General features: G+C 39.7%; 3 protein-coding genes and 1 non-coding gene across 16 annotated transcripts in view; all 4 read left to right on the top strand.

Moving 5' to 3' along the window:
- The first annotated feature begins 10305 nt into the window (after window positions 1-10305).
- Prpf3 (pre-mRNA processing factor 3) lies at window positions 10306-32751 on the top strand. 5 transcript variants are annotated; one of them, XM_020155775.2, is made up of 16 exons: window positions 10306-10444; window positions 13005-13197; window positions 13731-13861; window positions 15924-16070; window positions 17440-17523; window positions 17900-18120; window positions 18900-19206; window positions 19849-20015; window positions 21502-21581; window positions 22793-22936; window positions 24418-24517; window positions 24690-24803; window positions 26042-26160; window positions 26431-26514; window positions 28621-28682; window positions 32395-32751. In XM_020155775.2, the coding sequence occupies exons 2-16, from the start codon at window positions 13053-13055 to the stop codon at window positions 32539-32541; spliced, it is 2052 nt and encodes a 683-aa protein (XP_020011364.1). In that variant the 5' UTR covers window positions 10306-10444; window positions 13005-13052; the 3' UTR covers window positions 32542-32751. The 5 variants fall into 5 exon arrangements, with proteins under 5 accessions (XP_020011364.1, XP_073904299.1, XP_073904298.1 ...); XM_074048197.1 differs by lacking the exon at window positions 10306-10444 and adding an exon at window positions 10449-10569; XM_020155776.2 differs by lacking the exon at window positions 10306-10444 and adding an exon at window positions 10451-10599.
- Window positions 32752-44705: 11954 nt separating this feature from the next.
- Window positions 44706-120283, top strand: Rprd2 (regulation of nuclear pre-mRNA domain containing 2). Of its 6 annotated transcripts, none has more exons than XM_020155782.2 (12): window positions 44710-45504; window positions 80601-80730; window positions 90302-90402; window positions 91338-91415; window positions 92658-92710; window positions 93366-93492; window positions 95227-95402; window positions 103881-104163; window positions 106521-106781; window positions 109456-109656; window positions 114173-115354; window positions 115495-115729. In XM_020155782.2, the coding sequence occupies exons 1-12, from the start codon at window positions 45300-45302 to the stop codon at window positions 115581-115583; spliced, it is 2886 nt and encodes a 961-aa protein (XP_020011371.1). In that variant the 5' UTR covers window positions 44710-45299; the 3' UTR covers window positions 115584-115729. The 6 variants fall into 6 exon arrangements, with proteins under 6 accessions (XP_073904289.1, XP_020011369.1, XP_073904290.1 ...); XM_074048190.1 differs by having other exon boundaries at window positions 44714-45504; window positions 114173-114592; XM_020155780.2 differs by having other exon boundaries at window positions 44707-45504; window positions 114173-120283.
- Window positions 120284-124143: 3860 nt separating this feature from the next.
- Tars2 (threonyl-tRNA synthetase 2, mitochondrial) overlaps window positions 124144-141421 on the top strand; it is a 17414-nt gene continuing 136 nt past the window's right edge. Inside the window, exons 1-18 of one of the 4 annotated variants that reach the window (XM_020155784.2) lie at window positions 125474-126063; window positions 126370-126566; window positions 126888-127011; window positions 128076-128200; window positions 129139-129256; window positions 129364-129428; window positions 130637-130715; window positions 131847-131993; window positions 132145-132243; window positions 132769-132986; window positions 133430-133592; window positions 133813-133950; window positions 134101-134178; window positions 138094-138194; window positions 138367-138468; window positions 138607-138679; window positions 139673-139787; window positions 141206-141421. The exon at window positions 141206-141421 is cut by the window's right edge and continues 136 nt beyond it. In XM_020155784.2, coding sequence (XP_020011373.2) covers window positions 125977-126063; window positions 126370-126566; window positions 126888-127011; window positions 128076-128200; window positions 129139-129256; window positions 129364-129428; window positions 130637-130715; window positions 131847-131993; window positions 132145-132243; window positions 132769-132986; window positions 133430-133592; window positions 133813-133950; window positions 134101-134178; window positions 138094-138194; window positions 138367-138468; window positions 138607-138679; window positions 139673-139787; window positions 141206-141354 — 2178 coding nt within the window. In that variant the 5' untranslated portion in view covers window positions 125474-125976 and the 3' untranslated portion in view covers window positions 141355-141421. Of the gene's footprint in view, window positions 126064-126369; window positions 126567-126887; window positions 127012-128075; window positions 128201-129138; window positions 129257-129363; window positions 129429-130636; window positions 130716-131846; window positions 131994-132144; window positions 132244-132768; window positions 132987-133429; window positions 133593-133812; window positions 133951-134100; window positions 134179-138093; window positions 138195-138366; window positions 138469-138606; window positions 138680-139672; window positions 139789-141205 lie in introns of those variants that run through there. The other 3 variants (XM_020155785.2, XM_020155789.2, XM_020155788.2) reach the window with 3 other exon arrangements.
- Window positions 130276-130407, top strand: LOC141414484 (small nucleolar RNA SNORA51). The gene has a single exon (XR_012439511.1). It is a non-coding gene; the product is annotated as a small nucleolar RNA SNORA51 (small nucleolar RNA).

Genomic DNA, 141421 nt, shown 5'->3' with positions numbered 1-141421 from the left:
GAGTTCAAACCCAAGTACTGCAAAAAAAATTTAAAAAAAGAAAGAATATAGAGTTTCAGTTTATGAAGATGAAAAATCTGAAGATGGATGATGATTATCCAAAAATGTGAATGTACTTAATGCCACTGAACTGTATGTACCCTTAAGTAGTAAGAGTAAATTGGTAAATTTTATTAGTATTTGCAAATTTTTAAAAAATCTTTTTTTAAACAAATCTCGTTCTATTTCCTTACTCACGTACAAAGTTTATCTACATATTTGCCCTCCTTCACCTTCTGTGTTTACCCTTTTTTTCTCCTACTGGTACTTACTTTTTTTAAGAGGTGAACAAAACTTTTAAAATGTAGTGGAATGTATCTACCAATTTTATCCTATCCAATTTTTATGAACCCCAAAACAAAATCTTCCTGGAAAAGAAGCCTCTTTAACGAACTACCCTCACCCTCCCACAAGTGTTGAGAAAGGAAGAGAGGAAACATATATATATATATATATATATATATATGTATTTGGAATAAATTCTAAAATATCTAGCCACCAGACTAGAGTGCTAGAATCCTTTCTTGTCAAAAGGAATCAAGACAAAAGCAACAATGTTCATTCTTGTTTTCTCTTTCCTTTGGTTTTCCTGAAGGAGACTAAGGCAGGGATGATGGAAAAGAAGTAACAGGTTGATGGAAAGCAGTAGGTGGATGGTAGAAAAGATGAAATAGGGGATTGTTGAGAGCCAGAAATACCCAATAACAATAGTTCTCAAAGTATCCTCAGATCAGTAGCATCAGCATCCCATGAGAACTTGTTTGAAATGCAAATTATGGGATCCTACTTGTGATCTGAATTGGAAATTGGGCCTGAAGTTGAGCAAGGTATTTTAACAAGACTGCAGGTGATTCTTAGGCCTGCTAGAGTTTGAGATCCACTAGACTATATGTATCCATCTTCTACGTGGAGATTCCCACTACCCCTACGTCCTCCCAGCAGATACTCCTGAGTATGTCATTCTGACCGCAGTGGGAAGACAGCTGTTCTGCTTTCCTTCTGTCTGCTTCTCTTGGTCCCTGACAGCAGTGCTGCCAGTATTAGAAGAGTTGGCACCCCTTCTGCAGGAGATGGAGATAGCTAGTCTGCCTGTCACCCAGGCTGCAGCCATTTCATTGTGTTTTAGAAGGAAAATAGCTGGGTGCACTAGCTCACAACCATAATCCTAGCTACTCCAGAGACAGAGATTCAGAGGATTGCTGTTTGAGGTCAGTACAGACAAAAAGCTTGCAAGACCCTATCTCAACCAATAATAAAAGCTGGGTTTGCTTGCATGGGGCTGTCATCCTAGCTACTGGGAAGCCTAAATAGGACTGTGGTCCAGGCCTACCGGGACATGAACACCAAGACCCTATTTGAAAATAATGAAACCAAAAAGGGGAGGAGGTCCAGTGCAGGTATAGAGCACCTGCCTAGCAGGAGCACAGCCCTAAGTTTAAACCCTAGAACAAAAAACAAACCTAGTAGAATGCCAAGCAACACTTCAAATTGTTGATGTTCAAACATTGCCCCCTTGTGGTGTAATACAGTGGTGTGTTTTGGTTTTTGTTTTTGATACTGGATCTTGCCCTGTAGCCCATGCTGGACTCAAATTTGAGATCCTGCCTCACCCTTCTGAATGCTAGGATTATAGTTGTATACCACCATGCCCATGCCCAGCTTAATCGTTTTAAATATATTGTATTATTTTCACAATTACCGTACTTATGAAGTAAGCAGGGCCTCCAAGAAGATATCCTGAAGCCACTACCACATTTGCTTCTTAGAACTTCATTATCTTTCTTCCACTCAGCAGCAGTCAGGCCCAGTAAATAAAGCATATTGTTCAACCTCATAGAAATTTCTTAGAGGCTGGTTGCCAGTGGCTCACACCTGTAATCCTAGCTACTCAGGAAGCAGAGATCAGGATGATTATGGTTCAAAGCCAACCTGGGCAAACAGTTAATGAGACCCTATGCCCTAGTACCACAAAAAAAAAAAAAAGAAATTGCTTAGAAGCAGAAAAATGTGCTCCTTTGGGAAATTTATATTATGGTTGGGAAAGAAAAAGCTATAGAAGGACTGGCTTCAACTTTGTTACGTTTACTCAAACTAATTTTAACAAGTTTATGTTGATACTTCTGAATCACCTTTTGTGGCTGGGATCACAGTACAGTGGAAGACTTCTTGATAAGGCTGTGTGAGGCCCTGAGTTCAATCTCCAATCTCTGAGACCTTTCAGTCTCAGAATTTGCTCTTGTCCGGATGCCAGTGGCTCATGCCTTTAATCCTAGTTCCTCTGGAGGCGGGGATGAGAAAGATCACAGTTCAAAGCCAACCTGGGTAAGTAGTTCAAGAGACCCTATCTTAAAAAAAAAAAATCACAAAAAAAGGGCTGGTGGAGTGGCTCAAGGTACAAGCCCTGAGTTCAAACCCCAGCACCACAAAAAAAAAAAAAAAAAAAAAAGGAATTTGCTCTTTAGTACATTACTTTTGAATGGTTTCTGACATTGCATCTCTTGCCACAGTAGCTTGTTTGTGAGAGCAGAACCAAGCTTCTTAGTTGCCAATTAATATTCCCCTAGGGCTACTGTTGCTTGTGAGGTCCCTCTCAAAAATACTAAGGGGTAGCTGAGATTTGAAATTGACTTGGTCTCTGAAAATATCTTTTTTTCTAATCTTTTTCTAATCTCTAGTCCTAACCATTTTTCGTATTCCCCTAGAAGAGCGAACAAAGATGGGTCATGGCAAATAGGTAAAATGCCTTTCAGGGTATTGAGTGGCTGACTGGCTGAAGTCCCAATCTGATTGTGCTGTGATGGCAGGAAGATGAACCTTCCACTACTCTTGGGAGCTAGAAGACACCTGCATGATGATTTAATGAGCAGGGGCTGATCCAATCCTTTTATCTCTGCCCTGGGTTCAGAAAAAGGGATGGTTTGGTATTTATTCAGTTACAGGATGGTAGGTAAGTACCCTTATCCTGGACACCTGTAAAAAAGTTCACTGAAGTACCTCTGGCAGGTCTGCTCCAATCATAATTTAAGGATCTTTAATGTAGTGCTGTGAAAATAGATACTCCTTTAAAGTCAAGGCTGTATTGAATAGGGTGGGGAGGGGACTCAGGGAGAGAGAAAAATGGGGGCAATGTAAATAATGTACAATATAAGTCTAATCAGAATTGTCACTATGAATCCCCCTGTATAATGAATATATTCTAATAAAAAATTTATAATAATAAAATAAAAGACTTGAAAAAAAATTTTAAAAAATAATATTAAAAAGTTAAAAAAAACTGTTGAATACGTTTTTGGGGTTTTTTTTGGCAGTACTGGCGTCTGAACTTAGAGTCTCATGCTTCCTAGGCAGACACTCTACTACTTGAGCCACTCTGACAGCCACGTTTTGTGTTTAGTATTTTCAAGATAAGATCTCAAGAACTATTTGTCCAGAACTGGCTTTGAACTGCCATCCTCCTGCTCTTTGCCTCCCGAGTAGCCAGAATTATGGTCGTGAGCCACCATTGCTTGGCTTGTGTTGAATAACTTTTCCACTGTACTTTTAAGTTTTCAGAAGCACACTAAGTGTGAAATAAGAGTTTCTTTATATGTTAACTGAAACTAAGGAATAAACTCTATAATAACAAGGTAAAGGAGGAAGGGATGATGTGTTAGCTGTAGGTAATTGAAGGAAAGTTTAGGAAAGGAAAACACTGGCGTTTCCCCTATGTGCCAGTTTATATATTTAATTTTTTTTTTTTTTTTTTGTGGTACTTGGGCTTGAACTCTGGGTATTCGCCTTGAGCCACCCCACCAGTCCCTTTTTGTGAAGGGTTTTTTCAAGGTAGGGTGGCTTCAACTGTTTGTCTGGCTGGCTTCGAACCTTGATCCTTCTGATCTCTGCTACCTGAGTAGCTAGGATTACAGGAGTCAGCCACCGGCACTCAGCTTATATATTTAATTTTTTACTTTGTCAGAAATGTCTGGATTCAGCCATAATCTTGGAAAGTAATTTAATCCTTGTTTCCCTCTGTAAAATGAGGATAATGGTATCTACGGGTTTGTGGTAAGGATTAAATGAGATAAATGTGTGTCAAGTATTTAGCGTAGTTTTTGGCACATAGAACTCAATGTCAGCACTTAATAATAATCCCCCAGTTGTGCCAGCCAGAAATCTGATCCTGATTCCTTCTCACTCATCCATGGTCAACATCCATGTAATCCCTTTTGGCTGTGCGTATGATTAAATACCACATCCCTAACCCCAACTACCATCATAACTTTTCTGACAGCCATTTGGCTATCTCCCTGCCTGACTCCAATCCAGAATGATCATTTTAAAGTGCAACCTAGGGCTGGAGGCATGGTTCAAGTGGAAGAGTACTTTCCTAGCAGGTACAAGGCCCTGAGTTTAAACCCCAATACCGCCAAAAATTAAATCAAATGCAATCCTGATCTTTTTTTTTTTCATTTTTCTTTTATTATTCATATGTGCATACAAGGCTTGGGTCATTTCTCCCCCTGCCCCCACCCCCTCCCTTACCACCCACTCCGCCCCCTCCTTCTCCCCCCCCCACCCCCTCAATACCCTGCAGAAACTATTTTGCCCTTATCTCTAATTTTGTTGAAGAGAGAGTATAAGCAATAATAGGAAGGAACAAGGGTTTTTGCTGGTTGAGATAAGGATAGCTATACAGGGCATTGACTCACATTGATTTCCTGTGCGTGGGTGTTACCGTCTAGGTTAATTCTTTTTGATCTAACCTTTTCTCTAGTACCTGTTCCCCTTTTCCTATTGGCCTCAGTTGCTTTAAGGTATCTGCTTTAGTTTCTCTGCGTTAAGGGCAACAAATGCTAGCTAATTTTTTAGGTGTCTTACCTATCCTCACCCCTCCCTTGTGTGCTCTCGCTTTTAGCATGTGCTCATAGTCCAGTCCCCTTGTTGTGTTTGCCCTTGATCTAATGTCCACATATGAGGGAGAACATACGATTTTTGGTTTTTTGAGCCAGGCTAACCTCACTCAGAATGGTGTTCTCCAATTCCATCCATTTACCAGCGAATGATAACATTTCGTTCTTCTTCATGGCTGCATAAAATTCCATTGTGTATAGATACCACATTTTCTTAATCCATTCGTCAGTGCTGGGGCATCTTGGCTGTTTCCATAACTTGGCTATTGTGAATAGTGCCGCAATAAACATGGATGTGTAGGTGCCTCTGGAGTAACAGTCTTTTGGGTATATCCCCAAGAGTGGTATTGCTGGATCAAATGGTAGATCGATGTCCAGCTTTTTAAGTAGCCTCCAAATTTTTTTCCAGAGTGGTTATACTAGTCTACATTCCCACCAACAGTGTAAGAGGGTTCCTTTTTCCCCGCATCCTCGCCAACACCTGCAATCCTGATCTTTTAACTTCCCTACTTAAATAGTTGGTTCCCATTGCCCTTGGGACAAAATCCAAGCCACTTTAGCATAGCATGTAAGGCTCTTTATGATTGAACCCTGCTTTCTCTCTACCCATTTGTCACCTCAAATGCATGTTGATCACAGCACATGCTTTTTTATCCTCCTCTCCTTCCCTGTACATCAGCTCTCCCTAATCTCTTTCCTAACCATTCTTATATGTCTCGAGTCTATCTTTTTTTTTTTTTTTTTTTTTTGCAGTACTGGGGCTTGAACTCAGGGCCTGCACCTTAAGCCACTCCACCAGCCCTTTTTTATGTTAGGTATTTTCAAGATAGGGTCTTACCCGAATTAATTGCCCGGGGCTAGCTTTGAACAGCGAGCCTCCTGATCTCTGCCTCCTGAGAAGCTAGGATTACAGTCATGAGCCACCGGTGCCCAGCTAGAGTTTACATTTTTGGAGAAATGGTCTTACCATGTAGCCTAGGCTGGCCTCCCTAGTGTTCAAATTACATGAGTGTGCCACCATGTCTGTCTTGAATTTATCTTTTAAAATTATATCTATAATAGCACAGCTTATTTCTATAATATATTGTGATTTATTGCTTATTTGTCTCTCCCCTTCATTAAATTTTCAGTTACTTGGAGGTTGGGTCTTTGGCTTTTTTTTGTTTTTAGCACTGTATCCCAGTGCCTAGTATAATGCCTAACATTCAAATGTTCAGTAAATATGTATTGAAAGAATATATGACAATAGCAATGGCTTACTGAGTCTTACTATGCCAGGCATGTCCTCATGTTCTAATGTGTTTTGTGATATTGTAAAAAATATATATATATAAAAAATATATATATAACATAAATTTTACCTTCACCTTTTTTTTTTTTTGAGACAGTGTCATGCTGTATAGCCCAGGCCAACCTCAAACTCAAGATTTTTAATTTTTTGTGAAATTACTATGATTTTCCCATAGCAGGTACACCATTTTATATTTCCAACAATAGTGCAAATGGGTTCATTTCTCCACATTCACGTCAACACTTGCTACTCTGTTTTGTTTCTCATTTTGTTTTGTTTTTTGGAGCCATCCTAATGGATGTAAGATAGTGTCTTCTTGTGATTTCGTTTTGTTTCCTTAATAATGACTAATAAGTTGATCATCCTTTCATGTGTGTATTTACCAATTCTTCTTTAAAGAAAAGTGTATTCAAGTCCTGTGCCTTTTTTTTTTTTTTTTTTTTTCAGCACTGGGGATTGAACTCAGAGCCTATACCTTGAGCCATTCTACCAGCCCTTTTTTTGTAATGGGTTTTTTCGAGATAGGGCCTTGCAGAACTATTTGCCCAAGCTGGCTTTGAACCTTGTGATCTCTGCCTCCTGAGTAACTAGGATTACAGGCATGAGCCACCAGTGCCTGACTACTCTGGGCTTTCTATTCTGTTTTATTTGTCTATATGTCTGTCCTTATGCCAGCACCACACTAAATATGTTTTAATATATTACATTTAATCCTTGTAATCCCCCCTTCTTTTTTTTGAAACAGAGTCTCACTGTGTATGTAACCCAGACTGGCCTTGAATTTGAGATCCTCCTGCCTTAGCCTCCTGAATACTGGGATTACAGATGTACACTACTAGGCTCAGCTTTCATGATACTGTTTTGAAGTAGGATTCTTATTTTCAGGTTTTTTCTTTTCTTTTCTTTCCTTTCATTTGTTTGTTTTTGCAGAAGGGGTCTTATTGTATTTGAGGCCAGCCTCAAACTTGGGCTCAAGGGTCCTCCTGCCTCAGCCTCTTCAGTAGCGGGGACTACAAATGAGTAGCCACCTTGCCTAGTTATTCTCATTGTATAATTTCAGAAACAATTTTAGAAAAATTAGTTTTCTGAAGGAATCACAGCTAGTAACTGGGAGACTAAAGATTGAAACACCTCTGATTCCAAAAATTGAAAATATAACATCCTAGAAAAACATTTTGGCATGGGAAATTGAGCCCAGACTGTTAAAAGCGCTAAAACAAAAGAGATTTATAACATCCCTACAAAATTGTAACTCACTGACCTCTTCAATAAGCTTTTTTTTGAGTGGCTATTTCATGAGAAGTTGGTGTTAGGTGCTATAGATGGGAAACTGAGGCATGAATAAATTGAGCAACATGTTCAAGTTCCCCTGACTTATGACTCAAAGCCAGGTTTTATTCCATTATGCCATGTTGTCCTAACAGGGAAAGTGCGTTTAGGTATGTATTTTTCAAACTTTTAAACTTAGCCTTTTAACCTGGTATAGTGGTTCACACCTGTAGTCACAGATACTCAGGAGGAGGTTGAAGCTGGAGGATTGCTTGAACCCAGGAGTGGAAGCCAGCTTGGGTAACATAGCAAGACTATATCTCTAAATAAACAAATACAAAAATCGTTTAGATGCAAAAATGTCTGGATAATTCTAATTATAAACTCCTCAGAGAATAACTGCATTTTCTGGTAAGCTTACCACTGAGAAGACATCCTGGAATTTTAGTTTCTATAGCTTGTAATCTGAAAATAAGTATATATTTTTCATTTCTCATATGTGAAATCACATCACAATAATTTCACATTCTTTTTTCCAAATTATACTCTGCCTACATTCATGTTTTTTTTTTTTTTGAATCATTGGCTTAAAGGGTCAGACCCTTATTTTCAAAAGAAGCAAAAATACAGGCTTTTTTTTTTGTTTTTTTTTTGGCAGTACTGGGGTTTGAATTCAGGGCCTCAAAACTTGCTAGATAGGTATTCTACCACTTGAGCCATTCCACCAACCCCAGGCTTATTGATAGAATGAAGAAAGCACTATTTGCAGGTCTTACTGATTTGTCATTTGTGAAGAGTCCTTATTGGATCTGGCGCTATCCTAGGTCCTGGGGAAATAAATACAATACGACACAATTTCTGCCCTTGTGGAAATACATTAAAAAATTTCCATTCTTTTTAAAATTATTATTGACACATAATATTTGTACATATTTATGTGGTACAATATGATAATCTGATACATGCAGATAATGTGTAATGATCAAATTGAGGTACTGAGCACTTCCATCTCCTATAGCAATCATTTCTATGTGTTGGAACCTTCAGACTCCTCTGGTTATTTTGAAATGTATAAAGATTTTTGTAGACTATAGTTACCATACTTGGCTATAGAACACTAGTAGTCATTCTTCTTACCTATTTTGATGCTGTTATCTAACCTCATTTAATTACCTTTTCCCCTTACCTTTCCCAGAGGAATTTTCATTCTTCAGGCAAAAACCAGACTAAAGCAGATTCTGAAGAATACAAGATCCATTATTAATAAAAATTAATTCTAAAATTCAACAAGTATTTATTAAGTACTTAATTGTGCCAAGTGCTATTTTAAGTGTTTAAAATATATCAGTGAACAAAGATCTCTGCCAGGGGGGTAGGCACAAGGAAAAGGGGAATGAGGGTGTATGTGGTGGATGTGTTTTGTATCCATATATGGAAATACAAGAATAAAACCTGTTGACGTTGTCTAAGAAGGAGGGGAGAGGAGAAAAGGGAATGATGGAGGAGGTAAATCCAACTAACTATTTTAAGTACATATGTAAATATTGTAATACATCCCCCTGTACAACTATTATATGCTAATAAAATAATAATAAAAAAGGGATCTCTGCTCTTATGGAGTTAACATTCTAGCGGGAGTCAGAAGATAAACAAAAAGCATGGCCTATCACTGGCTCACATCTGTCATCCTAGCTACTCAGAAGGCAGAGATCAAGAGGGTTGTAGTTTGAAGCCAGCCCTGGCAAATAGTTTGCAAGACCCTATCTCGAAAAAAACCAACACAAAACAGAGCCAGCAGTGGCTCAAGTGGGTACAGTGCTTGCTTAGCAAGCCTGAGGTCCTGAGTTCAAACTCCAGTACCGTTAAAAAAAAAAAGCATAGAAAGCTAATTATCTAGCACTAGTATGATAGACCATACTGTATGTACTACAAGAAAAACAGGAATCAAGAGTAAGCCAGCCAGGAGTGGCTCATGCCTATAATCCTAGCTACTCAGGAGACAGAGATCAGGAGGATGGAGCTTTGAAACCAGCTGAGGGAAATAGTTCCAGAAACTCTATCTGGAAAAAAAACCAACACAAAAAGGGTTGGTGGAGTGACTCAAACAGTAAGAATGCTAAGGCTCTGAGTTCAAACCAAAAAAGAAAACAGAGTGCCAAGTAGGCTTCAGAATAAAAATGTGAAGGAGATGGAAGGTGCAAATCTTGTAGTTATCTGGGTAAAAGAGCAATACAGCAGAGAGCAAGGCTTGTGGTGATGTGTTTGGCACGTTCAGTAGAGTTCAGGAGGGGTTGGTGGAATGGCTGAAGAGGAAGAATGCCTGCCTAGTAAGTGTGAGCCCGCCTACCAAGTATGAGACCAAGTTCGAACCCAGTACAGAGGGAAAAAAAAGGGGTTGGGGTGGGGGAAGTGGATTCAGGATTACGAGGCTGAATAAGGGAAGGGAAGAGTAATTGTTGTGATCGCCGGAGGTAAAGAAGTGGGGTGTTTGAGCACAAGTGCGGAAGACCCGCTTCAAATTCTAGCATAACTTTAGCGTACTATTTTTCTTTTGTTTACAATTATTGGTTTTACAAGGGGGTTAATGGTGACATTTCCATAGATGCTTATAATGCATTTTGGTTAGGAGCGCACTTATTCTTGACACGAGGAAAACTTGCAGGCTGTCCAATTTCTGTTTCAGGCGGCAATGACTTTGAACTAATCTAGTTCCTGGACTTAGCCGGGAATACCGAAAACCGGCAACCAATAGCGGAAGCTTTAGGATTCCGCCACGCATGCCCTTCGCCGCCAGAGAAAGTGGTAAGTGCGGCTGCGCTTATTTCCCTGGTCACGTGTCGGGGGACCGCAGCGTGGCGCGGCCGTGGCGGTAGCGACGGCAGGCCGTAGGGCGGTCAGAAGGTTTCCGGTTCCGGTGTAACGTTCGGGCTCCGTCTCAGGGGCTGAAGTTTGTGGGGTGAGTAGTGTTTCCCGGCCCAGAGAGGATATCCTTCGGTCGGAGCGACTGGAGCTAGGGCTCAGTCTTGGGGGAGGCCCCAGGCAGGAGAGTTCAGCGGGAAGGAGGCTGAGAGCAGTACACGGGTCTGTGGGAGAAGGCGCTGGAATGAGATGGTTAGAGGAAAAGGGCGGGGGCGGGAAGGGGACCGGGTGGGGAGACCAGTTCTGAGGTGAGGAGTTTGGGGAGAACAGGGTGGGGCATCGGGCCAGGTGGAAAGACAGAGAGAGTAAAAAATAGAAGGATGAGAGTCTCGGGGAAACGGGTGGTAGCTAAGAAGAGTAAGGAATTTCTTCAGAAGAGTCGGTTCTGCTACCTGCTCATTCAGAGGAGAGTATTGTGCCTTCCTCTCATTCCTCACCCCAACTCCCCACCACTGCTACCACCTCCGGGCAGTTACCGTTGAACATTTGTTCGTGGCAAAACTAGTTAATGTTTCAAACTTTTTTTCGTCCATTGATCGGTTTGCACATCATTGTGCAGAGGATTGAGTCGAACTTGAATATATTTGTTAGCGCTGTGCTTGGGCTACTTCATTTATTGCTTTGAGTTTTCAAATTGCTTACACTTTCTAGCCTATGATTCAGTTCTACTGGAGTGTAAGTCCCATTAAGATGAGGATTCTTGCTGAAGGAATGGCTCAAGTGGTAGAGCCCTGCCTAGCAAGAGTGAGGCCCTGAGTTCAAGCCCCAATACCGCCAAAAAAAAAAAAGATGTAAGATGAGGATTCTTTTCGGTGCTACTGTATGAATCCTCAGCACCCAGTAAGTAGCTTGCTTGACACTTAGTGGTTATTAAATATTTATTGAATGAAGTACAGTGTAAATATGGCAGATGTCCTCGTTCTTCTATGATGAGTAAACTGAGGCTCTGAGGAATTAACTTGCCTAAGGGCTTGTAAATGTGGGTCTCCTTGTCCTGTTCATTGAGCTCTTCACTCTTTGGTGCCTGGATGTGCCTCTGTACCCTTTGTGTGCTGTTTTTTAACAGTGCAAATGGAATGTATAGAAATTGATAGGCTGTACTACTATCTCATGGGATAATAGAATCATTCATATAACTTGTCACTGAGGCACAAAATCTTTCAATCATAGTTTCATGACTTTAATCTGCCAGCTTCATTTAGATGCACCAAAATTAAACCCACTGTTTGGCAGCACATCTTACAGAAGGTAAACCTGGCAAGAATGTAGAAGTTAAATCAGGCTGTGTCTTTTTAAAAGATATCTTGAATGATTGAATCTCAGATCATACTATGGTGAGTGGCAGTGCTAAGAAAAGATTAGCTGAGAAATTGAGGTCAGTATAATTTACTGTCATATAACCATTTTGGAGAAATAATATTTTCTTTGTGCCCATGAGGATGTTTGAGATTTAGGGAGGAGTTCAAATGTAAACATGAGTAGTGTTGAAATTTTATACCAACTTGCATTCAGTAATAAAGATTTGTCTATCATCCTTTTTGATACTGAGCTAAAAATTAGAAGAAGAGAGGTGAAATGGGAGAAAGAATTCAAAATGTGGGTATTATTCTCTGAGCTTTGGATTCCTCTCATCAAGTCAGCTGACAGAACCTATGAATTACCTGTGCACTGCCATGAATGTAACTATACAGATATGTGATAGAACTTTTTTTTTTTTTTTGGTGGTACTGGAGCTTTAACTCAGGGTCTACACCTTGAGCCACTCTACCAGTCCTTTTTTTGTGAAAGGTTTGTTCGAGATAGGGTCTCATGGAACTGTTTGCCTGGGCTGGCTTCAAACTGTGATGCTCTGATCTCTGCCTCCTGAGTAGTTAGGATTACAGGCATGAGCCACTGGCACCTGCAGTGATAGAACATTTTTAAGGGTTGTAAGAGTTAATACACGATGACTAGCCTGGATAAACCCTCCCTTATTTGCATCCCTCAGAAGACAGGAAATTCACAGATCAGGGCTGAATTAGGGAATGCCTGCCTGGAAGTAGAAGTAGTAGAAAAGCTGATCTCTGGATAGACCTTGTTAGAGAGTGTGGGTTCTGTGTGTGTTGAGTACTGAGGATGTAACCCAAGGCCTTGCACATGCTAGGCAAATGCTCTGCCATTGAGCTACATCTCCAGTCCTTTAGCTTTGTTTACCAGTCTTATATGACAGGATCAGAAAAGAAGATAGAACTCATTTTTCAGACTGTGTTATTCCCAGAGTTTGTTTATTCCTCAGATGTCATTGATCCACTGGTACTTACTGAGTTTTTATTAAAAATAAAATGGGCTGGGCGCTGGTGGCTCATGCCTGTAATACTAGGTAAACAGGAGGCAGAGATCAGGAGGATCATGATTTGAATCCTGTCCAGGCAAATAGTTCAAGAGACCCTATCTTATGTTCCTTAGGGAAAGTATTTGCATTCAAATGAAGTGGAGGAACTTACCTGGGAGTTGAGAATAGGGATGGGAAAGGTATGCCTGATATAATCACCATTGTCCTGCATCCGTTTAGTTTCTTCCTATTTTCTAACCTAACTCTTTTCCTGGTTTCTTTTTAGGTGTAATATTGAGTCCCACTTGAGCTATTGTTTGCCTTTTCCTGAAAAATGGCACTGTCTAAGAGGGAGCTGGATGAACTTAAACCATGGATAGAGAAGACAGTGAAAAGAGTGCTGGGTTTCTCAGAGCCCACGGTAGTTACTGCAGCATTGAACTGTGTGGGCAAGGGCATGGACAAAAAGAAGGCAGCTGGTATGTACCTTTCTGACTTAACGTATAGGATAACCCCAAACATTGCTTTGAACTTGCCTATATTCTCCCTACTAGGAGCATCTAAAGAAAGGTCAGGCCAGCCAGGTGCTGGTGGCTCATGCTTGTAATCCTAGCTACTAGGGAGGCAGAGATCAGGAGGATCATGGTTTGAAGCCAGCCCAAGCAAATCATTGGATATAATAATAATACAAAACAGGGCTGGTAGAGTGCCTGCCTAGCAAGTGTGAGGCCCTTAGTTCAAACCCCAGTACCACCAAAAATCAGGCCAAACTTTATTTTCTCTCAGATCAACAGATTAATTTTTCTCCTATTGCTTATTTTTTGTATAACTGTATTTTTACCTCATGCAGCAAGGTCAGTCAGTGTAACATTTTGTGGGAATTCTATAAAGAACTAAAAAAAAATTTTTCCCCTTTTCCTGTTCATAAAATTGTAGTGCTGATGTTTGTCATATCCTGGTATTGTACTATTTACTCTTACCTTTTCAATCCTATCACCTCTTTTCCTGTCAGACCATCTGAAACCTTTTCTTGATGATTCTACACTCCGATTTGTGGACAAACTGTTTGAGGCTGTGGAGGAAGGCCGAAGCTCTAGGCATTCCAAGTCTAGCAGCGACAGGAGCAGAAAACGAGAACTAAAGGTATGTTACAATTCACTAATGAGCTCAGGAGTGTTTTTAATGATAACAAAGTTGCTGACCTTACCTGGCTTGCACTTTGATATTTATTAGTAGAATACCTAATGTTTAAAAGAGGTCCTTAGATATTAAAGTAGAGGAGGTAAATTTGTATTATCAACATCTTACAATGATAAACTACCTAAGTTTATTGAAAATATTCCAAAAACAATACTTGAAAGCTTTGTCTTTTTTCACACACAGGAGTTTTTATTTCATGTTTCCCCAAGTCTCTTTTTATCCCCCTTTACTACTATCTATAAATCGATTGATCTAGGATTTTTATACCTTTGATTTGCTTGAAGTCTAGTGAGTTGCTTCAGAATGTGACTCCACTGCTGCCTGACTGTAGACCTCATTGTTGCTCTTTACAGATGTTTCTCTGCATTGTACTTATAGATAGAGTATTATCTAAAGATACCTAAAAATACCTTATATTCTTAAGAGCCTACCATTTGCTACATAGCATATTGCAGGTCATCCAACCCCATGAGTGGGGTACCCAAAGGGAACAGCATTAGTCCTTTCCTCCTACTTTTCATTCTGTAATTGCTGATTGGTCTGGCTTTTTAAAATATTAGCAGGGTTAAGTAGCTGATCTCTCTTAATTCCCTGAAGTAGCCAATTTCTCTATCTCATTTCCCTCTTGTTTCTTTTTAAAAAATGTTTCTGTGACTCCTATCAAACTTCCCAAAGTGCTTTTGGTAACTTGACTAACTCTTAGCTTTTCCTGAGACAGAGAGAGTAGATAAGCAATGTCAACTTGGTCCCCTGGCCTGGCTATGTAACCAAGAAAAATAGAAATTCATGTGCCTTTTGTTTTTAAAGAGTATTGTAGGTGATCAAAGAAATGAGAGACAGTACTTACCTTAAAAGAGTTTGCAATTTACAAAAGAGGGAGTGCAATAAAATGCAGTCATGAATTACAAAGTCTGAGTAGCAGTGTCATGTAAATTTTAGGATAGATTATAGAATTTCAGACATACTGAATTTTGTTATATTTAAGGGAGAATGACTAGTCACAGTATATAAGAATCTGCACAGTGAAGATTATTTTATAATAAGGCATGCCACTGTGTAAGTGCTGAGGCCAAACTACGAATGAAATTATTCCATTGGGCGGGATTAATAAAAATGGTTTCTTGAAGGAGTCTAGATAATCTAGTTATGGGATATGGGTCCCGTTTTTGGTCCATTCAAGTCCCCACTCCACACAATATATTATGGGAGAGTCCTTTTTCTTGAACTGTAGGAGTTCCAGGAAGCGCTCACCCCTGGCTGAGGATATGTCCTTGCAAAACACGAGCCCTCCTAGTGAAGAGGGGATGTCACCCAAAGCCTACCACCGGTGTGTACATTTGCTTTTTCCCATTGCCCCTTCCAGTTGGCCACTCTTGGTCCTATTAAATTCATCTTGCAAATTAGTCAACATATTTGAGTTCCCATTGTTTGATGAGGACAAAATGTTATTGGGGAATACTGAAAAAGAAAGAGAAAGCCCTTGTCCTGAAAGAGCTTAGATACTAGTTGGGAGACAGTGTTACCACTGAAAGACCTAACACTTGCAAACAGAGTATCAACAATGTAATTTAACCTAATATAAACCAAGCTCTTAAGTGCTAAGAGGATGTGAAACGAAACTTTGATCAGAGTTCAGAGTGGGATGAGATTATAATGAGGAAAGTGTCCTGGAGGAGGTGAGTTTTAGGCAGGATCTGGAACAGGGGTTGTGGAAAAGTTGAGGGAGAGCATTTCAAATGTGGGCAGTAGCATTTGCAAAGACCTTGAATGGGAACATTTATAAGAACATAGGGATGAAATTTGTGTGGCTGGAATAGAATGATATTGAGTGAAATGGTCCACTTGGTGGAAAGTCTAGAAAACTCTGCTTCTTGCAAGTAGTTATTTGCAAGATTGCATCATATTCCCCTGGGAAAAGCTATAAAATGCTGGTAGGGGTTAGGATGATTATTCCCTTTCCCCATGGGGAGGGATACATCTCTTCTTTCATCTTGGGTTCCTATAGGAGGTGTTTGGTGATGACTCTGAGATCTCCAAGGAATCATCAGGAGTAAAGAAGCGACGAATACCTCGTTTTGAAGAGGTAGAAGAGGAGCCAGAGGTGATCCCTGGGCCTCCATCAGAAAGCCCTGGCATGCTGACTAAGCTCCAGGTTAGTTAAAAGTTAAAAAGGAAGCAAAGTGATTTTGTGAGTCAATGCAAAGGGTGCATGAAAACATATTACTGTTGTTTGATTTGAATTAGTGTTTAGCATTTGGGGAGGTTTTATTTCCTCCTTTATGTTTTAGCATTCACTGGTTTAACCAGGAGTATTCCAGTTAAGGATTATTGAAATTGGCATTTATTGAGCAACTACTGTGTGTGTCAAGCAAAGTGCATTTTATATATATTGTTTGCCCAGTTTTTTACCTTATTAGGTCTTTGGGAAAATTTAATGAAATGATCAGAACTCAGCTTGATTTCAGAGGATAAGAATTTCAAGGATGCAGAAAAAATGAGATATAGTTCAATGGTCAAACACTTGCCTTAGCATGCCCTGGGTTGGAACCCCAGTACTACCAAAAAAAAAAAAAAAAAAATTTCAAGTTGACTTTGCATCTTGTTTAACAAGTATCTGTATTTTTAATGGGCCCTATTAAGCAATTTTGATACCACATAAGCAATAAATAATTTTTATAACACTTAAAAGAATAGAATATATGTATATGTGTATAACAGTACATATTATAGAATACATATACTTGTGGGAGAATCAAAAATACATACACATTCTGGAAGAAAAGAAACTGATAATGGCTTTTTTTATGAAGAATGGGGATAGAAGAATTTAATGCCCTTTTGTAATTTTTTGAATGTTGAACTGTGTAAATATATCACCTACTCAAAAAACATTAAACAACAAATTTTTAAAAAATAGTGTGAAACTCCTGGAGAATACATCTTTTGTGGAAAATGTAAGAGGAATTATTTGAGGATACCCTCAAATCTGATCATTCAGAACTTTGTTAGGACAGAACAAGAGGTTTATGAACACTGAAGGAGCAGGTCTTTGCACCATTGTCTATGGCTCCCCAAATAAGGAATTTAGGGACTAATAGCATGATTTTTTAAAATTTATATATAATTTGTATGGGTTTTGTTAAGAGGTTTGTATGCATTTTTACAATTTTCCCATTAGCCTTATAAGTACTGTTTTCCCCCCATTATATATATGGAAGTTTTAAATATTAAGTACCTTGTCCAGAGTAATACAGGCAATAAGTGGCACAATTAAGATTCATACTCACGTTTGTTTGAGTCTTAATCACTGAGATATGTAACTATCTACAAGATATGTAACATTCCAATCCTGCTTTGGGAAGAAGAGTTGCAGATTCTAGTGCTCAACAGTGAAGGCTTATCTTTTCTAAATTTTCTAGTCTGTGGTCTGCAGCAAATGATGAGGACATTCAGAAACTTTCTAGGTCTCTAGACCTGAATAGGAGAAATTAACACTTTCAATTTTTCTTCCTGGAGAGCAGATCAAACAGATGATGGAGGCAGCAACACGACAAATTGAGGAGAGAAAAAAACAGCTGAGCTTCATTAGCCCTCCTGCACCTCAGGTATCATAACACTAAAGAATAACACTAAAGAATGATCCTTATAGCTGGCGCTGGTGGATCACATCTATAATTCTAACTACTTGGGAGGCTGAGATTGGGAGGCTCTCAGTTCAAGGCCAGCCCAAGCAAATAGTTCACGAGACCCCATCTCCAAAACAACCAGACCAAAATAGACTGGAGGTGTGGCTCAAGGGGTAGAACACCTGCTTTGTAAGTGTAAAGCCCTAAGTTTAAACTCCAGTTCCACCAAAAGAAAAAACAAAGAATGATCTTTAGCACAGAATTTCTTGCCATCCAATCATCTGCCGTTATCTGTTATGTGTCTGTCTGTCTGTCTGTGTCAATCTCTTTGATTTCTTTTTTATCTGTCTCATAGCCAAAGACTACTTCTTCCTCCCAGCCAGAGAGACTTCCAATTGGCAACACTATTCAACCTTCCCAGGCTGCCACTTTCATGAATGATGCCATTGAGAAAGCAAGGAAAGCAGCTGAACTACAAGCCCGAATTCAAGCGCAGCTAGCACTGAAGCCAGGGCTCATCGGCAATGCCAACATGGTGGGCCTGGCTAATCTCCATGCCATGGGCATTGCTCCACCGTGAGTATCTCATGGGATCCCTTGTTATTTTTGAAGCTTGAGAAGTTGTAAATACCTTGAACGTTACTGATTCTCTTTTTCCAATGAGCCTAAAACAATATCTTATAGTTTCATATTTTTTTTACATATGTTCTATAAATACCAATTGAATTTTTTTTTGGCTCCTTTGTCATAGGACTTACTACCATCTTTTTGTAATTGGTAGAACTGAGATAAAGATTATTCATCTAATACTGGATTTTGGAATTGAACCAGTTCTCTGGGTTTCTAACTCAGAGCTTTAGCCGTTAAACTACATTGAAACCAGATCGAAGAGTTTTTCTATAACTCGGCAAAGTTGTTAGACTTTAGAGCGCCTGCCTTGGGTTCAATGCCCAGGGCATGTATACACGGAATTCAGAAGTAAAGACAGTTAACAAAGTCTTCTCAATTTTTTTTTTTTTCCTTCTTTTGAGGTACTGGAGTTTGAACACAGGGCCCTGCAATTGTTAGGCAAGTGCTATACCCCTTGTGAGTTTTGTTTGGTGGTGCTGGGGTCAAATCCAGGGTCTTAGACATGCTAGCAAGTGTTCTACCACTGAGGTTATCTCCAACCCCAGTTTGATGTTTGAACACTTAATCTTATCTAAAAGGCCAAGAAAGGAGGAGTTTGATGTTTTTATTCAAGATAATATTCACAGATGTGGTTATGTTCCCTAGAATTACTATCTTTGTCAATTTATTTTCTGTTTCCATTAATGTTGCACATGAGATTTATTTCTTTGTGGGCTATTTTTCAGGAAGGTAGAGTTAAAAGATCAAACTAAACCTACACCACTGATCCTAGATGAGCAAGGTCGGACTGTAGATGCAACAGGCAAAGAGATTGAGCTGACACACCGCATGCCTACTCTGAAGGCCAATATTCGTGCTGTGAAGAGGGAACAGTTCAAGCAACAGCTAAAAGAAAAGCCATCAGAAGACATGGAGTCCAATACCTTTTTTGACCCACGAGTATCAATTGCCCCTTCCCAGCGCCAGAGACGCACTTTTAAGTTTCATGACAAGGGCAAATTTGAGAAAATTGCTCAACGATTACGAACAAAGGTATCTAGCTTAGAGTGTAAGTCAGAATTTGGAAGTTAGGAAGCTGATAGAAAAATACTGTCAACTCAGAATTCTGTTTTGGGCAATTAGATTAACAGGTAATTTAAAGCAATGAGTAATTTTTTAAGTGCTTATTTATTCCTGGAATACTTGATTTTTAGCTGACATCTCTTTCTAATTACTTTCTACTTAGATGGTAATAAATCAAGTTTGAGATATTTCACATATAAACTGACAGTACAGGAAAACAAAAAATCCTTTCTGTGACTGAACAAAGCTAACCTGGTATGAAAATTTACTGCAACAATCCACACGCCTGGAGAGTTGAATTGACTATATTCATTTAGTGTTCCAATTGAATTTTTGTCCTTTCAGAGTGAAGTTTTCATAGAATTACATGTCTGCATACCTGCTGCAGGCACATACTATGGTGTAAAAGGGGGGTTGGAGTATGATATGTGTAGATGAACCCACAAAAGGGATAAAATCAAAGCTGAATGGCTCTAAGCTTTCTAAACTTTGAGAAATTATGAACTCATTGCATTAGGTGTAAAGATTTCAACAAGAAGTGTTTTAAAATTTGGCGTTCTTCTACTCTTTGGCTCCAGTTTATCTTCTTATCTTCATTTATCTAATCTTTAGGCTCAACTGGAGAAGTTGCAGGCAGAGATTTCACAGGCTGCTCGAAAAACAGGCATCCATACTTCAACTCGGCTCGCCCTCATTGCTCCTAAGAAGGAACTAAAGGAAGGAGATATCCCTGAAATTGAGTGGTGGGACTCTTACATAATCCCCAATGGCTTCGACCTGTGAGTTTGTTAATACCTTTTAATAAGGCTGTATTTTTATGGGAGAGAGTGTGTTTTTGAGGCACTGGGGTTTGTACTCAGCCTCAAGCTTGCTAGGCAGGTACTCTTACTGCCTGAGCCACTCTACCAGCCCTTTTTTGTAATGGGTTTTTTCAAGGTAGAGTCTTGTGAACTATTTGCCTGGGCTGGCTTCGCAATCCTCCTGATCTTTGCCTCCTGAGTAGCTAAGATTACCAGCATGAGCCACTGACTCCTGGCCAGGACTGTGGTATGAACCCAGGGCTTTGCACTTGCCAAGTAGGGACTCTGTCACTTGAGCCACACCTCCAGTTCCTTTTGCTGTGGTTATGTTGAAGATGGAGTCTCACAAACTATTTGATTTGCCTGGACTGTCCTTGAACTGAAATCCTCTTGATATCACCCTACCAAGTAGCTAGGATTACAGGAGTAAGCCACCAGTGCCTGGCTAGAGATTTTTAGTGTTTTTTTTTTTTTTTTTTTGGTGGTACTAGGATTTGAACTCATGTTAGGCATGCACTTTATCACTTGAGCCCCTGCACCAGCCCAGTATTTTAATTACATTTTTTTTCTTTTGCTACCTATTTTAGGCAGTTACATTTCTTAAAAATCCAGTTGTACACTGAGGAGGTAGCTGAGCAGTAGAGTTCAGTCCCCAGCACCACAAAAAAGAAAAGAAAAGATCCAGTTGTAGAATAGAGCAAGGATTCTTAGTGATATGTGAGATAATAGTAAAGAAAGCTTTATTAATACAGTTGGAGAACCTTATATATGCTCTGTCATTCTGATACATGACTTTAGGAAGCGGCTTCTTAACCATGTTTCTTTGTCAACCACTTTCCCAGGGACTTTTTAGTAACAAGAGAATGTGGAACTTGGACTGGGCTGTAGCTTAGTGGCAGAGCACTTGCCTTACATGCACAAGGTCCTGGGTTCAATCCCCAGCACCACAAGAAAAAAACAAAAAGAAAGGAAGTCACTTGCCAAAGGTCAAGTGATTTGTGAGAATGTGGAACCTATCAGGGGTCCTAGAGTAGAAAAAAAGATTGAGGATGATTGGTGTACAGAGTGCATCCAACCTTAGTAGGAACCAGTTTTCTCATCCTGAAAATTATGTGCAGTATAATTACATACTATGGTTAAAAGCACCATGACAAGCCAGGCGCTGGTGTCTCACACCTGTGGTCCTTGCTACTTGGGAGGCTGAGATTGGGAGGATTGTGGTTCAAGGCCAGCCCAAGCAAATACTTCATGAGACCCCCCGCCCATCTCCAAAATAACCAGAGCAAAATGGACTAGAAGTGTGGCTTAAATGGTAGAGCCTCTGCTTTGCAAGCGTGAAGCCCTGAGTTCAAACCCCAGTGCCACAAAAAAAAAAGAGAATGGATTTTCATTTTGTCTCTGAGACTCCTGTCTTAGCATCATCTCTACACACATACGTTGTTTTCTCTTCTTCCTCCGATTTTAGTACAGAGGAAAATCCCAAGAGAGAAGATTATTTTGGAATCACAAATCTTGTTGAACATCCAGCCCAGCTCAATCCTCCAGGTACTGTATAGATTACTCAACCAAGGCTGTAGAGCAGCATTAGCCAATAGAACTTTATGCAGTGATGGACATGCTCTCTGTCTGTGCTTTTTAATGCTGTAGCAACTATCCACATGTGATTGAGCACTTGGAAATTAAATTGCACTAGTGTGGCTGAGGCCCTGAGGTTTTCATTTTATTCAGTTTTAACGAATTTAAATGGTACCAGTGACTAGTAGCTATTATTGCACATGCAGCATTGAGGACTCAATTAGAACATTGAGGTTTCATTTGTAGATGGCCTCACTAATATTACAAGTTGGGCTTTGCCATAGTGGTGACTCTGACTCGGTCTTATACACTACCACTGAACTCTTGCCCATCTGCAAGCTTTGTCTCCAGTCTTATTTTTTTTCTTTTTGTAACAAAAGTCTATTGGCTCAGAAGAGCTAGGTTTAAGCTGGGCATGGTGGTACACTCCTGTAATCCCAGAATGTAGGAAGTTTTAAGGCAAGAGGATGGCAAGTTGGAGGCCAGGCTGGGCTATATAGCGAAACTCTGTCTCTAAAACAAACAAAAAAGTGCTCATTTCAGCAGCATACAGACTTTTAAAAAAAGGAGGGGAAAGAAGTAGGTTTTAGTTGTGGCTATGTTTTTAACTAGCTGAATGCCTTGGGTTAGTCTCTCAGAGTACTGGAAATTTCCTCCTATGTATACCAACTGATACGCCTTTCTTAAGAGTATGTAGAGCATGAAGGATTTTTAACACTTTGTCCAGATTTGGAATGAGCCAAGGAGATAATATACTAATTGGCAAATTCACTTGGCAGTAGCCACAGTAAGTTCAGAAGAAATACATTGAGACTCTGAAATGCAGGTTCAACATCTTTTATCTGAAATGCTTGGAACCAGAGTGTTTCAGATTTTGAAGTATTTGCATAGACCTTATCACTTGAGCATTTCTAACCTAAAAATTTGAAATGAACCAATGACACCCAGAACGTTTTCTATATTTATTCATTGCATTTGATGAAAGAGTTCACCTAATTAAGGAAAAAGCTTAGAACACTACTTAGGAAAGTTAAGAATACTTTCTAAAAACAATGATAGTACCCCTGTCACTACTTTAAAAATAGCAGTAATAAAGTTAATCGTCCTTTCAGTGGACTGATACTTGCCTATAAGTATTCTTATTCTTATTGCTTTGGTACACACATTTCTCTGCCTGACAGTTGACAATGACACACCAGTCACTCTGGGGGTATATCTTACCAAGAAGGAACAGAAGAAACTTCGGAGGCAAACAAGGAGGGAAGCACAAAAGGAACTACAGGAGAAAGTCAGGCTAGGCCTGATGCCTCCTCCAGAACCCAAAGGTATGTGTCTTAGTTGGCCCTGCTATTATGAAGGGTGGCACGTTTATATTTTTAATTCTAAAGGAATTTTATCATCTGTCTTAGTGTTTTCTGTTTTTTAGAATTACTAGCAGGTTCTTTTTTCCCTGTATTGTCTTTTCTTATTAATATAGGTCAAAGCATTCATTGTAGAAGTCACTAAAGGCTTATTGTTAACCATTAGTTAATCATAGTGCTGTGGTTTTCCTGGAAGGATAATAATAGTCTTGAAATTCATGAAAATAATTGGAGTATTTACAAAATTATTATTAAGTCTTACTATTTTAAATTTAGAAATGAAAATACAGAGCCAGCTTGGGATGTTGGGGCTGGAGGATCACAAGTTCAAGGCCAGCCTGGACTACATTGCAAGACCCTGTCTCAAAACACAAAAAATATAGCCGTGTGCTATATTTTGAAGTTCAAGGCCAGCCCAAGCAAATAGTTCACAAGACTGTAACTCCAAAATAACCAGAGCAAAATGGACCGGAAGTGTGGCTCAAGCAGTGAAGCACCTACTTTACAAGAGTGAATCCCTGAGTTCAAACCCCAGTTCCACACCCCTCCCAAAAAAAAAAATACACAGAGAGCTGGAGAGTAGCACACACTTGTAATCCCAACATTTAGGATGCTGTGGCAGGGAAATTGAAAATTTGAAATGTATTTGAGATATATAATGAAACCCTATCTCAAAAGAAAAAACAGTATTTTAAAAGCTCACATCTGTAGTTATCACTGTCATTCAATAATATTTTAAATGAGCACTATTACATATAGGATCTTCTTCTAGATACTGTGATACAAGTAAAAATACCAAAGAAATTAGGTTCCTTGTATTTCATAGTGTAAATGCATACCAAGTAGAGCTGTGAACTTCTATAAAAACTTGAGTTACCGAGGTTGGATGCAAGGTAGGAGTTATTGGAGGAAGTGAGTTTTTACCAAAGATTTAAAATAGACAATATAGCCAGGTGCTGGTGGCTCACACCTGTAATCCTGGCTACTCAGAAGCAGAGATCAGGAGGATCAAAGTTTGAAGTTAGCCTGGTCAAATAGTTCTTGAGAAGGTATCTCGAAAAAGCCCTTCACAAAAAAAAGGCTGGTGGAGTGGCTGAAGGTGTAAGCTCTGAGTTCAATCCCCAGTACTGGGGGAAAAAAAAAATAGGCAGTATCAAATGATGGAGAAAGCAAGTTATCCCAACTAGAAGATTTTTTTGGAGGAAGGGTTGTGGGGCATGGTACAGTATTGGGCTTTGGACTTTGCCAGGAAGGCACTCTAACACTTGGCTGCTCTGCCAACCCATAAAGGCTATTAATGTGTGTGTGAGGGGAGGCGGAGGTGGGAACAGTGTTATTGGGATTTGGACTCAGGGCCTTGTGTTTGCTAGGCAGTTGCTCTACCATCAGCTCTCCAGCTAGAAAAGTAACTTAGGAGATTGATAGCTGTCCTTTTTCCACTGCAGTGAGAATTTCTAATTTGATGAGAGTATTAGGAACAGAAGCTGTACAAGACCCCACGAAGGTAGAAGCCCATGTCAGAGCTCAGATGGCAAAGAGACAGAAGTAAGTGCCATGGGATTGGGTGGAAATCCAGGGCAAGTGTGTTTTCCAAACTCTTCTGGGGGATCCATATTTGGAGGGAGGGGAGAGTCCTCTGTTGCTCTCTCTTTCCCTTAGCCCTGCTTCTGATCTTCAATGCCTTTCTCACTTGTGGATGTCCTTCCTGTCACGACAGAGCACACGAAGAGGCCAACGCTGCCCGAAAACTTACAGCAGAACAGAGAAAGGTCAAGAAAATTAAAAAACTTAAAGAAGACATTTCACAGGGGGTACACATATCTGTATATAGGTAGGTGTCCAAAATAGGCAATCTTTCCCCAAGAAATACTGAAATATTTTCCAAGTGCTTGAGACAGAATCATTGTGACCTAAAAGCATACCCAACATGAGTTCCTGCTCTCATGTAATGACCATAGTGTAAATCAAGAGGTAGTAAGTCTTTTATAATGGTGAGGGTTAAAAGGCTTATTTTTATGATTATCCTGTTCTTCCATCTCAAGTCTGTCTTGTTAACCAATGTTCTGAAGAGTAAACTAACAAATATACTTGCTCTAGCCAAGTTGTCTACTAAGGATTGTCCTTTGTGAAGTGTGAAATATTGTCCTATTTATTCAGAAAGGATTATAGTTTTTTCTTTCAGTACTCATATACCTATCCTACAGTAATCCTTTTTTCTTCACTCTAAAATGCATTTGTATCTGGAAGTATTTTTCTACCTTTGTGCTAATGTAATGTTTTTATTTTATTCTTTTTGCGGTACTGGGGCCTTCACTTTGTGCCACTCCACCAGCCCTATTTTTGTGAAGGGTTTTTTGAGATACGGTCTTGCTGAACTATTTCCTAGGCTGGCTTTGAACTTCGATCACCCTGATCTCTACCTCCTGAGTAGCTAGGATTATAGGTATGAGCCACCGATGCCTGGCTCTACTGACTAGTTCTTGATTTTGTTTTGTTTGGTGGGGCTGGGTTTGAACTCAGGGCTTCACACTTGCAAAGCAGGCACTCCAAGCAGTAGCTTGGAGCACACCTCCCATCCTACTGACTAGTTCTTTATTGTAAACTAGTGAGTGCTTATTAAGATTTTTAAAAGTCTAAAAATAGAGAAGGCTACTTACTGAAAAAGTTCCCTCCTATTCTCTGATCTCTTAGGACCACCCTCTGTACATAATTGCAATTAACAGGTTTTCATGTCTCTATCTAGAAAAATTTTATGCTTACATGGCATGTATATTGTAAGCATCTAGAGGGCACAGAATTTATAGATCCTTTCTAATTTGAGGATAATGAGCTCATAAATATTTTGGGGTGATAGTAAATATTTCATCTTCCTTCTTAGAGTAAATTTTGACTACCTGCTATTTGTTGTGTGTGCAGTGACACATTTTGAAGAAAGTGGAAATACATTTGCTCCAGGGGGCTTTGTTCTTAGAGAGGAAGCCATTTTGGATTCATTTGCTTATTTGCCGTTCCATTCAGGCAGCTACTAATGCTAAAATTGAAGACATAACTAAACTTTCCCTTCTCCAGAGTTCGAAATTTGAGCAACCCAGCCAAGAAGTTCAAGATTGAGGCCAATGCTGGGCAACTGTACCTGACAGGGGTGGTGGTACTGCACAAGGATGTCAACGTGGTAGTAGTGGAAGGGGGTGAGTCTGAAAAACTTTAGAGAGATTGTCCCCAGACTGCCCTAAGCCTAGAGTGATTAGTATTGAGGGGAAAAGAGAGAGAAACATATTTTAGAGCCATACCTGGATATAATACGTTAGGCCTCTGTTTCTGTGTCTGTTTGAGTAGAAGGCTACACAGTGGTTCCTGGGATTGCTACAGCTACATTAGTGTCTGAGCATTAGATGAGCTCAGAGGTTTTTTTTCTATTTCATCATCTTAACAGCTCTGGCAAAATTCTCTGTTTTCAGGCCCCAAGGCCCAGAAGAAATTTAAGCGTCTCATGCTGCATCGGATAAAGTGGGATGAACAGACATCTAACACGAAGGGAGATGGTGAATGGGGGTTAGAGGGTATTTGTGGTAGAGCCGTGGGAGGTGGGGATGGTTCATCTGTCCATTCATCTTACTCCCGTCCTGCAACATTCCTGATAATAGTAGAACTTTATAAAGTTGAGGAACTTTATTAACACCCATTCATATATGCACCTGCTAGACATTTACACAATATGCATTAAGTCATACGCATATTGGTTGTATGTATACATGCTTGTTAAAATTATTCTTCTGCCTGTCCTTAACAGCTTTTCTTCCAGTAGGTTTCCCTGTCTTCAATGTAGATGCTAGTTACATGAGTGTATTTAATTGTGAAAATTTAGCAAGCTATGTGCTCATATTTGCAGTGTCTTTATTGTACTATTCTCTGATAAGAAAAGGTTTATTTATTTATTTATTTTTTTGTCTTTTCTCTTTTGGTGCTGGGATCGCATGCTAGGCAAGCACTGTACCACCAAGCTACATCCCAGCCCGAAAAGGTTTATTTTTAAAGGATAGAAGTCATAAAACCAGATTTTTCAAATCAAAATAAGCTTTCTTCTTTGATTAGGAAAATACATTTTTTGTGCCGGGGTTATAGCTCATTGGTAGAGGACTTGCCTTCTATGCACAGGCCCGGGAGTTCAATCCCTAGCAGTGAAAAAAAAAAAAGATGAAAAGATATTTCTTTTCATTGTTTTGCCCAACTTTATTTTTTCGTTACTGTTTTTGTTTGTTTGTTTTGCAGTCTAGGGATTGAACCCAGGACCTTGCCCATGGTAGGCAGGTGCTCTTTTTGCTATACCCCCCCCCAGTCTCCACAACTTTATTACACATACACACACACACCCCCCTTCCATCAATATTCATCTTCCCATCTGTTCCACACATACTCCCCCCTCCCCACCTGCTGTACAGGGGATTGAACTCAGGGACTCATATTTGTAAACTCCCAGTTCTTTTGTTTTTCTTTTGTTTTTCAAATAGGGTCTCAGGCTGGCCTCAGATTCAAATCATCCTACATCCACCTCCCAAGTAGCTGGGATTACAGGCATGAACCACCACTCCAGGCCTACAGTATTCCCATCTTTGAATACCTGTATTAGCATTAACATCTACTGAGGACCTTTTTTGTTTGCTTGTTAAGATGGGGTCTTGCTATGTTGCCTATGCTGGTCTTGAAATCCTATGTTTTAAGCAATCACCTCTCCAGGAGCAAGGACTATAAACACAACACTGCATGCAGCTGAGAGCCTTACTTTTCTTAACGTAACTGTGGGTCCCCCCACCATACTTTCTGTCCTTGAAGTACTTCAAGTAGACTTTTTTTTTTTTTTTTTTTTTTTTTTTTTGCTATAATTGACATATATTTTCTTTTGCAAGTGTTTTTAAGACATTTTCATTTGGTATATTTGCCCTTCATTAAGCTAAAAGGTTCTTGAGAATTTTTTTAAGCACTATTGGGATTTGAATTTAGGGTTTATTAGGCAGACACTGTACCCACTTGAGCCATGCCCCCTGAGAATATTCTTGTGTTTTTTTTTTTTTTTTTCCCTCTTGGTGAGAATATTCTTACCATCTGGAGCCTGGCTTCACTTGTCTTAGAGAAGATTTTATTTTTGACTCTCTTTTATTCCCATATTCTCAGTATATGACACAGGGCTTTTTTTTTTTTTTTTTTTTTTGGGTGGGACCCAGGTTCGCACCTGCAAGGCAGGCACTCTCCCACTTGAGCCATGCCTCTAAGCCCTCGATCTGATTGTTTTGGCAATGGGGTCTTACATACTGTTTGCCTGGGCTTGCCTCAAACCTTAATCCTCTGGATCTCAGCCTCCCACATGGCTAGGATTATAGTCCTGAGTGACCCTTGCCTGACTGCAGCACAGCTCTTGACCCATAGTATATGCTTGACCTATAGTAAATGTTGGTTGAATTAATTAATGTCCCTTCCTACCTGGAGCTTCTAGTCTAATAGGGGAAAAATAAAGATTAACAGAAAAGAAAGTGTGTAGTTCCAACATTATTTAAGAGAATTTGGATAGATTTTAATACTTTTTGTTTAGAACCTACATCTGTAGTCCCTTGTTTTAAATCTAGAATAAGATTTAGCTATATTGTCTTTTTCAGATGATGAGGAATCTGATGAAGAAGCTGTGAAGAAAACCAACAAATGTGTGCTAGTCTGGGAGGTAGGTAATTCTTTGTAAAACAATGAAATAGAAATTTAGTAGCCAAGTGGAGCAAAATGGGAAAAAGACTAGACAGTGAATAATCTCTAGACTAATTCATGGTTTTTTTTTGGAATTCATTTATAAATGTTTGGCAGCAAATTCTTCCTAATTATATTTTAGTTAAGTTAATCAGTATATAGTATATGCCATCTTAGAAGGTGTATGGAAAATGCTGGTGACAGGAATACATATTCTCAACTGAAAATTATTTCAGTCACGGATATGAGAGAGGGGAGTAAAGCTGGGATTTTTTTTGAATGTAATGAAGCAACTATTAAAGACTAGAAAGTTATAAATGGACTGGGACATAGCTCAGTGGTAGACCCCTTAACATGGCTTAGGCCCTGGTTTGATCCTTAACACAGCAAAGAAAAAAAAATGAGAGGCTGGGCAGTGCCGCTTATTAGCTGTGCAATCTGAGCAAGACAATGTCAAATACTACTCACTCTAAAATGTGAGTAGTATTTGTTTTCTTTGTTGTCATTTTTTTTTTTTTTTTTGCAGTGCTGGGGTTTGAACTCTGGGCTTACACCTCGAGCCACTCCACCAGCCTTTTTTTTGTGATGGGTTTTTTTGAGATAGGGCCTGGAAAACTATTTGCCTGTGCTGGATTGGAACTGCATCTTCCTCATCTCTGCCCCCTAAGTAGCTAGGATTACAGGTGTGAGCCACCAGCACCTGGCTAGGTTTTTGTTTTGTTGAGAACCATATTAGATTATTATATAATAGTGCTAAATCTATAAATTGTGATTAAATCTGTTGTTGGTAAAATCTTTTTTGCATTTATCCAATTCTTTCATACTTGACATCTTAGTGAACCATCATTATGTTTTCATTTTGGTTAAGTACATATATATCTTCTGTTCTTTAAATGTGCTCATTTCTGTTAATTAGTTTTTTATTTTAAAAGTGGTACACTTTTTTGGTGGTGGGACATAGGTACAGGGGGTTGAACTCAGGACCTCACACTTGCAAGGCAGGCACTCTTATCACTTGAGCCACTCCACCAGTCCTTTTTTTATGTTGGGCATTTTCAAGATAGGGTCTCAAGAACCACTTGCCAGGGCTGTCCTTGATCCATGAGCCGCCTGATATCTGCCTCCCGAGTAGCTAGGATTACAGGTATGAACCACCTTCACCTGCCTGCTTTAGTCATTTTTGAGGATCAACCTGGACCATGATCCTCCTCTTTGTGCTTCCCTGATAGCTTGGGATGACAGGTACATGCCATTGTGCAGCCATTGGTTGAGATGAGGTGATATCTCTAGATCTTTTTGCTCAGGCTGGCCTCCCAACTGCAAGCTTCTTTTCTTTTCTTTTCTTTTTTTTTTTTTTTTTTTGTGGTACTGGGGCTTGAACTCCGGGCCTTCACCTCTAGCCACTCCACCAACCCTGTTTTTGTGAAGTGTTTTTTTTTTGTTTTGTTTTGTTTTTTTTTGAGATAGGGTCTTGTGAACTGTTTGCCTGAACTGGCTTTGAACCGCAGTCCTTCTGATCTCTGCCTCCTGAGGAGCTAGGATTATCGGTGTGAGCCACTGGTGCCTGGCAACTGCAATATTTTTGATTCCTGCATCCTGAGGAGCAAGGATTATAGGCTTGAACTACTTGCCACCTCTAAAAGTGCAGTTTTTTGTTTGTTTGTTTGTTTTATTGGTACTGGGGTTTTAACTCAGGGCTTCAGGCTTGCTAGCCAGTCTCTACCACTTGACCCATGTCATCAGCCCATAAGTGCAGTTTTATACAACTTTTTACTTTTTCTTTGTTTTTGGTGGGACTGGAATTTGAACATAGGACTTTTTACTTGCAAAGTGCTTAAGCCATACCTCTAGTCCATTTTGCTCAGGTTATTTCGGAGATGGGGTCTGGCAAACTGTTTGTCTGAACTAGCCTTGGACCTCCCACTCTCAGCCTCCAAAAAGCTAGGATTACAGGCATGAGCCACTGACACCCATCCTTTTTTTTTTCTTTTTTTGGCGATGCTGAGGCTTGAACTCAGTGCCTTCACCTTGTGCCTCTTGACCAGCCCTTTTTTGTGATGGGTATTTTTGAGGTAGGATCTCACAGACTATTTGCCTGGGCTGGCTTCGAACCATGATCCTCCTGATATCTGCCTCGTGAGTAGCTAAGATTACAGGCATGAGACACTGCCACCCAGCACATTCACTACTTTTGTAAAATACTTCTGTACAACTTTCTGGCCAGGTGTGGTGGCCCAAGCCTATAAACCTAGGATGTGGAGATCAGGAGGATCACAAATCATTCTGAGCAAATAGTTAGCCATACCACAATCTCAACCAGTGGCTGGGAACAGTGGTGCACACCTGTCATCCCAAGCTAGTGGGGAAGCACCAATAGGAGGACTGTATCCAGGCCAGCGCAGACATCAAGCAAGACCCTATCTCAAAAATTACTAAAGTAAAAATGGCTGCTTGTAGTGGTGCAATTGGTAGAGCACCTGGCTAGCACGTGCAAGGCCCTGAGTTCAACCCCCAGTACTGCCAAAAAAAATAAGTGAATAACTACACTTACTGAGAAATTCCACTTCCCATTCTCTGGTCCATTAAGGTCATTCTTTATTGGAAATTACTATTAAGAAATTTGTCATGTTTCCACATGTCTTATCCCATACTCCTCAATTTATGCATGCAAATTAAGTAGTAATAACCATCATACCTGTTTCTCTGCTTCAGAAATCCCCACTTGCATATTTATTATCTCAGCCCTCACATCTCTTTCATACTGTGTTCTGTTTGTCTCTGAGAGCCCTGAAGAATTGTCTCAGGTTCACAAACAAAACATGTTCTCCTTATTGGAGTCTCCTCCCTGGTAGACATTTTTTTCTTTTTTGGTGGGACTAGGGTTTGAACTCAGTGTTTTACTCTTGAAAGCAGGTGCTCTACCACTTGAGGCATACCTCCAACCCATTTGCTCTGGTTAGTTTGGAGATGGAGTCTCATGATCTATTTGTTTGTACTGGACTCAAACTGCAATCCTCCTGATCTCAGCCTCCCAAGTAGCCACCAGCACTGGGTCCTGATAGCCTATAAAGTGAGGTAGCACTTTATAATTGCCCTTACTGTTGGTACCATTGGTAAGAATGCTGTTTCACCCAGTACTCTATGTTTTCCTGTTACAGAAACTATACTGTATAGAAACTGTACTGTTTCTTCTCTCCTCATCCCAATTGTTCTTTGTTCCTGGGCCCTAAAGCCCTCTGCTTGTATAAAATGTTTTAGTAAGTAACATAAAAGAGTTCTTTCAGCCTCTGGCTCTTTTCTCCTTAAAAGGCCCAAATTTAGTTCTTGAGGCCTGATGGAAGATATGTTCATCCTATCTGACCTTGCTTAGTCCTTTCTAACTTATTGTTCCGATAGGGTACTAACTAGAACACAGAATGTGTTATCTTTCAGTCAAAAAACTGAAACCCTGTTATGTGTAGTATATGCCTGTAACCCCAGTACTTGAAAAGAATGATACAGGAGGATCACAAGTTTGGATTTCAGCCTGGGCTACAATAGCAAGACCCTGTCTCAAAAAAATACAAGGACTGGGTGCAGGGCTTAAGTGGTAGAGTGCTTGCCTAGCACTGAGTTCAATCCCTAGTACCACCACAAATGAATAAATGAATGAATGTATAAATAAATAAATAAAAATTTTGCCTCTTTGCCAGGGTACAGCCAAAGATCGGAGTTTTGGAGAGATGAAGTTTAAACAGTGCCCTACAGAGAACATGGCTCGCGAGCATTTCAAAAAGCATGGGGCTGAACACTACTGGGACCTCGCACTGAGTGAATCTGTGTTGGAGTCCACTGACTGAGACTACTGCACGCCCTTGCCTCTCCCCCTTGCCTTTGTCTCTTCAGTCTTGTCCTTTATTCCATTTCCCAGCCTAACCCCATTTGTGTGTGTGATCCAAGAACTGTGCCAAGCAGACATTGGGATAAAGGAAGAATACCTTACTCCCTCAGTCAGCCTGGTGCTACCCTTCATTCCCCCATGTGCATATGATTAAAGAGTTATTTTTAAATTTGGTATGATATTTTTTCACACACTCAAAGGTATCAGAGTCTGCATCTTCAAGTGACCATTTTTTCTAGACTTCTAGCAGTTTTTGAAGTTTAATGGTATTGTCTGTCCTCATCCTAAAGCAAGAATGTCAAATACAATTTTCTTTATCAGGAGAGATGTTAAGTGGTTAGATGGGGGGACAAATTAAATATCCATCCTTAAAATGCAGTAGATAGAGTAATAAGGCAACAGATCATCTCAGGTCTTGGGTAAGTGTTCTTCCCTGTAAATCGATTCCTGAAATTGGTCAGTATATGGGAATGTGTGTTCTCGCTGAAGTAAACAACAGAGTCCAAGGAGGATGTTACGGGTCAGTTTGTAAAGTAGAATAGGATTCAGGAATTTGGGAGGCTCCTTGGTGGTCTAGTGATTAGGATTCAGTGTTTTCATCACCACCTGATAAGGAAAGCCTTTCTTCTGCCTAGTGTGGTGGTTCATTTGTATAATTGTAGCCATTCAGGAGGCAGAGGCAGGAGGATCAAAAGTTAAGGCCAGCACAGGCAGTTAGCCTGACCCTGCCTCAAAAACAAAATACAAAAAAAAAAAAAAAAAATTTTTTTTTTTTGGCTCGTATTAGCCAAGCATAGTGTGGTGGCATAACCCTGTAATGCTAGCCCTTAAGAGGTCGAAGTAGAAGGATCACAAGTTTGAAGCCAACATAGGCTATATTGTGAGACCATGTCTCAGGGAAAATAAAATAAAATTAGCCCATTTTGTCTGTGTTGCTAATATAAGATCTTTTTTTTTTTTTTTTCCTTTCTCAGTGCTGGGGATTGAACCCAGGGTCTCAGGCATGTTAGAGGTAGGCAGATGCCCTACTACTGAGGTACCCACCCCTAAGATTGCCGAAATTCTCTTCTAAAATATACTATGTAATTTCTTTTTTCCTATCTAAGTATCTAACAGAATATGATTGGTTTTACTTCAGCATTTAATGCTTGTGGTTTGATTTTGGGAGTATTTGAGACTTAAGCATCTACGTGAAGTCCAGGATTCTTACTATACTTGTCCTTTCATTTCATGTTGCCTATTGAGGATGTATTGGGAATGGGTCTAACAAAGCCAGTAGTGCTCCCAGTTTTCTGCTATGTTGAACTTCCTATGAAACGGTGGGAGAATAGATAATTGATAAGTTAAAATATTCTCTTGTTACAAGCCAGGTGCTGGTGGCTCAAGCTTGTAATTCTAGCTACTTGTGAAGCTGAGATCGGGAGGATTCGAGGCCATTCTGGGCAAATAGTCTGTGAGATCCCATCTCCAAAATAATCAGAGCAAAATGAACTGGAGGTGTAGTTCAGGTGGTAGAGTGCCTGCTTTGCAAGTGCAAAAGCCCTGAATTCAAACCAGTTCCACTAAAAATGCACATGTATTTTCTGTTATAAAATTAACTTTTAAAAAACAAAATAAAAATAAAATTAACTTTTAAGAAAGTTACATTTCAGCTGGGCACCAGTGGCTCACACCTGAAATCCTAGCTACTCGGGAGGCAGAGATCAGCAAGGATCTCAATTTGAAGCCTGCCTGGGCAAATAGTTCCAGAAGACCTTATCTTGGAAAAACCCTTCACAAGAACAGGCTGATTGAGTGACTCAAGATGTAGGTACTGAGTTTAAGCCCCCGTACTGCAATAAAAAGAAAGTTAACATTTCAGGTTCTGATTAGACTTCCAATTTTAAAGCAATACTCAGGAGCAGCAGAGAAAATGGAAAAAGACAAGGGTTCACAAAGAGCCTTTTGAGATGGGGACTTACTATGTAACCCATACTGGCCTTAAACTTGAGATCCTCCTCAGTTACCTGAGTGCTGGCATTACAGGTATTTACCAACAAACACACTTGGCTGAGTACTTTTTTTTTTCTTTGTGTACTACTGGAGTTTGAACTCAGGGCCTACACCTGGAGCCACTCTACCATCCTGGAGTGGGTTTTTTCGAGATACGGTCTCAGAACTGTTTGCCTAGGGCTGGCTTCAAACCTTGATCTTCCTGATCCCTGCCTAAGCAGCTAGGATTACAGATGTGAGCTACCAGTGTCCAGCTTGGCTGAGTATTTCTTGATTTAAGCAAATCCAGGGGAAAAAATCTATTGACATAAAAATATTTTGGAGAACTGGTGGAGTGGTTCAAGTGGTAAGAGCACCTCCCTAGCAAGTAAAAGGCCCTGAGTTCAAACCCAAGTGCCTCCAAAAAAAAAAGTATTTTGGGGGTGTTTGTTTTGCTTTTGGGGGGGTTGCTTTTGTTTTTGAAACAGGGTTTTCCTGTGTTGCCCAGACTAGATTAGAACTCATGATCCTCTTGCCTCAGCTTCCCAAGCACTTTTGTTAAAGGAGTTATCACAAATAATGTGTAAATTAATTCATTCACTGTGTCAAAGGTATATTTATTTTATTATAAGACCTAAAAGTATTTATACTGCAGTACACTATTTTTCATTATCGAATTTACCTTTCTTGTCTTGAACAACTCATTGATCTCCCTATGCCTCAGGGTGTTCTTTACTGTTATTTTAAAATTTTTCTTGACCCCAGGCTGGAGGTGTGGCTCAAGCAGTAGAAACTCGAAGCCTTGAGTTCAAACTCCAGTACAAAAAAAATAAAAAGTTTGGCTGTAACTACTAAGTGATTATAGCAAGGTTGCAGAATATATGCTTAATATGCAGAAATCAATTACTTGCTTATATCCCCACAATAAACAAGTGGAATTTGAATTTAAAAATACCATAAATGTTAACACCCCAAAAATGAAATACTTAAGTATAAGTCTAATATCTGCAAACTCTAATGAGGAAAACTACAAAACCGATGGAAATAATAACAGAAGTAAATGACACATATTCCATGTTCATGGATAAGAAGACTCAATACTGTCAAGATGTCAGTGCTTCCCAGCTTGATCTCTAAATTCAATGCAATCTCAAAATCCCAGCAAGTTGTTTTGTAGATAATGACAAATCAATTCTAAATTTTGTATGGAAATAGCGCAGTATTGAGAGGAAGAACAAAGTTGGGAGATTTACCCTTTCCAACTTCAAGTCTTACTTTAAAAGTACAGAAAAAGACAATGAAAGAACAAATAGATTGATGGGGCAGAAGAGAGCCCAGAAATGGGCCCAACTGAATACAGTCAGCACTGCCTTTGACAAAGGATCAAAGGCAATGTAATAGAAACAGCAATCAAAAACTGGTATTGAGCTGGGTGCTGGTGGCTCATGCCTGTAATCCTAACTACTCAGGAGGCAGAGATCAGGAGGATCATGCTTCAAAGCCAACCCTGGCAAATAGTTCTTGAGATCCTATCTCAAAAAAAACCATCACAAAAAAGGGTTAGTATCATGGCAAGCCCCAGTACTGCAAAAAAAAAAAAAAAAGTGCTGGGCTAGGTATTGTGACTCATGCCTGTAGCCTCAGTACTCAGGAGCTAAGACATTAAGATCATGAGTCTGAGGCTAACCTGAGCTTCGTGGTGAGATCCTGTCTCAAACTGAGGATTAGGAATGTAGTTCAGTGGTAGTGCACTTACCTAGCATGCACAAGGCTCAGTTTGAATGCCAGCACCACAAAAAAGTGCTGTAACAACTAAGCATGTACATGCAAAAAATTTAAAGATATAGCTGGGGGTGTGGCTCGAGTGGTAGAGTGCCCTGCCCAGTAAGAGTGAGGCCCTAGGTTCAAACTCCAGTATCACAAAAAAGAAATTTCTAGATGCAGACCATAACACCCTTAACAAAAATATACTCAAAATAGATCAAAGACCTAAATGAAAACACAAAACTATAAAACTTATAGAAGACAGCATGGGAGGAAATGTAGATGACCTGACCTTGACTTTAACTTTTCATATAAACTGGGCACTGGTGGATCACGCCTGTAATCCTACTACTCAGGAGGCAGAAATCAGGAGAATCAATGTTCGAAGCCAACCCTGGCAAATAGTTTGAGAGTCCCTATCTCAAAAAACCCTTCACCAAAAAGGACTGGTGGAGTGGCTCAAGGTGTAGGCCCTGGGTCAAGCCCCAGTACCATAAAAAGAAAAAAAAAATGTAGTTACATATACCATCAAAGGCATGCTTTATGAAAGAAAAAAAAATGATAAGTTGGTCTTGATTTAAGCCTGTTAAGAGAATGAACTAAGCCAGTTATCAGTGGCTCATGCCTATAATCCTAGCTACTCAGGAGGCAGAGATTTGGAGGATCATGGTTTGAAGCCAGCTTGGGTAAATAGTTCATGAGACCCTGTCTTGAAAAAAACCTTTCACAAGAGAGGGCTGGTGGAGTGGCTCAAGGTGTAGGCCCTGAGTTCAAACCCCAGCACCACACACACACACACAAAAAAACTGCACATAGATGTTTATGGCAGCTTTATTCACAATTGCCAAAATGTAGAAGCAATCAAGATATTCTTCAGAAGATAAATGGATTAACTGTGATACATCAGACAATGGAATATAACTCAGCACTAAAAAAAATTTATCAAGTCTTGAAAAAACAGGGAATTTAAATGCATGTTACTACATGAAAGAAGCCAATCTGAAAAAGCTACAATGTAATTTTAACTATATGACATTCTGCAAAAGGCACAACTCTGGAGACAGTAAAAGGATCGGTAGTTGCCAGGAGCTAAAGGGGAAAGAAAGATGAAAAAATAGAGCACAGAATTATTAGTGTAGCAAAACTATTGTGTCTAATACTGTAATGGTGGGTACATGCTATTACACATTTGTCCAAACTCAGAATTTTCAAGAGTGAACCCTAGCCAGGAAAGGTGATGTGGGTCTGCAATCCCCAGCACTAAGGAAATTGAGGCAGGAGAATTTCTAGTTTAAGGCCAGCCAGCAAGAAACTGTCCAAAGAAAAAAGGGGGGGAGGGGGCATGGCTCAAATGGTAGAGTTTCCTGAGTTCAAATCCCAGTACAAAAGAACATAAAGTGGCTAGTCTGATTTTCCTCCCTCTGAATGTAGCTTAACTTGATGAAATTTCAGAAGCATCTTGAGTGATGTATCATTGGAATGTATATGCTTAATTATTGCTCTTTGAATCTTGTAAGACAATTCAGGAATAACTAGCACTTTAGCAATTCAGAATTTTCAGTGTTCTTTTGCATGCTATTCAGTCTTCCTGTAGCTGAGAAGAATACACAAATAATTTCACTTAAAAAAGGAAAGAAAAGGAAATTGTGGGACTTGGGATATAGGTCAGCGGTATAGCACATGCCTATATGCTCAAGGTCCTGGATTTGGTCCCCTGTACCACCCCCCCCAAAAAAAAAAACCCTGAAAGATGGGTAGAATTTTATAAAGGAAGAGAACATTTATTTTAGGTAGAAAAATTAATTACAGGGGCTGGTAGAGTGACTTGAGTGGTGAGAGCATGAGACTCTGAATTAAAACCCCAGTTTTGCCAAAAAATAAATTAATTATAAATAGAAAATTATAGGATACAGCAAAGGAAAAACAGTTTTAGAGTCCAAGGAACCATGGAGAGAATGTATTGAATACTAAAATACTGAGGAATTAGATTGGAATCATTGTGGAGGGGCTTGAAAGGGCTTATAGTTAACTTAGTAAGTAAAAACGAATTTTTTGTTGGTATTGGAGTTTGAACTCAGGGCTTTGTGCTTGCTAGACATGAGCTCTACCACTTGAGCCACACCTCCAGTTTGAGACAGGGTCTCCTTGTTATCCCAAATTGACCTGGAACTCGCAGTGTAGCCCAGGCTGGCCTCAAACTTGTGATCTTCCTGCTGCAGCTTCCTGAGTGCTGGATCACATGCATGTACCACCACACCCTATTCCTTACCCTATTTTTATTTATGAATAGTTCTGGGGGGGTTTTGTTGTTTTTGTGGAGTTGGGGTTTGAACTCAGGGCTTTATGCTTGCAAAGCAGGCGCTCTACTGTTTTAGCCAAACCTCCAGTTCATTTTGCTCTGGTTATTTTGGAGATGGAGTCTCTTGAACCATTTGCCCAGAATGCCCTTGTATTGTGATGCTCCAGAGCCTCCTAAGTAGCTAGGATTACAGATGTGAGCCACCAGCACCGGTTTATGGGTAATTTTTTTTTTTTTTTTTTTTTTGGTGGTGCTGAGGTTAGAACTCAGGGCCTACACCTTGAGCCACTCCACCAGCCCTTTTTTGTGATTGTTTTTTTCAAGATGGGAACTATTTTTCTGGATTGGCTTGGAACCTTGATTCTTCTGATCTCTGCTTCCTGAGTAGGTAGGATTACAGGCATAAGCCACCAGTGCCCGGCTTTATGAATAGTTCTTAACTTGATGCTTCCTACATACACTTTTCCTGTGAACTTAAAACTTACCCATGTAGTGCCACTCATGTGTCTGATATCTTAACATATCTACAGCTGAAAGTCCAATTCCCACTCATTTGTAACACTGCTCCTACCATCTTTTCTGTTCCAGCTGAGAAAATGGCAACTTCTTTTCATGTATTCTCAATGGGGGTAATCACCTCCAAGGGGGCAAAAATTGGCTGTTTAGAAGACTTTAAAAAAAAGTCTTAGTTATTGCAAAGGGTTGTGGTCCACTAAAGTTCAACTTTTCCCACCAGAAACATATTCCTTATTATTTATTTTCTCTCATTTTTCTTGGGCTTAACATAGGAAGAAACGACATTAAGCTAACAGAAGATACACAAAATATATGTCAGATTAGTGCTCCTAAATTATGAGGCTGCCATTAGGGGACCTTCACTTGATTGCTCAATTTAAAGTCATGTCACAGAAGTGGCTATCATGTATTTATTACCTTGCTAATGTTTTGTTTGATTCTGAGACCATTTGTATATGATTGTGTATGACTTGGGCTATTTTTTTTTTAACTTAGGCTTCACAAAGCAAATAAAAATAGTTTATTATTTAATTCTATGAAAGTTATTAAATCCATCATATGCTAATATCAGCTTAGAATGGTGGTGCGTGATTGTGATCCCAACATTGGGGAGGCTGAACATAAGTTTGAGGCCCTATCTCAAGAATTAAATGAAAAATAGAACAAAATGTCAATAACATCTGAGATAATATCTAACAGCTCTTTTTTTTTTCTCATATGAAATAAAGGTTAAAAGTTCACCAAGAATTAACTTTTGGTTAATGTTGCTCAATGGCAGACCTCTTGCCTAGCATGTATGAGGTCCTGGGTTAATCCCCAGCACTGCAAAAAAAAGTAAATAAAGTAAGTTTTAAGGAAAATAATTTTAATTTTTTAAAAATTATTTGGAAATAAAATTATGTGGAAAAATAAGAGTTTGTTTAGAGAACTAGAAAGTTTATTAGCAAAGCAAAACAAAAGAGACAGGCAGGCAGAGTGGCTCAAGTGATAGAGCACCTGAGGCCCTGAGTTCAAAACCCCAGTACTGCCAAAAGGGAGAGAGATGGAGAGAGAGAGCAAGCATATGACCATGACATGGTTGTGGGCCTATCTGATAATAGCTGCCAAGAAAAAAACAGTTTTGAATGATTTTTTTTTTTTTTTTGGCAGTACTGAGGTTTGAACTGAGGGCTTACACACTTGCTAGGCAGGTGCTTTAACTGCTTGAGTCACACCTCTGATGCTTTTAGTTTCAGCTATTTATTTGTTTTTAATGGGACTGGGATTTAAAACTCAGGGCTTTGTGCTTGCAAAGCAGGCGCTCTTACTACTTGAGCCACACCTCCAGTGCATCTTGCTGTGGTTTATTTTGGAGATGGGGGTCTCCAGAACTATTGTCCCAATAGTCTCAAACGTTGATCCTCCTGATCTTAGTCTCCCAAGTAGCTGCGATATTACAGGTGTGAACCACAGGTGCCTGGCTTGCATATGAAATTTGAAAAATTACAGCTTATATAAAGTAAATTAATTACATTAAAATTACTCAGACAATAAAGTTATAAAGTCAAGTGTAATAATTTTGTGTGTGTGTGTGTTGCTAGGGATTGAACCCAGAACCTCTAGGATGCTAGGCGAGTGATCTACCACCGAATTACACTCAAGGCTCTTCGTTTTTGGGGGGCTTTTGTTATTTTTGCTGTTGATTTTGGGCTGGGTTCTTGGTGTTCTCTTTTTTTAGGATATGGGACTCTCATGATGTTGCCCACTCTAATTTCCTCCTGGTCCCCAGGGACCCTCCTACCTCAACCCCCAAAATAGCTAAAACCACAAACATGAACTAGTGTGCTCAGCATTTTTGGTTTTTTGTTTTGAGATGAGTTGTCCCTCTGTTACCAGGCTGGGCTTGAATTCAGGTCCTTGAGCTGCCACTTGCACTTGCCACTCCTCCAGGCACTTTTTGCTTTATTTTTTCAGGTAAGGTTTTGAGCTTTTGCCCAGGGCTGGTCTGGGATTGATATCCTCCTACCTCCACCTCTTACATAGCTGGGATTATAGATATGTACCACCATACATGCCCTTCTCAGTCATTCTTAACGACTCTGCATTGAATATAAAGAATATGCTTTATGCTTGCTCTTGTGTAAGGCACAGCTATACATACAGTACATAAATTGCTGTGGCATTAAAATTTTATGTGTATTGGGAAGATTAGGGGAAAAAAAACCTAAAAAGGGCAACAATAATAATAATAATAATAATAAATCCAAGGTTGAGAAACACTGTTCTAGTTACACCAGCCCTTGGTGTAGGGCTGGAAGAGTGGCTCAAGTGGTAGAGTGCCTGCCTAGCAAGCATGAGGCCCTCAGTTTAATCCCCAGTATCATAAAACAAAACAAAACTTGGCGTTGGGCTGGAGGCTTGATTCAAACAGTAAAGTGCTTGCTTAGCAAGCAAGAAACCCTGTGTTCAAACCCCAGTACTGCCCATACAAAACTAAACAAAAACAACAAAAAAATTGGTGCTACCTGGTGGGATAGCATGGGCCAGTAGTCTGAGCTACTGGGAGACTGAAGTGGGAAGATCACTTGAGCCCAAGAGTTTGACCAGATTAGACAACATATAAAGCCCTGTCTCTTTAGAAAAATAAATAAGGCTATTGGAGTGGCTCAAGTGGTACAGCGCCTGCCTAGCAAGTGTGAGTTTCAAGTTCAAATCCCAGTACTACAAAAACAAAAAAGAAAAAGAAAAATAACACAAAAGTAAAAACAAAAACAAGCAAACAAAAAACTCAAATATTGACTTAATGTTTTGATCATAACTCACTTACATCCATGAGGAATATTCTTTTGATACTACTTCAAAATATATACAGGGTCTGATACCACTTGTCACTACCTTTTTTGCCACTGCTCTGATCCAGTCCACTATCATTTCCTTTTCTGTTTTACTCTAATAGCTTCCTAAATAATGACCCTGAAATCTATTTTCAACATAACGACCAATATGATCTTTAAAAAGACATCACATGATGGAACCTGTGTAACTTCTTAGCTTAAAACTCCTCTAATTAGCCAGGCGCTGGTGGTTTACAACCGGTAATCCTAGAGGCAGAGAGATCAGGAGGAACATGGTTTGAAGATAGCCCCAGGCAAACGGACCCTGAGACAGTATTTTGAAAAACCCTATTACAAAAAAGGGTTGGTGTAGTGACTTAAGTGGTAAGAGCATCTGCCTAGGAAGCAAAGGTGCTCAAAAAAAGTTCAAATCTCAGTGCCACCAAAACCAACCAAACAAAAAACTCCTACTTAAAAGGGCCTCCCCTGTTTTAGTGTTAAAAGCTGTTTAAATAAAAGTTTTAGAGGAGGTGGCCATTTTTTGGACTGAGTTTCTGTACTATGTCCAACAAACCAAACAAAAATGGAGTCACTTATGCCAAAGTTCTATGTCACCAAGTGAAACTGGGTTGTTTATTTGATCTTCCAAGAACTCAAGGTAGAGATAATAGCCAAATCTCAAAACACATCAATTACAGCTGGCATGAAAAGGAAGTCCCCCCTGCTTTAACCTTTGGAAGAAAAATAACTTCGTAGGGCTAATCTGCTATTTATTCTGTTTCTGCTTTCCTCAGCCCTCTTCTTATCTGTAGTGCCAAATTGCTCTGTTCAGCTCATTCTATTTTATAGAATGAGGTGTTGCTTGATTCTAGAATCATAAGCCAATTGAGGTTTTTAAATTTTTTTTTTTTTTGACAAAAGGTAGGGCAAAGTCCTACATGAACCCTCTTCCTCTCTCAGACCTCACAGTCTACCACTTGTCTTATCCTCTATTATCCTCCAGTCGCATTAACTTCCTTGTTCTTCCTCTGTTAAGATAGTCCTCTTTTAGGGTCTTTGCACTTGAAATTTCATCCACCAGCAGCTTCCTCGTCTCCTACCTCCTATCTATTTGATTGCTGTTTTTCAAGTTAATCACTTTTTTTGTACACTATTAATGAGCTATATCCCCAATCCCTCAATTATTATTTTCTTAGAAGAAACCTGATTCACACACTTTTTTTTTTTTTCTTCCGTACTGGGGCTTGAATTTGGGGCTCACACCTTGAGCCACTCCACCAGCCCTTTTTTGTGATGGGTTTTTTCAAGATAGGGTCTTGCGAACTATTTGCCCTGGCTGGCTTCAAACCTCAATCCTGATCTCTGCCTCCTGAATAGCTAGGAATATAGGCATGAGCCACTGGCGGCCGGCTCACACCACTTTTTTTAGTGTGTGTATGATACTGGTATTTGAACTCAGGGCTGGGTTTTGTGCTTGCTTAGGCAGGTACTCTAGCACTTGAGCCATGCCCTAAGCCCAAGGTTCACACCATTTTTATTCACATATTGGATCTCTTTCTCTCCACCAATCCTGTTTCATTTTCCTTTTCTTCCTTCCTTCTCTTAAAAAAAAAAATTTTTTTGGCGATATTGGAGTTTGAACTCAAGGCTTCACGCTTGCTAGGCAGGTGGTCTACTGCTTGAGCCACGCCTCCAGCCCTGTTTCATATTTCCTTACAACACTTAACATACCCTGAAACATACTTATGGTCTCCCCCTGCCACTAAGCTTCAACGAGGGTGGTGGGTTTTTTTGGGGGGGGAGGGCGGGGTGTCTGTGTTGCTGTTATCCTTTAAAATCTCAAACAATACTTGGCAAAAGCCCTACATGAATGCTTTTCCTCCTTGTTCTTGAACACTAGATGAGAACATGACAAAATGGGTTCCTTGTCTCAAAAATCTTGATTCTATTGGGGAGACATTAAAATTGCATGTGTTCAGTGGTAACACACCGACCTCCAAATCTGCCCAGAGGATTTACTTGGGCAGATGTCATAGAATGGTTAACCTAAGGCTGTGCTAACCAGCTAATACTTAGGGCTCTTGTAAACTGTAATACATTATGCAATTGTGGGATAGTAGCATAAATGATGAAGGTGGTCACATCTTGCCACTTATTCTTTCCTCGCTTTGAAAATTTTATAAGGAAGTTTTTTCGTTTACTTCCTCTTCCCAAAATCAAGATATTGATTGACGGTGAGCGGCATCCAAACGGAGCATGCTTTTCTGTTTAAAAGTCTGCGTAGTAAATGGCTCGCTGGACCTGGCGCATGCGCATGAGCACTTTCTGCGACGCTGCAAGATGGCTGCCAGCCATTTTGTCGCGCTTCGGTGCCTGAGTTAATAGTGGCAGCGGATGCAACCGCCAGGAACTCACAGGCGCCTCTGAGCGGTGAGAATTTCCTGGCCTTGTGTGAGCTGTACCGCTGCAAAACAGCGACATCGCCAGAAGCAAAAGGCGGAGTGGAGTGCCGTAGAACCCTTTCCACCAACCTCTCCAGTTTGGTCCGCTCCTTCATTCTTCCCTCCCACTTTTTGCCCCCAGCCCGCTACATGCTGCGCAGGCGCATAAATAAACGCAACGCCTGCTTGGCCCTCGGGGCTTGCGGACTCCTGCGCGCGCTTCTCTGATCTTCTTGATTGGTCAGATTGCCCCGCCATCACGCCTTCTCTGCTCTCTAGATAGAGAAGGAAGCGGTGGGGCGGGACTGATCCGCGCGTGCGCCGTGGTGTTGCTGTTGCTTTTTGCTGCTGTTGCGTTGCAAAAAAAAAAAAATCCTGGCTAGGTAGCCTTGGGCCTTTTCTGTGCTAGAGAATCTAAAGGCGACAGAGGCTTCTGCAACTGAAGGGACAGTCGGGTAGTACTAAACTTAAGATATATGTAACGCCCGCCCTGGTTCACAGAAGTGTGGGCTTAGGGGTGAGGAAAGGGCCTTCGCGTTGAGAGCCGTAGAGTGTACAACCACTAGCTTCGGCAGCAGGCGTTTTGGGAGACTCGTCCTGTTTTCTGCGCAGTGCTGTCCTGGTTACTGACTGGTTTAAACACGACCCCCTTAACAATATTGGTAAACCTTGGAAACCCGCAGCCCCTCCCTTCAGCGTGTAGGGGCCGCCAGCGCGCCCAGCAGCTCGTCTCCCCTAGCGCACGTCCTGAGGAGCCCGGCGCGTGCAGCGTCCCCACCCCCTGGGCTCCCTCCCCACCTCCGGCTTGCACGCACTCGCAGTGATTGTTTTGCCCGCTCCCGCCGTCGCCGCCGCTGCCGCCGCCGCCGCCGCGGCCGCCAGAGGAGCAGCAGCGCTTGTGCAAACCGGGAAGATGGCGGCCGGCGGCGGCGGAGGCAGCAGTAAGGCCTCCTCCTCGTCGGCCTCTTCGGCAGGGGCTCTGGAGTCCTCGTTGGATCGAAAATTCCAGTCGGTAACCAACACCATGGAATCCATTCAAGGCCTGTCGTCTTGGTGTATAGAGAACAAGAAGCACCACAGTACTATCGTCTACCATTGGATGAAGTGGCTCCGGAGATGTGAGTGTTGGGTGGGTGGGGGTGATTAGGAGGGTAGTCTGGGGGAAATGGAGGAAATAGGGCCCCGAACGCTTGGGGGTTTCCCCTCCACGGAATTACTGTATTGGGCTTGGGGTGCTTCACGTTCAAGCTGGGACTCGAGGGTTCCCAAGTCCAGACTCCATGCCTAGCCAGGGTTACTTGGAACTGCAGGACGCTCGTTTCTTGGAATTTTTTTAGCCACTGACTTGTTGTGACCTTGGGCCGTTGGGCCCAGATCCGTAGAGATGTACAGACTTCATTTCGGAACCTTGTGATTTTCATGAACCTTCGCGGAAATTGTCGCGTCCGTTTGTTTCTTAGAGGCCTTGACGTGTTCATGATTTCTGGTTTTCCTGGTGGCAGACAGGCTGTGGTTTAAGCGGTAGTAGTTCCACTTACTTTTCTGCATATGTTGGACTTCCTGTATTGTCCGCTGACCTGAAACTTGTGATAGGTACTGACGAGGACCTTATCAGGTGAATGTCCCTAAAACTTACGATGTGTGTTAGGCAGGGACTTCCCTGCGTGAGTGTTAGGAAGTAACACTTTACATAGATCTGAGGCCACAACCTGCTTTCCCTTTACCTGGGGTTGTTGCAGTAAAGTGCAGACTTCTTGATATGGACCAGACACCACTGCATCACTGTGGTCAGTCCCATCGTTAATCCTTAAAGAGTAAAACTTATCTGGCTGCCTTTTTAACCACCTGAAGTACATTTTTACAGAGTTGAGTTTAATAGCATAGATAATCAAAATAACAAATGTGTTTTCTTGAGTTTATAATACTCCCCCCGCACCCCTCAGTTACAGCCTTTTTATCTTTCTCCTGTGTCCTCCTTCCCCCAGTCTCTCCTGTGCTGCGTTACCACAGAAAAGCATGGCTTGTTTGCAGAAGACTTCAGATTTTATAGGAGGAAATATGGAGAAGTCACTGTTGCTTCCTGCTGAGAAGAAAGTTAACCCTAACTCCATATATATTTGAATTGTAGTTTATTTCCTGTCTGTTAACATATGAGATCCATCAGCCAGTTACTCTTACTCCACTTTTGCCATTGACCCTGTAATGTTTGCTTTGTGTTTACCTTTTAGGGAACAGATGGGTAAAACTTGCAAGATTAAAGGCCCAAAGCTTGGAACCATTTGTGTTTAAAGTTATTGTTGGAAGAGTTGTTCTGTAGTTCTTTGAATCATGATACTAGAAATTAATAGAGAAAAGACAGGTTTAGATAGTTACTTTCTTACTAAGAGGTAAAATTAGAACGTGCAATATCAAATATGTTAACAGTCATCATCAAAGACCCTCATATATTAAGTATCTACTGTGCCCAGCCTTCTTTTTATACCTCATAATCTACTTCTATAATCTATCGAGAAGTAGATTTTATTTTTTATTTATTTATTTTTAGCAGTACTGGGAATTGAACCTACGGCCTTGCACATGCTAGACAAGCTGTCTACCACTTGAGCCACACTACCAGGCTGAGAGGTAGATTTGTTAATCACTGTTTTAGAAATGAGGAAACTAAGGTTCAAGTTGTTAAAGGTTACTCAGTTGAAATGGTGTAGTTAGGATTTGACTCTACCATTAACTTTGTAAAATAATGTTTAATACACTTGGTATACCAGTGGTAGCAAGCAACGCTAATGTGAGCATGAGAACATGTTCTCCATCCTGTTTAAAACATTTTTACCAAATTATGCACGCATTTTACATTCCCTTCCATTGGGCTCTGGTGCTCTAACTGTATGGTTATATAATTTGCAAGAACAAGTTGGTCTCTATTCCTGCCTTGTGGTATCACAAATGACAATTACTTTATTATTTTTTTTCTAGTGAGCAATAATGAGATATACTTGAGCTAGATTTTTTTCTGTCTTTGCTGCTGTCTATATTGAACTTATTTCCTTTGTTAATGACTTAAGAGTGAAAAAAAATGATTGTTTTAGGAGGGCAGTACTTCATTTGAAGTGCATTCTGTATACTTTATATAGCTTTCTAAAACCTGGTATCATTTTCCTAGTGGAATGAACTAACTTTCTAAGATGATTAAGGGTAATTTGTAAACATTTTGCATTTACAGTTAATGAACATCTGTATTTTTTTTTTTTTTGTACTGGGGTTTGAACTCGGGGCCTCGTGTTTGCTAGGCAGGTGCTCTACCACTTGAGCCACTCCACCAGCCCTTTTTTTGTTGCGTATTTTCGAGATAGGGTCTTGGGAATGATTTGCCCCAGGTGGCTTTGAACTGCGATCTTACTATCTCTGCTTCCTGAGTAGCAAGGCTTATAAGTGCCTGGTGAACATCTATATCTTAAAACCTTTTGAGAGAAATACTCAATTGAGTAGTGCAAGGTAGAATGAAAATAGCTTACTAGTCCTCGTTTTCATTTAATTTTATATTTCTTTGTGGTTAGAATTGGTTTGAGTTTGATTGCTAAATCTGTTTTAGGTAAAACTGTGAAGGAGGCATCTTCGGCATTTGCATTCTTTCTGTCCATTTTCCTGATGGCCACTTGCTTCCTTTTTTCTTCTGACACCATAATTTAGTAATTTAGACCACTGTGTAAATTTGAATAACTATTCTGTATTAGATGTTTTCCTTTTTTTTCTTATTTATTTGTTTATGGATGCTGGGGGTTTAACCAGGGTTGCCACATGCTACATAAGCACTCTACCACTAAGCTATACTTCCAGTCCTCAGAAAAGTTGCCATTTCATCCTTCATTTCATAATGTGCAGTAAGAGACTTTTGTTCACTATTAAGGAAATAATTTAGTGGAGACAAGTGGGTGGTACTGATTTTATTTAGGCTTCTTTTAATTTGCTTGACTGTAGCATTCATCACCATCTTTTTTTTTTCTTGGTGTTACTGGGGTTTGAACTCAGGGCCTCATGCTTGCTAGACAGGCACATTACCATTTTTAAAAGTGATCTTTCAGTAGCATAAACAGATGTCATTCCTCTGCTTTAAAATCTCCCAGTGATACCCTGTTGCAACAGTGACTGTGGTCTGTAAGACCTACCCTATCTGCTCTTCCAGCCTTAGGCTTCTTTAAATCCTGCTGCCTTCTGATGGTTTAGATCTAAGCTCAAACATTATTTCTTCAGTAAGTTCTTCTCTCATTACCTTAAGTTGCTATCATGTCATCATCTTATTTTCAGTATATGAAATTGCCTTACTTATTTGTTACATGTTTATTGTCTGTTTTCCTTTGTCAGATAACAGGGCTATGTCTTGTTTGCTGCTATATTCTCTAGCAACTAGAACAGTACTTGGCATATAGTAAGCAATCAGTAAATATTTGCCAGCACAATGTTGTGAGCCTGGTGTGGTTGGGCATGCATGTAGTCCTGGCACTTAGGAGAATAGCAAGTTCAAAACTGGCCTGGGTTATGTGGTAAGACCCTCTCAAAAAAGCAAAACAGGACTAGGGACATGACTCAAGTAGTGGAGCACTTGTTGACCCTGAGTTTAATCTCTAGTACCGTTAAAAAAAAAAAGATTAAAATATTAGGACTGGAGGTGTGGCTCAAGTGGTAGAGTACTTGTCTAGCAAGCACAAGGCCCTGCCTGTGTCGAAACCCTAGTACCATCATAAACAAACAAAGCCTTGAGAAACAAAATTGTTTTAATTTCTGATTATCAGATGAGAACATTTATAATTTATTGGAAGAAGTTATATGCATGAGGGCTGGAGGCATGGATTAAGTGGTAGAGCGCCTGCCCAAGCATGAGACCTTGAGTTCAAGCTCCAGTACTGCTAAGTATGTACATATGAGTTTATATACATATACACATATGTATATGTATGTATATGTATGTATATATTCATAACAGATTCAGGATATGGCTTTTAAATGGACTTGATATGTAACTTGATCAGGTTATCCTTTCTATACATCATTCTTTCCCATTTTTAATATAACGTGAGAATCAGTATGGAAAAGTAGAATATAGACTTTAGTGTTAAACTGAGGTTCAGATCTTAACTCCTCTCCTTAATCCTGGGTGATATACTATGCAAAGTATTTAAACTGTGAGTCTTAATTTCTCATCTATAAATAGAGATCATAATGTCTCATGGAATTGCAGTCTAGGTTTAAAAAGATAATGCATGTATTTTAGCATAGTACCTCGCACATAGAAAATACTCAAATTATTTACTGTTCATGATGATGATACAGATAATAATAGTCTTAAGATCCTAGATATTTAAAATAATTATAGCAGAACTGTAATTATTTTGTTTACAAAACAGTTGGGTTTGGGTACATTGGTAGAAATTATATTCCTGGTCAGTAGAAGGTGTTTTGGACCAGCCTGTTTGTAGTGAATTAGCAGGTGCTCTTAAGAACTAGTAGTACAAAATGGAAAACACTGTGTTCATGATATGTCCATTTTGTCTTATTTGTAATCATGGAATTGGTTGGTCTGTTTTAGAAGGAACTATGAGAATTTGAGTTTCTTAGGAAAAGTAGAAGAGTAATTGATAATCAATTGTAGAACACAAAATATGTTAACATTTCCTTTCACCTATTTTTGACACAAATTTTATGTACAGATATAGACAGATAGGCATAGTGGCACTCACTGTAATCCTAGCATTCAGGAGGCTGAGGCAGGAGGATTGCAAGTTTGAGGCCAGCTTTAAGTATATAGTGAGATGGTATCTCAAAAACAAATAAAAAAGAAAGGTAATGACATTCCTTTTCTACTCACCACCCTTTTTCAATGGTTATAACTTAGTGTTCTGTTGTTTTTTATCTACCCCCTTTACTTCATTACCTCTTTATTAGTTTGAAGCAAATTGCAGTACCATTTAGTATGGTTTTTCATGAAAGATACATAAACATGTTCTAGAAAAAACTTTTCTTCCTACAGAATTTTTGTTTGTTGCAGAGATTTTTATATGCTGTTACCATATTTGATCGATGGCAAGAGTTTCTGACTTTGAATCTTAGGGTTCATAAATAGATCATGAAGCTGGTAGTAATTCTATAGATAACTTTTGGGAGGGGGAGTATGGGATTTGAACTCAGGGCCTCATGTTTGTTAGGCAGGCTCTCTACCACTTGAGCCACTCCTTCAGCCCTGTTTTGGATTGGATATTTTTAAGATATGGTCTTGAGAATGATTTGCCCAGGTTGGCCTGGAACCTCAGTACTCCAGATCTCTGACTCCCAAGTAGCTAGGATTATAGGCGCGAGCCTCAAGCACTGGCCCTGTATTAATTCTTTAAATCCTAGAATAACTCTTTAAGTATTATTATCATCCCCTTTTTACATGTAAGAAAACAGAGGCACTGAGAGTTTGAGTAACTTGCCCATGGTTACAGAGCTAATAAGTAGTGAAGCCAGGATTTAAACCCAGGAATTTTTGTTTGGAAGTTCTAGCAGGGTGCTGCAGCTGCTCATATATTCTTGACAGGGGAATGGTCTTCCTCTATTAGGTAAGGTTATCTTCTTCCTAACTCACAGCTTCTAGAGGGACACACATGGAGCAATGAGGGAGGAAGGGGACACCTATCTAGCAAGCCAGAAAAGCTGAATAAACCCTGGCAATCAGTGGGGTGACATGTTGCAGCCAGATTGCCCTAACATCCTCAACCGAGGCATTCTTGATCCAGAATGTGCACTTTTAGCCATTATACTTCACCTCCCTATTCATACAGTATTTTCCACAATGCAGAAAATCTTTGGTAACTTGATTATTCATTTAAACAGGCCATATTGATTAATGTTGAGATTTTATTTAATTTTTTAGTTTCTTAAATTGGCACATAAAATTGTACATACTTGTGGGATACTATGTGATGTCTTGATATGTGTACACATTCTATAATTTTCAAATCTGGGTAAACGTAACTACTTAAACATTTATCATTTGTGGTGAGTATTGAGGTTTAAAATCTTTTGTGTGCTGGTGGAGTGGCTCAACTGATAGAGTGCCTGCCTCCCAAGCGTGAGGTCCTCAGTTCAACTATGCCTCCGCCCCCCACCCCAAGAAAAAAAGCATGTTGTAAAATCTTTTGTGTATTTTAAGGGGGGGGGGCGTGATTCAAGTGGTAGAGCACCTGCCTAGCAACTGGGAGATCCTGAGTTCAATCCCCAGTACTGCTCCCCCCAAAAAAATCTTTTGTGTTTTTTGTATTTTCCACTACTGTGGCAACTACTGATTATCTTGTGTTAATTTGATGTTCTGATAGGCATTTCTTTTTGTTTAATAAAGAAAGGAAAAACAAGTTGAACATATTTAAGCTGTCTACTAGATTAAAAACCTCTCTAAATGTGAAGTTAATTTAGATTAAATAATAAAAGGAAGTACATACTGATCATTAAGGTGTTCAGTTTGCTAAGGTACACATCTCTCTCTCTCTCTCTCTCTCTCTCTATATATATATATATATACACATATGGGGGGGGTTGCTGGAGTTTGAGCTCAGGGCTTTGTTCCAACTAAGTCTGCATGCTACCTTTGAGCAGAAAAGGGGAATACAGGGTGTTGTGAAAGTTGGCAGTTTTAGATTAGATGGTAAGGGAGAGCCTCACTGAGGTTACATTTGAATAGTGAGGTGAGGTATTAAGCATTATAAATTCAAAGGTATGCAGAAATGTTCCAGCCAATAGAACAGAAAACTACAATGTTTTCTGAGGTTATAATGTTCCAGGTGAATTAAAGGAATAGCAAGAAAACATTTTTGGCTGGAAAGGAGCAGTTAAAATGGTACTTTGTTAGCAGATGATTATGAAGGGGAAAGAGGGACTGGGGTGCAAATCATCAGGGGTCTTAATAGGCACTATAAAGACTTTGACTTTTAGTCTGAATAAAATGCTGAGCTATTTGAGGAGAGGTGGGATGTGAACAGATTGATGACTGGGCGGGGTAGGGTCAGGTATTGAACACAGGGCCTGGTATATGTTAGCTGATCTTTTCCAAGGTCATTTTGGTTGTTGCAGAAACAGGGATACCTGTTAGATGGATGTTGTAATCTGACCATAAAATGTTGGTAGCTTGGACCAGGTTGTGGCCAGTGGAATTGAAAAGTAATTTAATTTTATGTGTATTTTCAAGGTAGATCTAACCAGATTTCTAGATGGGTTAAATGTAGGGTGAGAGAGGAGAGTAATCAAGAATGACTTTGAGTTTTTTACTTGAGTGACTAGGAAGAATTGACATTTTTTGATATGAAAGGAGACTGAGAACTGGGCACTGGTAGCTCACGCTTATAATCCTAACTACTCAGGAGGCAGAGATCAGGAGGATCAAGGTTCAAAGCCAGTGCGGGCAAATAGTTTGTGAGACTGTCTGGAAAAAACCCATCACAAAAAAAGGCTGGTAGAGTGGCTCATGGTGTAGGCCCTAAATTCCAGCCCCAGTACCACCAAAAAAAAAAAAAAAAAAAAAAAAAAAGACTGAGTGGAACAGATTTTGGAAGAAAGATCAGAAATTTAGTTTAAAATGTTTTATTTATTTATTTATAAAATATCGTACCTTTATTTTGTGGGGAGGCCACTGGGGGTTTGAACTCAGGGTCTCATGCTTGCTGGGCAGGCATTCACTGCTTGAGCCACTCCACCAGCCCTAAAATGTTAAGTTTTAAATGTCTATTTTAAAAAATACCTTTATTGAAATATAACTCACAAATATAAGACTTATTTAGAGTTGTGCAACAGTCACTACAGGGTCTCTGTTTAGTGTGTGGATTAATTTTAGAGCCAGAGGTTGGAAGAGATCAACTAGAGATTAAGTATAGAGAAGTAAGTCTAATAAATAGAGGAGTGAGTATAAACAGGGAAGAGGTGCAAAGAAAAGGCTCTTGGGTGGTCTGGTATTTTGTTTTCTTTTGTCATTTTTGTGACAGAGTCTCACTGTGTAGCCTAGGCTGTCCTCAAATTTTAAATCCTCCTGCCTCTGCCTCCCAGGTGCTGAGATTATAGCTATGCTCCACCACATTTGGCTTATTCTAGTATTATTTTTAGATGCCTCTTTCTACTTAACTTTGTCTAATATGTTCTTGATTTGGGTTCTTTTTGAGGTTCACGGGAAACTTTATGTTGGCCTTCCAAAGAAATAATAAATCTATTTTGATCTCTTTTTTTCTACTTTTGGTTTAGACTTAATGGATTCTTTGAGCAGTAGCTGTTTTTTTACTTCCAGTTATAAAGTTAATATTACATTATCTGTCCGGTCTCCCCTTTGCATGCCTAGATCATCTTTTTTTCTTTTTTGGTGGCACTGGGGTTTGAACTCAGGGCTTTGCACTTGCAAAGCAGGCACTCTTCAGCTTGAGCCACACCTCCAGTCCATTTTGCTCTGGTTATTTTGGAGATGGGGGCGGGGGTCTCACAAACTATTTGCCTAGGCTGTCTTGGAACCATGATTTTCCTGATCTTAACCTCCCAAGTAGATAGGATTACAGGCATGAGCTACCAGGTCTGCCTCACCTTTTTCTTTATTCCATTGCCCTAAATTCATAAAGTTGTATATAACATTTTTTGAAGTTTCCTGGGAATGTTTCAAAACATGAAATTTCTTTAACTATAAGGTCCAGCATATATTGTATTAAAGAAGCCCCACACACACACCTTTTTTTTTTTTTTTTCTTTTTAGTACCCAAGAGCTCAACTGGGACCTGTGGCCTTGGGTCTCTTTGATTTTGGAGTTGTTTTGTTAGTCCTGGAGTTTGAACTCAGGGCCTCACACTTGCTAGGCAGGTGCTATACCACTTGAGCCATGCCCCCAGCTCTGTTTTTGTTTGAGACAAGGTCAGTCCAGGTTGCCCTTGAACTCATGATCCTCCTGGTTCAGTCTCCCAAATATTAAACAGGCCTTTTTATCTGTATTATGAGACCCACTTGCAGTTAATGTTCTTCATGTAGTTGCTTTGTCTCTCACGTAGAGAATAGTGAAATTACATCCATGGCCCTAGATGGGTTTGAAGCAATACATAAGATACAATTTTACTATACCAGATCCTATAGTAATTAAATTTTGTGACAAATAAACATTCCTATAAGGAACTCAGAATGAAACAGTACTGACAAACTTCACATGGTATGGAACTGTTTTGGAAGAAAAATTACCTTTGCAGTAGAAAATTACTAACATTAAAATTTGGTCAAATAGGCCACCCACCAATTTTTTGTGTGTATGTGAGGTGGACTGGTGTTTGAATTTAGGGCTTCATGCTTACAAAGCAGGCACTATGACCTGAGCCACACCTCCAGTCCATCTTGCTCTGGTTATTTTGGACATGGGGATCTCTTGAACTCTTTGCCTGGGCTGGCCTCGAACCTCAGTCTTCCTGATCTCAGTCTCCCAAGTAGCTAGGATTACAGGCATGAGCTGCTGGTGCCCAGCTCACCCCAAAATTATTTTAATGTCAGTTTTGTTTGCAGAAAAGGGATGAAATGTGTAGTATGTAATTTTTTAGGGAGCAGAGGTTTACAGAGTTGTTCTTAGTGATCTGTCTTCCTGCCATTTGTAAACTAATAATAACTGCACATTTCCTTTCCTCTTAGGTTTTCATTGGCTATCATCTTTTTTTCTGTGTTTTTTTTTTTTAACTCCACTTTTACCATGTGTTTAAGGGGATATTTGGACCAGTTTTAAAATTTCGAATATCTGAAAACTAAGGGTACATGAAGTTTAATTTTGTAGGAGTGCAAAGACCCTAGTAAAAATCACCCAGGAACATAACACTGTTGTACAAATCAGCTTGATTGAGTTTCTCATCAGTCAAGGAAATAAAAAGTAGCTGGTGTTTGTAGTTCTTTCAGATTCCAACGCCCCCACAGATTTTAATTATAGAACACCGAGAAATGCACATCTTGTGCAGAAAGTAGTAGAACCTAGTTACTCCTTTTGGGAAAAGGCAACAATTCCATCTGTGCTTTGGAACATTAAGACTTTTCTAGATAAGATAATTTAAAAATATTTCATTCTTTCCATTCTCTTCTTCCTCCCTCCCCAAGTCAGGGTCTTGGTGTTTAGTTCAGGTTTGCCTGGAACTCAAAATCCTTCTGTCTCAGCTTCCCAAATGTTAGAATTATAGGCGTAAAACCTCCATGCCTACCCAGGGCCTTTTCTCTTTAGAAACATTGAAATAGAAGGTCTTTGATAAAATAAATGAAATGTTTAATACGCTGGGTTTAAATTTTATTCGTAGTTTGATTGCAGTCTTTATCTCTCTCCACCTCTGATGCTTCCTTCTGTTCTCTAGTAGTTAATTTCACTTTCTAATTCTTTGGTACCCATTAGCAGAGAGGTGTAGTCTTTCTTTCTTTTTTTTTTTTGGCACACTGTGGTTTGAACTCAGGGCCTGACACTTGTAGGCAGGTGCTCTTACTGCTTGTGCCACTCCTCTAGCTTGACGTGTAGTACTTATTACCCTTTAATAAAAGTTGCACTTTGAAAGGAAAAAAACACCTTTTAATGTTAGGACTTGTAACTTATTTTAAATTAAGTATGTACGTACGTATGTATGTACGTATTTATTTATTTATTTATGCTGAGGCTCAAGCCCAGGGCCTTGCACATGCTAGGCAAACGATCCACCACTGAATTACGTTCTCAGCTCCCCCCTTTTTTTTTTTTTTTAATTTTTTTGTGATATTCGAGCTTGAACTCAAGGCCTCATGCTTACTAGGCAGGCACTCTACCACTTGACCCATTCCACCAGCATTGGTTTTTTTTGCTGTATGGGGGTATTTTCTGTTTTAAAAACATTTTTAAATTATATTATTATTGTGGCAGGTGTACATTGTGACATTTACAAAATGTGTTGGGTTTTTTCGAGATAGGGTCCTGGCGAACTGTGCCCAGGCTGGCTTCAAACCTTAATCCTCCTGATCTCTGCTTCCTGAGTAGCTATAATTACAGGCATGAACCATCAGCACCCAGCCTGTGTTGTTTTTGTGTACCTTTATTATCATAATACTTTAAAAAGTATAAAGTATAACATGATGCATTCTGTTTTTTTCTTTATACAGTTGAAGTCTATGTAAGGGCTTGTTTCATAGAGGAGAGAACACCAGAATAGGATAGACTTTCTTGCCACCATGGTACATTCTTTAAAGATGATGATCTCTGTGTCTAGGAGGCAAGGTCAGAATTATTTGAATAATTGAAAGTTCTTTTATAATATGTTACTATATCCAAAGACACAGAATTTAGAAAATGAACTTAGAAATAAATACTGTTTGGTCTTTATAAACTGCTGACTGCTGAAAGAGATGGTATTGTAAGGAATTTAACATTTAAGAACTAAGATAACAAACAAAAATAACTGGTTCTGGGAAATATGATAGTATGAGTTTTTATATAACAATTTAGAAGAGGCATCATCTTTTGATTGGAGTATAGGTATTGTTTACTGAGGATATTTAACATATATTACATATATTAATACATATATTACCTAAAATGCTGGTATTAGTTCTGTAAAACGTGAATTGAGTCTCGAGGGAAGTTACTGATAATTTTGGAGAAACTGTTAGAACATTTAGGAAAAGGAAACCTTACCTGGTTTTAGGGAACTAAACATAAGCTTAATTTTGTTTTTTGTTTATGTAAGCAGAGATGAGAATAAGTGGGAGAAAGAAAAGAGGTACAGTGGCTTTACAGCTTGTTACTTCTAAGCACTTTGTTATAATGGATTGTATTACATTTTCAGTTACTAATGTAGTTAATATTACAAACATCACTAGTAATTTAGCAATAAAATGGCTAACATTTACTGAATTCATATCATAAGATTGCATTTAATACAATGACTATGAGATAACTATTATTGAATAAGTGTGTTAGTGATATATATGTTAAAATTAACTATACTGGTGATAACAGAATATAAACACTATAAATGATAATGAAGTATTTGAAGACCTGATGAAGTGAATAACTTGTTTATGGAAAATAGCTAGTAAACAGTAGAGCTTGGTTTCAAATTCAGGCAGCCTTGACTTCACAGTCAAGGAGGTCAGGAGGATTGCAGTTTGAGGCCAGCTTGGGAAAATAGTTAGCAAGACCCCATCTCAACAAAGAAGCTAGGTTTTATGGTTTAACTGTAATTCCAGCTATATGGGAGGCATAAGTAGGAGGATCTTGGTCTGAAGTCAGCCCCAGGCAAGGACTGAGGTGTGGCTTAAGTAGTAATGTGCCTGCCTAGCAAGTGCAAGACCCTGACTTTAAACTTCAGTACCCCCGAAAAAGCAAACAGTGCCCAAACAAAAAAAAAAACAGAAATTACGGTAATCCTCCCAATGCCAGAAAGGGTTCATAATGTGGTTAAGGTAAGTGACAAATGAAAATGAACCAAGCCTCTGTGGTGTTGCAGTTAAAGAGCATGAAATAAGATCTAGTTTTTGGTGAGTAGTATCAATGTGTACAACAGTGATTTTGTAACAGTAGCTTACTCCATACAGTTTCAAGTTATGGAAGCTTAGACCTACTGTACATACAATAGATAAAATTTGAGTAATTTTAATGTAGTGTGAACTGCACGCATCCTGTCCATTCGTGGTTTTTTCTCAGTGGTGGTCTCCTTGGAACTATATTCCCAAGGTCTAGTGTATAGCAGTAAATTGAATATAAAAGCAGATGTGAGAATCCATCTGTTTTCTGTTATGCCAGATAGTAAATAGATTTGCAAAAATATAAAACAGGTTAAATACTTGCTTTGTAAAATTGTTTGTTTGTTTGTTTGTTTGTTTTGGTGGTACTGGGGCTTGAACTCAGGGACTACACCTTGAGCCCACCAGCCCTTTTTGTGTTAGGTGCTTTCAAGATAGGGGCTCATGAGTTATTTGCCCAGGCTGGGTTTGAACTTTGATCCTCCTGATCTCTGCCTCTTGAGTAGCTAGGATTATAGGTGTGAGCTGTAAAATAGTGCTTGGTTGTAAAATAGTTGTTTTTATTAAAAAATGACTCACTAATGTAATGTACTTACTGTTTTTAATGATTAATATTTTTAAACTCTTAGAATTAATTTCTAATGCAATAACTAGTCATAGACAATCCACATAAACAAAAGCTATTTGAGGTTTTCTTTTTTATTTATTTTTTGATACTAGGGATTATTAGACCCAGGGCCTTGTAAAAGTTGGACAAGCAAGCTTTTTTTTAAAACTGAGACAGGGTCTCCCTACATAGCCCAGATTGGTCTTGACCACTCACAATCCTTTCTGAGTCACCCAAGTGCTGGAATTATAGACATGCACAACTATGTTTATCATGTTTCTACACTGTACCTATCATTGTTTTTCATTTTAATAGTACATGTTACCCTGTGGTTTTCATACTTTGTTTTATTTACCAGGTTTTTTTCGTTTTGTCTTTTTTTTTGGTGGAACTATAGTTTGACCTCAGTCTTCATACTTAGAAAGCAGGCAACTCCACAGTTTGAGTCATACCTCTAGTCCCTTTGCTCTGTTGTTTTGGAGATGGGGGTTTCAAGAACAATTTGCCCAGGCTGGCCTCACTGTAATCCTCCTCATCTCAGCCTCCCAAGTAGCTAGGACTGTAGTAGGCATGAGCCACCTGCAGCTAGCCTTTTTTTTTTTTTTCCTTCAGTGATAAAATTTGAGCTCAGGTTTTAGACCTTGAGCCACTCTACCAGCCTTTTTTTGTGATGGTTTTTTTCAAGATAGGGTCTTGCAAACCAATTGCCTGGGCTGGCTCATCCTGATCTCTGCCTCCTAAATAGCTAGGATTACAGGTGTGAGCCACCAGCACTGGGCCTGCACCTGGCTTTAAATACAGCTTTATCACACCATTTCATGAAGACCTGTTTGCTTACGCCTTAAATCCTTCAAACCCTATGTGAAATTTTAAGGTTAATAATTCAAAGCAATGAACATGGATATTTTTAGGCCTTTTTTATTAAACAGTAGTGAGTACCAGAAGAATATATAATTTAGAAACTGCCTGTTTTGGTTATCTCAAGTACATGTTGATATAGCAGCACCTTGCAGTTTCAGAAATTCATAACATTTAAGAGTCTTTCATGTTTTATGGCTGTTGTACTAATATGAAAATGGGTTTCAAGAGGTTTTAAAGGGATGGCAACATCCTTGGCACCTCTGGGTTTTCAAAAAATAAATAACAAAGATCAAGAAGTTTCTGAAAACTGAAATTGGATCAATAAAGAGCAAATATCTTGAGTGGGAGAGATAGGATTGTGAGTTTGAGGTCAGCCTGGATTCCACAATGAGACCCTGTCTCAAAAGCAAACAAAAGCACAACTGTTAATTATATTCTCATTTAAATTTTTAAAATTCAAATACTTTTCTTTTTTTGGCAGTACTTTTTAGGCAGGTGTCTACCATTTGAGCCATGCATCCAGCCCCAATTTTTAAAAATTTAAATATAAGTTATGTCTCAAAATATTAAGTTACATATCTGGAAGATCATTTTCACTGTATTTAAAAATATTTTAAAAACCTAATAGCCGGGCACTGGTGGCTCACACCTGTAATCCTAGCTAGCCAGGAGGCAGAGATCAGGAAAATCTCGGGTTCAAAGACAGCCTGGGCAAGTAATTCCTGAAATCCTATCTTGAAAATACCCAACAAATTCACCATCCTTCTGTTTCAGCTTCTGATTAAGTGCTGGGATTGCAGCCAAGCATCACCAAACACCTGGCTCCAAGAGGTGTTTAGAAAATACAGTTTTGACAGACTTGCTGACCAGGTGGAGATGAAGTTACAGGAAAGTTTGGATCTGTGATGGAAGACAGGTTATTTGGGAGGAAGAAATACAAAGATGATGAAATCAGGGTTGAATGTTAGGGAATTGGAATGTCTGTAGAGCATTTGAAAAGTATCGTTTAGTAGAGAATTAGCCATGTTGACTGATATTTACTGGCAATTATGTACTTGATGCTGTACTAGGAATTTTATATGTATTATGTTACCTACACTTGACAATAACCTTTGAAAAGATAGGTGGTATTATTCTATTATGTAAGTGAGGAGAGCAGTGTTTTAGAAGGGTCATGCAGTTGGACTTAGGGGTTGGTCCTTGAAACTAGATTTAATTGACTTAAGCGATATGTTCAGAACCCACTATATTAAATTTGAGAGGGAGGTTTGACCTTGGAAATTGTAACCGTATGGGTAGTAGTTAATGGATGTATAATAGTGTGTTAAATGAGAATAGGGCCAGTGAAAGAGCCCCGAGAACACCAGAGTATCAAATGCAAGAAAAGATGTCCGAGGAAGAAAGAATAAGAATGAAGTGACTTCTCAGAAATTAAGGAAAGTCAAAACTTGCCAAAAGAAACATAATTATACTGGGCTGCTGGGTGAATGGAAGGACTTCTGGTGATGTGATAGGCTAGATATTTTTCAGGATCCTTCCACTAAAAATACAACTAAATCCTACTCAAGATAATTTGATTTTTTTTTTTTTTTTGGTTTTTTTTTTTTTGTGGCAATGATGAGATTTGAGCTCAGGGCTTCAAGCTTGCTAGACAGGGGCTCTTATACTTGAGCCACTCTGCCAGCCTTGCTCAAAGTAATTTGAAAACAGAGTTTTTAGTTTAGGATAGATTTAGATTCATAGAAAAAGTTACAGAACTAACCAATGTTAATGTATGATTTTTTTTTCTTTTTTTGTGGTACTGGTGCTTGAACTCAGGGCCTTCACTTTGAGCCACTCCACCAGCCCTATTTTATAAAGGGTTTTTAGAGATAGGGTCTTGCAAACTATTTGCCGAGGCTGGCTTCGAACCACCATCCTCCTGAGTAGCTAGGATTACAGGCGTGAGCCACCAGCACCTGGCTTAATATGCAATCTTTAATAGAGTTCATATGTTATGAATTTCCTTAGATTTTGCATAATGTCTTTTTTGCCCTAGAATCCAGAATTCCACATTATATTTGTCTTGTATCTTTAGGTGCTTGTAGAATTTGACAGCTTTGAGGAGTACTAGTCAGGTATTTTGTACAGTGGCCCTCAATATGGGTACTAGAGTTTGAACTCAGGGCTTTACACTTGCTAGGCAGGCACTCTACCACACTTGAGCCACTCTGCCAGCCCTTTTTTGTGTTGGGTTTTTTCAAGATGGGTCTGGTGAACTATTTTCCTTGCTGGTCACAAGCCACAATCCTCCTGATGTCTGCCTCCCAAATTGTAGGATTACAGGTGTGAGCCACTGGCACTTGGCTGTTTTTGTTACTGTTTTTTTTAAGCTTAGCTGGGGTTATGACTTCTTGGGGGAAAGACCATAAAAGTAAAGTCCTATTCTCATTACATCACGTAAAGTATATTCTGTCAACATGACTTACCACTAATGATGCAAAATTTGATCCACCTGGCTGAGGTAGTTTTTGTCAAGAGTAAATTTCTTCACCATAAAGTTACTCTTCTTTTTCTCCCTTAGCATATTCTTTTTATTTCTTTATTTTTTTGTTACTACTGGGGTTTGAACTTAGGGCCTTATACTTGCTAGACTCTACTACTTAAGCCATCCCCCAGCCCTTTTTGCTTTAGTTATCTTGCCTTTTTTTTTTTGCTGTACTGGGGTTTGAACTCAGGGCCTACACCTTGAGCCACTCCACCAGCCCTTTCTTGTGATGAATTTTTTCAAGATAGGGTCTCACAAACTATTTTCCCAGGCTGGCTTCAAACGGTGATCCTTCTAATCTCTGCTTCCCAAGTATTACAGGCATTAGCCTGCAGGATTATAGGCATTAGCCACCAGTCCCTGGCTGGTCTTGCGTTTTTGCCTACACTTGGCCTGAACCTCTATCCTCCTATTTATGTCCTTTGTTTGTTTGTTTGTTTGTTTACAGTGTGTGGTTTGAACCCAAGGCCTACACCCTGAACCACTCTATCATCCCTTTTTTGTGATTTATTTTTGAGGTAGGGTCTCATAAAGCCAGCCCAGGCTGGCTTCAAACTGAGATCCTCTTGATCTCTGCCTCCTAAGTAGCTAGGATTACATTTAGGTCACCTGTGTAGCTGGGATGCAGGCGTGAACCACCACACCTAGCTTCTATTGGTTAAGATTGGGTGGGCGGGGCGGGGGGGGGTCTCTTACTGGGTGCAGGTGGCTTACATCTATAATCCTAGCTACTTGGGAGGCTGAAATCAGGAGAAGTAAGGTTTGAAACCATCTCAGGCAAGTAGTTCAAGAGACCTCATCTCCAAAATAACCACAGCAAAATGGAGTAGAGTTGTGGCTCAAGCAGAAAAGCAAGTGTGAAGTCCCAAGTTCAAACCCCAGTCCCACCAAAAAAAAAAAAAAAAAAAAAAGATGGTTTTTTTTTTTTTTAATGCCCTTCTTCCCCCTTAGCAAACTCCTCAGAAAGAAATCCTTGTGCACACTTACGGGGTGGGGAATTGCACTCCACCTTCTTGAGGGGGGAGTGTATGTAGATTATTTAGAATTCTTCAGACTGGATGTTTACAAGCATACTTTAATAATGTATTACTGGGTATGCTAAAAAGTAAGGGAGCTAGCTCTCCAAGAGTCTGTTCACTAAAAAAGTGAAGAGCTAGCTGAAATGGGAGTGTGAGTGAACTTATGAGCAAATAGGGAAGGCAAGGTTGTCTTGAGGGTAAATGCCTGTGTCAGTACTAATATGAAACTAAGCCTTAGACTCCCAGTAAAGTGGAAGAACGCTCTGAGAAGGATACTAAGTTAGACCAAGGTTAGTACCAACTCTCTGACTCTGGGTCAGAAGCAAGCGCAAATATGTTTTGAGAGCGTTTTCTCTGATTAGGCCCTCCCTCAGCATTCCTACAGACAAAATTCAACAAGGTGTAAGCTCATAGTAAATGAATTACTACAAAAAGCCAGTATGTATGAGATTTGATAGAAATAACCCTCTCCAAACTTAAGTTATTGGAGAGGTAAGATACAAAATAAAGAACAACCATTGTATAAAATGTTTATGCTAATAAAAGATGGAATGTAAAATACAGCAAGGAATGAAAGTCTCTTAAACATAGTTATATAGATTTGCAAAAGAACCAAAGAGAAATGTTAGAAATAAATAAGTTCAAATTAAAAGCCCAGTGGGTAAATTGTAGCGCAGATTAGATTAGACCATTTGCAAAGAGACAATTCATGAACTGAAAGACCTGAAGAAATTTCTGGAATATAATGGTGAGAGTTAAGTTGATGGGAAGGATATAAATGAGTCTAATATGTGTGGTTTAAGTTCCAGGAAGAAAAAATGGAGAATAGGTAATGTTTGAGTGAATAAATGGCTGAAAGTTTGAAAAATTAGTGAAAGATGGGCTAAGTAAAAAGAAATCTACGTGTACACACTTTGTAGTTAAATTAAAGAATATCAAAGAGAAAGAGAAGCTCTTAAAAAACAGCCTGAAAGAGCAAAAAGGTAGCTTTTAAAAGCATGACAATTAGACTGATAGCAACATGGGAGTCATAGGGCATTGGAATAAAATATTCAAACTGAAGAGAGAAAACAACTGCCAATCAAGAATTGTCTGCCAAGCTTGGAGGTGTGGCTCAAGAGGTAGAGACCCTGTTTTTTGTTTTGTTTTTTTTTTTTCAAAATAGCATCTCACAAACTGTAACATTTTTATATATAATTTTTTAAGCAAGAAGTAATAAACATAAAATTAAGGATCTGGTGGGCATGGTACACTACACCTATAATCCCAGCACATATGCCTAAATTTGCCTATTTCTAGAATAGAGTAAAGGAGTAGGATGAGAGAATGTTTCGTTGGTGATATTGTAGTCTCTCTGTTTGATTTGCTCTGTAAACTAGTTTTGTTGCATGCATTTTGTAAATTCTTAATATTATATAAGTGATACATATTTTCATAAACAGTGATATAGATAAGGAAGTAGAGACTGCTAGCTTCAAATATTTGAATAAAAAGAGAAGGTAAGAAATAAGAAGGTAGCTGCACTGTATTGGGTAATTAAGGGAGAATTATTTGAAGATTAGAGTCGCTGCATATGCATGTTAGTATATATTATACGAATATGTACTCATCCAGGAGGATGACGAGTTCAAGGCCAGCAAGGGCAACATAGCAAGATCCTGTCTCAAAAAAAAAAAAAAAGCCAGGTGCCAGTGGCTCATGCCTGTAATCCTAGCTACTCAGAAGCAGAGATCAGGAGGATCAAGGTTCAAAGCCTGCCCAGGCAAATAGTTCATAAGACCCTATCTGGAAAATACCCATCACAGAAAGGGCTGGTGGAGGGGCTCAAGGTGAAGGCCCTGAATTCAAGCCCCAGTATTCATTATTAACAGCCATCACCATCATCCTGCTCCAGAACTTTTTTTCATCTTCCCAAACTTAAACTGTACCCATTGAACAAAAACTCTTCTATTACACAGATCCTGGCAATCAATCATCATTCTACCCAACACAAGTGTGTAGTGACTTAAGTGATAAAACACTGGCCTAGCCATCATGAAGCCCTGAGTTCAAACTCCAATACCATTAAAAAAAAAATTCATCCATATTATTACATGTGTCAGAATTTTCTTTGTATTCTGTTCTATGTGTATATCATGTGGATATTGTTTGGTGGTAGGAATAGAACTCAGGACCTTGCATGTGCTAGGCCCATGATGTACCATAGCGCTATATTCCCAATCTCACCACAGTTTGTTCACTCTTAAAAGAACACTTCTAAATAACAGAGGAGATATTTAAAAAATTACAAACACACATTGAACTTTACATTAACAATTTGAAAGACTAGAGGAAATGGAGTAAATATCCATGAAAATATTAACCCTATTGGCTCAAGAAGTAAAAAAACCTGAAAAAGGCATTACACCCAGCTGGTTTTAGCAGCTACACTTGCATGGTTATGTACATATGTTCGCTTTTGCTTGTATGTGTTTTCTAGCTAAGTATTTAAAATAACTTTTTAAATTCAAATTTTAAAACTGGGCTTTCGCCTGTGCAGTAATGGGGTTTGAACTCCGGGTCTCCTGCTTGCCAGGGAGGCCCAGTAAGACTCGAGCTATGCCCCAGTCCCTACTTATGTTAGTTATGTGTCTCTCCCTATAGAGGCCCTTTAAATTTAACAAAGAATTTGCTCCACACTACTTTTTAGAATTTTGTTGTTGTTGTTGTTTATTAGTTGGAGAAAAAGGTCAGGGCACATTAACTATGAAAACTGATTGGTTTTCACATTAGTTATGAAAACTGGATTCTATTACTAGAGTGTGTCCCAGCATTGTGGAAGGTGAGGCAGGAGGATCACAAGTTTGAGGCCACTTAAACTACATAGTAAGACTGTCTCAAAAAAAAAGGATCTAAAAGTGTTAGGTTCACATTATTGTAAAAGATATGTTAGGACATATTCTACTGCAAATACTTATATTGTTCTGATCATTCATTTGTAACATTTGCAAAGGCCCTAAATTGGGAAGTGTTTCAAAAATTAAAGGCAAGCCTAGCACCAGTGCCTCAGGCCTGTAATCCTAACTACTTGAGAGGCTGAGATCAGGAGGATCGCAGTTCAGGGCCAACCTGGGCAAATAGTTGATGGGGCCCGGTTTCTAACATAACCAGAGTAAAATGGACTGGAGGCATGGCAAAGGCTATAGAACACCTGCTTTGCAAACATAAAGCCCTGAGTTCAAACTTCAGTCCCATCAACCCCCCATCAAAAAAAAAAAAAAAGGGATACATTTTGCTTTAGGATAAATAAGCTTTGCCCTTGTTTTTCTCATTTCTCTGAAAGCCAGTAGAAATTTCATCCCAATCCAAGCCAGCTTTTAGAAACTTACTCCACACTACTTTTTAGAATTTTGTTGTTGTTGTTTATTAGATGGAGAAAAAGGTCAGGGCACATTAATTATGAAAACTGGATTTTGTAAAACTTAGGGAAAATTCTGTTTTTTTATAGATGAATTTTATAACTCTTAGTCTCAGATGGTCTCATATTTGGTACTGTTGATATTGAAATGTCAAGTAACACACTGACTAGGATGGTTTTCTCTCAAGGTGTTCTTTCCTGCTTTTTGTAGTGTTTCTTTTCCTTACCTATTAAAGAATCTAAGTATCGAGAGTGAGAGAGATTGTTGTGATGAAAGCTTAAGTGTATAATTGCAGGGGTGGAGGCATAGCTCAAGTGGTAGAGCGTTTGCATTGGGAGCTTAAGGCCCTGAGTTCAAACCACAGTACTGCCAAAAAAAAAAAATTAGCAAAGACTATAATTACTGAAGTATTAGTAAAAGAGTTAGTGTGATGTATTGTAAATCTGTAATGAAAATATTGTATGTTATTTTGTTTATATCAACCACATTAGTAGTTCCCTTCCTTGATGTAATTAATAGTCATAACTAGTAGTATTCATTGTAGATGAAAAGTGATAATGTGCATTTTCTTTTCCCACCAAGTTAGACTACAGCAGATGGGCAGGCAACAAATACCTATTGAAAGGCTATTTCTATGGAAATAGAAAAGAAATAAAAGATACTCTGTTTTCAAAGAGTTTGCAGTCTAGCCAAGAAGAAAGGTAATGTTAGAATGATGCATGGTATTATATATAAGACCTGTATGAGCTTTAAGAAAAGAGATAGGTAAGTAGTTTCAAGAACTTTCAATTGAGGCAGGACCCAGTGGCTCACACCTGTAATCCTAGCTATTTGGGAGATAGAGATCAGGAGGATCAAGGTTCGAAGCCAGCCCAGATAAATACTTTGGGAGACCCCATTTTAGAAAAAAAAAAAAAAATCACAAAAAAGGACTGGCATAGTGGCTCAGGGAGTTAAGAGCATCTGCCTAACAAGTGTGATGACCCCAGAGCCACCAAAAAAAGAAAAACTTTCATTTACGATCAGGAATTTCTTTGTTTTTTGTTTGTTTTTTCCTTGCTACAGTGCAGGGGATAGTAGTAAGTACTTTATACTGAGCTACTGCCCTGGCCTGAGGACCAGGGGTTTGACTTGGATTTTGCAATGAAAATTCAAATAAATGGAAGGAAAAAAGTAAGGGCATTTTTAGTTGGAATAATGAACAATTCTTTTACTCTATGAGCAGTTTGGCTATGTAATAACCCAACATGTCTAACTTGAGTTAGACATGAAGAGTCTTAGTTGTGATTAACTTTTTAAAATACTCTGCTGAAAAGCCAGGTACCAGTAGCTCATACCTGTAATTCTAGGCAAGTAGGTTTTTTTTTGTTGCTGTTTTGTTTTGTTTTGTTTTTTATGATGTTGGGGATCAAACCTTGCACTGAGCTATACCCCCAGTTCACACTTGTAATTCTAGCTGTTTGGGAGGCTGTGATATGGATTACAGTTTGAGACCAGCCAGGCCAGGCAAAGAGTTCACGAGACCCCATCTCAAACAGTAGCTGATCACAGTGACATGCACCTGTCACCCAGGTATGGCTGGAAGCATAAAATGGGAAGATGGCAGTCCAAGCAAGCCTGGGCAGAAAGCAAGACCCTATCTCAAAAATAATCAGAAAAAAAAAAAAGGCTAGAGATGTGGCACAAGCAATAGAGCACCTGCCTAGCAAGTGTGAAGTCCTGAGTTCTAACCCAATACCACCAAAAAAACTTTTTTAGAAATTGCTTATTAAATGATAGGTACATAGTTATTTTGCATAGTAACCTGAAATAGGCAATTAAACAATTCATATAAATCTCTGTTCTCAGATTTATAGGCTGACCAAACAGTTCCGAGGTCAGCTGAAAAAGAGACAATTGCCTTGAAATTCTAAGTCTTCTTTGAACAACAGAGTTCAAAGAACTCTTTGATTGGCCTCTCTGATTGGCATGCTACATGTTTCACAAAGCTGCCTAGATATGTTAGCCAGAATGAAGATCCAGGGTTTGTGATTGGAAGAGTTTATAATCATAAAGTTAAAGAGAAGAAACTATTAACATACATATATGGATTTAATCTGGTTAGTTTAATAAGATGATTTTCTTTGCTCATTCTCTTTTTTTTTTTTTTTGTAATTCATGGCTTTGTGCTTGCAAAGTAGGCACTGTACTGCTTGTGCCACACCTCTAGTCTGTGTTGATCTGATTATTTTGGAGATGGGTCTTGAGAACTGTTTATCAGAACTGTGTCCTGAACTTTGATCCTTCTAGTCTCCCAATCTTCCCAAGTAGTTAGCATTTGCAGGCATGAGCCACTGGTGCCTGGCTAGCTTTTTTGTTTTTGACCCATACCCCCAGTTATTGAGCTAGAATTTGAACTCATGTCTGTCTGGTTGCAGTTTGTATTTTTTACACCATCCTCTGAAGGGAATGAGAATTCTGACTGTATTTAAGATATTCTTAGCAATTGGGTACTGGTAGTTCACGCCTGTAAATCTAGCTTCTCAGGAGGCAGAGATCAGGAGGATCACAGTTCGAAGCCAGCTGGACAAATAGTTCATGAGCCCCTATCTCAAAAATACCCAATATGAAAAAGGGCTGGCAGAGTGGCTCAGGTGTTACAGTGCCTGCCTAGCAAGTGTGAGGCCCTGAGTTCAAGCCTCAGTACTCCCCCACCCCCCCACCACCCAAAAAAAGATATTCTTAGCACCTGCAGTTGGACAGATTACATTGTTTATTTGATATTCCTCTTTCCACCAACATTTCTGTATTAGTACAGTTAGATCAAACATGGAAGAGTTTGGGGAATTTTTAAAGATGGATACACACTTACAGAGGATGAGTGTAATTTACTATGGATACAAGTAAAAGATTTCCTTCTTCCTTCCTTCACATCCTAGATCATTACTTGATATAATCTAGGGCTAACCTAAAACATTTGGTAGTAATTGATAGGAGAGAGAAGCAAATAATTTGGAGCATAGATGGGGAATATGAGACCTGAAAGAAGATGATTTTAGAAGGGAGTTTTTGGTTAGTATTCATTTATCCAGTGGAAATATTTATTGAAGACCTACAAAATGTTTGATTAGCATTCAAGAGTAATGTCACTGTGTTCAAGGAGCTCTTGGTCCAGTGAGAAGACATTTATCAATGTGTGCTTTCAGTTGCAAGTGGAAAGTATGGTATCTGTCTGTGTACCAGGTAGTTGTTTTTTTGTGGTGGTGGTAGTGATCAAACCCAAGGCCTTGTGATCAGTAGGCTAGTGCTCAACCTCTGAGCTACCTCTGAGCCCTGTGTACGGTCTCTTGATAGTAGTGGGGAAGAGCATAAAATTTAGTAGCATGGGGAATTTTCTTTTTCATTTTATTTGTTTATGTATATATATATTTTTGGTGATGGTGTTGCACTTTGAACTCAGGGCTTCACACTTGCAAGGCACGTGCTTTATTGCTTGAGCAACACCTCTTGACCTGTAATGTTTTTGGGGGGTGGGTAGTGATATGGGGTTTGCACTCAAGTCCTCACACTTGCTAGGCAGGTATCCTACCACTTGAACTATCTCCCCAGCCCATTTTTGCTTTAGTTATTTTTTAGGTATAGTCTCCTATTTTTTGCCCAGGTTGGCTTCAGACCACAATCTTCCTTCCTACATTGCTGGCATCACAGTCCTGCACCACTATACCTTGGCTTACTGATTTTTCCCCGGATTGGCCACAAACTGAGATCCTCCTTATCTCTGCCTCCTAAGTAGCTGGGATTACAGGCATGAGCTACTGTTCCTGGCCTCCTGATGTATTATTATTATTATTGATACTGGGGCTTGAACTCAGGGCCTGTACCTTGAGCCACTCCACCAGCCCTTTTTTGTGATGGGTTTTTTCGATCTAGGATCTCTCAAACTATTTGCCATAGTGACTTTAAAAAGTAATCTTCCTGATCTCTGCCTCCTGAGTAGCTAGGATTACAGGCATGAGCCACTGGCACCTGTCTTTAATGTATTATTTTGAATGAGTAAATCCATGCCTAAGACAAATTCCAAAAGGTGTGCAATACAAATGAGTTCCTCTGTTATTACTGTCCCTGCTTCATCCCTTGATTTTCTTCCCTGGAGGCAGCAATGATAGCGGTTTCTGTGTATCTTCCTAGAGATATTCTCTATAAATATATAGTTTGTTTATATTTTTTATATGAATGTAGTGGCATACTAGACCACTGTATCTTCTCCTTATTTAGGAGAAAGCAAAGATTTACTAGGATGCCATTAAAAATCGTCTTGTCCTTTTTGAGGCAGAGTCTTGTTATGGAGCCCAGGCTGACCTCTAACTCCGTCTTCTTGCCTCAGCCTCCCAAATACTGGGATGACAGTTATGTGTCCTATCATAACCGACTGTATCTTACCTTTGTCTTTTTCACTTTATATCTTGGAGATATTTCTAAACAAATCATATAGCATCCTTGTTTTGTTTTAATAACCATGTGTGCCATTTTCTCTATGGTAGTAACATAATTTATTTGGCCAATCCCCTATTAAGGACTTTTAGGCTATTTCCAGACTTGGAAATAGTGCTACAAAGAATATCTTTAGATGCTTTGTACATAGGAGGAAGTGTACCTGTAGGGTGAATTTCCAGCAGTCTAGAGACAGAGATCAATGTTTAGAGATTTGTTAAAAGAATGATGAGGGATAGAATTAAGTTAGTGGCAGAAGGAGCAGACAGAGAATGAATTGGAAGTTTTATATCCCATCACTTTTAAAATTTAAACATAGGGAAAATAACATGTTTAAAATACATGTTTTAGCTTATCAGTGGTTTCATTTAATTGGAAGTTTTTTTTTATTTCTTCGTGGTACATAAAATGTTACATTAAGTAGCAGTTTTTTATTTTTGGTTCTGGAGATTAAACCAGGGCCTAGTACACTTTTATACCTTCATACTGAACCCCCGACAACAGTATTTTAGGGAAAGTAAACTCCTCTATTAGTGGGATGTTTAGGTTCTAATTTACTTTTGGCTGTTGATAACACGGAATAGTTTTCTGTTTAGAATGGGGAAAGTTTTGGACTTAGGATATTTCTACATAATTGTGGATCCTGAGGGAGGACTGTACTTAACAGGTGAATTTTTAGGTTAAACGCAAATATCATATGACCTCCCATAACCTATAGCTCTTGATATCTCTGATTGTGAATTAGGATATTCTTTGTATTTCTTTCTATGGAGCATATGGTATTCATATAATACTTTTGGTTATTGGAGATGATACAGAGCTAGAGTTCTCATAACTGTAGTATCACTGAGTTAATACCGGTCTCACAGATTGAGAGATCAGCCTGCTGAAAGCCTGACCCTTGAGTCCCTCTGATTATGTGATCTTTCTCACATGTGCTTCCACCATGATGCCATCTGCTATGTTGTGACACAGCTAAGGGGGCCCTTGGCAGAAGTCAGAAACATGAAGATACTAGATCTTGGACTTTCAGCCTTTAAAACTTTGTGCTAAATAGGGGCTGGGGGGATACAGTACTGGGGTTCCAACTTCTGGCTATGCACTTGCTACATAGGCATTCTACCACTTGAGCCAGGCCTCATGTATTTTGGAGATAGAGTCTCACTCTTTGCCCAGGGTAGCTTGGACCTCAGTTCTCCTATTTTGGGTTTCCCACTAATGCTGAAATGACAGCCACAAGCCACCATGTCCAGCTTCTTTCCATCAAGATGGGATCTTGTAAATTTATTTTCCCAGCTGGCCTATCTCAGCCTCCTAGTAGCTTGGGATGACAGGTGCTTGCTACTACACCCAGCTATAGGTTGGGATGGAGGTCTCCCTTTTTCTTTTCTTTTTTTTTTGGTTGCCTTGGACTGTGACCCTCATGATCTCAGCCTCCCAAGTAGCTAGGATTACTGGCATAAACCACTGGCACCTAGTTAGCTTCTTTTCTTTATGGATTAACGAGCCCCTAGTATTTTATTATAGGAACAAAAAAGAGACTGAACAACTGGATATTTTTTGAGAGTATGGACGAGTAATTTATTGATTATCTGGATGGTTATAATTGTCTGGTGTTTCCTATTGTAAGATTCAGATTATGCAGTTTTAGAAATAACAAGTAATGCTCTGTTCTTAATTCATTATACTTAAAAGAACATAATGTCTCTTAATCAGATTAATAATGATGTTAACTTTTTATTTATTTTTTGGTGGCTCTGTGGTTTAAACTCAGGACCTCACGCTTGCTAGGCAAGCACTCTACCACTTGAGCCACTCCTCCAGCCCTGTTTTGTGTTGGGCTGGCTTTGAACTTCAATCCTCCTGATCTCTGCCCTCTGAGTAACTAGGTTATAGGCATGAGCCACTGGTGCCTGGCCCAAATACAAGTTTCTTTCCTTTCTTTTCTTTTCTTTTTTTGGTGGTGCTGGGGCTTGAGTTCAGGGCCTATACCTCAAGCCACTCTACCGAAGCCCTTTTTTTCTTGATGGTTCTTCAAGAGGGTCTCTTGAACCATTTTCGTGGGTTGGCTTTGAACCGCGATCCTGCTGATCTTTGCCTCCTGAATAGCTAGGGTGACAGGCGGGAGCTACTGTAGCCTAGTACAAGTTTCTTAATTCCATCATTCCGTCTACATTTATCCATGGCATTTGATCATAAAACAGGGTTTCTCTCCCTACTCCTTCCCCTGATGATTTGTTTATATCCAGGTGTATTCATGGATTTGTTTTATTCTGTGGTTTATAATCCTTCACTGTAATTTATTTTGACTCTTGTAATAGATTTGACCAGTAGAAACCCTTTAATCTGATGCCTATATTCTTTTGACAACATTATTTCAATAGTTTTTAACTTTCTGGTCAAGGTGTTTCAACCTATGCTTGTACTTTTTCTCTTGGCCTGGAATGAGTCATTTCTCCAAGAAGCCGTGGTTACACTTAGAAACCAAGATCAAATTAGGTGTCTTCATTGGTACTAGAATGTCATTTCTTCTAGGCCTTTTCATTAGAAAGATTTAGGAAATGGTCATACGTACACACAAATACACGCACACGTGCACACACATGCACATGTTCATCTTTGTTTTTCCTCTTTATAACTGAGTTCATTCTGGCTTCCAATTACATTCTCATACCATAGGTTTTATTCCAGCGTTCCCCCTTCCCATATTTGTAACTTTCAAAGTCTGAATCAAACTCAAAGTTAGCATTAGTGAGATCTGCCGATAGTTCCGATACTGAGTGTGAAAGAGAAAGAGGAATCAAAGACAACTCAGGATGTTTGTTTGGAGCCACTAGAATAGGTAGAAATGCCATTTACTGAAATGAAGAAGAGTATAGGAGGACAAAGTTTGGAGGAAGAGATTAGAAAGTCAGTTCATGCTGACTCTTAAACTCTCTTTCAGGCATGTAAGAGGAGACATTGAGTGAACACATGGATATTTGAGTCTGCAGTTCAAGTACAAGGTCCAGGATGGAAAAACAGATTACTTCAAGAAAATCAGTGAAACTTTCAGGGCAAAGATGATTGTTTTTCCATAATAACTTTTTATAATGGGAGCAGTAAACTCATATTATAAAACTTAGAGGACTAGAGGTATAGCTCACACAATAGAGTACCTGTCTAGCAAGCATGAAGCCCCGAGTTCAAACTCTAGTACCACCAAAAACAAGAAACAAAAACAAAACAAAAAGAATACAAGCAAGTAAAAGGAAAAAATACATGTCTTTTAGGATCAGTACTGCCAAAACTTAGTCATGTCCTTTCTTCTCTTTCTCTCTCTCTCTCTCTCTCTCTCTCTCTCTCTCTCCCCCCCTCTCTCCCTCCCTCCCTCCCTCTCTCTCCTTCTCTCTCCTCCTTCTCTCTCCTCCGTCTCTCTACAGAGCCTTATTTTGTAGCCCAGACTGGTCTCAGACTCAGGATCCTCCTGGCTCAGTCTCCTGAGTGCTGGGATTATAGATGTGCACCACTATACCCCTGCTCTGATTATAAAATACAAATAAAACTATAGGGTTTTTCTCTAAAATGAGATCTTTTTGCTTATTTATTTATTTAACCGAATCTCAGGCTGGCGGAGTGGCTCAAGTGGTAGAGCACATGCTTAGTGAGTGTGAGGCCCTGAGTTCAAACCCCAGTACTGCCTAAAAAGAAAGAAAGAAAATGTTTAAATTGAATCTCTCTTTGTTGACCAGACTGTTCTCATACTCTTGGGCTCAAGTGTCTGGTCTTACAGATGAGTGCCTCCTCACCTGGCTTAAAGTGGTTTTTTTCAATTGATGATCTCTTCATTTCCATTTCTCTTTTTTTTTTTTTTTTGGTGGTACTGGAGTTTGAACTCAGGGCCTCATGCTTGCTACTGCCAGCCCCCATGTCATTAAAATTTTATTCTATCTAATTCCCTAACCACATTCAGGTTTCCTCAGTTCACACTGGGCATGGTGATACACACCTATAATCCTAGTACTTGAAAGGCTGAGGCAAGAGGATCCTGAGTTCGAAGCCAACTTGGGCCACACAGCAAGTGCCTGTCTTAAAAACAAAACAGCAGATTGGCTCGGTTGATCGAAAAATGTCATTTAATATCTGTGTGTTGATCCAAATCCATCGATTTCATCTGATTGCTATGTCCCTGGAGTCTTTCTTTTTTTTTTTTTTTTTTTGGCGAGACTTGAGTTTAAACTCAAGGCTTTGTGCTTGCAAAGCAGGCACTCTACTGCTTGAGCCACACAAATGGACAAAATGGACTGCCTAGTCCATTTTGCTCTGGTTTATTTTAGAGATGGAGTCTCTTGAACTATTTGTCCAGGCTGGCCTTAAACCATGATCCTCTGATCTCTCAAGTAGCTAAGAATATAAAGTGTGAGCACTGGCACCTGGCTCTGGAGTCTTTTGTAGTCTTTCTGGCCACTAATCATGTAGAGTATCTCATTTTCTGGATTTGTCTGGTTGCTTCCTTATGGTGTTATTATATGATGGTGGTGGTAGTGGTGCTGCTGGTGATGTTTGGCAGTCCTAGGGTTTGAACTCAGAGCCTCACCCTGGCTGGGGAAGTGCTTTACCAGTTGGGCTTGGGCCACGCCCCCAACCCAGTTTCAGAACTTTTTTTTTTCCTTTTCAGTATTGGGATTTGAGTTTAGGGCCTCGTGTTTGCTAGGCAGGCACTCTACCACATGAGTCACTCAGTCATCCCTTCACTTAATGAGTAATTCATCAAAGAAGAAACTTTGAATTTGAAAGGGAAACGATGAGACTAAAAGAGCAGGTAGGATATAGATCTTAAAAGGAGGCCTAAAGCTGAGCACAGGTAGCTCAAGCTTCTTGGGAAACGTAAGATTGGGAGGATTGTGGTTTGAGGCCAGCCCTGACAAACAGTTCATGAGACTCCCTCTCCAAAATAACCAGAACAAAATGGACTGGAGGTGTGGTTCAAGCAGTAGAGTGCCTGTTTTGTGAACACAAAGCCCTGACTGAGTTCAAACCCCAGTCCAATACACACACAAAAAAAAGCAGCCCTAAAGGAGTTTCAGCTGTTTGCAGGAAGCAGTGGGAAGTCATTCCCAATTTTTGATATGAGAAATAATTGGATATGTTTGCATTGTAGAAGATAAGTTTAGCAATGATACAGAGAATAGGGCTGGGGTGTGTGGCTCAAGTGGTAGAGTACCTACCTAGCAAGTGCTAGGCTCTGAGTTCATATTCCAGTCAGAGAGAGAAAATAAATTTATTCAGAAGTAACATAACCAATTAGGGAGCTGCTACAGTAGTCCAGATCAAAGGTGATAAAACCCAGCAAAGAATAGCAGGAGGAGACTATAAATTTGAGAAATAGTATTGGAAACAAAATTGGCTAGACTTTGAGATTAATTAAAGTGGGGATTGGAGAGGCGAGGAGTCAGAAAGAATTTTGGCTAAACATAAGAGCAGTAACAGATGAAAAGGAAGATAATTAATAAAAAACTAAAAAAAAAAACCCCAAAACATTCTCAGCATGATTCAGAGACTTAGAAGTGAGTATGTACCTTGACTGGTAGAGGGAAATCCAGGCTTGAAATCTATAGATGTGGGAGCCCTTAATCCATGGTAGTAATTAAAGCCATAGAAGTGGGTGATTATGTTGACAGCATTCCATTTTCTGTGCTAAGCCTTGTACTAAATGCCTGTGAGGTTTTCATTATACAAAGAAGGAACGTGACATAGAGTTAAATAATATGTAAGACTCTAAAGCTATTAAGTGACATAGCCAGGAATGGGCAGACTGCTATCTGACTTAAAGCTTGACATCTTAAAACATTAAGCATAAGCAAATAGAGAAAAGTACTCAGGGGAAAATCCTAAGAAGCATCAGCAGTTGAAAAGACAATCATAAGAAGATTGTCTACTGTATATGACTGTAGAGGAGGAGCCAGAGAGGAAGGAAGAAAATTGGAGAGTGGTTATGACAGAAGCAAAAGGAAAAATTATACACAGATTATTCTGTGGCCCAAAAGCCACAAAAAAATAATACTTTTATAATTTTTTAAAGTCTCCATTGGGTTTAATAAATTGGAATTTATTGGAAACCTTGATAATTGCTGTTTGACGCATTGACAATATAGATGCAATAACAGTTTTTATAAAGCCCTTCATATAGTAGTAGTTTGCATGGTTTTAAGTGTAAAAAAAAAAAAAAGATAGCTCCTACGATTAAAAAGTTAAAGTGGGGAGGAAGAATGGCTCTAGCAATAAGAGCGCTGCCTTGCATGCATGAAGCCGTGAGTTCAAACTTCAGTGCCACCAAAAAAAAAAAAAGTTAAAGTGGAGACAGTATACAAAACTCATTCACATCCTTGAATCCAAGAGATTTTAACTAAAAGAAGGAAAGGGAGTTATAAAAGCTAAGGATAACCTAAGGTGGTCACAGGAATGCTTGTTTAAAATGGGAGAGACATACACATGAATATGTTGGGAGACAGCCCATAGGAATATAAATACATAAATAAGATACAGATTGGTGCAAGAAGCCAAGTGTGGTGGTGCACAGCTGTAATTCCAGCACTTAGGAGGCAGAGGCAGGAGGATCAAGAGTTTGAGGCCAGTCTGGAAAAAAAAAAAATGACAGGAGGGAGGGAAAATACAAGAAATAAGGATAGTTGATGGAGTATGCTTTTCCCAATTTGTGAAGAGGAGCTAGGAAGGAAGGGATACACAGTACTGGGATTACGCTTTAATAGGAAGACTGACACTTTTAGCTAGGTAAATTTACCTGGATAAATTTAAAAAAGGGTACAGTAAGACTCCCCTTATCCACAGTCTGATTTTTCTGCACATTTCAGTTACCCTTGGTCAACAAGGACATGGAAATAGTCAATGAAAAATTACAGAAATAAAGTTATAAATTTTAAATTGTGCACCCTGCAGCCTGGAAGGTGAATCATCACTTTGTCCATCCCGTCAGTTCTACTGTACACGTTAAGTCATTTAGTAGCATCTTGGATTATCGATAGCCTGTTTGGGTATAGGAGCAGTACCTATGTACAAGTATCCCTTTTTTTGCTTTGTTTATTTGTTTAGAGACAGGGTCTTGCTCTGTACCCTTGTTCAAGCTAACCTTGAACTTAAGATCAATCCTCTTGCCTTAGTCTCCCATGAGCGCTGAGATTACAGTCATGTACTACCATGGCCAACTAGTGTACAAGTGTCATTTATTTGATTTCATAATGGCGCCAAGAGTGATGATGCTGGCAGTTTGGATATGCCAAAGAAAAGCCGTAAGAGGTTTTCTTTAAGGGAAAAGATAGAAGTTGTTCACTTAATAAAGAAAAAGTTGTGTGCTGAGTTAGTGTGCTAACATCTACAGTAATAACAAATCTTCTATCCATGAAATTGTGACAGTTAAAGAAATTCATGCTACATTTTGCTATCACCCCTCAAACTGCAAAGGTTTTAATCCCAGTACACAGTAAGTGCTTTGTTCAAATGTGACAGGCATACAATTTATATATGCATTTATAAGAAAAAGCATAGTATACAGACAGTCCTTAACTGATGTTGGTTCATTTAAGATTTTTCAACTTGTAATGGTGCAAAAGTTATACATGTTCAGTAGATACTGTACTTTGAATTTGATTTTTGATTTTTTTGTCTTTGTTTTTTGTGGTACTGAGGGTTGAACTCAGTGCCCCTTGTTCACTAGGTGGGTGCCCTACTACTCTTGAGCCACACCCCTAGCCCGATTTTTTTTTTTTTTTTAAAGACAGAGTCTCCATATGTAGCCTGAGCTGGCCTGGAACTCATGTAGCCCAGGCTTGTCCCAAACTTTCAGTCTTCCTGCCTCAGCCTCCCAAGTGCTAGAATTACAGGCCTCTATTATCACACCATGTTGAATTTTTAATTTTGATCTCTTACGTGGCTAGCCCTGTGTTGTATGACAGTCTTGCAAAGCTGGTCAGCAGCAGCAAGCCACAGTTCTTAGAAGGTCATGTGGTCCTGAGGGTAAACACTACACTGTTGCTAAACTATGGTATTCAGTAGATTTGATGTATTAAATGCATTTTCCTTTCTCTTCTTCTTCTTTTGGTGGAACTGGGGTTTGAATTTAGGACTTCGCACTTGCAAAGCAAGTGTGGCTTGAGCCACACTTTCAGTCCTTTTTTTTTTTTTTGTGACACTGGTGTTTGAACTCAGGGCCTATGCCTTGAGCCATTCCACCAAGCCTCACGCTTGCTAGGCAGGCGCTCTACCACTTGAGCCACTCCACCAGTCTACTTCTAGTCCATTTTGCTCCGGTTATTTTTGAGATGGGGTCTGGAGAGCCATTTTCCCTTGAACTGTAATTCTCCCGATCTCAGCCTCCCAAGTAGCTAGGATTATAGGTGTGAGCCACCAGCCCTGGCTTCAAAGACCACTTTTATATGGGAGGTTTTTACTATTAATGGTTTCAGACACCCACTGGGGAAACGGGTGGTCTTGTAACTCGTAAGCATAATGGTGGACTACTTAATACTTAATTTTTTTTGAGAGACGATAGTTCTCATCTGATGAGTTCTGCTTTTTCTTTGAAATAGCATATAAGCTTATCACCTGAGAGTGGGAAGGGATATAGTTAAAGAGCTGAGTGAGTGGTATAAATTTAAAACTTACAGCAAATGAGAGGATGCTGATTAAGAGCATATGGAGGGATTATACTGTTGAGGGCCCAACTGAGGAAGAATTTATATGGTTTTGATCTTCCTCTTGCTACAGTTTTCTTCAACAGAACCCAACAGCAAAAACAAATCTACAGTAAAGGCATTCAGTTAGATTAATCTGAATTTAGGATTTGGTTGAATGCATATGACAAAGCTAAATTAGGTGAAGAAGGAAAAGAGAGTTTTGACAAAAGAATGGTTTAAATAATGTGTCAAGTACTCTAGCATTGATGGAGAAATAATTGAGTAGTAGAAGAGACTGAGGAGTTAGAGAAAATAAAGAACTGAGATTTTTTTTTTTTTTTTTTTTAAAGAACTGAGGTCTTAATGAAATTGAAGAACAAGTATAATGGGAATGGGAGTGTGTGGTCAGAGAAGGGATAAGGAGTAGTTCTTAGAGGTCACTCAATTTGAAATCCAGGAACCTGACAGACTAGAAAAACATGGTATTGAAATTCCTCAGCATAATAATGAAACACGAGTGGGTTTAGTCAAGATTCTAGATAATATAAAAAACAAAATAAAGATTCTAGGTAATAAAGTGAGTCTTCTCATGGGTCTTTGGAAAGCTTAAGCTAGGTGTATGCATGGAATCAGATTATTTACAGAACACTAACCTAGCACTGAAAGTGGCCCCAGAGCTAGTAACTAGAAGGTGCATTTGAGTAGTATCTAGATTAGTTGACAAAAAAGGTCTGTCTATACTATTCAGCAATAGCATAGTTACATTCTGATTATAGATTCCAAATTCCTGCTCTTTCCACTAACCTTGGTACATTGCTGCAACAAGTCCAGTTTATGCATCTCAGTTTTGTTTTATTTTTGCTTTTCTAGAGTTAATGGAGTTTTTTGGGAGGGGAGAAGAAGGGTTTTGTTTTTTTTTTAAAGTATCATGTCTACACAGTAAGGCAATCTACTTGAGTACCTTGAACAGAAACTTAACCTGAAATAGTCAAGGTTTTTAGTATATTTAATAAACTGATCCATTGGTTCATTTGTTTATTTATCCTTCTTTTCATCCTTTTGTATCTATATAAAAAAGCATTTAACAGTTTGAAAATAATATATTAGGAATATGTTGAACTAAGTATAACATGACTCATTTTGTTTCCTTTGTCTTTTGTCATCTCTAGCTGCATATCCCCATCGTTTGAACCTCTTTTACCTTGCCAATGATGTCATACAGAATTGTAAAAGGAAAAATGCAATCATATTCCGTGAATCGTTTGCTGACGTACTTCCTGAAGCAGCTGCTCTAGTGAAGTAAGTAAAGTAATTATTTTTGGAAAAAATTGTTAGCATAAATTAACTGTCCAAAGGGGTTTTGTTGCGATATTTGCAACATGCATAAAATGTACTTTGATCAAATTCACCCATCTATATTTTTCTGTCTTTTTTTAATCATATTATTGTTACACTTGAGAATATTTCTCTTTCTTAACCACCCTGCTTTTTAACAGTTCCTGGTGTGTTACATTGTGCTAAGTTAGTGAATTCTTACTACTCTTTGAGATCTAAGAAAATTTAGAATTTTAGTTTCTCTCTTCACCCATTAGCAAAAACTGTAATAGTTGCACATGCTTGAAGATCCAAGTATATTTTGTCCAAATTGTTCATTATAATTTTCCTTCTGATACAGTTCCTTCCTTCCTTCTCATTCTTCCTTTCTCTCTTTTTCTTTCCGTCTTTCTTTTCTGTCTCTCTCTCTCTGTGTCTCAGTTTTTTGTTTGTTTCTTCTTCCCCTTGATATTAGGGATTGAACCCAGTGCCTTGTGCATGCTAGGCAAGCTTTTTACCACTGAGCTATACTCTTAGCCCTTGTTCTTTTTAAACACATTTTTCTCTTCTTCTAGAGTCTTCCTGAAATCTTGCCTCCCTCCATGAACTCTGTTTAATTAAACTAGAAATACTTATTCCCAACATCAGATTTGTATCCAGCCTTTCCTGCATTGTATTCCTATGAAATGGTTGTAGAAACAAGGATTCCATGCTCAAGTAAATTTGGAGAATCACTCACATCACCTTTCCTCTCCTAAAGATTTAGAATGCATTGTCAGACAGCATTTCCTAAACTTTGACCATGCTGCTTCCTTTTTTTTCTTTTTTGGTCTTACTGGGATTTGAACTCAGGGCTTCACGCTTGCCAGGCAAGTGCTCTACCACTTCAGCCAATCCGCCATCCCTAATTCTTTTTGAATACTCAACAAACATTCCCCACATTTGGTGAATTCTGATATATATAGTACAAACTTATTGGTTCTTAATTTTTATGCTGCATTAGTAGTATTGTCATTGTGTTATTTGTTAATTTTTTTGTATAACAGATGTGCAGTTACACACTTAACAATTATGTGGAATGGTCATAATAGCTAAATATTTCCTCAAATTACAGGTTTATTAGCATTGATCCATTTGTTAATATTAACATATTCAGAACTGAATGGTCCTTGTTCCGTCTTTTGCTTTGTTTTTGTTTGTGAGACAGTCTTGTGTAGCCCAAGCTGGCCTAGAACTCACTATGTAGCTCAGGCTGGCTGTGAGCTCTCCATCTCCTTCTACCCCTACCACAGTGCTATACACTGTGTACACACCTGATCTCCTTCCTTTGTATTATTAACTTAAAATGTCTACTTTGTTATTACAAAAGATTAAAATATGGTTCTACTTAGATATAATACATAATTTTTTTGTGTGTGGGGCTGGGTTTTGAACTCACAGCTTCACCCTAGCAAACCAGGTGCTCTACCTCTTGAACCATACCTCCAAGTCTGTTTTGCTCTGGTTATTTTGGAGATAGGGTCTTTCAAACCATATTCCCGGGCCAGCCTTGAACCATGAGCCTCCCAACCTCAGCTCCCAGATGGCTAGGATTATAGGTGTGAGCCATGTGCCTGGTTTATGCTGTCTCTACATAATTTTGAGTAAGAAAAACAGTACTCTGGATGACCTCTACCTAAAGTTTCTGCTGTTAATATCATCATAATCTCTTTAACAGTTAGCCTTGTGTTTCCTAGGCTTTTGGATTTCATGGTCTAATAAATGGGTTATTTAGCAAGGAATGTAGCTCAGTGGTAGAGTTCTTGCTTAGAATTGAGAAGTGATGAGTTTGATCTCAGCAACACAAACACAGACACATATGTATGTGGTTGTCAACTTTTTTTTCCCCACTGAACATAGATGTTTTTAAAAATAATCTACTTCCCATTAATATTATTATTTCATAGAGAAAAAGTGGGATGGACATAATCTCAGAATAAGTACAGTCTTTTAAATTAAAATTTTAAGCTCTAAAAGCTTCTTAACCCAGTGAAAGGCCCTGAGTTCAGACCCTGCACTACCAGAAACATTAAGCACGGAAAGACTCTGTAATCTCAGAATAAGTACAGTCTTTTAAATTAAAATTTTAAGCTCTAAAAGCTTCTTAACCCAGTGAAAGGCCCTGAGTTCAGACCCTGCACTACCAAAAACTAAGCACGGAAAGACCTTATTATTTCTTTACTTTATTGTGATACTGAGATTTAAATTCATGGATAGCTTTAATAAACAAACCTGTAGTAAACATCAGACTTAGTAATAAAACAATAGAAGTATTCCAAGGCAAAAGCCCTCTATCAGTCATTTCTATTCATTATTTTACTGGAAGTGTCATTCATTTAGAAATGAATGAGTGAATGCTTTTAAAAAAATACGAGAATTGCCATTATTTATATGTTAATGTAAGTAGCAACCCATTTTTGTGAAGGGTAGCTTTTTTTTTTTTCTGGCGGTACTGAGGGTCTACACCTTGAACCACTCCACTAGCCCTTTTTTGCGAAGGGTTTTTTCGAGATAGGGTCTTGCGAAACTATTTGCCCGAGCTGGCTTCGAACTGTGATCCTCCTGATCCCTGCCTCCTGAGTATCTAGGATTACAGCCGTAAGCCACTGGTGCCTGGCTTATATTTTAGGCTGTTTGAGCCATGGGATCTCTGTCACAGCTACTTAGCTCTGTCATTCTGTCAAAACACATAGACAGCACACAAACAAATAGACCACGGCTATGTCCCAACAAGACTTTATTTAAAAAAACAGGGAGTGAGCCAAATTTAGTATGAAGTTTGTAATTTGCCAACCCTTAGCCTACCTAAAAAGCTTAAGAGAATTCTGTTAAATAGCAAAATTCAAGTAGAACATACAAATTCAGTAGCTCTCCTATAGTTGCTAGGAGTAACTAATATAAAAATTTAATTAAGAAAAGAATTCGTTTTGAAAAACAAAAAGAACTCCCCCTCAAAAGAAAGAAACTCCACTTAAAACTGAAAAAATATAATAGCTGGATGTGGTGGTGTACACTTGGGAGACTGAAACAAGAGGATTGTGAGTTCAAGGCCAGCCTGGGTTATATAGCAAGACCCCATCTCAAAATAAACAAACTTAATAAGTATAATAAGCACGGAAGCCAGGCATTGGTGGCTCACAACTGTTAATTCTAGCTACTTGGGAGGCAAATATCAGGATAATTGCAGTTCAAAGCCAGCCTGGGCAAATAGTTCACGAGACCCTATCTTGAAAAACCCCATCACACAAAAAAAAGGACTAGTGGAGTGGCTCAAGTAGTAAGAGTGCCTGCCTAGCAAGCATGAGGCCTTGAGTTCAAGCCCTGAACTACCAAAAAAACTATGCACAGAAAGACTTTATTATTTCTTTATTTTTTTGTGATACTGGGATTCGAATTCATGGATAGTTTTAATAAAGAAAATTTTCAAACTTCCAAAGGATATATAATTTAAAAGACTGGATAAATGGAGATACATTATTTTGAAGAAAAATATTTGGTCTTGGTAAATATGTTTCTTGGGCTGAGATGTAGCTCAGTGGAAGAGTGTTTGCCTAGCATGAGTATTCAATCCCTAGCTCTGCAAAAATAAATAAATAAAATAACAAATTACCTTGGATATTTATCCTTCCACATGATACCCTATAGAGATTTTGGTGGATATTAAAATTTATATCTTACTGGGCTGGGCGAGTAGCTCAAGATTACAGGCTTGAGCCACCGGCATCTGGCTTTCTTAGTTATTTTAAACAAAATTCTTGTAGAAGAAATGGTGCTTAGCACCTACATGTGATTTGTAGAAAATACGAGATCAAAAAGGCCTTGGTTTATAGTGCATATTCAAAAGCTGTCTTAATATTTTTTAGAGGTCTGTAGCCAGTTGATAGGCACATAATTCAGGGAAGAAATAGGATTATCTGATATCCAGAGTAAAAGGACAGAAATAGGAAAGGAAGCTGGGTGTGGCGCCTCAAGCCTGTAACTACAACTACTTGGGAGGCCAACACAGGAAAGATTACCGTTCTAGTCCAACCTGGGAAAAAGTTTACAAGACCCTATTTCCAAAGGCCGGGTGAGGTAGTATGCACCTGTCATCTTAGCTATACTAAAATCACAGTCGAGGCTTGCCCAGGCATAAAGCAATACCCTATCTCAAAAATAACCAAAGCAAAAAGGGCTGGCAGAGTGGCTGAAGTGGTAGAGCACCTGCTTCACAAGCTTGAAGTTCTGAGTTCAGCCTCAGTACCACCAGAAAAGGGGGCCAGGGAGTGAGGAGTTAATACACATAATTTAATACTTAAGATAGGTAAGAGGAGATGAACATAGAGGGAAACAAAGCATTTCAGAAAACTTGGGAAACTTTTCTCTCAAATATTTATCTAATTCTTTTGGTTTCTTTTGTTAAATTTATCTGTGCTTTGCTGGTTTGAAATTCTGTAGGCTAGGAACCTTGAGATACTGTAGTTATTGTTACTATAATGTGAGAGGGAGGGTATAGATAAAAGCAAAACCAAATTGATGCTACTTAGTAGTTGCCATTTGTGGCCTAGATCCCAGCTGGAGATAGAATTGCCAGTTTATCTAAATGTGCATCATTGTGAGAACACAATAATTGAAATTTCAATTTGAAAGGTAAAATGTCTACCCATGTTGATTGAAATACTATGAGCTACTCAGCCACCAGAATTACTTCAGTAAGTTCCACAGACTACAGGAGAATAATTTTGTTTTTGTTTTGTGGTGGTACTGGGGTTTGAACACAGGGCTAGGCAGGTGCTCCACCACTTGAGCCACTCCACCAGCCTTTTATTTTTGATTTTTTGTGTGTGTGCTTTTAAGACAGGGTATCATATCTCTGTGGAGCCTATGCTTACCTCCAACTTGCAACTTTCTGCCTCATCTCCCTAAATGCTGGAATTACAGGCATGCAAAACCATGCTTGGCTCAGAAGAATCCCTTTAAAAACTAAAAGTTTGCTGGATGTGGTGCATACCTGCAATCCCAGTACTCAGGAGACTAAAGTAGGATTTCGAGTCCCAGGTCAGCTGGTGCTACACACTGAGTTCCAGGCCATCTTGTAGTACAGAACAAGACCCTGTCTCAAAAACATTTTAAAAAAAGCACCAGTGGCTTACACCTATAATCCTAGCATCTCAGGAGGCAGAGATTTCAGAGGATTTCAGTTCAAGTCCAGCTTGGGCAAGTAGTTTGAGAAACTCTTTCTCAGAAATACCCAACACAAAAATAGGGCTGGTGGAGGAGCTCAAGTGGGAGAGCATTTGTGTAGCAAGCATGAGGTCCTGTGTACTGAAAAACAAAACAAAACAACAACAAAAAAAACTAACTAGAGGACTAGAGGTGTGGCTCAAGTGGAAGAGCACCTCCTTTGCAAGCACGAAGCCCTGAGTTCAAGTCCCAGTGCCACCAAAAAAAATTTTTTTTTTGCAGTACTGGAATTTGAACTCAGGACCCACGCCTTGAGCTCCTCCACCAGCTTTTTTATGATGGTTTTTTTGAGATAGGCTTTCTCGAACTATTTGCCCAAGCTGGCTTTGAACCACAATCCTCCTGATCTCTGCCTCCTGAGTAGCTAGGATTACAGATGTGAGCCACTGGCACCCAGCTACACCAAAACAAATTTTTAAAAACTGGTTTGTTTATATTCTTTTAGGACTATATAAGACTGGGTGTATCTTTCATGTAGGTGGAGCCTTTTCAAATCCTGTTATTATCTTAGGTTTTCATAAAAGGCAGTCATTTGTGCTTTTAATATTTGATCTTTTAGGGCTGGAGAAGTAGCTCAAGTGGTAGAGTACCGTTTTAGCAAGTGTGCGGCCCTGAGTTCAAACTTCAGTACCACTCCCCCCAGAAAAAATTCATCTTTAGTAAAACTGATAAATGAATTTTTATGTTAGTTATCTAAGGAGGATTATTACCAAATCATTACCGCAATCACTTCTTAAAATATATTTTTATTTTACAGACTCTAAAGGAATATAGAGAATTACATGCATGACCTTTATTGGGAAAAGGTGTGAAAGATTTGGGGGAAATAATGGCTTGGTACTATGAAATCATCCCATCATAAGAAGGATTTCTCATGACATCTGGGCAAATCATTAGCTAGTGAAAAAAGTCTTAAAAATTTAGAAATTTGAAGTTTGGCAATGTTCTTATATAAACTATGAGACCCTACTTTCTTTCTATATATTCTTTCTTTGCAGAAACTGACTCATGAATTCAACTTACCCCTGTACCATACCTGTATCTAGGGTTTTTTGTTTTGTTTTGTTTTGGTTTTGGGTTTTTTTTGTTTTTTGTTTTTTTGGTGGGACTTAGGTTTGAATTCAAGACTTCACACTGGCAAAGCAAGTGCTCTACCACTTGAGCCACACCTCACAGTCTGTTTTGGTCTGGATATTTTGGATATGGGGGTCTCACAAACTGTTTTCCTGGGCTGGCCTCAAATTACATTCCTCCTGATCTCAGCCTTTAAAGAAGCTAGGATTACAGGCGTGAGGCATCAGTACCCAGCTTGTATCTAGACTTTTAACCATATCTTCACTTACTTTCTGGGAATTCCTACTTAAAGGTTATATGGTACTTACTATTCAGAACAGAATGTCTAAAGGAATAATACCTATATTTGTATAAAGTCCTACTCCTACAATGTATATGAGGATATGTTATAAATTGAAAATTGCATTGTGCATCAATGGCTTATGCCTATAGTCCTAGCAATTTGAGAGGCTGAGATTGGGAGGATGGAGGTTTGAGGCCAGTCCAGGCATATACTTTGCAAGATCCCATCTCTAGGGTGTGAGGGGATGGGGGGAAGGGGGGAGGAATGGCTCAAACAATGTATTGCACATATGAATAAACAAATTTAAAAAAAAATCCCATCTCTAAAATAACCAGAGCAAAACAGATTAGAAGTGTGACTCCAGCAGTAGGACTCCTGATTTGCAAGCATGAAGTCCTGAGTCCAAACCCCAGTTCTGCACCCTTCCCCAAAAAAGTGAAAAATAGTTATGTGTTTTTGAAACTCATAGTAGCCAACTTTGCAAAAATAAGTGGATTTGATTTGTTTTTCTTTTTTCTTTTTTTGGGCAGTACTGGAGTTTGAACTCAGGGCCTCATTCTTGCTAGGCACGCATTCTACTACTAGAGCCACTTCTGTACCCCAAAGCAGACATAGAATTTTTGTGTTTTTGTTGGCACTGGGGTTTGAACTCAGGACTTTGCACTTGTAAAACAGGTGCTCTACTGTTTGAGCCACACCTCCAGTCCAAAAGGTGATGAGGGTGATTCTAACCCTGCTATGATTGTTTTTGTTTTGTTTTTTTGTAGTAGTGGGGCTGGACCCAGAGCTTCATGCATGCTAAGGAGATATTCAGCCACTGGTCTATATCCCCACCCCCTGACAGCCTTTTTTTTTTTTGTGTTGGGTGTCTTTGAGATAGGGTCTCTCTTTTTTATTTTGCCCAGGCTGGCTTCAAACTGTGATCCTTCTGAACTCTGCCTCCTGAAAAGCTAGGACTACAGGCATGAGCCACTGGCGCCCAGCAAGTAGATTAGATTTTATAATTTCTTTTTACAAAATGAGAAAATTGAAATTCCTTTTTACAAAATGAGAAAATTGAAGCCTAGGGCAGTTAAGAAATTTCCCAAAGTGAAAGGATAGTTTAACAAAAGAGCTGAGACTAGAACTGAGATAGTGTGTGTATGTGGGGGGGGTACTAGACGTTGAATCTAGTGTGTTATGTGTGGTAGGCAAGTGCTCTATCACTGAACTACATTTCCAGCTCAGTTTTTTGAGACAGGGTCTCACTGTGTAGACTAGGCTGGCCTCAAACTTGCAGTCATCCTGCCTTCCCACCTCCTGAGTGCTGGGATTGTAGGCAAGCACCACTATGCCCCACCAGAAGCCAGATTTTTCTTCCTACTTTTCATTTTTTTAAATTCATTTTTTAAAAATTAACTTATATTAGTAGTATAATGGTAGAAAACAGATTTTTTTCTACTTTTAGTCCTCTATTTTTGTTCTGTCAGAGAGCATTCCTGAATCTTAATTTGTAGTTTTTTATCTTATGACGTCTCCTTAATAATCTTTAATTATTATTATTTATTAATTTCTTAGTAGCTTATCAAAAGCTGATTCGTTAATGTCTCCTACTCATTTTTTCTCTGCCTTTTAATTTCATATTACCGCTCTTTTTTAATATATATTGTTGTAACAGCCTTCTAACTAGTTCTCCAGTTTCTGTTATCTATTTCATTCACTTTAGACTACATACATACAGTTGTCCAGAAGTGTAATGGTTTAAAACTACCTGATCTGAACTAGAGTGCATGGAGTTCTATCTTAACACTGCAATCTCCCAGCTCTATAACTTTAGGCAAATTAAATTAGCCTAAATTTTTTATCTGTATATTAGAACCGACAATAGTACTGCCCCAGAGAGTATGAGTATAAATAAGTTAATAATAAACATGAAGGGCTTAGAACTGTGACTGGCATATAATCAACACTTAAATGTTAGCTGCTGCTATGATAAGAAAGGGGGAAGGAAGATTATGTCTGTTATTACTACTAACAAATTAATGTTACAAATCACTACTCTAATCACTCATTAAATATATTTTATATTGCTTTATGCTTTAGCAAATTCTTTTCCATCTTTGTTACCTTTTTTACTTCACATTTTGTTATCTTCTTCTCAAACCAACTATATAGAGACAAAGATTATCATTATATAAATATGATGGTATCGGGGATAAAATAAGTGATATGGCTGGGTGCCAGTGGCTCACATCTATAATCCTAGCTATTCGGGAGGCAGAGATCAGGAGGATCATGGTTTGAGGCCAGTCCAGGCAAATAGTTTGAATGACCTTATCTCGAAAATACCCAACACAAAAAAGAAGTGATAGAGTAGACTCAAGTGGTAGAGCTGTCTGCCTAGCAAGTGTGAGGCCCTAAGTTCAAACCATAGTGCTGCCAAAAAGAAAAAAGTTGAACATAGCTGGGTCTGGTGGCTGAGTCCTATAATCTTAGCACTCAGGAGATGAAGACAGGAGAATCAAGAGTTTGAGACCAGCCTGGGCTTTCTAGCATGACCATGTCTCATAAAGGGGAGAGGGGAGGGGCAGGAGGAAGGAGGAGAAAGAGAGAGAAGAAGGGGAGGGGGGGAAGGAAAGGAAAAGGAGAGAAGAGGAAAAAAATGAAGGCAAGAACTCAGTTATTAGTATGCACATATTCATAGCTGCATTATTCACAGTAGCCAAAAGAGAGAAAGCAGCCCAACCCAAGTGTCTGTCAGTGGATAGATAGACAAACAAAATGTAGTATATAAATATGATGGAATTTTACTCAGCCTTAAAAATGAAATTTTAGCCAGGTATATTACCACTTGAGCAATGCCACCAGCCCAAAAAAAAGAAGGAAATTCTGATACATGGTATACAAGATGGGATATAAATCATTATTTTGATAGTCTTTCTTTTTCTTTTTCTTCAGGGATCCGTCTGTCTCTAAGTCTATAGAACGAATCTTTAAAATTTGGGAAGATAGAAATGTTTACCCAGAAGAAATGATTATGGCACTGAGAGAAGCTCTAAGTAAGTGTCTTTTTCCTCCTAAAAAAAAAGTTTGAGTCAATTTTTATAATTTTATATATATATGTGTGTGTGTGTATATATATATATATATATATATATATGTCATAGGTGTGGTCCTATTATGTAATAATGAAAAAAACCTTAAATCTGACCCTGTTTGTTTAAATTTAAATACTTAAAATTTTAAAATCTACATCTATTTGAATTATAAATATAAGTAAAATTGGTTTTGGAGTAAGGGTGGATTTTATTTTTATAGATTATAAATGTCAAGCATATTAATTAAGTGATGATAGCCACCTAATTGTTTTCCTGCATTTGCTTTGGTTGAGTATTTCAAACTGCTCATTAATTCTGTTTAATAAATACTGCTCTGTCCTCTTACTGTTGGAAAAATTTGGGGCAGAGTTTTAGATCTCACCAAGCTAAGCTATTTATATAAAAACATACTGGAAACCTTCAGACTTCATTTGATTTAGGTTTGCAATAAGTTGAATACCTGGGTTTTTGGTTTTTTTTTTTTTAAGTAATTTCGTTCTTATATATTTGATACCTACAATTAAATCACTGGATAGAAGTTTGTGATAACCTACTACCTTTACCATCATTTGACTAGAAATTTATTTTAAAATAGCATCTTCTAAGAAGCTGTTAAATTCTTTACTTGAATCTGTTAACTAGCCTCCTGCCCTATTCTTTTCAGAATTGATAATTCCAGTGGTTATAGAAATTATGCTTATTTGACAGCTTCTTAGATCTGGTGGGTGTTCCTTTTTTTTTTTTTTTTTTTTTTTTAATAAAAACAAAAGAAAAGGGAAGAAAGAAACTACACAGTCTCAGATTGCCTTTTTTCATGCTACAACTTTGGCAACTGAAGTGGAGAGTCAGAACAGCTTCCCATAATGCTAGATTGCAAAAACTGCAATGTTTTCCAGGTACCACTTTCAAAACTCAGAAGCAGCTGAAAGAAAATCTGAACAAACAACCGAATAAGCAGTGGAAGAAATCACAAAGTAAGGAACAAAATCTCAACTAATATAAAATTACCTCCTCTTTTTGGAGCAGAAGAAAATGTAGACCATATGACATCGTACCTGGCATAAACCATGGGCAAGCCTGTGTTTTCCAGTCCTAGGAGGCTCCTAGTGACTTACACTTAACAAGCCATCATGAAGTTACTTCTTTAAAAAACACTATTAAAGGAAATCCAGAAAAGGGGTTTAATTGAGTGAAGATTGAAGAGTAGGTGGGGAACTGAAAGAAGAAAAAATACTTGATAGTGCCCAGGGTAATTCTCAGGCTCAAAGATATATGAAGTTAGAGACAGGTGGCATTAAGCAACAGAACTAAAGAGGAGACTAGGGATTAAGAAGCATTTCTCTGGGAGCCAGGAAATCCTTCAGATTTGGGGATACACTCCACCAAATTAGATAGGGGCCTCAAATCCTGTCAAGAAGCTCATTCTCTAACTAGATAGAGCTGCTGTTAATGCATTTCATATTTGCACAGCATGAGATCAAGGGAGTGGAATATTGCATGTGATAGGATGCTCTGGGAAAAGTGAGGAATATTGAGAGACTTGAAGGTGTGGAGGGAACAAGGTAAAAGACAGTGAACATTGGGAGGGGGAACAAAACAGTCGAATGGTTTTGCTTCATCAAGCATATAATGTTCATCATGATTAAGGGAGTTCTGTGACATCCTTTTGGTCATAAATTGCATGCTTAGGAGCAAGTCATCATTTCAGCCAAAATTCAACCACAGTGGTAATGTACTTAGAACTTCCCTTGCTTTTTTTTTTTTGCTATGAGTCAGCAGAAAAAGAAATCCAAAGCTAAGTATGTGGGAATAGAGTTGATATTTCTAAGTCATTTTCTTCAGCCAGTGCTGAGATTAATGGAATGTCCTGTTCCTGAACACTCTTAGAGATACTGAGATTTTACACTCAGTGAGATTAGGAAATGAAGGCATTTCATGTATGTCAGTGTCTCCAAATCAATAATTCTAGGACTTCTAACATTCTGTTGGAGGTAAGTTGGGTAGACTGTCTAAATAGTGTATTTTCTATTGACCGTGCTTAGGAGTGTTTAGATTTCATAGTCCGTTATTTATTCTAGGAATTGTGTTATGATTTAAATGTGCATGTTTGCTGTATAGTTGAAGAATACTACCCTTAATCATAGATCTGAAATTTTTCCTGGACTTAATCAGTTCTTTATGTATATACTTAATGATGTTTTGTTTAATTCCAACAGCATCCATGAATCCAAAAGCTGCTCTCAAGTCTAAAATAGTTGCTGAATTTCGAGTAAGTTACAAAATATGTTAACTATAGCAAAGCGTTGTTCACCCCTTTTGAGTTACAGCTTTCTATATTGTCCAGTAAGATTTATTTTTACTCAGTTGTACATCTGTTATCTTCTAAACATGCTTGAATTGTTCTAAAGGAATCCAGATTGAAATTAGATTGGTTGAAGTTTTCTTTTTTCTTGGCAGCACTGGGGTTTGAGCTCAGGGCCTCATGCTTGCTTGGCAGGCGCTCTACCACTTGAGCTACTCCACCAGCCTTGGTTAGTTTTATCTATTTCCCCAATGGGAAAAATAACTTTCCAAAATATCTATTACTAGCTGAGTTCTGTGTTGAATTTTCTTAGGGTAACAGAAGACTGTTTATCTAATTAAAATTCAAAGAGGATGTTAGTGGGCCTTTCTTTCAGTCTTAATCCTGTATCCATAAATTAGCTTTGAATAATTAAAGGAAAGAATCTATTAACGTTTATAACTGAGGAGATACAGTTTGTACATAAGAATTGATCATGTATTCCTGACTGAGGAAAAGTGAGTGGTTTTTTTCTCTGAGGATTTTATTAGGCTTTAGGTTTTTTTTCTATTATTGAGAGAGAGGTAGAAGAAAAATAACTGAATGATCATATAAATGAAATATGATTCTGGTCTGTGTTCAGTCTCAGGCCCTCATTGAAGAGCTATTGCTATACAAGCGCTCAGAAGATCAGATAGAATTGAAGGAGAAACAGTTGTCAACTATGAGAGTAGATGTATGCAGCACAGAAACTCTAAAGTGCTTAAAAGGTAAGATTTAAATACTTTTTAATAAAATACTTCAGATTTTTGTTTCCAAATGTGACTTTTCAGGTAGTCAGATCAGTTTACCCCATAAAAAGAATGTTAAGCAAGGCCCTGGGTGTGATCCCTAGCACCACCAAAAACAAAAAAAAAAAAAAAGAGAGAGAGAGAGAACGACAACTTTAGGTTAGGTTATAGAATCAGTTGTGGTACCTTTGGTTCCCTAGACAGTAATTTCATTCTTATAAATTTCATAAGTAAATTTTTACCTTTCTCACTTTCTTGGTGTATTGAGTTATAGATAAAGGGTTGTGTTTTACATGTGGCTAATTTGTTTGGGTATGCTCTTTAATAAGGGCACCATAATGTCTTATAAATCTAGTTAGTTATCTTTTCCTTACATTAGAAATTGTATATAATCCTACCTAGTAATTTATTAAAATCTGAGTCTCATGAAAGCAGATATTACTCTTTTTTACTGGGGTTTGAACTAAGGAACTCAGCTTGCTAGACAAGCCTTCTACTATTTGAGCCACGTCCCCAGTCCTTTTTGCCTTAGTTATTTTTGGGATAGGTCTTGCGTTTTTACCCAGGCTGGCCTGGACTACGGTCTGCCTATTTATGCTTCCCAAGAATTGGGATAACAGGCATATGCCACTACACCCAAATATTGGTTGAGATGGGGTCTTGTGAACTTTTTACTTCATCTGGCTTCAAACTCACAATCCTTCTGGTCTTCTCCCTAGTAGCTAGGATTATAGGCATAAGCCACTGTGCCGGCAAACACCATACTTTCAATTGGATATATGTTGTCTGATTTAATCCTCATAACAACCAAGAAGCACTAAAATGTTCTGTCTTGGGCTGGGAGAGTGGCTCAAGTGGTAGAGCACCTGCCCAGTAAGCATGAGGCCCTGAATTCAAACTCGAGTACCCCAAAAATAAATAAATAAATAAATGAAATTCTGTCTTACCCATGAGAAATCAGAGGCTTTATAAGGCGAGAGTAGCTTGCTCAAGATACATAACTGATAAAAGGCAAAGCCAAAATTTATGCCCATATCCAAAACCACATTCTAGCAGTCAATAGGAAAGAAGTGTATATAAATTAAGGAACTTTTTCAAATGAAGAGTATTTTTAACTTTATTTTTCTGAGCCTTAGTTTTCTCATCTAAGAAGTATATCACATCATCTTCTGTAATGTAGAAATTACAATAAAAGTGAACAGAATTGAGCCTTATTCTGTTATTCTTACGTAAGAAGATCTGTGAAGAAAAGAAGTAACCAACCAAGTATTTTAATTAAACTTTCTTAATTACAAGTAACTTCTCTATTGCTTTACCTTAGATTCACATGAATCTCTTTGTGTAGAATTAATTAATCTATTTTGTGACTTTGTGATTTAGAGAAGCTTCTTTAAGATAAAAGTATGAGACTAGAAAAGAAACAAAAAGTATGAGATTAAAAATACTATACACGATGAGCCAGGTTTCATGACACATTTATAATCCCAACACTTGGGAAATTAAGTCAGGGAGATTGCAAGTTTGAGGCCAACCTGGGCTACACAGGCACACCCTGTTTTTAAAAAAATGAAAAATTATTCATTAAGGCAGCAAGAAAAGAACAGGTTTCACAAACAATAAAAAACAGATTCACAGAGGGGATTCCCTCAAAAGAGTAAATTTTGTACTTGTTCTTTTTTTATCTTGAAATAAATATTTTCTCTGTTATTTTAGATAAAACAGGAGGGAAGAAGTTCTCCAAAGAATTCGAAGAAGCAAGCTCTAAGCTGGAGGAATTTGTAAATGGTTTGGATAAGCAGGTGAAAAATGGGCCCTCACTAACAGAAGCACTGGAAAATGCTGGAATTTTCTATGAAGCACAGTACAAAGAAGTAAAAGTGGTGGCTAATGTAAGTAATTACATTTATCTTCTACTGAATGCTTACTAGGTGTCAGAGACTATATAGGTTAACTAGCTTTATGAGGATAAGCATTATTATCTCCATTTCACAGATGAAGATACAAGTCTTTTTTGTTTTGTTTTGTTTTTTTGTCTTTTCTTTTTTGGTGCTCGGATGGAACCCAGGGCCTTCAAAGCACTCTACCACTGAGCTTCATCCCAGCCCAAAGTTATTACTTCTGAAGAGAGTTAGTGAGCTTGTACACAGTATACAGCAACTAAGAGCAGATGCATGGCTTAAATAGTAGAGGGCCTGTCTAGCAACCTTGAGGCCCTGAGTTCAAACCCCAGCATGCACACACATACACCTTGCTAAAAAAAAAAAAGTGGCAGGCTAGATTAAAACCTGTGTCCTTCAGATGCTAAAGCTTACATATATCAAAACCATCTTGCTGTACTAAAACGTAAGACCTTGCTATTTCAAGGACTATGTCAAGTTACTATTACAGGATATAAAATTGAGCATAAGTATATGTACTTTATTTGTTTATTGGTGGCATTGCCACCAACCTCATGCTTGCTAGGCAGGCACTCTCCCATCTGAGCCACTCCACTAGCCCTGTTTGTTTTTTAGCAGTAAACTGAATGGAAAGGTTGAGACAAGCCTGAACAACATAGTGAGACCCCCATCTCATAAACAAAACAGGTGGAAACATCTTGTTACTAAATTGTATGAGTATTAACTGAATTAAGGACCTTCTTCCTGGCTAGCAGTGTGGCTCAAGCGGTAAGAGCACCTGCTTAGCCATGTGTGAGGCCCTGAGTTCAAACCCCAGTGCTGCCACAAAAATAAATAAATAAATAAATAAAAATAAGCTGATGACTGGATGCTTCTATATTAAAAACAACAAAAAAAGACTTTCTTTAAAAAAAAAAAAAAAAAAAGGACCTTCTTCCTCCACTGAAAGGAGAAAGGTGATAAATGGTCATTTGTTTAATGACTCTCAAAAAAACTTAAATTTCAGTCACTCTGTGTAGTCATAAAAGTATATGGTATTTTAAGTCCCACAGTTCCCACTTCAAGCAATTTAATTTTTTTTTTTTTTTGTTAAAGAACTTTAGGAATTTATTGTTAGAAGATCTGTCGTATAAGAAATCCTTGACTGAAATGAAAGGACACTAGACAGTAACTTGAACATGCATGAAGAAATAACACTGGATAAGGATAAATATGTAGGCAAACATAAAAGACAGTATTAGCTAACTTTTTTTTTTCTTCATAAGGCCTCTTGTGTCATGTGCTTTTATTTATTTATTTATTTATTTATTTATTTATTTATTCTTTTGTTCACATGTGCATACATTGTTTGGGTCATTCCTCCCCCCCACCTCCCTCCCCCACCCTCTCCTCCCCTTCCCTGCTCAGTTCCATGCAGATCCTGTTCTGCCTTTATCACTAGTTTTGTTGAAGAAAAAAGACAAGCCTAATAAGGAAGACAAAGCGTTTTTGCTAGTTGAGTTGAGGATAGCTATACAGAAATATTCCTAGCATTGCTTTCATGTACATGTGTTATGACCCATGTTGATTCATTTCTAACTGATCTTTATCCTGGTTACTGATCCCCTTCTCATGATAACCTCTGTTGCTTTAAGGTTTCTGTGTTAGCTCCTCTGGATGCATCTACATTTGTAAATAATTTGCCTGTGTTGCTCTTTCTTAATTTATACTATTTTAGAAATATCTATTAATTTGTTTTTATGACAAATATGGATTTGGCTCATACTCTTCTTTTTTCTCTCAGTATTGTGATAAAAATGATTAAATCTGTTTATTAGCCAGGTATGATGTGCATACCTGTAATCCCACCCAGAACTCAGGAGCCTGAGGCAAGAAGACTTTGAGTTCAAAGCCTAGGCTACATAATGAGACTTTCCCTATCTCAAAAAAAAAAAAAAACCTGATGATTGCCTTTGTGAGTTGAAGCACTGTATTTACTAATTTTGATCATTAACTCTCTCTAGTTTATAAACTTTGGATATTGACATCCTTTTCCTTTTCTCATTAGTTCTTCTGGCTTCAGTTTCCCAACTTCAGTCAGTTGCACTTTGTGTGTTTGGGAGAGTGTATGGGCATGGTTGTAGTACTTTGGATTGAACCCAAGGCCTTGCACATGCTAATAAGCACACATTCTACTCTACCATTGAACCACACACCACCCCAAGTCCCTAATTTTCTTTTTCTTTTTTTTTTTTTGAGACAAAGTCTCATTATATAGTTCAAGCTTGCCTGGAACTTGCTATGTCGCCCAGGCTGGACTCTTAACGCAACATCTCCTGCCTCAGCCTCCCAAGTGCTAGGATTATAGCTATACACCTGTAATAGTAGACTTAAACCCAAGCATATCAATAAGTGAACTAAACATTTTAATTACAAGTCTAAGATTGCCAGGTGCTAGTGGCTCACCCCTGTAATTCTAGTTACTTGGGGGATTGAGATCAAGAGGGTTACAGTTCGAGGCCAGCCTGGGCAAATAGTTTGCAAGATCCCATACCAGAGCAAAATGGACTGGAGGGGTGGTTCAAGTGGTAGAGTACCTGCCTAAGTTCAAACCCCAGTTCTACCACCAAAAAAAAAAAAAAAAAAAAGGTCAAAAGATTATCTGATTAGGTTAAAAATAACAAGAAAAAACAACGGGCTGAAAATGTAGTATTGCCTAGCATGTTGCAAGGCTCTGGTCCCCAGTAACTTGAAAAGCAGTGATCTATGACCTTTTTAGACATAAGGACATTGAAAATTCATCTGTTACAAGCTTTTCTTTCCTTTTTGGAAATTTTGTGAGAATGCTCTAGTAAAACTGGAGAAAAACAAGGTAAGAAAATACGAGTCTGGAAGGTAGAGGTCTCAATTCAGTATTGCAGCAAAAAGTAGTCTTAGTATGAGACTTAGAGAACTATCCAAAACAGGGCCAAGTGTGGTAGTGCATACCTGTAGTCTTAGCACTTGTGAGCCTGATATAGGAGGATGCCTTGAGCCCATAAATAAAATCATTTCCTTGAAACATCTTTTTCCACCTTTTGTGGAATTCTAGATTAGCAGTCATTTTAACACTTCAAAGATACTATTCTGATGTCTTGTGGGTGTCCCATTTCAGTGAGAAATCTGACATTGGTCTTATTGTTGTTTATTTTGAATATAAAGTTTTTTGTCCCCTGGCTTCTGTTAATATTTTTTCTTTGTCTTTGGTTTTTAGTAGTTATGTAGTGATGAGCCTAAGTAGTGTTATCTTTCTATTCACTTGGCTTGGGATGTACAGAACTTTTTGAATTAATGGTGTATTAGTTTGCTAGGGCTGCTATAATAAAGTTTCTCAGACTGGATGGCTTGAATAGCATTAATTTATTGTCTCATTGTCTAGAAGATAAAAGTCCAAAATCAACATATTCTTAGGATGGGTAGCTTCTTTCTAAAGGACATCAAGGAAAAAATTTGTCCTAAGCCTTTCTCTTTGCCATGTAGATGGCTGTCTTCTCCCTGTGTCTCTTCCCATCATCTTCCCTCTGTGTGTGTATCTGTGTCCCGACTTCCCCATTTAAAAGAATACTAATCATATTGGATTAAGAGCCCATTCTAGGGCTTGGAGGTGTGGCTCAAGTGGTAGCACAAGGCCCTGAGTACTACAAAAAAAAAAAAAAAAAAAAGGAAAAAAATCCTAATGACCTTATTTAACTTTATAATTCACTTATCTCTATAAAAGTCTTATCTCCAGATAAGGTCAAATTCTAGGGTGACTACTCTTGAACAAATGAATTTGAGGTGGGGAGGATAGAGAGAACAAAATTCAATCATATCAAGTGGCTTAATGTTTCTCATGAATTTTCAGAAATTCTCCTCTGTTATCTCAAATATTGTCTTTTTTTTCCTTGTGCTGATTTGTTTTAGCTGACACTATAAAAATCATACATGTTTATGGGTACCATGTAATATTTTGGTACATGTATATATACCTCCAATTTTTACTCCAATTAGAGTAAAAATGAAAACTTTTATCTTTTCTTTTTGTAACTGAGGATTGAATCGGGGACCTTGCATATGCTAAGCAGTTGATCTACCATTCCACTACATCCTCAGCTCTTTTCTGTTTTGTTTTTGTTTTTTTGGGGGGGGGCAGGGTTGGGTTGGTGGGACTGGGATTTGAACTCAGGCGCACACTCTACCACTTGAGCCACACCTCCAGTCCATTTTGGTCTGGTTATTTTGAAGACAGGGGATCTCAACGAACTATTTGCCCAGACTGGCCTTGAACCATGATCCTCCTAATCTCAGCCTCCCACTTAACTAGGATTATAGGCGTGAGCCACCAGTGCCCAATTGATTCTGTGTTCTTTCTTCATCGTGTCGGTTGACCCGTAAGTTTGATGTCTCACTCCCTACAATATTCCCTTTGATATCTTGATTAATGTAGCATCTTCCAGGTTGTCCACTCTAAAGTACTTGCTATCAGTTGAATTATGTCTCCCAAAAGAGATAATGTGAATATGATTTTATTCAGAAATAGGATCTTTGCAGTTAAGGTGAAATTGTGCCAGGCACTTGTGTACACCTGTCGAAACAGCTAGGATTGCTTGAGGAAAGGAGTTCTAGTCTACCTTAGGCAACATAGACCCCAGTGATATGTAAATAGGTAGGTAGGTAGGTAGGTAGGTAAAGAGAGAGAGAGAGAGATAATCATTATAACTGGTTCTTTAATTTTAAGAGGAGGGAAATTGGACAAAGGGAGAATATCTTATAACATTGAGGCAGATAATAGAGTGATGCATCTATAAGTCAAGGACCACCAAGTATTGTAGCCACCACCTAAAAGCAGGGAAAGGCAAGAAAGGATTCTGTCCAGTTTCAGAGGGAGCATAGCTCTACTGTCTGGCATCTTGACTTTTGAACTTCTAGCCTCCAGGATTATGAGACAATTTTTTATTGTCTTAAACTGCCCATTTTATATTACGTTACTACTACACCTGAGGAAACTAAGTAATTAATGTTTAGGGGGAAGGGTAGATTCTGTTTACTATATTCTATCAATAAGGACTCTTGGAGTTATTTTTTTGTTTGCTTGTAAGGATTCTAAGGGTTAAACTCTGAGCCTTGCGCATGCTAGGCAAGTGCTCTACTACTTGAGCCATGGTCCTAGACCACTTGAGCTTTTGTTTTTGAGACAGGATTTCATTGTTGCATTTACCCAGGCTGGCTTCAAATTCTCCATCCTTCTGCCTCTGCCTCTGCTTTCCAAGTATCTGGGATTACAGGCTTGCACCACCTCTCCTAGCAAGTTCTGCTGTTTTAATTCATTGCTACCAGTATTTACTTTGATCCTCAAATTGACAGAAATTTCAGAGTGGACACTCCTTTCAAGCTTCTTTCTGTGTTCTTTTAACCAGTCCCCGTCTTTTTTGTCTTTTGTTTTTTTGAGAAAGGGTCTCACTGTGTAGCCCAGGCCATCCTCAAACTCCCAGGCCTCCTGCCTTAGCCTCCCGAGGGGCTAGGATTACAGGCATGTACCACTACATCTGCCTTCCTGACCCACATCATTTTTTAGCACTTCTTTACTTTTGGAACATGGTACAGGCTTATCTTGTACTTTCTCTGCCTCAACCCTGGAATCAGTCATTTCTCCAAGATAATATGGTGCATTTTATTGAAAAATCGTATTCTGGAACCAAGATCTAAGTATCATTGTGATGTCACTGCTGCCAGATCCTATCATGTACAAAACTAGGAAATACATGTCTATATATACATATTTAACCTCTATACATGCACATTGACATCTATGTGTGTGTCTGTAGAAAACTATGAGGTCACTCTCTTATCTCTGATTGCAATCCAGCATCACAAGATTCTTTTCTAGTTTTCTCCCTTATTCACATTTCTAATTGTTATTTCTAACAGTGCAAACAATACTTTTATGCCGTGTTAAATATGTTTTACTTAGTGATCAGTCCCTTAGTGTATAGGCAGTCTCCTGCACTTCCATCTCTTCCCTGCCTCCTGTTTGGGCTTTCTCTGTATCTTTATATATGTTTTTGGAGAGGGAGCAGTACTGGGGTTTGAACTCACACTTGCTAGGCAGGCACTCTACCACTTGAGCTACACCACCAACCCTTTTCTGTACCTTTAGGCTCTGACATCTCTTGCAATGCTTCTTCAACATGCAGACTTTCTTTTCAGCTCCAACTAATAGGTTTTAGATCAAATTATTTAAGAAAGAAAGGGGGAGGTTTTTCTCTATGAACATATTAATCATAGGTATTTGGTTTTTCTCAGATAATTCCAATATAGACTTCACCTGTCATGAATGTGTTTCATATTTTTATTTTTTCCTTTTTAGTCATGTGGACTTATCAGCATGCCTGCTAGTATTTTGTTGAATTCTGAACATTATATATGAAAGACTGTACAGCCTCTAGATGCATATCTGGCTGTATGTGTGAGGTGGGGTTTAGGACACAGGGCCTTGCATATGCTAGGCAAATGTTCTACCACTACTCTATACCACTAGCATTTCTATTTGTTCTTGTTGCTTGTTTGTTTGGTTTTGATTTTTGGTACTGGGGTTGGAACTCAGGGCGTTGGCACTTGCTAGACAGGTACTCTACCACTTCAGCCATGCCCTCAGCCCTCTATTTGCTTTTGATAGGAGCATTGATCCATTATAAGCTACTTATATTCAGAAACAAAAACTAGCTTACAGTTTATTATTTTTTTTTTTGCTGGTACTGGAGTTTGAACTCAGGACTTCATGCTTGCCAGACAGCCACTCTACCACTTGAGCCACTCTGCCAGCCCAGTATTTTTAAAGTAATGCTTCTTGAATGATCAACCAAAATAGTATCACAATCTAATAGTTCAGTATTCTAAAATAGAGCCAGGTGTGGTGGTACACACCTGTAATCTCAGCACTCAGAAGGCTGAGGCCAGAGAATTGCAAGTTTTAAGCCAGTCTGAGCTATGTAGCAAGACCTTGTCTCCAAAAAAAAAAAAAAAAAAAGCACAGCTTTAAAACATTAGCAGTTAAGTCAGACACTGGTGGCTTACACCTGTAATCCTAGTTAGTTGGGAGGCTGAGATCAGAAGGATCATGGTTCAAGGCCACCCCAGGCAAATAGTTTGTGAGACCCCCCCGTCACCCCCTTTCCCCATCTCCAAGAGAACAAGAGCAGAGTGGCCTGGAGGTAAAGACATTAGCAGTTAAGATAATCAGGAGATCCATGGGAGATAGTAAATATTGATACTGAAATTAGCATCAACAGTAGTAGGTCATTGTATATATACCTTTAATTTGATGTGATAACAATAGCTCTTTACCCATAACTCCCCACTTAATCATGAGGAAAACAACAGACACAGTATCACCCAAAAAAAAAAAAAGGACAGGAAAAAAATTAGACAAATCTCATTCAGCAGTCTATGAAATACACAGTACTCTTCAAAATTGTCAAGGTCATCAAAAATGAACTTTTACAAACGAAAGGAGCCTAAGGAAATATGAGCGCTAACTGTACTGTGGTAGCTTGAATGGAATCCTGGATTAGAAAAGGTAGCACATTTGCCTGGCAGGTTCAGGGCCCTGAGTTTAAACTCTAGATCTGTCAAAACAAACAAACAAACAAAAAAACACATATTAGGTAAAAACTGAGGAAATCTGAATAAAGTATAGACTTTAGTTAGTAATTATCAATATTAATGTGAGAAATTGACTGTATTAATGTGAAATGCTAATAATAGGGGAAAGTGGGTATTGGGAATATAGGAACTCTACTATCTTTGCAATAATTCTGGGCACCTGAAACTGTTCTAAGATAAAGTTTATTTAAAAAAAAAAATCAATAGGCCGGGGCCAGTAGCTCAAACCTATAATCCTAACTACTCAGGAGGCAGAGATCAAAAGGTCAAAGTTTGAAGCCAGCCTAGGCAAATAGTCCGTAAGACCATATCTCCAAAATACCCCACTCAAAAAAGAGCTGGTGGAGTGGTTCAGGTACCTGCCTAGTAAGCATGAGTCCCTGAGTTCAAACCCTAGTACCACCAAAAAACAAAACAACAACAACAAAAAAATTGGATTTGAACTTCCAAGTTGTCCAAATTTATTTTCAAATTTTTATCAAAAAAAATTACTGCATCTCCACTTCCTAGAAGAATGACCAACATATTTGACACTCTTAATAAATATTGGTTGCTTGGATGGATAGGCAAGGACAAGGGAGGCTGAATTACAAATAACCTTTAGATTTCTAACCCAGGCAACTGTGTAGACATAATAATCACTTAGGGAGTACAAAGAGTAGAGGTTAGAAACTACTCTGTGTTTGACAGATGATAATATTTTCTTATTTTGTGCCAGTGATGATGTTAATGATAATGACAATCTGATCAGAGTTACAATGGTACCTGCTAGATCCTTTTCTCAGAGAAATAAACTCCTTTTTCTTTTAGGCATATAAAACCTTTGCTAATCGAGTAAACAATTTAAAGAAGAAGTTGGATCAGTTGAAGTCAACCCTTCCTGATCCTGAAGAATCACCAGTTCCTTCTCCAAGTATGGATGCTCCCTCCCCAACCGGTTCTGAGTCTCCGTTTCAGGGAATGGGAGGTGAAGAATCACAGTCACCAATCATGGAGAGTGAAAAATCTGCCACACCTGAACCTGTGACAGATAATCGTGATGTAGAAGACATGGAACTATCAGATGTGGAAGATGATGGGCCAAAAATCATTGGTATGTTCATGTGTAATTAATAGATAGCTTATTCCTTACCAATTTTGCTTTCCCAGCAACTAATCAATCACAAACAGATAATTCAGCCCATATAATTAGAATATCAAGGTAGCATTATTATCTTTGGAGCAGGATTTGGTACATTACATGGGTTAAGGATCATTGTTCAAGATCAGCACTGTTCATTGTAGCAGCTTCTAGCTGATACGTATGTGACTATTGCACATTTGAAATGCCATTTTCCAGCTTAACATGTGCTGTAAGTATAAAATACACCCTGGATTCCAGAAACTTAGTACCCACCCAGAGGTAAAAATATTTCACTAATGATTTTTATTCTTATAACATACTAAAATGAAAATACTTAGTATATACTGAGATAAATAGATTAAATTTGGTTTTTTCTTTTCTTTTTAATGTGACTATTAGAAAGTTTAACCTGAATTAGGTTTCTTTCTTTCTTTTTTTTAACTGGGGCTCGAACTACACCTTGAGCCACTCCACCAGCCCTTTTTTGTGATAGGTTTTTTCAAGATAGAATCTCTTGGAACTATTTGCCTGGGCAGGCTTCGAACCACAATCCTCCTGATCTCTGTCTCCTGAGTAACTAGGATTACAGATATGAGCCACTGGCAGCACCCGACTCTCTGTCACTCCAAGAATTCCAAAGTTGCCAGGTGCCACTGGTTCAGATCTGTAATCCTAGCTACTCAGAAGGTAGAGATCAAGAGGATTGTGGTTCAAAGCCAGCCGGGCAAATAATTCAAGAGCCTGTCTCAAAAAGACCCAACAAGGGCTTAGTAGAGTGGCTCAAGTGGTAGAGTGCCTACGTGAGGCCCTGAGTTAAAACCCAGTACTGGCAAAAAGTAAAAAACTTCAAAAAATAGAAAATACCCAACATAAAACACAGCTGGCAGAGTGGCTCAACTCATAGAGCAGTACCTGCCTAGCAAGTGTGAGGCACAGGCCCAGAGTTCAAACCACACTTCTGCCACATAAAAAGAATTCCAAGGTGGCGGTTTGTTTACTGCAGTTTCACAACTAACATGAATTACTGGTTAATGTTTCTCTGACCTTCCACCTTTTATTTTTATTTATTTGTTTATTTTTGGATGGGACTGGTGTTTGAACTCAAGACTTTGAGCTTGCAGAGCAGCCCCTCAACTGCTTGAGCCAAATGTCTAGTACATTTTTGCTCCAGTTATATTAGAGGTGGGAATCTCTTGAACTATTTGTCTGGGCTGGCCTTGAACCAAAATCCTCCCAATCTCAGCCTCCCAAGTAGCTAGGATTATATAATTATTATTATTAGATAATTTGACTTTTGTTGAATTTAATGTACTACCCAATATAACCTTTTAAAGTATTAATAGGAGTATATTCCAAAGTTACCAAGAGTTAAAACATTGAAGTTTCACATTAGTGCCTAATTACACATAGAGTAGGACAATTTTGGGAAACCAAAAGAAAAATATGATAAAGTATATACAGTTTCTGTCACCAAGAATGTTCTCAAGTTAATGGAAAAGAAGAACACAGGACAACTTATGACAAGTAACATTCCCAAATACAAAACAAATAAAATGTTTCCAGGAATGTACATATTTTTATTTTATATTATTTTGTGGAGATCTTGCTGCTGTAGCAGCTTTTTATTTTTTATTTTTTGTCACCTCCTTTTTCTCCCCTCTCCCTATGCATACTCATCTCCTTTCCTGGCCTCATTCTTTCCTGTTCCAGAAATTGAAAAGTTTTTTTATAATTTAATACATTAATAATCATTAAAAATAAAGATACAGAACCGGGCGCTGGTGGCTCACACCTGTAGTCCTAGCTACTCAGGAGGCAGAGATCAGGAGGATCACAGTTCCAAGCCACCCCAGACAAATAGTTCCGTGAGACTCTGTCTTGAAAAAAACCTTCATTAAAAAAAGATAGTGGAGTGGCTCAAGTGTAGGCCCTGAGTTCAAGCCCCAGTACTGCAAAAAAAAAAAAAAAAAGGAAGGAAAGATACAGAATGATTGAGAAATTCCTTACTAGCAGATATTGAAGGTGATAGTGATCATAAATTGCGAAGACTGGCTTTTACTTTTTAAAAAACCAGTGTGCTGTGGGTGTGGCTCAAGTGGTAGAGTGCCTGCCTAGCAAGCTCAAGGCCCTGAGTTCAAACCCCAGTACTGAAAAACAAAACAAAAACCCAACCATAATGTGAGTGGTTTCAATGGTTGTTTTCTCTACAGAGTGTAGTACTTTACCCTCAGGTCAGGAAATACTAGGATGTATTGTTTCATATTGGAAGCAAAGTATAGAAAACAGAGGGATATAATATTGTCTCTTTTCTTTGTTAACACAAACAGTGGAGGACAGAAAGGAAAAATCTATGGAGAAATCAGCTATCTCCACTTCTGCACCTATAAAGCCAACAGAAAGTGTCTCAAAGGCCTCTTCATGTGCCTCTGTGCCTGTGACCATGACAGCAACTCCACCTCTCCCAAAGCCTGTGAATACTTCTCTTCTGTCCCCTTCCCCAGCTTTGGCTTTGCCAAACCTGGCTAATGTGGATCTGGCAAAGATCAGTTCCATCCTTAGCAGCCTGACATCAGTTATGAAAAATACTGGTAAGTAATCCCAGTAAATAGGATAAAAACTGATATCCATCTTTTTTAATTGAACCATCAGAGTCTCTCTGTCTCTCTTTTTGGTGGTGAGTTTCTTTAAATTTATTTATTTATTTATTTATTTTGAGAAAAAATACAATGAAGCAGGGGAGGAGAAATAAAGGAGAAAGAGGGAGGGGGGTGAATCTAGTTAAGCTAGATTGTAAACATTTATGTAAATGTTATAATGTGCCCCCTGTACAACTATAATATGCTAATAAATAACCAGACAAAATGGCCTAGAGATATGGCTCAAGCAGTAGAGTGTCTGCTTTGCAAATGGGAAGCCTTGAATTCAAATCCCAGTCCCACCAGTATGGATACAATAAAACAAAAATATATGGTCATTATGAAAAATTAGAAAATAAATATCTACAGTCCTACAACTCTAAAGGAAATCACTTTAAACACTCATATATTTATATATGAGTGTTTGGGGATTAAATTTTTGTTTTAATAGTTGAAACATACTGCTTTTATACTATCTTAAAACAGCTACTTAAAATTTAAGTACATATCATGAACATTTTAAAAAACAAAAATACATGGTCATTATGAAAAATTAGAAAATAAATATCTACAATCCTACAACTCTAAAGGAAATCACTTTAAACACTCATATATTTATACACTCATATATTTATATATATTTATATATGAGTGGGGATTAAATTTTTGTTTTAATAATTGAAACATACTGCTTATACTATCTTAAAACAGCTACTTAAAATTTAAGTACGTATCATGAACATTTTACAATAAAACAAAAATATGGTCATTATGAAAAATTAGAAAATAAATATCTACAATCCTACAACTCTAAAGGAAATCACTTTAAACACTCATTTATATATGAGTGTTTGGGGATTAAATTTTTGTTTTAATAGTTGAAACATACTGCTTATACTATCTTAAAACAGCTACTTAAAATTTAAGTACATATCATGAACATTTTTTGTCATTAGATATTACCTACATCTTTAATAGCTATGTAGATTTTGATAATTTATCTACCCTTCATTATTAGACATTTACTTACTATGTTTTCAATTTCTTACTGTTATAAAGAACACTAATTAAACAACCTGGATGCTAAGTTGTGTGTGTGTGGGTGTGTAAGTTACTGGGGATTGAACCCAGGGCCTCATGCATGCTAAGCAAACATTAAGCCACTGAGCTACATCCCCAGCACTGAATGTAAGATTTTGTGAACCTAGAAAAGTTGATAAGTGGGGCCAGATGTGGTGGCATAGGCCAGGACCCAACACTCAGAGGCTGAGGCAGGAGGATCATGAATTCAAGGTCAGCCTGACTACGTAGTGAGATCTTCTTCCTCCCAACCCCCGCAAAAAAAGAGAGTGCTTAAGTATATGGATAGGTTTTCTTGGGGGGAAGAGAGAGTTATTTATTTATATTAATGGATAATTTTAATTTTAAAAATTCTAAATGAAAATACACAAGAGTAGAACACTTTCATGGTATTCATTAGCCAGCTGCAACAGAGTAATCTACCATGACAAATGTTTCATCTATGTCTTACTACCCACTCTGGATTATTTTAAAGAAAGTTATTTTATCTCATGATAAATACTTCAACAAGCTGGGTACCAGTGGCTCACTCCAACAATCCTAGCTACTTGGGAAGCAGAGATCAGGAGAACCACAGTTCAAGGCCAATCCAGGCAAATAGTTCATGAGACCCCCATCCCCAAAATAACCAAAGCAAAGTGGATTGGAGGTGTGGCTCAAGCAATAGAGCACCTGCTTTGCAAGTGTGAAGCCCTGAGTTCAAACTCCAGTTCATCAAATAAATAAATACTCAAACATACATTTCTAAAAGTTAAGAGACTTAAAAAAAAAATCAGCATGTAGGTTTTTTAAAGTCTTTTCATATAACTAAATTCATATCTAAGAATGTACTATTTTATATACCTAGTATATGAAACTTTTCATTGTTCCTTGCTCTTTCCATTGTTTTTGCTTTGTCATTTTCAACCTTTAAATGTTTAATGTGTATTCTTTTGATTAAAAATATTCTTTTTCATTTGTTTATTTTTGTGTGTAAAATATATGCTCATAGTTCTTTTAAGAAATCTAATGTTTGTTTTTCTTGTATCTTTGTATACCTCTTTTCCTGTGTTAAGAATCAACTCAGTTTTTAAAGTATAAAAATGTAAAGGAGGTTGCTTATATAAAGGCCATTTTAAAAGCAAACAGCTTACATGCTGTATGAAAGCCTACAGTGGCAGACTTTTGCAGTTGCAGTGACTGATCATCCATTCATCCACTAGTATTTACTGAGCACTGACAGGGCCCTAAGGTGTAGGTACGTACCATTCTGATACAGAAAAAAGGAGTAGGTTGCCTGGTGTCATTTGGGCTCCAAAAACTAATGAATATGTATGAAAGTAACTTAATACTTGTTCATTTTAAGGGTGTTCAAGTAGAAGAAGCATATCTTAATCTGGTTTTCAGATTTATTTTGTTTGTACATGTCATGATAGGGACCATTTGTGGATCAGTCACAGAAGAATTGCTATTAAACACATCACACTCATTAGAATGAGTGGAAAATGTCATGAATTGAAAGGTCATTTTGAATTGCATTTTCTTGAGTTCATCTTTCTGCCACCAGGGGTCAGTCCTGCATCAAGACCTTCTCCAGGAACTCCTACCAGTCCCAGCAACCTCACCAGTGGCTTGAAAACACCTGCACCTGCCACGACAACATCTCACAACCCTTTGGCAAATATCCTCTCGAAGGTGGAGATCACCCCAGAGAGCATTCTGTCTGCTCTTTCCAAAACCCAGACACAGTCAGCCCCTGCACTGCAAGGTAAACTGACATGTGCCAGAGGGTCTTGAATTGTGAATGCTTGTCTCTGGTGAAATCCTGGATTCCAGTTCTGAGAAATCCAGAACCATGAAATGTATAATACATTTAATTCATTATTGTCTTTATCATTTACAAGAGGACATTTATAGAATTATATAATGTCAAAGCTAGCCAGGCATGGGTGGCTTACCCCTGTAATCCTACCTGTTTGGGAGGCTGAGATCAAAAGGATCAAGGTTCCAGGCCAATCAAGGCAGAGAGTTCACATTACCCCATCTCAACCAATAGCTAGGGTGTGGTGGCATGCACCTGTTAGGCTAGGCTGAGATCAAGAGGATCATGGTTCAGGCCAACCAAGGCGAAAAAAAGTTTTAGAGACCCCACCTCAATAGAAGAAAGCTGGACATGGTGGCATGTGCCTGTCATCCAAGCAATGACTGGAAGTATCAAATAGGAAGATCTCCGACCAGGCCAGCCTGGGCAAAAAGTGAGACCCTGTCTCCAAAATAACCAGAGCAAAAAGGACTAGAGGCACAGCTCAAGCAGTAGAGTGCCTGAGTTCATGAAACCCTGAGTTCAAACCCCATACTGCCAAAATAAATAATAAATAAAATTTACAAATAAAAAATAAAATGTCAGAACTGAAAGAGAGTTTAAATTTTATCTAGTCCAATGCCTTTCCCTGTCAGGCAAGGAAACTAAGGGTCAGTAAGGTGATGTTACTTGCTTAAAAGTCATACATCTTTCTGTTCAGTGATAAGCCAGTAATAAAAACCATATTTTTTTATCGGATCCCAGTATTCTCCCACCTACACCTTGACACCCCCAGGGATTAAAATAATCAGAGTTTTTATTACAGGTTGACCTTTATGTAGTTTAATGTTAACCAAAGCTAAAGACAGTAAGAAAGGTCTGTTATCAAAAGATCTTAAGAGGGATGAATATCTTTGTGTCCTAATACTTTGTAGAGGTCTCTATATATAGTAAAACTTTTTTGTTTCTCCTTCCTATAATCTCTGCATCATTTGAACTGTTCCATTCAGCTTTGCCAGTCATGTTTTGCTCATGAAACTGCTTCTAACATTTTTTCATAAAGCTTACCTGATCTTTCTACTCTTATCCTCCATATACCAATACAACCCTTTTTCATAACTCAGTATAATTATACAATGAATTATAAATACCAGAGCGGATCTTCATTGCAGTAATTTACTATGTATCAGTAATCTCATCAGGGTGTTCTAGGGGACATTTGGCAGTGATTAGAGACATTTTTAGTTGTCACAACTGGGGTGGGGGTACTATTGTATCTAGTAGGTCATGGCCAGGGGGATGTTATTCAACATCCTGTAATGCATAGGACAGCCCCCCAACAGCAAAGAATTATCCAAGCCAAAATGTCTATAGTGCTGAGGTTAACAAACTGCTTTATATGAGTAGAGCAGTATAAATATCTATTAATTTTCTGTTTCCTAAACTGTTCAGTAAATACCTGGATCAATCAGTCAATTATTACTACTTTTCCTTAAGATATAGAAGAATTTTATTGCATAAAACTAAATACTATTAAGCAGTGATCCACAGTTCCCATCTTCTGGTACGAACAATAAAAAAACTGATGGTGTTAGTAACTCCAGCACTCAGGAGGCTGAGGCAGGAGGATCTTGAGTTTGAGGCCAGCCTGGGCTACATAGCAGGCCCAATCACAAAAAATAAAAAAAAAAGACCAGAATTGATGACAATGCTATAGCACATTTTGTGCTCCTAATTCCAGGGACAATTCATTTGATAAATTGACATCTTTGTGATTTTCCTCTCTCTCTGTCTCTCCCCTCTCCCTCTCTCCCCTCTCCCCTCTCCCCCTTCCTCTCTCCCCTCTCATTTGAACACAGGGTCTTGCTCATGCTAAGCAAGTGACCTACCACTTGAGCCACACTTCTGGCCCTCTTTTCTCACCAACCAGTAGTTACAATAAAAATCCTGAGCTTATTTGTTTTAGCTTATATAAGTACTGTACTACATCTGTTTTTTTATGTGAGTGTGTGGGACTGGGGTTTGAACTTAGAACTTTGTGCTTACAGCAGTACTATATCCTAAAGATAAGCTTCTCCTTTTTTCAGATTGCTGCAACAGTATTGTAATGGGCTTTTTTTATCAGGCAAAATGTGACTAGAACTAAACATTTTCTGACAAAATGAGAAATGAGAACCCCAGAAAACAACCTTTCTGGAGTGATGGGGTAGTTCACCATCTTTTGCTTGTGGAACATAGAATTCTCCTTAACTTTTCTCAGGATTTGTCCAACAATATAAACAGATGTGCTCACTGAAAGACTGTAACAAATCTCTTAGAGCTTTATTCTCATCATGTTATCCACAGCCCTACTGACAGATTTGTCAACACAGAGAAAGACTTCATGGCTTGTTAAGATTAAAGAAAAGTAGTAGGTGGGCACCAGTGGCTCACTCTTACAATCCTAGCTACTTGGGAGGCTGAGATCCAGAGGGTCATGGTTCAAGGTCAGCCCAGGCAAATAGTTCATGAGACCCCCATCTCCAAAATAATCAGAGTAAAATGGACTGGAGATGTGGCTCAAGTGGTAGAATGCCTGCTTTGAAAATGCAAAGCCCTGAGTTTAAACCCCAGTTCTACCAAAAAGAAAAGTAGTATTTAGTGGTGAAAGACAGTTTTACCTATTCCCAAAAGTCTGTACTATCTAAACAAGATTGTCTTTTTTTTTGAATTCCATACTAGGGCTTGAACTCAGGGCCTACACCTTGAGCCACTCCACCAGCCCTTTTGGTGTTTAGGTATTTTCAAGATAGGGTCTCATGAACTATTTGCCCAGGCTGGCTTTGAACCTCGATTCTCCTGATCTCTGCCCCCTGAGTAGCTAGGATTACAGGTGTGAGCCACTGGCAGCCAGCCTAAATAATTTTCTTAAAGGGGCTTAGGGCAAAGAGCTCTTGCCTAGCATGTGTAATCCTCAGTACCTCAAAAAAATTAATATTATATTATCATATGTTACATTCTAACACTTGAGGATTTCTAGGTTTTGTGAGAACAATGATGGCTACGGATTAATCTGTTAGGAGGGGAAAAATACATACCTAGGGAACTTTTTTGAAAGAAACATGCTTTTCATTTTCAAGAGAATAATAACTAAAGTTAACATTTCAATTGTTTGGACATTATTAAATATCTAATATTCAGTTATTAGATAATAGTGAAAAGCAGGCAGCATTATTTAGAAGTAAATGACTTAAAAATGTTACAAGGAGGCTAGGGGCATAGCTCAAGTGGTAGAGCACCTACCTAACAAGCACAGAACCCTGAGTTCAAACTCCAGTACCATCAAAAAAAAAACCAAAAAGTTACCAGGATCAGATGGCTTTAAAATTCTTTAGACCTGGCCAAATGTGATGACACACACCCATAAATCTCATCACTGGGGAGACTAGTGCAAGAGGATCACAAATTCAAGACTACTCTGTGCTAAGTAATGAGTTCCAGGCCAGTCTGGGATACATGGCAAGACTGTCACACACACAAGAACAAAACAAAAAATTCCTCATATTTCAAATCTCTTAGCAAATACCGGTTAAAACTGACATTTTAAAAAAACATTAATTGGAGTATCATATCATCTAAGTATTACTTTCTGTCAGCATACCATTTCCAGGAGATAGTTTCAGTGTATTTAGTGAATAAGAGCTATGAAGTTGGGTGAAAGTTTTAAAACTTCCATTTATGGCCAGAAACTGGATGAATTTTCCAAAATAAGATCAGATTGATAGGATTTTTTATTATTTATTTGTCAAATATTTCATGAAAACATTTTGTATAGTTGTGTGTAGCTCATGTGTATAATCCCAGCACTAAGGAAGCTGAAGCAGGATGGTCATGATGAGTTCAAGACTCAAATGTACTACCCCCCTTTAAAAAAAAAGGAAAACATTGTTTCAAAAAGGCAACACCAAACTAGCAAGAGATACTTCTTGAAAAACTATTCCCTGTTCAGATAAACTTCTGAATTTTTGCATATGTGCTATCTTCCTCTTGAAAATAGCAGTGTTCATTAACTTACTAGAAACAGTGGTGGAGGGTGGAAACCCAGAATATTTATTTGAATTTAGAGAAACATTTTCACAGATCAAACATTAAGAAATACTAGTTTAAGGTGTTGTTTTAGGAATAATTTTGGTTCCTTTATTTTTTGCTTCACATTATTTAAACTATGAATGATTTTGACATTAAAATCCCTCCCTTCCTGTTACCTTTTGTTATTGGCTTGTTTTTGGACTTTGCTGGAAACATTTCAGTGGTGTGCTAAATAGGTCCAGTGTTTTCTGTGACTTTAGCCATTGCCTATTTGCTCTTGATTCCCTTTGGCTTCATATTTTAAAGTCTCTCTGGTTCCCACCAGAATGAATGATAACACCTAATAAGCCTACATTGTTTTTGTTACGTGGTAGGGAGTTATTCTTTTTAACCCCTCTAATCTTTGTTTCTACAGGTCTGTCATCTTTACTTCAGAGTGTTACTGGGAACCCAGTTTCAGCCACTGAAGCTGCATCCCAGAGCACTTCATCCTCCCCTGCCAACACCACAGTCTCTACCATAAAGGGAAGAAATCTTCCCTCTAATACCCAATCTTTTATTCCCAAAACTTTCAACTATTCTCCTAATTCATCAACTTCTGAAGTCTCTTCAACTTCAGCCAGCAAAGCATCAATTGGGCAAAGCCCAGGGCTCCCAAGCACTACTTTTAAACTTCCATCCAACTCCATAGGGTTTACAGGCACCCACAATACTAGCTCTGCTGCTCCACCTACTGAAGTTGCTATGTGCCAATCTTCAGAGGTCTCCAAGCCAAAGCTGGAGTCAGAGTCCACCTCCCCAAGCCTGGAAATGAAGATCCACAACTTCTTAAAAGGTAATCCTGGTTTCAGTGGCTTAAACTTAAACATCCCAATCCTGAGCAGTTTGGGGTCCAGTGCCCCATCAGAGAGCCATTCCTCAGACTTCCAGCGTGGCCCTACTAGCACCTCAATTGACAACATTGATGGAACCCCTGTACGGGATGAACGGAGTGGGACACCCACCCAGGATGAGATGATGGACAAGCCCACATCCAGCAGTGTAGATACTATGTCCCTGCTTTCTAAGATCATTAGCCCTGGTTCCTCAACACCCAGCAGTACAAGATCACCACCCCCTGGGAGAGATGAAAGCTATGCCCGGGACCTCTCCAATTCTGTCTCTTCATATCGACCCTTTGGCCTGGGCAGTGAATCTCCCTATAAGCAGCCTTCTGATGGAATGGAGAGATCATCTTCCCTGATGGACTCTTCACAGGAAAAGTTTTTTCCAGATACTTCTTTCCAAGAAGATGAAGATTACCGAGATTTTGAGTATTCAGGGCCTCCACCCTCTGCCATGATGAACCTAGAGAAGAAACCAGCCAAATCTATCCTGAAATCAAGCAAGCTTTCTGATGCCACTGAGTACCAGCCAATTCTGTCCAGTTATAGCCACAGGGCCCAAGAATTTGGGGTAAAGTCTGCTTTCCCTCCATCTGTAAGGGCCCTCCTGGACTCTAGTGAAAACTGTGACCGTCTCTCATCTTCCCCTGGGCTCTTTGGTGCCTTCAGCATAAGAGGGAGTGAACCTGGGTCTGACCGATCACCATCACCGAGTAAGAATGATTCATTTTTCACCCCTGACTCCAACCACAATAGCTTGTCTCAGTCTACCACTGGGCATCTCAGTTTGCCACAGAAGCAGTACCCAGACTCTCCTCACCCAGTCCCACATCGTTCCCTTTTCTCTCCGCAGAATACCCTTGCCGCTCCCACGAGCCACCCACCCACATCAGGCATGGAGAAAGTCTTGGCCTCCACCATTTCCACCACATCGACGATTGAGTTTAAGAATATGCTTAAAAACGCCTCACGCAAGCCCTCAGATGATAAGCATTTTGGCCAGACCCCCAACAAGGGCACTTCAAGTGATGGTGTCAGTCTCTCAAACCTCACTCAGCCCAGCTTGACCGCCACTGATCAGCAGCAACAAGAAGAGCACTACCGCATAGAAACCCGCGTCTCCTCCTCCTGCTTAGACTTGCCTGATAGCACAGAAGAAAAGGGTGCCCCTATAGAAACTTTGGGTTATCATAATGCAGCCAATAGGAGGATGTCAGGGGAGCCAATTCAGACAGTAGAGTCCATCCGAGTTCCTGGGAAGGGAAATAGAGGACACGGGCGTGAGGCTTCAAGGGTGGGTTGGTTTGATCTGAGCACCTCAGGCAGCTCATTCGACAATGGTCCCTCAAGTGCCTCTGAGTTGGCATCCCTTGGGGGTGGGGGCAGCGGAGGCCTCACTGGCTTTAAAACAGCAGCATACAAGGAACGGGCACCCCAATTTCAGGAGAGTGTCAGCAGCTTTCGTTCCAACAGTTTCAACTCAACATTTGAGCATCATCTCCCCCCATCCCCCTTGGAACATGGGACACCCTTCCAGAGAGAGCCAGTGGGGCCATCATCTGCCCCACCTGCCCCTCCTAAGGATCATGGTGGTATCTTCTCTCGAGATGCGCCCACTCATCTACCCTCTGTGGATCTTTCGAACCCCTTCACCAAGGAGGCGGCCCTGGCCCATGCTGCCCCACCGCCTCCTCCTGGAGAGCACAGCGGAGTACCTTTCCCAACCCCACCCCCTCCGCCACCCCCTGGGGAGCATAGCACTGGTGGGAGTGGTGTCCCCTTTTCTCCAGCCCCTCCTCCACCCCCTGTTGACCACTCTGGGGTTGTGCCCTTCCCAACCCCACCACTGGCAGAGCATGGAGTGGCAGGGACTGTGGCAGTATTTCCCAAGGACCACAGTTCCCTCCTTCAAGGGACCCTGGCTGAGCATTTTGGGGTTCTCACAGGACCCAGGGACCATGGGGGCCCTACCCAGCGGGACCTCAACGGCCCTGGCCTTAGCCGTGTACGTGAGAGCCTGAGCCTACCCTCCCACTCTCTGGAGCACCTGGCCCCAATCCATGGAGGAGGAGGTGGGGGAGGCAGCAACAGCAGCAGTGGCCTCCCCTTGGGTCCCTCACACAGAGACGCCATCAACCGGAGTGGTATGATTTTACGGAGTCCCCGGCCAGACTTTCGGCCTAGGGAACCTTTTCTTGGCAGAGACCCATTCCACAGTTTAAAGAGACCCAGGCCACCTTTTGCTAGGGGCCCTCCGTTCTTTGCACCAAAACGCCCTTTCTTCCCTCCCAGGTACTGATGGAAACCAAGGGAAAGGCATTTTGAACAGTCTAGAGAGCTTTGGAAGTAGTAGTTGGGTTTATTGTTATTGTTTTTATTTGTTTTCCCTCTCTTGTTTTTTTATGAAGGGTCTCCCTTCCAAATTAAAAAGTCATACATGCTTACATTTTACAATTCCATCCAGTCCTGTCTCCCACTGCACTTATTACCTTCCCCAAGTTGTTTGTATTAAAAAAAAAAAAAAAGTATACACAACCAAAGCCATTTCATTTGGCTGGGGGCTTGGGGAGTGGGGAGGAAAACAATATTCTGTCCCATCTATTGGAGAGTATTACTACATTTGAAATAAAACTTCCATCAGTACAGATAATAACGTGCAATGTTGGGGTGTTATTTGGGGCTTGACCTGTCAGTAGTCAACAGAAGGGTCTCTCTCCCCTTCCTCCTCCAACTAAGCAACTGTAGTGACCAACTTGGCTCCCTTCCTTGTATCTGTGTGCTCTGCTGACAGACAAGAGCTGTTGTAAGGGAGAAATGTGGGAGACCTTGGGCCTGTCAGGTTTGTTTTGTTCTTAAAGGCATGTTGAAATTGAGTTCTTTACCCTTCTAAAATTAAAAAAAAATTTTTTTTTTAGATCCACCCTCTTTCTCTGAACTACTATCAGGCAACTTTGAGGTAGTACAAACTTCATTCTGTCATAGTAGAAAGCTTTCTCTTTGTCCTTGCAGTGAAAGTGTGGGGGCTGAATATAATTTGAAGTTTAAAATAAGGAGTGACTGCAGACATTTAAAGCTAAGAAAGTAATCATTAGTGGTGTGATGTAACCTGACTATCCTTTGTAAATGAGAGAAAACAGGAAACGTTTTGAAGTAGTTTCCACATATCTTATATTAAACCCTTGCTTCCTCCTGTTTCTCTTCCCTGACTTTTTTTTTTTTTTTCTCCTTCAGTTTCCACTTCTATTTTGGCTAAAAAGTTACCACAGTTGACAATTGATACAAAGATGCAACTGATATATCCCTGCGTTTTAATTATAAGAAGTAAACATTGATTTTACCATGGTGCCTCCCTACTGTGATCCTTGGTGGTGGTTTTCAGTAAATGTTTAACTATTAGAGAAAGGAAAATACTTGTCTTTGTGTTCCTTTCCCCCTTGTCTCAGTCTGTATTCACCCTATTCTCAGTAGTTCAAGGGAGGAAATGCAGTAGTATCTTCTATTGTACCCCTTTAGGTATGTGTTAGAAACAGGCGGGTATTGTACTTCATGTCTTTGTAGGGAAACAAAAGGACCTCATCAATCCAAATTGACCCCACTCTGCAGATAACAGCCTGATACATTGTTCAAAGGTCAAGCCTTGGATAAGTCCCCACCTCCCACCCCCAACTGGTATAAAGAATATTTCTGCCCTTAGTCATTTTACACTCGAGAGAAGTTCTTTCCTTCTCGCTGAATTAAAAATCTTGTTTGTATTTCTACATCTAATACTTGGGAAAAGAGACAATCACTGTACTTTGTTTATATCTTTGTATCTAGCGATAACTGAAAAGCAAATACTGCTTACTGCAAGTTTTTTTATTTAGTGTTTTACCCCAAGGTACACACTGATAATCTCTGACTAAATAAGCAAAACAGTGTTTTTTTTTTTTTTTTAAGGAATCCTAACAAGTTTCATATTTTCTCCCAAGTTAGTATAGAACTAACTATAGGGAAATACAAGAGTTGCTTTGGATTTCTCCAGTGGCATAAAAGATGGAAGAAAGTGAGCAGAAGATGATGAGAGAGTAGTGACAGAAGATCATTCTTTGTCTCAGAATAAACCTGCTTTTCAGAGAAAGTAGCCTAAACTAGGTGTGCATCCTAGCTTGAGAGTTTTGTGTAACATATTTCATGTTATTTATTTGAGCTCACCTTGTGTTCTGTTAGGGTGCAGCAAATCATTCATCTTCCTAAAGCATATCTGGTCTTAAGCCAGCTGTTCTTCCTTTGACCCTCTTCAAGTCTCTCTGCCCTGTAGCTCTCCCCAGAAAAATGCATGATACCATGACCTGTGTGTAAGTAGGGTATATAGTATAGCAAAGTCAAGAAAGTATAGTTACATTGAGTACTAAAACATTAGTTTTAAAAAAAAAAAAAAGCATAAAAGAGAGTGAAAGAATGGGGGTGGGGGTAGGGGAGATTCTATTTGACTTGGAGAATTAAATTTTATTTTGCAAAAATTAAATGGGATGTTTATCATTCTAGAGTAAAAGAATGTGAATTCCTTTTGCTGCTCTTGTTTAAACTAAATGTAGTATTTACTTGAAAAGGCTCTCTGACCGTTTGATTTTACTAGAAAAAGCGGATGTCCTGGATATTGGGGTAATTGTCCTCAAAAGTTTGATGGCTGATAAATGAAAGGAAGACATTGCACTGTTCAAAGATGGACTTTCAGTGGTTTTTTTGTGGGATATTTTGTTTTTGCCACAAAATCTTCAGTGCATTTGTTTCAGGATGGAAGTGAGGATTTGTATGAGACTGTCCACAACAGTAAACGAAGACAATGTATATATGTGATATAGTGAAACAAAAAGAATTCTGACATTCATAAACATGAAACAAAGGGGTTTTATTCTTTCTGTGTCTGTGATTTAAACTTCGTGACCATGCTCTGACTTTTCTATTTCACCCTGAGTTTAAAAAAAATAAACAAAGTATTTTTTAAAGAATGCATAATATAGTGTCTTAGCAAGGACATGATTCATATGAAAGAATATGAGAAGTTGTCATTAAGGTCCTTGGTGCTCACTGTAAAATCACAGACAAAGAATTCTAGTGAATACACTAGTATCATGATACGGTATCAGAAATAGTGTCCTTAAGTATTCTGTAAACAGTTCTCTCTTCAGTCTGCATAGGTGAGAGCTCCCTCCCTGCCCCCCCCCTTCCCTCCCAAGAGTTAAGGTAAATCAAAAGTTGGTTTGATTTCAGGGAATTAGGTAAAATGAGCAGAGAGTAGGATTTTTATCCTTTCTAATACCAGGAACACAATGTTTGTGAGATACATGGTACAGCAAACTTATCTAGACAATGTGAATATACCAAACTTCCTAATTGCAGAATATTCACTATCAGTCCTGAAGTTACCTGTTCAGGCAGAGTTAAGCTTCAGCTGTTAATGTTTTAAAGCTGCTGTAAATTACTGCTTCTCTCCTCCCTCCCCTTTTTAAATTGGGAGTGCCTGTTAAGATTAAAATTAGATATGTTGGATTGATATTCTCACGTGCTCAGTGTGGAAAACCAGTACATGCTCTAGAAAGAACAACAATGACATCCTTTTGAAATGTGTATTAATATCATTTAATAAAATAACTAGTTCTAAAGGTTTGACATTTTTCTTTGAGACTGGGGCTTTGACCAAGGGCCCTGGGCTTCTCTTGTGAGTGCAAATAGGATTGAACTTCGGAGGCCGAAACTACTGCTTTGTGAAGCAGACTGGTGGTTTGAAAACCTAAATTTTCTCCAGTGAAGATCCAACATGACTGTCCAGGGCTGAAAGTGAAAGCAACTACAGAATATAGAAAGAAAAGCCTGCGTTTATCTTTGAAGATGCAATTGTATGGTCTTTTGTTCTAAGGGTATGTGGGGAAGGGGATAGAGACTGGTGTGTGTGCCCACCCATTGCTGAGGCACACAGAATGATGCCACAGACCACCCATCTCATCCCTTTCTCATGACAACTTACACTTTCCTCTCCTCAGCCATTCCTTTAAAAAAAAAAATCTTTGTCCCCAATATTTTGTTTTCCAGTTTTAATAAAGTATGGTTTTCTTTGTTGTGTGGTTAACTTTTCCCCTCACGTTGATCATGTCCAGCTGTCCCTTTATGACTTCCGAACTTAACGTCACTGAAGGCTGTCAGAGCTGCTAAGATCTCCATGACTTTGTGGGTTTTCTGTTTGATCCTTTGTATAATTGTGTAATGGATAGAATGAGACCAAGATATTCAGGGAGTGATGATAATGAAGTGGGATATACTGTATGGATAATTATTTGTATGTCTTCTAGAAGTTGTACAATTGTGAGCCAAGAAGCATTTTTTTTTAACAAGCAGAGAAACGGGAGAGTGTGGTAAGGCTGCTTCTGGTCAACTCTTTCCCTATATTTACCCATCTTGCAGCGTATTGGCAATCTATTGTGCAGAAGCGACACTTAACCTTCTCTCTTAGCCCATCCCTTTTTCATAACCCAATGAGGCTTAATAAAAGGAATGTTGGCTTTAAGGGGTAAAGAGGGATTGTCACTGCATCTGGTCCAGGCCAGGTCACTGGCAGGGTAGTAGGCTGTAAATAGCAATCTTGATTACGTGGATCTCTGTACATGTCACAGGATACACCTCAGAAATAGTCTAGGAACACACCCAGCAGGTAGGGTGTACCACCCAACTGGGTGCCTTTGGAATCTGGCTCACCCTTTCTTCCTTGTACCCTCTTGGGACCTCAGATTTGCCTTCTGGCTCCTGTCTCTACCTCTAAGGAAGCAACAACTTTTAGCTTCCTCATTGGCCTTTGTAGACATGTTACTGATGACTTCCCCTAAATTGTTTTTACTTAAGCTGATCTTGTAACAGGTATGAGTTACTCTTTGAGTGTATAGACATAGTAACACACCTTCAGAATGGGTTTTTGGGTATTGGGATGTTTCTCATACTTGTTTATGAGTAACTGCAGACAAGTCTGATCAGTTGCTGTTCATAATTTCTGAGTAATAACTCATCGAGGCTTGCGTAGACAAGGCTACTAGAGGGCCATCAATATGAGATACCACTCTTAAGTAAACAGCCTGTTCGTATGTGTAGAAGTAAAGACAAGCACATGTGCTTTAAAAGAAAGAAGCAGGTGTGATGTAAAACTAGATTCAAGTTACTGCTGATGCTGCTGAGGGAGGAAGGGAGAAAATGAGAAAAGGACAAGAGGGCTAGGATCTATTTAGACATAATTAGTTACATTATGATGGGGGGTGCAGGTTACTAGGGATGGAACCCTAGGCCTCATACATGTTAAGTGCTTGTGTTACCATAGAGCCATACCCTAGCCTTTTTTTTTTTTTTTGTGGGACTGGGGTTTTGAACTCAGGACTTTGCCCTTGCAGAGCAGGCCCTCTACTACTTGAGCCACACCTCCAAGTCCATTTTGCTCTGGTTATTTTTGAAATAGAGTCTTACAAACTATTAGCCCAAGCTGGCCTCGAACTGCTATCCTCCCCATCTCAGCTTCCCAAGTAGTTAGGATTACAGGCTTCAGCAGATGCCTTGCCTATTTTTTGTTTGGTATTTTTCAGTCCTTTCCCTTTGTTCTCACTTAGGCAGAAGTCAAATGTTGAGAATACAGAGTGGGTGGATTGACTAGTGAGTTCTTTAATGTCAACTGAAACAAACAGAGGCTACAGCTTTTCGTGTTTGACTCAAAAGGATGTTGGCTAAACCAGTCACCTTGGACCTGTTCAGGTTCATAGCAAATTAAATGTTCCAGCAAATTTACTTCCATATTCCCATTGTTTCCCCTTGTTTTTTTGAGAAATACTCAAGTCCTTTGCTGAGTAATATGTGGAAAAGAGGATTTGAAACTTCGTGGGGGGTGGTGTCAGTTGAAATGGGGAAAAAGGAGACTGACACCATCCAGTTGTTTCCCCCTCTAGAAGGTAGAGCTCTTTATACCTGCATGAGACAACACTTAGGGTAGCAAGTCATTGCCAAGTACAGTAGAAGTTAGTAAAGTATAAAAGCTTAGCCCCGTCCTACATTTTCCACTTATTAAGGATTTTTTTTTTTTTTAAGTAAACCTAACTTCTGTACCATCTCCTGTTCCTTTAGCAACTGGCTACATCTTTGAGCCTCAAAAATACTTGCTAGGAAGTATAACTCAGTGGTAGACCCTAGGTCCTGGGTTTGATGCCAAGCACCACAAAAAGAAAAAAGCATTTGTGGTGACAATGACATGGATCTTTTTATATTTTGCATTACTAAATTTCTCTTTTTTACCTCCAATGCCTTCTTTACCTTGGCGTAGGGACTTGGAGGAATTTGCTCTAAGATAGAGGGACTGGGGTGTGGTTCAAGTGGTAGAGGGCCTGTTTTGCAAATGCAAAGCCCTAAGTTTAAAACCCCAGTACCGCCAAAAAACAAAATAACCCTCTAAGATAGATGTGGAGGTATGTGCTGATCCTGGTGTGTTTTATTTTCAATGGAGAGTATTTAAAAAATAGTTTAAAATCTGTAAGAATATTACTTTGCCAGGAATGGTGGCACTCATCTATAAACCAACACTTGTAAGACTGAGACAGGAGGATCACAAGTTTGAGGACTGCCAGCTATATAGCCAGACCTTACCTCAACAAAACACTTCAACTGAGGCTTTAACCAACATGGGATGTCTCTTGTAAGAGTGGAGTAAAGCTGAGAATTTCATAAAACTTAAAGAGTATCAGGACATCATTTATTGAAGATTCCCTTTTCCCTACACTTCTGTGGAAATCTTTCAGTGTTATTTCCTTCTTTTTTCCTTCAGTCTGGTAGAGAAAAGCTAGAAGACGCCTTTTTTCTTGGCTTTTTATCGGAAACAGCTCTTTATCCTATGTTAAAGTTCTCTTGGACCACAAGTGTCTTGAGTTGAGTACCCTGGAGAGGAAAGGGAGCAGCACTACAAATAGGATGCATTTTGACTAATGTGGTCCCTAAAAGGCAGCAGAGCACAGTGTAAACAAGCCATGCTTTGGATTCAGATAGAATAGGCTTGACTTCTCTTCATCATTTTCCCTTTTTTTGTTTTCCCAAAAATGGGAAACTTGGGGTCTCTTGCTTGCTAGGCAGCCTCTCTACCACTTGAACTACTCTGAGAACTCCATTTTCCATGTTTTAAATGGAGCATAAGAACACCACTTGACAGAGTTGTTAGGAATTAAATGAGATGGTGAAATAGTACTGCACACAGTAGGTGTTCAGTGGTTTTCTGACACGCAGGAGTGGGATGGGGTGAGCAACAAGAAATTTCAGGGAGAATAACGGGTTACAATTCCCTGAGGCTGAGGCATATGCTAGTAAGAAGTAGAAGAATAAACCAATAATTAAGGAATTGACCTAAGCTGTCTTGCTTGCTATAAGAGGTGGGATGGAATACCTTGGCATTGCTTCTCCACTGCAACACAAGTTATGTAAGTGATGATGTGGTGGTTGATCGACTAGTGTCACCTCAGCATCCAGTTCAGTGCACTGCATGCAGTAAGCAGTCAGTACATGTTTAAGAGATGAGTGTAGGGAGCTGCCATCTCAGTGTAGCTAACTTATTCCACCATCCCTCCATGATCTTAACAAAAGAGGACAGGTAGTATGATTAAAGAAATTGCATCAGTGTTTGTATTTGTTGAAGCTTCAAGTCAGGACAGTGATTGGTACATACTTAATTCAATAATTATTAGTAAGCACCTACCATTTTGTTGCCTTCAGTATAACCCTCTCCTCCTTTTGGTACAGAACCACAAGAAAAATTCGGCCTGTCATTGTCATCCCTTCTGAATGCTACTTGAAAATTCTTACTACTTTCTGATCACAAACACACAAGCAACCTTCCTCTCCCACAGTCTTGTCTCTCTTTGTATTTCAGGGTGTCTACCATACCAGAAGATGGAGCCAAGACTCAGAGTGGTGGTGCCTATGACTCAGATCAACTGCCTTCCCCAGACAGAACTTCTGGCCTCTCTGGAGACTAGATTAAACAGCTTTTTCTGACAACTCTTCCACCACAACCCTTGATTCCATCACTGCTGAAACTTGAGAACCAACTCTAACGATCCCCACCCTCAGGTGAGGGACTAATTGGAATTACTGAGAGCCTCAGACTGCCCATAAGCTCATTTCCTTTACTACAAATCTAACCATGTTTCTATTTTTGCTGTGTAAAACTAATGAAATGTAAGTAGTCCTGTATCCTAGATTTAACAGGGTGAGGGAAGAGAAGGGATAAAAGAAATAGAGAGCTGTGATGGGAATGAGAGGCAAAAGGCTTATGTAGGTAGCAGAAAGCTAAAGTCATCAGGGGTGAAGGGGAGTATGTTGATAGAAAACTGCCCTACTACAGAAAGTATGATGTAATGGAAGAGTGCAAGTCTTGGGTTCAGTGTGCTATTTATTTTTGACAGTACTGGGGTTTAGACTCCCTGCCTCCCACTTGCTAGGCAGGCACTCTGCCACTTGAGCCACACACCCGCAGCCCTCAAGTCTTGGATTCAGAATCCAGTATCAGCACTTACTGGTTGACCTTAAATAATTTATCTTCTCTGACCTTAAATTCCACATCTGTAAGATTAAGAAGGTTCAAAGGTCCCTCTTAAAGCACCGTGAGTATGAAAGAATTCCAAGAAGTGACCTCTATGGATTCTTTTCTCCAGCCTTAAAGTTATTATATCCATTTACTATAATGGCTTCTTGTGCCTGATGCTCATTACCATATTCTAAACACTATGCTAGGCAATTATCTCACCAATTGGAAGTGATACTGTTATTCTCATTCCATAGATGAGAAAAGTGAGGCTTAGAGAAATTAAATAACTTACAAAAATTAGTAAATGGCAGATCCAGGACTTTAATTAGATACCTGGTTCCAAAGTCTATGCTGTTGTTCTTGCCTGCCTTAGAGATCATGTATACGAAATTTTATGGCTAAAGGGAAATGACTACCATTTCCCATCTGCTTTTCTCCCACTCTCACCATCAAGAGTTCTGCCCCGGTCCTCAAAGCTGCAAGACACCTTATTGCTACTTTGAGCTTTCAGCAGGAGTTCAGCGGTCTTCGGGATTGCAGCTGTGTGTAACAGTTTCCATCTTCCGGTCAGGCGGAACCACTGACAAGGCAGCTCTTGCTGTGGGGGGGTGTGACTCTTCAGAGTTCCTGGGGGTGGTGCCAGACCAGAATGGCATGTATTTAACCAATAGGCGAGAACGTTGTTGGGTTAGAAACCAATTAGGAATCTGGAGGAGGAGAAGCGGCGGTAGTCTGAGGATGTAGTGACCGATTTGAAGAAACATGGGGCTGTATCAGAGGTGGCGATCGCTCCGTCTCCGGCTCGGGCTCCTGGGGTTGCAAGCCTTCGAGCTACACTCGGTGCGTGAGGTATCAAAAGTTCCGAGCGTTCGGATCCAACCAAGACCCAAAGTGTACGCTCTCGACCCAGTCTCACCATAGCTACTCTCCTGCGCTCCCAACTACCGGACCAGACCACCCTGTCCCTAAACTAGCCATCTGTTTCTAGAGTCAGCAGCCAGTGGAGCGTAGAGTCCCTTAGAAGCCCCAGCGTAAGACCCAATCCCCCTTAAAGTCCAGAGATTAGGACCAAGACCACTTAAATATCCACAGATCCTCCCACCCCCGATCCCGAAATAGGACCTGTGATACCTCCTGAAACATCTTTCTCTTCAGGCCTCTGTGTCTGTCACTCCACATTGGTTGGCGGAGCGATTTGGCGTCTTTGAGGAGCTATGGGCTGCTCAGGTAAAAAGGTTGGGAAGCATGGCACAGAAGGGACCCCGGACTATTAAGATATCACTTCCTGGAGGCCAAAAAGTGGATGCTGTGGCGTGGAACACAACCCCTTACCAACTAGCCCAGCAAATCAGGTAAGCATGTCTATTCTGTGCCTACCAGAATTATCCTTCTGCCCTTTTACTCCCCCTGCACCTGATAAGGGAAAGGAAACTTGGTCTACTTGTTTGTATTTTGTCCCCATCAAGGTTGTCTTTCTTCTGGAGGATTTATCTGCATTTATTTCACAATATCTGCCCTTTCTCCATTATTGGTTGGGGAAAGAAATGATTGGTTTTATTGCTCTGGAAACTCATTTCTCCTTGGCCAATTTAGACTTGCTGAGATACTTGCCTGTGGCCTGTTGTGGATTGTAACCCTGACTTTTTTCTTCATTCCCACCCCCACTGCTGAAGTTCAACACTGGCTGATACTGCAGTGGCTGCTCAAGTGAATGGAGAACCTTATGATCTAGAGCGGCCCTTGGAGACAGATTCTGACCTCAGATTTCTGACATTCGACTCCCCAGAGGGGAAAGCAGTAAGTTTCTTCTGTATACAGAGTACAATGGCTAGTAAATTAAGAGATATTTAAGCAGGAAATTCTAACATTTCTTTTGTCTCAGTTTCTCCATTTGCAGTTGGGAGGCCTACCACTGACTGTATTAACCATTTGACTATTCCTGGCTAAGCTGGAAACTTATGATCAAAGTTTTTATTTAGCCTTAGTCTATTAAGCAAACATCATTTGTGCAATTAAAGGAGAGAGATAATAAGTTCAGAAAGAGAAGTATAATATGCCCATTCAATCTTTTCAGTTCTTGAACACATACACTGTAAGTCATCCATGATGTATATTCAACTCTAAAATGGTTTTCACAACTAAGCACACAACCTGTTCACCTCCCCCACTTTGCCCTTTTCATGTCAACTCAGATAATGTAGATTGTGTCTACTAGGATCCAGAAAAATGGAATTCTTATGTCATCCAAGTATGAATAATGACCAACTCCTAGAAGAGTAGCTCCATTTTACTAGATTCCTGGGTTAAGAAAAAAAAAAAAAACAGGACTGAAAAACCAGACGGAGGACTGGGGCATAGCTTAGTGGTAGACTGTTTGCCTGCCATGTAGCCATATACAAGATTCTGGGTTCAGTCCTCAGTACCTCAAAAAAAAAAAAAAAAAAAAGACCAAAGAAAACCACTGTTTTGTTTGTTTTTGGAGACAGTTTTGCTGTGTAGCCCAGGCTGGCCTCAAACTTGAGATCCTTCTGTTTCAGTCTGATAAGTGCTAGAATCACAGGCATGTGCCACCATGTCTGGCTAGGAACCACTGTCTTAAGAAGATAGTGTTCTCTGAAGCACTAGTGGGACCAAAGCTTCTGGACATTGAAAGAAGAAAGAATACTGGCCTTCTGTTCCTTTTTTTTTTTAACCTTTTTTACTGTTTAGTGGTCACCTTCAAATCTAGATTCTCCATTTTGTGGTAGTTAATCCTACAAGAACCATACTAGTTCCTACCAGATTCTCTAAGAAAAGGATTAGAGATGTCAGAGTTAAAAGAGAAGTTAATGAATTCACAAACACTTTTTTTACAAACCCAGGTATTCTGGCACTCTAGCACCCACATTCTGGGGGCAGCAGCTGAGCAATTCCTGGGCGCTATTCTCTGCCGAGGTCCAAGTACAGAATATGGGTTTTACCATGATTTCTTCCTGGGAAAGGAGCGGTGAGTAGTACAAGGAAGAAGGAGAGTGATTCTGGGGTTATTTCTGAGGTCCTTTGTTGGGGCCGTGGGCCTTTGGAGAGAAAGCTGAAGAGGGCCACTCTATGTCTCATCTGTGACATTGGTACCAACTTTTTTTTTTGCAGTACTGGGGTTTGAACTCAGGGCCTACACCTTGAGCCATTCCAGCAGCCCTTTTGTGTGATGGATTTTTTTGAGATAGGGGCTGTTTGCAGGGGCTGGCTTTGAACTGCAGTTCTCCTGATCTCTGCCTCCTGAGTAGCTAGGATTACAGGCATGAGCCACCGGCACCTGGCTCCAACTTTTTTTTTTTTTTTCTTTTGTGATGAGCCTGGGGTTTGAACTTAGGGCTTCACACTTGCAAAGCTAGCACTCTACTGTTTGAGCCACACTTCTAGTCCATTTTGGTCTGGTTATTTTTGGATATGGGTTCTCATGAACTATTTCCCCTGAATGGCCTCGAACCATCCTGATCTCAGGCTCCCAAGTAGCTAGGATTACAGATGTGTGGCTTGGTACCAACTTCTCTCTTTTTTTTTTTTTTTTTTGCAGTACTGGGGTTTGAACTCAGGGCTTCACACTTGCTAAGAACTTGCAGTCAGTTCTGCCTCAGTCTTCCATGTTCTGGACCGAGCACTTAATTTTTAACTTTGTGCATAGAGCTTTTCCTCCAGCTATAAAATCTCAGGGTAGAATGCTTTCCTACTATGCATAAAGCCCTGGGATTGATATCCAGAAACACACACACACACACACACACTCCTGATTTCCTATTTATGTTTTCTCTGAGTTTGTCTGTCTTTGCCAAAAGTTCTAGGATTTTTTTCTTGGAGGGCTCTACTTTAGTCCCTAGTCAACAGGTGTGTGTCCCAGGTGTTGCCTCTTAGAGGAAGCAAGCCAACCAACTTTCTTCTTTCCAGGACAATCCAGGGCTCAGAATTGCCTGTTTTGGAGCAGATTTGCCAGGAGATTGTAGCTGCTGCACAACCATTCCGGAGGCTAGAGGCTTCAAAGGATCAGCTTTATCAGCTTTTTAAGGTGAGGTGACAATGTTCAGTTTTAGGGGGAAGACAGAAAAAAAAAAAGTAGAGTAGCTCTTTCTCAGGACATCTTGGGGCTTCACTCTTCGATCTGCCTTCTTCCAGGATAACCCCTTTAAGCTTCGTGTGATTGAGGAGAAAGTGAGAGGTCCAACAGCAACAGTGTATGGGTGAGTGTTATCAAGATTAAAGAAAACTGGGAGAGGTAGGGAAACAGTGAAGAGGACCAGAAATGGGATAAGTGAAGAAAGACAGAAGGTAATCTGTGTTGCTCTGGAAAAAGAAATGGAGGAACTGATTTTTATCTGCCTTTGCTCTCTCTGCCTGTAGAACTGTTCCTTTCTCTTCACCTCTTTCTGTTAGCTAAAGACCATAAAAGGAAGAAAACTAGATTCACAAGACTCTAGAAACTGCCATGCGATAGTGGCTCATGCCTATAATCCTATCTACCTGGGAGGCTGAGATCAAGAGGATTACAGTTCAAAGCCAGCCTAGGCAAATAGTTCAAGAAACCCTATCTCAAAAAAAAACCCATCACAAAAAAAAAAGGGCTGGTGGAGTGGCTCAAGGTATAGGTCCTGAGTTCAAACCCTAGTACTGTAGAAAGAATCTGGAAACTGCCAACTGCCAGTGGCTCACGCCTATAATCCAGGCAATTTAGTTCACAAGATCCCGTGTCCAAAATAAACAGAGCCAAATGGACTAGAGGTATGGTTCAAGTGGTAGAGCACCTGCTTTGCAAGTATAAAGGCCTGAGGTTAAACTTCAGTCCCATCAGAAAAAAAGAGAATCTGGAAACCTGGGCTGGGAGCATTGGCTCAAGTGGTAGAGCCCCTAATTAAGAACCCCAGCATAGGCTGTCCGAAGGTAGTGAGTTGTCTCAATTGATTATTCACAGTCAGTTACAGATTGAACTCCTTGTTCTACACTTTTCCCTCCTTCTCACTACTATACTTGTCTAGTCTTAAAGAAAAAAAAAACCAGCATCACCAAAAAAGGAGAGGAGGGGGCAGAGGAGACCTCCTGGTGCTTAGCACAGGCTATGTTCTTACACTGACTGTATAGAAAGAAGAAGCAAAGTAAATCTACCCCATGTATACCTCAGCCCAGGCCCTGTGCCTGATCTTTATTGTGAGTGGAGAGACATGGGGTGGGAGAAAAATACATAATACATACACACTCACATACATACATACATACATACATAAATACAAAAAAGAAGCGGGGGGAGCTGGGGTCACGACTCAAGCAATAGAGCACCTGCCTAGCAAGCTCAAGTCCTTGAAGCTCTGAGTTCAAACTCTAGAACCACCTAAAAAAAAAAAAAAAAAGAAAGAAAGAATCTGGAAACCACTAACTGGTGTCTTCTTTCTCCCAGATGTGGTATGTTGGTTGATCTTTGCCGGGGCCCCCACCTTCGGCACACTGGACAAATCGGAGGCCTGAAGCTGCTAACGGTCAGTTATGAAAACACAATGAAGTTGATTCTCCTGTTTTCACAGGAGTGAGCAGGAGAAGGAAATTGTCCTCTTTTCCCGCCAGTTCTCTGCTCTCATGGCTAAGGAGAGAATTGAGACGGAGAAAGATACTTAGTCCCCGCATTCTCGAATTCCCTAGTTTGATGGTAGATAATAAACACGCTGCCAGGGCCCAGGGGTCCATTCCGATTCCCTAGGTAAGGGACATGAAGCAAGAGAGTGTGAGCAGACTGGATAGGGTCATATAATAGGGACAGTGTCTGTGGAGAGGGAACATGGTCCAGAAGGATGGATGAATACTGTATGATAGGAACAAGGAGAATACCCTAAGTTAGGGCTGTGCTTTCTATGAAAATACATACAAATACTGGACATCATGAGTTACTAGATGGGATGGAAACAAGTAACAAAGGGACAGGCAGTTGTATAGAACAAATAGCCCTGCATTGAAAACTTAGCCACCTGCACAGACCTCATTTTGCCTATGTAACTGGGTAAATCTCCTTGCTCATTTTTCCCATCTACAAAACGAGGCTGTTAAATCCACGTCCTAGAGACAATGAAAATCAACTAACACAGGAGAAAGTGTTGGAGAAAAAATGCTATAGATATAGGCTCTTATTAGTACTACTGACAAAAGAGCAAGCAGAGGCTTTTGACTTTTGTGTAGCTAGAAATAGGATGTGATGTATAAGGTTGACTTCTCTTGCAGCTGTGTGGGATGTTAATAAGAGGTGGAGAGACTGACACTTGACCAGAGTTTAGTTACTCCCGTAAGCAGTCTTTGATTAGAAGGGAATGGAACTAAGTACAAGAGCACTGATGGCAATAAGAATGGAAAGCAAAAGAGATGGTTGGGTAAGATTAGGCCTGACTGGGAAGTATGTAGGAGTCAATTCAGGAAAAGCCAGGGCTGTGGCCAGGGTAGCCAAGAGGATGCCATCCTGTTGGTAGCAGTGGTGGGCAAAGTAATGAGAGAGATGAGATGGGATCGTGACCAAGGAGCATACCTGCAATGCTTACATCAAGAGTATCATATGATGTGTGAAAGAAAGGTTGGGGCTTTCAGTCTTCCTTGCCTTCCCTTTGATTCCTTCTGCCCTCCCACAGAACTCCTCATCCTTGTGGAAGTCTTCAGGGGCTCCAGAGACACTACAGAGAGTGTCAGGAATTTCATTCCCCACAGCAGAGTTGCTGAGGGAATGGGAAGCCCAGAGGAAAGAAGCAGAGTTGCGGGACCACAGACGCATTGGGAAGGTACAGAGCTTGGGAAGACAGAGAGGGCTAGTGATAAGGGTTTGTTAGAGAGGAACTTCATGTGACATTGGGAGCTCATTCAGTCAAACAGACTGAAACTTCTATTTCCAAAGCCTTCTCCATTAAGTGCCAATTGCCATTCCATCCCCAGGAACAGGAGCTCTTCTTCTTCCATGAACTGAGCCCTGGGAGCTGCTTCTTCCTGCCTCGAGGGACAAGGGTGTATAATGCCCTGGTAGCTTTTATCAGGGTAAGCTGGACCCAAGTCCAGAGGAAAGAAGACCAGGGAGGGACTGGGGGCCTAGAGTAAACCAAATCGTTTGAGTTAAAAGAGGGGTATTAGGCGAGGTATGGTGCACACGTGTAATTCCAATACTCAGGAGGCTAAGGCAGGAGAATCATGAATTTAAGGCCAGACTGAGCTACATAGCAAAACCTGTCTCAAAAAAAAAAAGCATTGGAAGCATAAGCATAAACATTGTAAAGTGCTGGTGGCCTTTTGTATGATACTATAGTTGTGTGGTATGCAGTGGGGGAGCATAGATAATGATGGGGTTTTATTTATTTATTTTTATTTTGGCAGCACTGAAGTTTGAACTTAGGGCCCCATATTTGTTAGGCAGGTGCTCTTACTGCTTGAGCCACTCTGCCAGCCCAATGATGATATTTGATAGCTTGTGGCTGTGAGGTCAGAGAACCCAAGAGAATCACTCACCTTCTTGCTGCTTTGTCTCCTTTCAGTTACGCTGACCTCATACTTGTACCCCCTTCCCAGGCTGAGTATGCCCGCCGTGGTTTCTCAGAGGTGAAAACTCCCACACTGTTTTCTACAAAACTCTGGGAACAGTCAGGACACTGGGAACATTATAGGGAAGACATGTTTGCCCTGCAGCCCCCAGGCATAAACAGGCCTGCCAGCTCCCAGAGTGACCACCCTGCCAGTCATCCCACAGACACACTTGCCCTCAAGCCCATGAACTGCCCTGCACACTGGTGAGTTGAGAACCAGGAAGCCTGGTCGTCCTGGAACTCAGGTAGCAACTAGATTGTTAAATGTAAAGTAGTAGAAAGTGTCTTAAAAAGAATATTGGGACACCTGATGTGAGTCTTGAATCTGCCCTGTAGCTAACCCTGTGAATTTGGGAAAATCATTCCACTGCTTGGGTCTCAGTCTCCTGACCAGTAAAATCAAGGCTCAGTGCCCATTGCAGAACAGGGGCACAGTAAATGATGCCTATTACTGTATGACTAAGAGATTCACTTTTTGCACCAGGCACCTGTGATGAGTGGAATTGATAGGGCTTAGTGGGTGTATATTAAGTGGAGATGTGGTAGCTGATGGTGCAGAGAAAATTGGCAAGCAGACTGGGGGGAGGTGCAGTTTTCCAGGGCTAGTTCTCCCTGTGGCCCTGACCCCCACCCCACCCCGACCTCAGCCTGATGTTCGCCCACCGGCCCAGATCCTGGCGGGAACTGCCCATTCGACTTGCTGACTTTGGAGTCCTGCACCGGGCTGAGGCCTCTGGCAGTCTGGGAGGACTGACTCGGCTGTGGCGCTTCCAGCAGGATGATGCTCATATCTTCTGTGCACCAGATCAGGTGGCCCTTCCCTGGCTCCACTAAAGCATGTCTTGAACCACTTACCACTCTCTCTGTAAACCTTTAACTTCCCTGACCTTCAGTTGCCCTCTGTATATTATAATTTGGCTATCTTCTGCTACCTCTCTGGTTTTGCCTCTGTTTCTCCCAAACTACCATCACCTCAGATCTCCAGCTGGCATGCAGCTCACCCCCCACCTCCCTTATTTCCTGCCTCTAGCTAGAAGCAGAGATACGAGACTGTCTTGATTTCCTTCGCTCTGTGTATGCTGTCCTTGGCTTCTCCTTCCGCCTGGCATTGTCCACCCGGCCATCTGGCTTCCTAGGGGAACCTAGCCTTTGGGATGAGGCTGAGCAGGTGAGCAGGAGGTAGGGAAACAGAGGCAGATAAACTACAGTGGGAGGAGAAGGGATATGGTAACCAGGAGACATATATGGGGACTGGAGGAGTGTCTTGCTCATGAACTCTCAGATGATAACATTCTTCTCTTGTCTCATTCCCTCAAAGGTTCTTCAACAGGCCTTGGAGGAATTTGGAGAACCCTGGGACCTTAACCCTGGAGATGGTGCCTTCTATGGGCCAAAGGTAAACTGGGGACCCTCCTTAAAGTTTTATTTATCTGTATTTTGTTTGTTTTATTAAACACTTAGTAGATATAAAGAAGAGTTTTTAGACTTAAAAAGAAAAGCAATGTATTTCCTGCTCCTATGGAATTTGGAGTCTAGTGAGGATTGTGAGAAGTAAATAGGCCATGTAGTGGATCCATGCTGTATAGGTGGTAAGAGAGCACAGACGGGTGTAAGTCCTACTCAGAGTACGGGAGAGTCTTCCTGCAGGAATCACTCTCCAGTCTAATGGGAGTTAATTGTTGACCAGCTCTTCCAGGAGCTGGTAGTATGGCTCAAGTGGTAAGACTCCCTGCACAAGGCCCTGAGTTCAAACCCCAGTACCATCAGAAAAAAAAAAGAGCTCTTCTAGGAGGGGATAGTGTAAGCAGAGGCTGAGGATAGAGCTGAAAACTCATATGGCAAGTGGGAAGAAGTAAAAGAAGTAGGGGAGGTATAGGGAGAAGGAAGAGGGACTGCTGAGTGTCTTCTGGATTCAGTAAAAACACTGTTTTCAGGAGCCTTGTGCACATGCCTGTGATTCTAGCTATTCAGGAGGCTGAGGCAGGAAGATCACTTGGCCCAGGAATTGAGGCCATTTGGGCAACAAAATCTATCTCAAAAAAAAAAAAAAATAGAAGGGGGTGCTGGGGATGTGGCTCGTAGAGCTTGCCTAGCACATACAAGGGCCTGGGTTTGACCTCCAGCTCACAAACAAAAAGGACTATTAGATTTTGAAGGACCATTTTCAAATGGGGGTGGATTCAGACAGCAGTGACTGAACAAACATAACTCTTTCAAGAATTTTGAATCTTATAAAGGAGTAGCTGTAGGGGTCTGGGTAGTCAAGAGAGATTTTTCTAAAGAGATAGATTTAAGACGGGCACCAGTGGCTCACGCCTGTAATCCTAGCTACTCAGGAGGCAGAGATCAGGAGGATCCTGGTTCAGAGCCAGCCAGGGGAAATAGTTCACAAGGCCCTATCTCGAAAAAAAATTACAGAAAAGGGTTGGTAGAGTGGCTCACAGTGTAGGCTCTGAGTTCAAACTCCAGTACTGCAAAAAGAAAAAAAAAAGAGGAAGAAATAGGTTTGAAAATGTTTAAATGCTATGATAAGCTGTACGCTGGTGGCTTGTGCCTGTAATCCTAGCTACTCTAGCTTCTTAGGAGGCTGAAATCGGGAGGATTGAGGTTCAAGGCCAACCCGCACAAATACTTCATGAGACCTCATGTCCAAAACAACCAGAGCTAAATAGACTGGAGGTGTGGCTCAAGCATTAGAGTGCCTGCTTTGCAAGTGTGAGGTACTCAGTCCAAACTCCAGTGCCAACTAAACTGTGATGAGAGGGAACCTGTTTGGGGGAGAAAAGTGAAAGTTGTAAGAGAAAAGGTTGCAGTAGAGGGAAGTAGGAAGTTCCTGGGAGGCTTGGGACAGGATTGAGAATTCTCCACAAACGGGAACACCTTTGCCATTATATCCAAACTAAAGGTAAAGTCTGGGGCTAGATGCAAGGTTATAGGTATGGTGACAGGAAGTTGAGGCATTTTCCTATCCCTAAATATCAATTACCTGAATTCTCTGTCAAGCAGGTTGCAGAATCATTTGCTGAGATGGGAGTGAAAGAGAGAAGTGTTGTTAGTGAGAGGGTTGAAGGTAGGAGAGAAGATTATAAAAAAAAAAAAAACTGTTATAAAGCTGGGTGCTGGTGACTTATGTCTGTAACCCTAGCTACTCAGGAGGCAGCGCTCAGGAGGATCCAGTTCAAAGCCAGCCTGAGCAAATAGTTCAAGAAACCCTATCCTGAAAAAACTCACACAAAAAATGGTCTGGTGGAGTGGCTCAAGGTATAGGCCCTGAGTTCAAACCACAGTACTAAAAAAAAAAAACTGTTATGAGAACTAAATCTTGGGGGAGGGGGAACAAACAGTGTATACACATGTAAATAAATGCAAAAACGATAAAATAAAAGGAGAAAAGACTAAATCTTTTCAGTGGTCAGTAGCTGCTATGTGATATGCTGGGGTGATTTATTCATGTAACATGCACACTACTCATTTTTATGTTCCAATGTCTATTCCAACACTGGGTGTTTGTTTAGTGGTTCAATAAACAGTAAATGAAAATATTAAAAATTAATGAAGCCAGGCATAGTGGTACATGCATGTAATCCCAGCTACTGGGCTGAGAGGCAGGAGGATCACAAGTTTGAGGCCAGCCTGGACAACTTAGCAAAACCCTGTCTCAAAATTTTAAAAAGGAGGATGCAGGGTATAGCTTGGTGGTAGAACACTTGCCTAACATGTGCAAGTCCTAGGTTTGAGCCCCAGCACAGCAAAAAATTAAAAATAAAAAAGTTTTTTTAAAAGAACTGGAGATAGGCCCTGGGTTCAGGCCCTAGTCCCAGGGAAAAAAAAAAAAAATACCGGAATTACAAAATGTGTTCTATTGATTGATTTTGCCAATAACAAACTACGTGGGCTTTTTGTTGTTGTTGTTTTTGGTGGTACTGGGTACTTGAGCCATTCTTCTAGCCATTTTTTTGTGTTGGATATTTTTGAGATGAGCGTCTCACTTTTTTCCTAGCTGGCTTCAACCCACAGTCCTCCAATCTCTGCCTCCTGAGTGGCTAGGATTATAAGTGTTAACCACCAGCGCCTGGCAAAATCTTTTCTTTTGTTTACTTTATTGTGTGTGTGGGACTGGGTTTTGAACTCAGGGCTTCACACTTGAAAAGTAAATGCCCTACCACTTGAGCCATACCTCCATTCCATTTTGATCTGGTTATTTGATTTGTTTTTTGGTTTGGTTTGGTTTTTTTTGGCAGTACTGGGGTTGAACTGTTTGTCCAGGCTGGTGTCAAACCACAATCCTCCCAATCTCAGCCTCTCAAGTAGCTAGCATTAAAGGTGTGAGCCACCAGTGCCCAGCTTTTTTTTTTTTCACATTTTTATTAGCATATATTAGTTGTACTGGGGGTTTTCATTGTCACATTTCAGTATATGTTTACAATGTACCTTGGTTAGTCATCCTGTCCATCCTTTTCCCCCACCCCTCTCATCCCTACTTACAATAATTTCAACAGGTTTCACTGCTCTTATTTTCACACAAGTGTATAAAGTACATCAACCATATGTCCCCTCCTTCACCCTCTCCATTTACCCTCCTCCTCCCATGAGTATCTCCCTCCCCACGGGATTCCAGTATTTCATTTTTCAAGTGTATATTCATTGTTCAAAGGGATTTCACCCATTAGTATTTTGTACTTTCATCAGATTAATTCCTTTATTACTCTCCCTTACTAAAATATTTTTATGTTACTAAGAAAAAAAAATTCAGCTGGGCACCAGTGGCTCATGCCTATAATCCTAGCTACTCAGGAGGCAGAGTTCAAACCCCTGTACCAAAAAGGAAGGAAGGAAGGGGAGTGGAGGGGAGAGGGAGAAGAAGGAAAGGGGAGAAAGGGGAGAAGGAAAGGAAAAACTAGTAATAGGAAAAATGTTAGCTGGGAGAATAAGGGAAAATAATCAGAGTAGGTGTCTGGTGGAGTGTTTCAGAAGTAAAGCCATTAGGAAAGATGACAAAGTGAAGGATGAGGCCACAGTGTGTATGTAAGGGGTAAAGGTCTCTGAGATGAAAACTCAAAAGAATTGAGAGGCAAGGGTGTGGATATTTTCTAATATTGTAACACCATTACTTAAGTGGAGAGAGCAACTGGAACCCAGTGCCAGAGTAAGTGAAATAGAGTGGATTAAAGGGGTAGAGTGTGATACACCTGGGTGACATGACTCTCCAAATAGCCTGGGACATGGGTAGATAGAAAGTGGAGTGGTACAGATAATGGAAGACACTGGTTCTGTTTTTCTCATGCCCTCCCATCTCTCTGCTGTGCTTCAGATTGATGTGCACCTCCATGATGCCCTCAGTCGGCCCCATCAGTGTGGGACAATCCAGCTTGACTTCCAATTGCCACAGAGATTCGGTCTCCAGTACAAGGGGTATAGAATCTTGGCCTGGCCCCTTTTCTCTTTATAGCCCGTGAATAGGTCAATAATTACCCCTCTACCTTTAACCCTAAAAATTAAGCCAGATCCTGCCAGGAATGAGTATTTCTTGAAAACCATAAAGTGATTTTGGGTACACAGTTTGTACCCTCCTTTTCCTTCTCAGGCAGGCGGGGGCCCTGAAGCATCCTGTCCTCATTCACCGAGCAGTGCTTGGTTCTGTGGAAAGGCTATTAGGAGTGCTGGCAGAAAGCTGTGGAGGAAAATGGTGAGACCTCTTGACACTAAATTTCTGTTCAGGCCCCCTTTATATCCTGGCTTGTTTTCTTCTCAGTTCTGCTCCCTACAGCCCACTTCTGGCCAGAACCAGAATGAATAATTTGCCTTGCTGTTCTCTCCCAACCAGGCCACTGTGGCTGTCCCCATTCCAGGTGGTGGTCATCCCTGTGGGGACTGAGCAAGAGGAATATGCCAGGCAGGTGAGGAGTTGGGGGCATGGGGAAGGGCAAAAAGAGGAGCAATAGCCTTCCCCCTGGGTGGGAAGAGGCTACATAGAGTAGTAGGAAGGACACAGCCCTTAGAGACATAAGACAGGACTTGAGTAGCAGCTATACTGTACTGGAAATTCTGTATCTAAACAATGAGACTAGACGGGTGCCAGTGGCTTATGCCTGTAATTCTAGCTACTCAGGAGGCAGAGATCAGGAGGATCAAAGTTTGAAGCCAGCCCAGGCAAATAGTTTACAAGACCCTATCTCAAAAAAACCCATCACAAGAAAAGGTCTGGTGGAGTGGCTCAAGGTGTAGGCCCCGAGTTCAAACCTCAGTACCACAAAAAACAGACAAAAACAGATACTAATATTGAGATTCAGAGTTAATAGAAGTCATCTAAAAGGAAAGTTGAAAACAAAAATAAATAAATTTTTTAAATTAAAAAAAATTTTTAAATAAGACTAATTTCTGTCTTACAGAGATGTGTGAAAATTTAGCAATAAATGTTAAACATTGCCAACAGAGCACTTGGCATAAAAATGGTTTTGGCTAAATGTTGTTTTTTATTTGCCCTTTTTTATAGTACTGGGGCTTGAACTCAGGGATTTGCAGTTGCTAGGCAGGTGCTCTACCATGTGAGCCCTGTCTCCAGCCCTTTTTTGTCCTTTCTAAAGAGAATTGAAAACAGAGGTGGTACTGGATTTGAGCAGCTGGTTGGGTAGAGTAGTGTCAAGCAAAATCCAGCGAACAGTGGAGTGCTTGTCTCTAGGAAAAGGCAGACAACAAAGTTGTGAGTTGAAAATGCAAAGGTGGCCTCAGTGTAATGAGATGAGAAGAGGCTGTAGGTGAGAACCTAAGAGCACTAAGGCAGGGAATAAGAAGTTGGGGGTGGTAGATGGTTGAGGGAGAGTGGTGTCTGACAGTCCTAATTCCTCAACCTTCCATTAGATTCACTTCTTGTCACAACATCTGTGTCCCAGGTACAACAGAGCCTGCGGTCTGCAGGACTAGTCAGCGACCTGGATGCTGACTCTGGACTGACCCTCAGCCGAAGAGTCCGCCGGGCCCAGCTTGCCCACTACAATTTTCAGTTTGGTAAGAAAGTGGGTTAGTCCAAAACCTCAGAGCCCTAAGTTCTGCATTCTTCTTTCTATTAAGTCTACTTAGTTTGGTTATTTGCATATTTGGATTAATTGGGGCTTTTACCTGAGCTGAACAGGAGCCTGACTCATTTGCCCTCTTAAGTTCCTTCAGATTGCTGCTCCCCACTACTACCTCTATCCCTCAGAACGGTTTTTCTCTTATTAGCCCCACCCTAGGGGTTTTCTGTTAAGTTATTAACCAAGCAAGCAGCTGAGAGAAATGGACAGGAAGTCCATTAATTGGAACCTACAATCCTAGCACTCAGGAGGTGAAGGTAGGAGGATTGCAAGTTCTAAGCTAGTCTGGACTACATAGTGAGTCCCTGTCTCAAAAAAAAAAAAAAAAAAAAAACAATGCCAGGCACCAGTGGCTCACAGAGCTGTAATCAAGGTTAGAAGCTAGCCCAGGGAAATAGTTCTGACAGCCCAGGGAAATAGTTCTGACAGACCCTATCTCGAAAAAAAACCCTTCACAAAAATAGGGCTGGTGGAATGGCTCAAGGTGAAGGTCCTGAGTTCAAGCCCAGTACCACAAAAAAAAAAAAAAAAGACTGGGGATGTAGCTCAGTGGTAGAGTGCTTGCCTAGCATGTGCAAGGCCCTGGGTTTAATCCCCAGCACCAAAAAATTTTTAAAAAGCAAGGCATTACTTAATTAGCCTTGTTTATTTTACACCTGGATAGAGTCAACCCTGAAGGCTGAGGAGAAAGGCAAAGGCCTTAAGGAGAAAAGTCTAGCACTGCTTTGCTCCTGCTTTTTTCACCCTGGAGTCTAGTGCTTTTGAAACAGGAACTTCTCAGCCAGATCACCTGGTTATTATACACCCCACTCACCCTGCAGTACTTGGAGCAGGTTGACCTGTAGTCCTGTGGTCTTGCACACATGTGTCCCACCCCTGTTATCTTCCCTCCTGTAAGGCATCCAACCCCCATTCACACATGTACAGTTTCTCTTATCTGATTCTCAAACAGTTTCACTTTGTGTCTAGTTCTCAATCTTTTCTTTTTTTTTTAATTTTTTTTATTGTAGTACTGGTGCTTGAACTCAGGGCCTCATGCTTGCTAGGCTTTGCTAGGCAGACACACTTGAGCCACTCCACCAGCCCTTCAATCTTTTCTGACTGACTCTAACATCTGTAACCTCTGGCCTCTGACCAGAAGTGATAAGGCATATAGAGCCTGGACCTTTTCCTTATCTCATCAGGATAAGCAGTGAACTGCAGAGCAGGCACAGCTAAATATATACTTCTTTAAACTGTATCTAGGCTCTTCTCCCACCCTTCCTAAAGATTTAAGTCTGCAAAACAAAAGGAAATATCCCATGTGGATGAACTTGTCCCAAGGTTCCCAGACCTCCCTTCCTCTTCCTGCAGTGGTTGGCCAGAAGGAACAGAGTAAGAGAACAGTGAACATACGGACTCGAGATAATCGGCGACTAGGGGAGTGGGACTTGACTGATGCTATGGAGAGGCTGCTGGAGCTGCAGAACACCCGGGTCTCCAATGCTGAAGAAATTTTCTGAGCCTTTGTATACAGATGACGCAAAAACCCTGAGAGCCATCAGCCTCCCTTCACACAGGAGACTCTAA

This window comes from Castor canadensis, chromosome 11, assembly GCF_047511655.1.
Source record: "Castor canadensis chromosome 11, mCasCan1.hap1v2, whole genome shotgun sequence".
NCBI lineage: Eukaryota > Metazoa > Chordata > Mammalia > Rodentia > Castoridae > Castor > Castor canadensis.
Note: the sequence above shows the minus strand (reverse complement) of the source record. Positions and strands in the feature narration are given on the sequence as shown.

Bases quoted from the DNA above. Each gene is read 5' to 3' on its own strand.
- Rprd2 (XM_020155780.2), top strand. From the start codon at position 45,300: ATGGCGGCCGGCGGCGGCGGAGGCAGCAGTAAGGCCTCCTCCTCGTCG. The intron at 92,711-93,365 runs GTAAGTTACAAA...GTCTGTGTTCAG, and splicing joins AAATAGTTGCTGAATTTCGA to TCTCAGGCCCTCATTGAAGA. The intron at 93,493-95,226 runs GTAAGATTTAAA...CTGTTATTTTAG, and splicing joins AACTCTAAAGTGCTTAAAAG to ATAAAACAGGAGGGAAGAAG.
- Prpf3 (XM_020155775.2), top strand. From the start codon at position 13,053: ATGGCACTGTCTAAGAGGGAGCTGGATGAACTTAAACCATGGATAGAG. The intron at 19,207-19,848 runs GTATCTAGCTTA...TCTAATCTTTAG, and splicing joins CTCAACGATTACGAACAAAG to GCTCAACTGGAGAAGTTGCA. The intron at 24,518-24,689 runs GTAAGTGCCATG...CTGTCACGACAG, and splicing joins CAGATGGCAAAGAGACAGAA to AGCACACGAAGAGGCCAACG.